At 45.4% G+C, this 142,716-nt stretch overlaps 10 protein-coding genes and 1 pseudogene across 23 annotated transcripts in view; 4 read left to right on the top strand and 7 right to left on the bottom strand.

Annotated features, from left to right (window-relative positions):
- The window catches only part of LOC311182688 (protocadherin alpha-C2), a gene marked incomplete at its 5' end in the record, with an annotated part of 214,278 nt that extends 189,486 nt beyond the window's left edge, over positions 1–24,792 (bottom strand). Inside the window, one exon of one of the 4 annotated variants that reach the window (XM_084251690.1) lies at positions 22,402–24,792. In XM_084251690.1, the coding sequence (XP_084107816.1) occupies positions 22,402–24,792 (2,391 nt within the window). Of the gene's footprint in view, positions 1–601; positions 3,020–7,239; positions 9,643–12,733; positions 15,146–22,401 lie in introns of those variants that run through there. The other 3 variants (XM_084251687.1, XM_084251688.1, XM_084251685.1) reach the window with 3 other exon arrangements.
- On the bottom strand, positions 18,292–20,377 carry LOC311182823 (large ribosomal subunit protein uL22-like; annotated as a pseudogene). Its single transcript has 3 exons — positions 20,359–20,377; positions 18,591–18,910; positions 18,292–18,381 (listed from the first exon to the last, which is right to left on the bottom strand). The product of its transcript is annotated as a large ribosomal subunit protein uL22-like (transcript).
- Positions 24,793–79,807: 55,015 nt separating the features above from the next.
- ZMAT2 (zinc finger matrin-type 2) lies at positions 79,808–87,026 on the bottom strand (the record flags this gene model as incomplete). The annotated part of the gene is given in 8 exon segments (XM_084252631.1): positions 79,808–79,993; positions 80,626–80,771; positions 81,232–81,305; positions 83,112–83,235; positions 85,246–85,339; positions 85,439–85,468; positions 85,472–85,568; positions 87,007–87,026. Coding segments are annotated over 8 exon segments (729 nt in total). The 3' UTR covers positions 79,808–79,849.
- Positions 87,027–87,290: 264 nt separating this feature from the next.
- On the bottom strand, positions 87,291–95,694 carry LOC311182746 (histidine--tRNA ligase, mitochondrial; the record flags this gene model as incomplete). Of its 5 annotated transcripts, none has more annotated exons than XM_084251787.1 (13): positions 87,291–87,350; positions 87,752–87,898; positions 88,114–88,230; positions 88,383–88,616; positions 88,700–88,827; positions 89,425–89,518; positions 89,826–89,924; positions 90,739–90,846; positions 90,960–91,112; positions 92,363–92,458; positions 92,584–92,703; positions 92,940–93,014; positions 95,587–95,694. In XM_084251787.1, the coding sequence occupies 13 exons, from the start codon at positions 95,692–95,694 to the stop codon at positions 87,291–87,293; spliced, it is 1,539 nt and encodes a 512-aa protein (XP_084107913.1). The 5 variants fall into 5 exon arrangements, with proteins under 5 accessions (XP_084107913.1, XP_084107914.1, XP_084107916.1 ...); XM_084251788.1 differs by having other exon boundaries at positions 90,960–91,085; XM_084251790.1 differs by lacking the exon at positions 88,383–88,616 and having other exon boundaries at positions 90,960–91,085.
- Positions 95,695–96,036: 342 nt separating this feature from the next.
- On the top strand, positions 96,037–107,096 carry HARS1 (histidyl-tRNA synthetase 1; the record flags this gene model as incomplete). 6 transcript variants are annotated; one of them, XM_084252476.1, is made up of 13 exons in its annotated part: positions 96,037–96,126; positions 96,414–96,503; positions 99,457–99,576; positions 100,923–101,018; positions 101,660–101,725; positions 103,119–103,226; positions 103,376–103,474; positions 103,688–103,781; positions 103,980–104,107; positions 104,200–104,442; positions 106,249–106,365; positions 106,545–106,691; positions 107,025–107,096. In XM_084252476.1, 13 exons carry the CDS (start codon positions 96,037–96,039, stop codon positions 107,094–107,096), a joined length of 1,470 nt encoding a protein of 489 aa, XP_084108602.1. The 6 variants fall into 6 exon arrangements, with proteins under 6 accessions (XP_084108602.1, XP_084108601.1, XP_084108604.1 ...); XM_084252475.1 differs by having other exon boundaries at positions 101,660–101,785; XM_084252478.1 differs by lacking the exon at positions 99,457–99,576.
- Positions 107,097–107,820: 724 nt separating this feature from the next.
- Positions 107,821–109,993, top strand: DND1 (DND microRNA-mediated repression inhibitor 1; the record flags this gene model as incomplete). Its single annotated transcript, XM_084252240.1, has 4 exons — positions 107,821–107,844; positions 107,980–108,097; positions 108,420–108,881; positions 109,536–109,993. The coding sequence occupies 4 exons, from the start codon at positions 107,821–107,823 to the stop codon at positions 109,991–109,993; spliced, it is 1,062 nt and encodes a 353-aa protein (XP_084108366.1).
- A 659-nt stretch (positions 109,994–110,652) lies between these two features.
- WDR55 (WD repeat domain 55) lies at positions 110,653–114,218 on the bottom strand (the record flags this gene model as incomplete). Its single annotated transcript, XM_084252132.1, has 7 exons — positions 110,653–110,971; positions 111,052–111,221; positions 111,316–111,415; positions 111,496–111,675; positions 111,767–111,854; positions 111,933–112,033; positions 114,028–114,218. 7 exons carry the CDS (start codon positions 114,216–114,218, stop codon positions 110,653–110,655), a joined length of 1,149 nt encoding a protein of 382 aa, XP_084108258.1.
- A 1,944-nt stretch (positions 114,219–116,162) lies between these two features.
- IK (IK cytokine) lies at positions 116,163–128,617 on the bottom strand (the record flags this gene model as incomplete). Its single annotated transcript, XM_084251907.1, has 20 exons — positions 116,163–116,259; positions 116,453–116,487; positions 116,657–116,765; positions 116,903–116,991; positions 118,366–118,423; positions 118,690–118,756; positions 119,399–119,491; positions 119,903–119,921; positions 120,169–120,394; positions 120,546–120,585; positions 120,890–120,998; positions 123,170–123,333; positions 124,765–124,811; positions 124,922–124,992; positions 125,462–125,576; positions 125,738–125,905; positions 126,649–126,708; positions 127,188–127,280; positions 128,021–128,087; positions 128,602–128,617. 20 exons carry the CDS (start codon positions 128,615–128,617, stop codon positions 116,232–116,234), a joined length of 1,674 nt encoding a protein of 557 aa, XP_084108033.1. The 3' UTR covers positions 116,163–116,231.
- Positions 128,618–128,939: 322 nt separating this feature from the next.
- On the top strand, positions 128,940–130,795 carry NDUFA2 (NADH:ubiquinone oxidoreductase subunit A2; the record flags this gene model as incomplete). The annotated part of the gene is made up of 3 exons (XM_084252516.1): positions 128,940–129,031; positions 129,145–129,251; positions 130,601–130,795. 3 exons carry the CDS (start codon positions 128,940–128,942, stop codon positions 130,690–130,692), a joined length of 291 nt encoding a protein of 96 aa, XP_084108642.1. The 3' UTR covers positions 130,693–130,795.
- Positions 130,796–131,132: 337 nt separating this feature from the next.
- TMCO6 (transmembrane and coiled-coil domains 6) lies at positions 131,133–136,208 on the bottom strand (the record flags this gene model as incomplete). Its single annotated transcript, XM_084252630.1, has 12 exons — positions 131,133–131,261; positions 131,551–131,718; positions 132,027–132,121; positions 132,234–132,420; positions 132,502–132,613; positions 132,832–132,948; positions 133,147–133,232; positions 133,391–133,495; positions 133,730–133,913; positions 134,008–134,123; positions 135,876–135,988; positions 136,124–136,208. The coding sequence occupies 12 exons, from the start codon at positions 136,206–136,208 to the stop codon at positions 131,133–131,135; spliced, it is 1,497 nt and encodes a 498-aa protein (XP_084108756.1).
- CD14 (CD14 molecule) lies at positions 136,207–141,705 on the top strand (the record flags this gene model as incomplete). Its single annotated transcript, XM_084252629.1, has 2 exons — positions 136,207–136,290; positions 140,578–141,705. The coding sequence occupies 2 exons, from the start codon at positions 136,207–136,209 to the stop codon at positions 141,703–141,705; spliced, it is 1,212 nt and encodes a 403-aa protein (XP_084108755.1).
- Between the last annotated feature and the right edge of the window lie 1,011 nt (positions 141,706–142,716).

Here is a 142,716-nt window from a genome sequence, read left to right as displayed (position 1 = left end):
GGGTTAAGTGTTAGCAATGGGAAGCCATCCCAAGCCACTGCAGCATGAGTTCCATCCCAGGACAGGAAGTTAACCCACATGGCACAGCAGACCTCTCCTGTCTCACCCCCTATCAGTTTAGCAGTGTATTTCAGTCAATCCACAAGTTCTGCTCGCCACTCTGTCTCTGGTGAATTCTCTCACCCCTCCCCCCCAACACACACACCTCTGGCCTGCACCCCAACTCTTGTATGAATAAATAAATCTTTAAAAAAAAAGAAGTTGAGGGCCTCCCTGGTGGCACAAGGGGTTAAGAGGCAACATATGAAGCTTATCCTCAGCCACTGCAGCAGGAATTTCCATTCCCCAGTCAGGGAGCTACCCACATGGCACAGCAGACCACTCCTGACTCTCCGCTGCTCCCCTCAGCACTGAATTTCAGTCAGTCTGCCTGTTCTGTTACCGTCTCTGTCTCGGGTGAATCCTCTCACCCACCACACTCTGGCCACCACACTCTACCCCAGTGCTTGTATGCATAAATAAATCTTAAAAAAAAAAAAAGAAGTTGATATAATAAAAGCAGACTAACTTCAGATTAAGCAAATGATATTAATAAACTCACCTTTAAAAGGGAATCCCCACTAGATGACTCTTGATTCTCTCTGTCCCGAGAGTCAGGTACACTGGGGCTGAAGGCCATGAGGTCGGTCTTGGGCGGGCCCTCCCCGGAGCACACCCTCTGCCGCCGCTGCTGCGAGCACGACCAGCTCCCCACCGCGCTGGCGCACACCAGCGCCGGCTTCCCGGCCGCGCCCGCGCCCGCGCCCTCGCCCTCGCCCGGCGGCGCCGAGCAGCGCAGCGCCACGTACAGCAGCAGCGTCAGCACCAGCAGGCTGGACACGGCGCAGATGGCGACGATCAGGTACACGTTCACGTCCAGCAGCGCCGTCGGCGCGCCCGCCGCGCCCTCGGGCGCGCGCGACGACGCGCGGGGCGCCAGCCCGCTCTCCACCAGCGACAGCAGCACCGTGGCCGTGGCCGTGAGCGCCGGCTCGCCGTGGTCCTTCACCAGCACCAGCAGGCGCTGGCGCGGCGCGTCCGCCTCGTCCAGGGCGCGCGTCGTGCTGATCTCGCCCGTGTACAGCCCCACGCGGAACGGGCCGCGCGCGCCGCCCGCCGCCGCCGCCGCCGCCGGCTGCAGCAGCTCGTACGACAGCCACGCGTTGTAGCCCGAGTCCGCGTCCACCGCGCGCACCTTGGCCACCACGTGGCCCGCGCCCAGCGAGCGCGGCACCAGCTCGCCCGCGCCGCCCGGCAGCAGCGCGGGCGCGTTGTCGTTCTCGTCCAGCACGAACACCTGCAGCGTCACGTTGCTGCCCAGAGGCGGCACGCCCGCGTCGCGCGCGCTCACCTGGAACTGCAGCAGCTCCAGCTCCTCGTGGTCCAGCGGCTGCAGCGCGAACACCCGGCCGCTCTCCGCGTGCACCGACACGTAGCTCGACAGCGCGCGCTCGCCCACCCGCCGCTCCACCAGCGAGTAGGACACCTGCGCGTTCTCCTGCGCGTCGGGGTCGCGCGCCGACAGCGTGCAGATGTGGCGGCCGGGCGCGTTGTTCTCCCTCACGAACACCGTGAGCTCGGGCTGCGCGAACGCGGGCGCGTTGTCGTTCACGTCGGCCACCTCCACCCACACGCTGGCCGTGGCCGACAGCGGAGGCGAGCCCCCGTCGCGCGCGGTCACCACCACCCCGTAGCTCGGCACGCTCTCGCGGTCCAGGGCGCTGTCCAGCACCAGCGAATAGTAGTTCTTGAAGGTGGACACCAGCTTGAAGGGGACATGGGGCGTCAGGCTGCAGGTCACCTGCCCGTTGACACCGGAGTCGCGGTCATGCACGCTGATCAGGGCGATGACGGTGCCCAGTGGAGCATCCTCTCTAATTGGGAGGGACAGGGACTTGAATTCCATCACTGGCATATTATCATTAGTATCTTCAACTTCTACCACAACTGTACAATGGCCAGACAGTGGAAGCTGTCCCTTGTCAATACCCTCTACAAGAATTTCATAGGATTTGCTTTCTTCAAAATCGATATATCCCTTTACCATAATTTCTCCAGTATTTGGATCAACATGGAACCTGGATTTCACAGTTGGTGAAATATCCGTCGAAAATGAATAAATAATATCCCCATTCAAGCCTTCGTCTAAATCTGAGGCGTTTAGTTTAATGACCAACGTTCCGTTAGGTGCATTTTCTGGTAGTTTCACTGTATAGAGCGCTTTGTCGAAAATCGGGGCATTGTCATTGGCGTCCAGCACTTCCACAAGTAACTGAACGGTGCCAGTCAGCTCGGGTTTGCCTCCATCGGTGGCCGTGAGAGTTAAATGAAGTTCCGGAGACTCTTCCCTGTCTAAAGGTTTCCTTAGTACAAGCCCAAGACGCTTAGCCCATTTGTCCTCTGACGGTTTTTCCAGCGTGAAATAATCACTGGGACTCAGTCTGTAAGTGAGCTGAGCGTTCTCCCCGATATCTGCATCCGACGCGCCCTCTAGTGGAAACCGAGAGTCAAGCGGCCTGGATTCGGCCATAAACAGATTCTTTTGTGTTGCTGGGAACACAGGGGGATTGTCGTTAATGTCCCTCACCTCCACCTCCACGTGGAACACCTGCAGCGGCCTGTCCACGATCACCTCCAGGTGCAGGCTGCACTCCGCGCTCCGCCCGCACAGCTCCTCGCGGTCGATCCGAGAATTCACGAACAGAATGCCATTCTGCAGGTTTACCTCCAGAAGGTCCCCGCGGCCCTTGGACGCCAGGCGGAACAGGCGGGGCACCAGCTCGGCCAGCTCCAGCCCCAGGTCCTGGGCGATGCGGCCCACGAAGGTGCCGTGTTTGGCCTCCTCGGGGACCGAGTAGCGGACCTGGCCGTTTCCAGCCTCCCAGGCTGCTAGGAGCAGAAGTGAGAGCAGCAGACGCCTGGATTCTTGATGGCTTCCCCTGGAAAACTCCATCTCACGCCTGCAGTGCTTTGTTCTCATTAAGGGATCTTGTCTCAAAATCAAAAGAAATCTTCTGACCATTCAATCCTGTTCCTTTGCATTCTCCGTTTCCCAGCATCTGGATGGTGGATGCAGCTTCTTTACCATGAGAATAGAGGGGATTTTTTTTTTTTTTTATCTTCCATCAGGTTAATTTTATGGTCGAGAGCGACATCATGTGGCTCCTAACCGTAAGTATCGATTTTGGAAATGCAGACTCTACTGTAAACAAAGTCTTCATTATTCTTTCAACTATTTCCATACTCACTGCCTTTGGGGAATAAGCTCATATTTAGGATTACTCATTGATGAATGGTGGCAGCTTTTACCTAACGGAAACTTTTCTCATACAGGTTTTAAGTATTTACAGAAATCCAATGTAGTTAACACACATTTTGTAAACATGAAATAATAAAGTGTCAGGAAATTTCACAACAGATTTTTCCTGTGTTCTCAAGCATGTGGGATGTTATTAATAATGATACACTATTCATCTATGGATTTAATTGTCTAGTGTTGAAGACTTCCAAGCACCAATCTCTAGGGAACCTCTGGTCCCAAATCTAAACCACTGAAAGGAAATTTTGCAAACTTTAACATAAAAGAAAGACCATCTTCCTTAAATCATCTAAGGACTGAAGGGGCAAGTGAGTTTTATCAAATAAGTATGATATGTGGGACATAACTTGTATGGGAATGTGTTCCAAATAATTTCATACTCTGGAATCCATTCATATCCCATGAGCAAGACTGGTGGTTTTGTTTTGACTCTTACTATTTATAAACACTCACCTATTCTCCAGGTTCTAATATGCCTTAGCTTATATTTTCTCCCACCTTCCCATAATATTTTAGTCAAATGGACAATTTCCTTCTTCCAGGTACGTTTTTCAGTAAACAAATACATTTCACCCCTTGCCTAATATATAATTTCCAAATTCTTCAATTTCCCTCATTTTATGACCATTTAAATTTATTTTACCAAGGAAGGCCTTGTGATTATGCCAATTGGGCAGGCATCTTTATTTCGTTAAATACACTTTACTTCTTTAAATATACTGCTTTAATCATCTGGGACATTTGTTACATTACTTTCTCTTTTGTAGGTATTTGGAAATGCATGTCTAATCCTCCCTTTCTGAAATGTATACTTTTAAGGAAAATAGTTGTGCCTGATAGTTAAACAGTTCAGAACACTTACCTAATATTTGCTGTATATCTACCTAACAGTATGTTTTGGTTCTCTTCAATTGTCTAATAAAATGCATTAAATTAAGGCATACCATAGAAAAGCTAGTCAGGAAGATATGATATATAAGCAATCTCTATAATTTTCTAGAGATACAAAATGTTTTCCTGAGACATTGCCATAATTAAGATATATTTCAATTTCCATATTTAAAATCTAAGTTTAGGGCCTCCCTGGTGGTGCAAGGGGTTAAGACGCAACCTACAAGGCTGTCCACAGCCACTGCAGCACGAGTTTGATCCCCAGGCGGCCAGGGAGCAACCATGGTGCAGCATATCTCTCCTGATTCACCCGCTGCTCCCCCTCAGCAGTGTATTTCAGTCAGTCTGCCTGTTCTGTTCCCTACTCTGTCTCTGGTGAAGCCTCTCACCCCCCCATACCTCTGGCCTGTACCCCAGTTCTTGTATGCACAAATAAATAAATAAATAAATCTTTAAAAAAATAAAATCTGAGTTTAGCTTAGTTTTAATTTCAGTTCATTGCAGTGATGATCTCTGAGGCATTCTGAGTTTTAACTGTCATTGAAGAATTCCCAGTAATAGAGCACAATATATTTTCTTTACATAAACTTAAGTTAGAATGACATGATGGCAGCCATTTTCAAACTTGCTTTGCTCCTATAATCACAAATCCTTTTGCTTACTGGTTGTCTAGGACTTATTTTGGAAAATAGCTTTAAGTTCTCATTCTATATAGAACTACACTCAATTGTTTTTCTGAATTAAAAAGTTTCACTGAGGACTCAAACTGTAGATGTGTAGAAAATGATCATAGTTGTCAAACATACTAAGAAAAATTGAAAAGGGCTCCCTTTCCATTTACTATATTTTGCAAAATAAATGCACAGATGAGGAATGCTACAGAATAGAAATGAGTATTTGGGAACAATTCAATATTCATTTGATGTAGCTACAATACTAGATCTTTGAACAACCCCATAATTTAAATATGATGATAATTATGCCTCATAAAATATGTAGTTAACTAAGGTTGGACATGACATGATGTGCCTAATTCTTGACAGATAAGAGGGTAATGCGGGATAATGCCAAAAAAGGAAATAAAAGTGGGGAAAGTGAGGAGTATCTCTATACTTTATAAGTTAACCTCCACAATGTTACTGGTATTAATAAGGTTTCAGCAAGGAAGCTTAAATAAGGACGTGGGAAGTTACAATATATAAATTGTGTAGGAAAGTATTCCTTTTAATTTTATTCACTGAAACCCATTCACTAACTATGAGCACGGTTGATATTCTCATTTTTATCTCTAATGATTTATAAATATGTTTTTGTCCTCTATTTTTAATATGTCTAAGCTTTGGATTCCAGTGGCAAGGAAGCTTGAATGGGAGTCCAACTATTTTTGAGGGAAAATGATCAAGTACTAAATAGAGGAATGACTAAAACATATTTCACTCCAATTATTTAGTGCCACTCTATTTAGTGCCAATTATTTGGAGTTTTGTTCTTACTACATAGCACTCAGTACACAAGCTGGTATTCAGAGGAATGACAACAGTCATGACAATGGCTTATTGGACTTGTTAGATATAGCATCCTTAGTACTGTATGCAAAAGAGGTTAATGTTTAACAAGTGTTATTATGATAGTGTTAAAATTGGATATGCAATATTATTCTCAACACATTGTTCAAGTGGAAAAGAAAAATCCATAGCAAGATCAAGTCTAAAAAAGAATATTTTCTAAATGATTCACTGAAAGGAGTATTAAAATTTGATATGCTATTGATATATTAAATGCTTACTAATTAAATGATGAACTGATGATAAACAAAGACAATTTTAAAACCAGTATGATAATTATCCTACTTATTTTTTAACCAATTGGTAAAACTAGCAATTGTTTAAGGTACACTATCACCAAATGTGAGCACAGGAAATAAAATGAATCATATTCAAATAGGAGGTACTGATAAAACTGTAACAAAAAAGGGGGTGATTACTTAAAGTGAATTCATAAAATGGGCCAATAATGGTGGGCTAACATTAAGTAGGAAATCCAAATGATAAACATTGTGGGGACTAGCACAGCAGAATTGGAGTCAAATATTCTAAACAATGAAATTCACCTGAAAAATATAGTAGTTTCTAACCAGAGATTTAGTAAAAATAATACTACTACTGCCGTTCAACAACAACAAAAACCACATGTGTAGATCTAACTACTTATTCCTGATTTGGTTCAAAATTATTAGTCACAAGGAGAAAAAGGAACTCTCCTGCACTGTTGGTGGGAGTGCAAACTAGTCCAACCACTATGGAGAGCTGTGTGGAGATTTCTTGACCTACTAAATATAGAGCTTCCATATGATCCAGCAATTCCACTCCTAGGTATTTACCCAAAGGACACAGAAACATCAATTCCTAAGAGCACCTGTACCCCTATGTTTATAGCAGCACTATTTAAAACAGCTAAGCTTTGGAAACAACCCACATGCCCAAAAACAGATGACTGGATCAAGAAGATGTGGTACATATACACCATGGAATATTACTCAGCATTCAAAAAAGAAAAACACATGCAATTTGCAGCAACATGGATGGCGCTGGAAGGGATCATGCTCAGCGAAATTAGCCAGAAAGAAAAAAATACCGGATGGTCTCACTCAGAGCAGGAATCTAGAAAACTTAAATAAGGGACCAGGAAAAAGAATAACTATAAGAAAGAAAATATCAAAATCAACAAACAACTATGAACCAGAGACACTCTATGGGGGGTGGGGGGTGGGGAAAGGAGGGATTGGGGTCAAAATAAGGGGGTTGTAATTGTATGCGGAATATAAAAATAAAATTTAAATTAAAAAAATTAGTCACAAGAAATCCAATATTTTGACCTTAAAACCGTTACTTGAAAAATCGACTGTTAGAGGGTAATTATTAAAATGTTTCCAAAGGAGTAGAAACGTGGAGGAATGAAGTCATTTTTGAAAGAATAAAGAAATTACTTACTTTGGCGGAAAGATCAACATCCACACCCAGCTGCTCTTCTCTATCCCCATTAACTGGACCAGGAGGAAGGCTGGGGCTGAAGGCCATGAGGTCGGTCTTGGGCGGGCCCTCCCCGGAGCACACCCTCTGCCGCCGCTGCTGCGAGCACGACCAGCTCCCCACCGCGCTGGCGCACACCAGCGCCGGCTTCCCGGCCGCGCCCGCGCCCGCGCCCTCGCCCTCGCCCTCGCCCGGCGGCGCCAAGCAGCGCAGCGCCACGTACAGCAGCAGCGTCAGCACCAGCAGGCTGGACACGGCGCAGATGGCGACGATCAGGTACACGTTCACGTCCAGCAGCGCCGTCGGCGCGCCCGCCGCGCCCTCGGACGCGCGCGACGACGCGCGGGGCGCCAGCCCGCTCTCCACCAGCGACAGCAGCACCGTGGCCGTGGCCGTGAGCGCCGGCTCGCCGTGGTCCTTCACCAGCACCAGCAGGCGCTGGCGCGGCGCGTCCGCCTCGTCCAGGGCGCGCGTCGTGCTGATCTCGCCCGTGTACAGCCCCACGCGGAACGGGCCGCGCGCGCCGCCCGCCGCCGCCGCCGCCGGCTGCAGCAGCTCGTACGACAGCCACGCGTTGTAGCCCGAGTCCGCGTCCACCGCGCGCACCTTGGCCACCACGTGGCCCGCGCCCAGCGAGCGCGGCACCAGCTCGCCCGCGCCGCCCGGCAGCAGCGCGGGCGCGTTGTCGTTCTCGTCCAGCACGAACACCTGCAGCGTCACGTTGCTGCCCAGAGGCGGCACGCCCGCGTCGCGCGCGCTCACCTGGAACTGCAGTAGCTCCAGCTCCTCGTGGTCCAGCGGCTGCAGCGCGAACACCCGGCCGCTCTCCGCGTGCACCGACACGTAGCTCGACAGCGCGCGCTCGCCCACCCGCCGCTCCACCAGCGAGTAGGACACCCGCGCGTTCTCCTGCGCGTCGGGGTCGCGCGCCGACAGCGTGCAGATGTGGCGGCCGGGCGCGTTGTTCTCCCTCACGAACACCGTGTGCTCGGGCTGCGCGAACGCGGGCGCGTTGTCGTTCACGTCGGCCACCTCCACCCACACGCTGGCCGTGGCCGACAGCGGAGGCGAGCCCCCGTCGCGCGCGGTCACCACCACCCCGTAGCTCGGCACGCTCTCGCGGTCCAGGGCGCTGTCCAGCACCAGCGAATAGTAGTTCTTGAAGGTGGACACCAGCTTGAAGGGGACATGGGGCGTCAGGCTGCAGGTCACCTGCCCGTTGACACCGGAGTCGCGGTCGGACACCCTGATCAGGGCGATGACAGTGCCCAGTGGAGCATCTTCTAATACAGGTAATGACAATGATTTAATAACCAACTCAGGTATGTTATCGTTGGTGTCCAAAATTTCCACTAGGACCGTACAATGACCTACCATTGGGGGAATTCCTTTATCTGTCGCATCTACCTGGATCTCATATAACTTAGTGTCCTCGAAGTCTATATTACCCTTCACATTTATGTACCCGTTAACCGGGTCTAAGTGGAATTTTGACAAAGTATCTGCAGGCATATCTGCATTGAAGGAATATACAATGTCTTTATTTGGTCCTTCATCCAAGTCAGAGGCGTTAACAACCACAACCACGGTACCGTTTGGTGCATTTTCGAATAATCTAACCTTGTAAACCGTCCTTTCAAACTCTGGGGCATTGTCGTTCACATCTAGAACTGTGATTTTCAGCTGAGTAGTGCCAGTGAGCTCCGGTTTCCCACCATCAACCGCCGTTATTAGTAAGTGATGCTCCGGAGTGTCCTCGCGATTTAAAAATTTTTTCAACACCAGTCCGAGAGATTTAATCTCCTCATCACTTCTTTTAACATCCAGGGTAAAATAGTCATTGGAGTTAAGGCTGTAGGTCAACTGCGAGTTCGCTCCTATATCTGCGTCTGACGCGCCCTCTAGCGGAACCCGAGAACCAGGTGGCCGGGATTCGTAAACAAACAGCTTTTTCACTGTCATTGGAAATACCGGCGCGTTGTCGTTAATGTCCCTCACCTCCACCTCCACGTGGAACACCTGCAGCGGCCTGTCCACGATCACCTCCAGGTGCAGGCTGCACTCCGCGCTCCGCCCGCACAGCTCCTCGCGGTCGATCCGAGAATTCACGAACAGAATGCCATTCTGCAGGTTTACCTCCAGAAGGTCCCCGCGGCCCTTGGACGCCAGGCGGAACAGGCGGGGCACCAGCTCGGCCAGCTCCAGCCCCAGGTCCTGGGCGATGCGGCCCACGAAGGTGCCGTGTTTGGCCTCCTCGGGGACGGAGTAGCGGACCTGGCCGCTCCCAGCCTCCCAGGTTGTGAGGAACAGAAGCCAAAGCAATAGACGCCGGACTTCTAGACTCTCTCTCCAGGAAAATGCCATTGCGCAAGCCTTTCCCAAATATTGACTCTCTCTTGCATCCATCCAATATTTAAAAAATAATTTCAATTCCTTATTCTTCATTTCTTAAACAATCCTGCCGTGCTCGTATTCAGAGACTGTGAGGAAAAGCAGCATCTGGGTACGTAATGAAAGCTTGGTTTCTTTTGTAGTGAAAGACCTTGTGGTGGACAGCGACATCATGTGGCTAAATATGTAAGTATTTTTAAATGTATCTTTTCCTTATATTTCGTTTGAACTCCCCAAAATTCTATTTTTGTTGAATTTTCCTTTGAGGACTATTCAAAGTTTTTATATATGATCAAAATATATCTTTAGTGTGTTTAAACTAACTCATCACTGTTCAGTATCCTGGTCCATGACACAGAGTAAAATATAGTAACCGAGATTACTGTTATTACAGTGGTGGGTATATATTGGAAATAGTCCCCATGTAACAAGTGCGCTGCTCTTTTGTTTTAATGAGTCCATCCCACTAACTTTTCACAACAACCCTATGAGGTAGGGGTTAATATGATTCACTTTTTTCAAAAAAAGGAAGTGGAAACACAAATAAGTCAAGTAGTTTCAAAACAATCTAAGGTAGTAGAGTTTCAGTGGGATCTCAATCTTATTCAAGACCTGTAATTAACCACTTAGCCTTGAAATCTACTTAAAATCAGGCTATTGATATTTGTGGACATCGAAACATCAAGATATTGAAATATGTGTATATACATATTCTCTATTGTGGTAATTGTTAATTTACAAAGTATATTTACTTATGTCTATTAATTAGTAGGATGTCTACAATATACAAATTCTTTTTTCTGTAAAGCCTTAGATAAATTCTGATTCTCAAGAAAAATGTATTCTATGCATTTTGATGCTTATCAAGTCTGAATAATTAATGTTACTTGTAGCAATAGACTTTCCTTAAAAGGAGTTTAAGATTTCCCCCACCAAATGCCTCAATCCCTTTAAAAGCAGATTTCAGATGAAGATCAATTAGTGGAAGCTATTTCTCTGATTCATCAATATCTTCCTACATTTGGGGAAAACATCAAATAACTAAGTACCAAATAGCCAGACAGTTTTAGACAGCAATATCACCCCAAGACCTCTTCCTTTGGTTGAAACACAAATTTTCCTTTCCAATTGTAACATTTGTCAAGTTTATGGTTTTAATTAAGTAACACAAGAGACTTTCCAATAAAATTGGAGCCATCCAATACAATCTTTGCCTTTTGCAAAAACTCCAATTTCACTAGAAATATGAAAGTTGTCAGGTGAAACTGAGTGAGCTCTTACAGTCATAGAAGAGGATTCTCAGGCATTGCGTGTGGTGTCAGAGAAATATGGTGAGTCTCTGCACAGTGGGAGGCCTAGGCACACTAGCCCAGTGACACTGATGCTGGAAGGATGACTGAGCAACTGGATAGTATGAGACTGGATAAAGCACTCTCCACTTGTATGAAGAAGTTCCCCACCTAGTCACCCAATAGTGTGATTTATTTTTTAATGTTAAGGTTTTTAAATAAAAAATGAGAGGGTGCTCTTTGCATTGAACTCTATGGTGACTTAAAACAACAAGGATTTTGCAAGTATGAAATATTTATCCAAAACAACAGATTATTGGGCCTCCCTGGTGGTGCAACGGGTTAAGTTTCAACACTATGAAGTTATCTGCAGCCCCTGCAGCATGAGTTCAATGCCTGTCCAGGAAGCTGACCCATATGGCACAGCAGACCTCTCCTGTCTCACCCCTTGGTCCCCTCAGCAGTGTATTTCAATCAATCTGCCAGTTCTGCTCCCCACTCTGGTGAATCCTCTCTCTCACACACACACACACCTCTGGTCTATACCCCAGTTCTTGTATGCATATATAAATAAATCTTTTTTAAAAACAGGTTATTATACAACCAAATGATAGCCAACATTAGCATTTATTCTTAAATGATGTCATGTGTAGAAATAATCTAGTAGGACAGATACTTGTGGAAGTGCTGGCATTAACATATCCATTTAGGGTGCTTTTGAGGGCAAGGAAAAGAAACACTAACTTATTGACACTTACATAAACAGATAACCAAATGAATTTTCGATGCTAAAAAAAACTAAAAAAAAAAAGTGCAGGTAGGGCGCCTCCCTGGTGTGATAGCACAAGGGTTAAAGTTTCAGCTCAATCAAGCTATCACCAGCCACTGCAGCATGAATTCCATTCCAGATAAGGAAGCTAAACCATATCTGACACAACAGGCCTCTCCTGTCTCAGCAGTGAGACAGTGCTCCCCTCAGCAGTATTTTTCAGTAGATCCACCTGTTCTGCTCCCCAGTGTCTCTGGTGAATCCTCTTACCACCACCCCACCTCTGGCCTACATTCTAGTTCATGTATGCATAAATAAATAACAATAAATCTTTAAAAAAAGTTCAGATACATAACACTCTTATTCCAATATATTCTACAGAATGAATGGATGGTGTAAATTGGATATAGGCATTATATAACCATATTCTTTAATTTTTTTCCAACTGTGATTTTTTCAAATTTGAGAAAAATATTTACAGGTATTATTAAGTTTTCAACTTTTATGGATGTGGTTTTCAGTCCTTTCAAGTATATTCTGATGGAGGGATTTAATTACGGAAAATAGAAAAGGCAAAAAAGGAAAAATTTAAAATATTAAATGCTCTGATGAAAGAAATTGCTCTCTAATTTATAAACTATGTTGCACAACAGGACAACATAGATCTGTGACTGGGAATCATTATATAATATATGTTAACTGAAAAAGAACAATTTTAGAATTTGGAGGAAAAAATGAAAAGGCTGGGGCCTCACTGGTGACTCAAGAGGTTAAGCACAACACTGTGAAGCTATTCAAGTTCAATCCCCCGGCAGGGAGCCACCCATAGTGCAGCAGATCTCTCCTGTCTCACCCAGCTGCGCCCCTCAGCAGTGTATTTCAGTGAGTCTGCCTGTTATGCTCCCCACTCTGTCTCTGTTGAATCCTCCCATCCTCTCGCACCTCTGGTGTGTACCCCAGTTCTTCTATGTATCAAATAATTTAAAAAAAAAATGAAAAGGCTCACCTCTGCCACGTGTTCTGATTCTCTGGGTTGTTGCTTTTCTTCCTTGGAGCCTGGACCTTGAGGAAGGCTGGGGCTGAAGGCCATGAGGTCGGTCTTGGGCGGGCCCTCCCCAGAGCACACCCTCTGCCGCCGCTGCTGCGAGCACGACCAGCTCCCCACCGCGCTGGCGCACACCAGCGCCGGCTTCCCGGCCGCGCCCGCGCCCGCGCCCGCGCCCGCGCCCTCGCCCTCGCCCTCGCCCGGCGGCGCCGAGCAGCGCAGCGCCACGTACAGCAGCAGCGTCAGCACCAGCAGGCTGGACACGGCGCAGATGGCGACGATCAGGTACACGTTCACGTCCAGCAGCGCCGTCGGCGCGCCCGCCGCGCCCTCGGGCGCGCGCGACGACGCGCGGGGCGCCAGCCCGCTCTCCACCAGCGACAGCAGCACCGTGGCCGTGGCCGTGAGCGCCGGCTCGCCGTGGTCCTTCACCAGCACCAGCAGGCGCTGGCGCGGCGCGTCCGCCTCGTCCAGGGCGCGCGTCGTGCTGATCTCGCCCGTGTACAGCCCCACGCGGAACGGGCCGCGCGCGCCGCCCGCCGCCGCCGCCGCCGGCTGCAGCAGCTCGTACGACAGCCACGCGTTGTAGCCCGAGTCCGCGTCCACCGCGCGCACCTTGGCCACCACGTGGCCCGCGCCCAGCGAGCGCGGCACCAGCTCGCCCGCGCCGCCCGGCAGCAGCGCGGGCGCGTTGTCGTTCTCGTCCAGCACGAACACCTGCAGCGTCACGTTGCTGCCCAGAGGCGGCACGCCCGCGTCGCGCGCGCTCACCTGGAACTGCAGCAGCTCCAGCTCCTCGTGGTCCAGCGGCTGCAGCGCGAACACCCGGCCGCTCTCCGCGTGCACCGACACGTAGCTCGACAGCGCGCGCTCGCCCACCCGCCGCTCCACCAGCGAGTAGGACACCCGCGCGTTCTCCTGCGCGTCGGGGTCGCGCGCCGACAGCGTGCAGATGTGGCGGCCGGGCGCGTTGTTCTCCCTCACGAACACCGTGAGCTCGGGCTGCGCGAACGCGGGCGCGTTGTCGTTCACGTCGGCCACCTCCACCCACACGCTGGCCGTGGCCGACAGCGGAGGCGAGCCCCCGTCGCGCGCGGTCACCACCACCCCGTAGCTCGGCACGCTCTCGCGGTCCAGGGCGCTGTCCAGCACCAGCGAATAGTAGTTCTTGAAGGTGGACACCAGCCTGAAGGGGACATGGGGCGTCAGGCTGCAGGTCACCTGCCCGTTGACACCGGAGTCGCGGTCATGCACGCTGATCAGGGCGATGACTGTGCCCAAAGGAGCGTCCTCTCGGATGGGAAGTGAAAGAGATGTTATTGAGATTTCTGGTGTGTTATCATTGATGTCCACAAGTTTTACTGAAATTTTGCAATGCCCAGACATTGACGGAGCTCCTTTGTCATATGCAATGAGTTGAATCTCGTAGTATTTCGTTTCTTCATAATCTAAGTTTCCTTTAGTTCTGATTTCCCCTGAGCTGGAATCTATTTTGAACTTGTTCTGTATAGTAAAGGGTACATCACTACTAAATGAATACACAATCTCGCTGTTTGATCCTTCATCTGCATCAGAAGCATTTACTTTAACCACTAATGTTCCGTTTGCAATATTCTCCATCAACTGTACTTTGTAAATTGATTGGTCAAAAGTGGGTTCGTTGTCATTCACATCTAGTACCTTAATAAGCAACTGAACGGTGCCGGTAAGCTCAGGTTTGCCCCCATCAGTAGCCACCAATAACAAATTAACCTGCGAAGTTTCCTCTCTGTCCAGAGATTTCTTCAGCACGAGAGACAAAGATTCACTTAATTCCTCATTTGTCTGTATATCTAGAAAGAAAAAGTCACTGGTGCTCAGCTTGTAGGAGAGAAGAGCATTTACTCCAATATCCGCATCAGATGCTCCCTCTAGAGGAAAACGCGAGTCAAGCAGCCTCGATTCATGAAACTGGATAGTCTTTATTGCCAGCGGAAAGACCGGCGCGTTGTCGTTAATGTCCCTCACCTCCACCTCCACGTGGAACACCTGCAGCGGCCTGTCCACGATCACCTCCAGGTGCAGGCTGCACTCCGCGCTCCGCCCGCACAGCTCCTCGCGGTCGATCCGAGAATTCACGAACAGAATGCCATTCTGCAGGTTTACCTCCAGAAGGTCCCCGCGGCCCTTGGACGCCAGGCGGAACAGGCGGGGCACCAGCTCGGCCAGCTCCAGCCCCAGGTCCTGGGCGATGCGGCCCACGAAGGTGCCGTGTTTGGCCTCCTCGGGGACCGAGTAGCGGACTTGGCCGCTGCCCGCCCCCCAGGCTGCGAGGAGCAGAAGGGAGAGCAGCAGGCGCCCCACCTCCCGTTCCCTTCTCATAGAAGACACCATTACCAATCCTCGGTGAATTGATCAAATTAGAAAATCGCGTTTTCCAAATTTTAGATACTGTTCTCTGCTTAAGTCCAGCCGCTTCTCTTTATCGTTCAGCTTCTCGAGTGACAATGCGGATCTGGGTATTTTTCTTCCTGGAGATAACTCTGTGGTGGACAGCGACATCATGTGGCCGAAATGTAGGCTGGATTCGTTATTTTGTAGATTTAAAACTAGCCAAGATCTAAGTTTACCAACAGTTTTCATGCTGGAAAAATGCCGATTTTAAACTCTGAAACATAATTTTTCTTTTAACGCATTCAAAATTCATTTTAAAATTTACCAATTCAACCATTTAAGGGCACAGCTTAGTAGTGCTAAGGATATTGTGTTGTGAAGCAGATCTCAGACTTCATCTTGCATATATGAAAGCTTGCATCCCTTAGACAAACACATTTTCTACCACCACACCACCTACCCTGACCATTCTACTTTGTTATTATGAATTTGAGCATTTTTGCTAACTCATTTAAGTGGAATCTTACAAGATTTCCTTTTTTATGAGTGGCTTGTTTCACCTTGGCCAATGTCCTCAGTCTTCAAACATGTTGTAATATGTGACTGGATTTCCCTCCTTTTTGAGGCTGATTAATATCATAATGTACTTTATGTCACATTTGTTTATCCATTTTTCCATCTGTCTGTAGACATTTGGGTTGCTTTCACTTCTTGGCTATTGTGAATAGTGCTGCTATGAACATGGTGTAAAAATATTTCTCTGAGGCCCTGCTTTTAATTCTTTTGGATATATTACCTCTTTTTAAATCATTTCTTCAAGTAAAGCACCTAGGAGCAGAGGATCATTTTAGTCATTTGAAAATATATTCATATATTCCATTGCTAGATTTTTCCGGAACTATTGGCATTTTTCCTATTTTCTGATAGAACAAGTATTAGTAAAGAAATGCATCACTCAAGCCACCTTTAGGCTTGCTGTCAGTCAGGAAGGTAAACAGGTGAGAGTGAGAAATCAATGTTTATTTGTAGCCACAATCTATATATCTGTTCTCCTCCTTCTGGAAACACTAGAGGTTTTTACTTCCTTGTTACTCTGAGGTCGCATAGCTGCGTAATTTTCTTGGACCACTGTGACACTTTCAAGCAGTAGCATGTAATTGTGAGTACAAGCCTCTCTTCTGCTACCTTTTCCTGTTGTAGCAATTTTGGAAGCACAGGTTGACATTGAGAAGTCACAAGATCAAAGCGATCTGGGCCCCCCAGGTGCCACAGGGTTTAAAGTCTCAGCGCTATCAAGTTATTGCCAGTCACTGTTGCCTGAGTTCTATCCTGGCCAGGGAGCTACCCACATGGTGCAGCAGACCTCTTCTGTCTCGCCAGCTGCTCCCCTCAGCAGTGTATTTCAGTAGATCTGCCTGTTCTGTTCCCCACTCTGTCTCTGGTGAATCCTCTCACCCTTGCACCTCTGGCCTACACCCCAGTTCCTGTATACATAAAAAAGTGGTCTGGGATGCTGAGCCAACATATGGAGAAGACTGTCCCAGACATTCTCTCACACCACACAGGACTTTACAGGAACCAGAAAGAAAATTGTGTGTATGTTAGAGGGGAAACAGAAATAGTCAATGTGCAGGAACAGAGTCATTTGGGGTCACATGGCCATTAAGCTAATCTGCTAATGTGAACAGAATTTATTTTAGAAGGAAAGCATTACAACAGGTAATGTACAACCAACAGAACATTATTGTTGACATTTTTACTAAGGCATCTGACCATTAAGCAGATTAGATCACTTGATTCTTGGATTGCTACCTCTTTTTCTTCTATGTAAAAGGTAGGAGACAAAAATAAGCTGAAGTAAACATGTTTTCAGCATCTCATTTTTTGCCTAGTATTCAATCTACCTTGGGTTTTTTTTATATATATGTTTGTTCTTTTTACCATTTGGGGCTTAGTTGTGGTATTGTGAAAGACCAGAATGAAGATTTTTGCAAGAATGAATGCTCAGACACATAAATTTTAGGGAACTGACAGATTGGTTTTACAAGTGCAATGAGTTTAATTTTAGCAATGGACACTATATTTGTTTCCTAAAGTTGTTGTGACAAATTGCCACATACTTGGGGGCTTAAAATAATAGGGACTTGAAACCCTCTAGTGTTCTCACAAGGAGAACAGAAATAGTGGTTACCAAAAAAACCCCAATTATTTCTTATTCAAGTAATATGTTCCTACCTATTTATTATTTTCTTTTCTTTTTTTATTTATACAATAGTTGGGGTACAGGTAAGAGGCGTGGGAGGGTGAGAGGACTCACCAGAGATAGAGTGGGGAGCAGAACAGGCAGACTGACTGAAAGCACTGTTGAGGGAGCAGTGGGCATGACAGGAGAGGTCTGCTGCGCCATGTAGGAATCTTCCTGGCCAGGGAATCAAACCCGCACTGCAGAGGCTGCAGACAGCTTCACAGCACTATGTTCAACCCGCTGCGCCACCCGGGAGGCCCACCTATTTATTATTATACCAGGAAATAGAATTATAATTCTAATCCTGATAGGAAGTTTTCTGAAAAAAAAGGAACATTTCAAGAGAACAGTCTTCTCGTGTTTTCCCATTAATTTCAGGCAATGCAAGAATAATATTTCTCTACAAATGACACTACATCGGTATTATTATATCAAGATAACTTGAAAATAAAATTATAATCACTAAGATCATAGCCACAAAACTAAAATTGAATAATTAAAAGATAAAAATGTTTTTTACCAAGAGCTTACTGAAATCAATAATTTTTGTTTATATGGGGGTGCTTGAAAATCCAAGCCTCCATTAAAAATGAGAATAACATCATTATTCTCATATGTACAAGTGCAATGACTTTGCCTAGTTTTTTTTTCAGATATACAAGGTATGAACCTATTAATTTTAGTGGATAATTAACATTAACAAAAAATAAATCCATTTACATAAAAATGATCATAATCTGGTAGTAAGATCACAATTAATTAGTTGTTCTTAGATCCCTAGTGAATCAATCTAAATTTTGTTTCTGACAGTAACCCCAGTGTCATTATGTGAAGACATGCCTGAATGTCTTCAGGCCAAATTTTTCTTTTTCACTTTTACTTCCACGTATTTTATGTTGAACTATTCCCACACCATAAGTTTTTGTTTGTTCAGTTTCTTCTGGGATATCTTTGTCTTCTGTGCAACCTCCTCTTATGGTTTAAGAACAATCTGCTCTTTTTCTTTTTTTTAGATTTACTTTTATTTATCTATGCATATGAGAGATGGGGTAGCGGGTGAGAAGTGTGGGGAGGGGTGAGAGGATTCATCAGAGTAGGGAGCAGAACAGACAGATCTACTGAAATACACTGCTGAGAGGAGCAGCAGGCAAGACAGGAGAGGTCTGCTGTGCCATGAGGATTAGCTCCCTGGCCCCCAATCTGCTCTTTTTCAATAAGGATCATCTCCATGTGGCAGATGAAGCTCACCTATGGGTTAATCCAACCATGAGCTCTGTAAGTTCTGAGACACACCTTGGGGGCTTTGTTCACCTGGATGAGCTCAGTGACCAGAGAACCTACATCTAAATGCTTAAGTTCAGCATTACACTCTGCATTTTTAAGCATGTACAGTAAAAACTCAGCACTCTTTTTGGGCTGCCGACCCTGCATTCAGCTGCACTTTTTGGTCTGGGCACACCTACCAACTCCACCAGTGTAACGACAGAATGGCACACACTGCTTCTGTAGAGTGACTGCTTCTATAGAGTGACATCAAATACTTCATGGTCTTTCAGATATGCATACCCTTCATGGCCTGGTAGTGTCAAAAGTGTTCTTAACGGGCCTCCTTGGTGGCCCAAGGGGTTAAGCACAGCACTATGAAGCTATATGCAACCTCTGCAGCAAGAGTTTGATTCCCAGCTGGCCAGGGAGCTACCCACATGGTGCAGCAGACCTCTCCTGACTTGCCTGCTGCTCCCCTCAGTAGTGTATTTCAGTCAGTCTGCCTGTTTCTTTTTTTTTTTTAAGATTTATTTACTTATGCATACAAGAGCTGGGGTACAGGCCAGAGATGCAGGAGGTGAGAGGTTTCACCAGAGACAGAGTGGGGAACAGAACAGGCAGATTGACCAAAGTACACTGCTGAGGGGAGCAGCGGGCGAGTCAGGAGAGGTCTGCTGTGCCATGTGGGGTTGCTCCCTGGCCGACCAGGGGATTGAACTCATGCTGCAAGTGGCTGTGGCTTCATAGTGTGGTACTTAACCCTTTGTGCCACCAGGGAGGCCCCCAGTCGGCATGTTCTGTTCTCCACTCTGTCTCTGGTGAATCCTTTCACCTCCCCACCTCTGGCCTGAACCCCATTACTTGTATGTATAAATAAATAAATCTTAAAAAAAAAGAATATTACTAAAACGAACTCAAAGATTTGAACCTCTTGATTTGCATGACTTTGTAGGGATTTCCGGGTCTAGTGAGTAGCAAACCATTTTCAGAAATCACCTAAGGTGGCTTACAGGAAGAGTTCAGGCCTAGTTTAAAAGGTAGACTTTAAATTACTTAAAAGAGAAAAAAAAAATAAAAATGTGTGTTTTACCAAGTCATTTGGTAGACTTCAAATGATGTTTATTTCCATTAGTAATCATATTGTAAACCTCTCGGTGAAGCACTACTAAGTAATTGGTTTTCCGACCTATATTAATGCTTAGAGAAACAAGTTGTGTCATTCTAGCCTCCAATATCAGCCTTTAATATAGTTTTTCTGGCTTGATAGAAGAAAATATAGGTTCGTTTTTTACATACTACTTATGGGTGGGTTTTTTTTTTTCAATTTAGTTTTAAAACATGGTTTCCTCTGTTCCTCCCAACTGTTTGATTATTTTAATTTCCCTTTTCAGGGCACTTTGCATAATCTTGCTTATATTTTTCTTTAGCTGAGGCAATGAGAGTTACACTACTTTTCTGAGTACTTTTTGCATAAAAAGAGAAAGCCTTCATTTGTTTTGTTTCCAGAAAGCTTGATAATAACAGCCAGATCTTATTGCCTATTTTTAAAAAGTCACAAATAGAATGAGATCCTCCTTTATAAACACATTGGTTAGACACAGAAAGCTGAAAATGACTATTACACCAAATCCAAGCTTTTGCATAACCTAGTTGTTATTTTAAATGGGTGTAAATGTGGTTACCTAGAAGGCAGGTACCTTACCTGTATCTTGTATCACCATTTCTGCCTCCCTAGGTTCTACAACAGAGCTGAGTATATACAGTCTTCCTAGATTTTATGATGAGATCACATCATGATAAACCCACCCTAATTAGAAAGTGTAATTAGAAAGTGCATTCAATAAATATACCTATTCTACTGAAAAGCATAGCTTAGTCTAGCATACCTTAATTATGCTGAGAACAGTCACATTTGCCTAGAGTTAGTCCAAATCATCTAACACAAAGCCGATTTTATAACAAAGTATTCAATATCTCATGTAATTTATTGAATACTGTACTGAAATTAAGAGGCTGTAGAATATATTTGTTTACCCTCCTGATTTCATGACCTCCATCAGGAGAGAGCATCATATGGGTATGGTTTTTTCCTGGGTGTGGTTAGCCCAGGAAAAAATCAAAACTCACAACTCAAAATATGGCTTCTACTGAATTTGTAAATTTTGTACCACTATAAAATTAAAAAGCCATAAATCAAACCACCCCAATTCAGGGACTATCTGTAGTAGACTCTCAACTTGTGCCTATGGAATGAACGCATAAGTAAATACTGAGTGTCTCTAGAAGAAATCGTAAGCCTGGAATTTAATATCATTAACAAATGTAGCTCTTGGTACATGAAAATGTGGATAGGGAAAAGAAATTACTTTGTGTTTCCTTAATGTATCTTTCTCAATTTTATGATCCAGCAAAGTTGATCTACTTTTTGAGGAACTGGGAAATTTTCCTGACAACCTGATTTTAAAATTACTTTTGCTGATTCTTTCCAAAAGACTGGTGTGATAATTAACACTTGAAAAGTTACAGAAACAAGTTTGCAACCTAAGTTTTATGAAGCTCTAAGCAACAGCTCTGTATCAAGTTAAATCTGAAAATAGAGCTACCAAATTATATTAATTTTTTCTTTTTTTCTTTTTCTTTCTTTCTTTTTTTTTTTTGCACAGATGATCTAGTGCACAAGCCAGAGGTGGGGGCTTGAGACAGAGTGGGAACAGAATAGGTGGACTGACTGAAATACACTTCTGGGGAGAGTAGCATGCAAGACCGGAGAGGTCTGCTGTGCCTTGTGGGTCAGCTCCCTGACAGTGGTTATAACTTGTGCTGCAGTGGCTGCTGATAGCTTCATAGTGCTGCAACTTAAGCCCTTGCACCACCAGGAGGCCCAATTTTGAGCTTTTTAACAGATTTTTTAAAAAATTTGCCCTTACAAATTTATTCATTGTAAATGATCTTTAAATTTTAATGAAAGGTAATAAAGTTATTAGCAAGTTTGGGTATGTATCTTTGGGAGATTTGGAGAAAACCACATAAACACTGAACTTTGTGTGAGCCTCCTCCATGAATTGGAGCCAAAGTATGGACTTCACTAAGTTATTGGAAAGATTGGGTAAAGTAAAAAATATTTCAGACTATTTGTAGATGGAGTAAATGGAAGGTGCTCAGTAAGTATTTTCTAAGAAGATCATAAATAACAAATTCATGCCACAATATGCCTTCTAGGAGAACTCAAGTTCAATGGCATCAGGCCATAATGACAATGAGATAATGGTCATGTTTTAACAGAAAAATTAAAATATCGCCCAATAAAAATATTTCAAATTACATTTGCTTAGAACAATTCTTTTTACTGCCCACTCTGAAATTTCCCACACTTAAGAGAAACTGCATACAATTTTGTGCCCAGGGCTTGATATTTCACTATGAGATATAACTAATAAACCCGAAAATATCTTTGTATTTGATCACACTGAGACCCTGTGTTAAATAAAAGGCTATTTCATATTTCAGTGTTTTTTCTTAAAGTATCCTACCATTTTAAAAGGATAATAACCATCTGTCCCTATATTTGCGAGATATGTTTTACTCAAGATGCAGGCAGCGACTAAGAATAAATATCTAACTAAATGGTAAGATTTGTTTCACATTCTTCAAAGTAAACATTTTGGAACATTTTTTTAAAGTGAATATAAAACATTGTTAGATAAATTTAAAAATATTAAATCCAAGCCTTGAGAGTTGGACTTACATTACCGGAAAGGTCCGAATTTGTTTGTGGATGTTCACTTTCTTCCAACGCGTTCAGACCGGGAGGAAGGCTGGGGCTGAAGGCCATGAGGTCGGTCTTGGGCGGGCCCTCCCCGGAGCACACCCTCTGCCGCCGCTGCTGCGAGCACGACCAGCTCCCCACCGCGCTGGCGCACACCAGCGCCGGCTTCCCGGCCGCGCCCGCGCCCTCGCCCTCGCCCGGCGGCGCCGAGCAGCGCAGCGCCACGTACAGCAGCAGCGTCAGCACCAGCAGGCTGGACACGGCGCAGATGGCGACGATCAGGTACACGTTCACGTCCAGCAGCGCCGTCGGCGCGCCCGCCGCGCCCTCGGGCGCGCGCGACGACGCGCGGGGCGCCAGCCCGCTCTCCACCAGCGACAGCAGCACCGTGGCCGTGGCCGTGAGCGCCGGCTCGCCGTGGTCCTTCACCAGCACCAGCAGGCGCTGGCGCGGCGCGTCCGCCTCGTCCAGGGCGCGCGTCGTGCTGATCTCGCCCGTGTACAGCCCCACGCGGAACGGGCCGCGCGCGCCGCCCGCCGCCGCCGCCGCCGGCTGCAGCAGCTCGTACGACAGCCACGCGTTGTAGCCCGAGTCCGCGTCCACCGCGCGCACCTTGGCCACCACGTGGCCCGCGCCCAGCGAGCGCGGCACCAGCTCGCCCGCGCCGCCCGGCAGCAGCGCGGGCGCGTTGTCGTTCTCGTCCAGCACGAACACCTGCAGCGTCACGTTGCTGCCCAGAGGCGGCACGCCCGCGTCGCGCGCGCTCACCTGGAACTGCAGCAGCTCCAGCTCCTCGTGGTCCAGCGGCTGCAGCGCGAACACCCGGCCGCTCTCCGCGTGCACCGACACGTAGCTCGACAGCGCGCGCTCGCCCACCCGCCGCTCCACCAGCGAGTAGGACACCCGCGCGTTCTCCTGCGCGTCGGGGTCGCGCGCCGACAGCGTGCAGATGTGGCGGCCGGGCGCGTTGTTCTCCCTCACGAACACCGTGAGCTCGGGCTGCGCGAACGCGGGCGCGTTGTCGTTCACGTCGGCCACCTCCACCCACACGCTGGCCGTGGCCGACAGCGGAGGCGAGCCCCCGTCGCGCGCGGTCACCACCACCCCGTAGCTCGGCACGCTCTCGCGGTCCAGGGCGCTGTCCAGCACCAGCGAATAGTAGTTCTTGAAGGTGGACACCAGCCTGAAGGGGACATGGGGCGTCAGGCTGCAGGTCACCTGCCCGTTGACACCGGAGTCGCGGTCATGCACGCTGATCAGGGCGATGACAGTGCCCAGTGGAGCGTCCTCCCTGACAGGCAAAGAAAGCGACGTGACCGCCAGCTCTGGAGCATTATCATTTACATCCAGTACTTTCACTAAAACCTTGCAGTGACTTGACATTGGAGGACTTCCTTTATCAACTGCTTTAACCTGAATTTCGTAGGATTTTGTTTCTTCGTAATCCAGCCTACCAATTAGAGTAACTTCCCCTGAACTGGAGTCAATTTTAAAATTTTTTTTAATGCCAAGAGGAACATCACTGCCAAAGGAAAAGACAATTTCGCCATTTACATCATCGTCAGCGTCAGAGGCATTTAGCGTGGTCACTAAGGTTCCATTTGCTGCAGTCTCTAACAGGTGGACTCTGTACACCGCCTGGGAAAACAATGGGGCGTTGTCATTAACGTCAAGCACCGTGATCAGCAGCTGAACTGAACCTTCTAGCTCTGGTTTGCCTCCGTCTCTGGCTGTCAGTGTTAAATGAAGTTCTAGCGTTTCTTCTCTATCCAAAGATTTCCTCAATTCAAGCGAAAGTGACTTACTCAGTTCATCACTTGCCTGTACATCCAAAGAGAAATAATCACTGGGGCTGAGGGTGTAGGTTAGAAGAGCGTTGGTGCCTACGTCTGCATCTGCAGCGCCCTCTATCGGAAAACGAGAGTTCACCTGCCTGGATTCAGAAATAAATATCCTTTGTTCTCTCCCTTTGAAGACAGGCGCGTTGTCGTTAATGTCCCTCACCTCCACCTCCACGTGGAACACCTGCAGCGGCCTGTCCACGATCACCTCCAGGTGCAGGCTGCACTCCGCGCTCCGCCCGCACAGCTCCTCGCGGTCGATCCGAGAATTCACGAACAGAATGCCATTCTGCAGGTTTACCTCCAGAAGGTCCCCGCGGCCCTTGGACGCCAGGCGGAACAGGCGGGGCACCAGCTCGGCCAGCTCCAGCCCCAGGTCCTGGGCGATGCGGCCCACGAAGGTGCCGTGTTTGGCCTCCTCGGGGACCGAGTAGCGGACCTGGCCGCTGCCGGCCCCCCAGGCTGGCAGGAGCAGAAATAAGAGCAGCAGACGCAGAGCTCCCTTGCTTCCTCGCCTGGAAAACAGCATCGCAAAAGCACTACACCTTTGATCTAGCTCTCACCTCACTTCAAATTCCTGCTTTTACTTCATATTCTCAGTAATTTCTCTCCTTACCGTTTTTTCTTCTGTAGGGCGGTGACAAAATGGTGCTTCCTCTGTTAGGTTTAAGTTATCATTGACTGGACTTTGTGGTATACAGCGACATCATGTGGCTAATGCCATAGATTTTAGATACATTCATTGATTTCCAGAATAGTGTATATTCATTTGCAATATACTCAACGCAATTATTTTCAATTTCAAATCTTTTCAAAGACCAGGACATTTCAAATATTATTTGAGAGTACGTAATTCAATATTTTCCTTCAGTTGTTATTACAAAGCTATTACAATTGGATTTGGGTAGAAATCAAGGTACAGAAAGCAAAATAATCTTACCTTTTTATTTAAAATGAAGTATCAATCCATATTTTTATTATTACATATTCATAACTGAATAATGGAGTTTTAAAATAAGGCACACATTGATCACTAAGTCCCCATATTCTAGGATAGTTTGTGTTTCATTTTTAACACAAAATATTGTGTTCTCATTTCGCACACATTACCAGGTACTTACATGTGAAATTTTACAGATACATATGCTATATGTCAATGTTATAGGACAAACATAATATTTGATATATTAAATCTTAGAAAAATGATGTTTGGGACATTTCCCTTTAATGCTTGTTATAATCATCTAACTGATGAACTTATAACTTGACCTCCAAAAGTTGCATTTCCAAATAGAGTTAGAGTCCATTGAATATTCCTACATGAAAATTTCATCTGTACTTTATTGTCATATAAAATGTTGCATCTTTCACATTATTTTTATTGAAATTATTTATTGAAATTAAAATAATGTGAATACTAAAATCAATATTAAACATACATATCTGAGAATCTTACAATCATCCATAACAAAAATTTAAATATGAAGGTACATTCTTAGAAGAAACTGAGAATAACCAATACATTCCTCTAAACTTCATATTTAGAACCAATTAAAAAAATAACTTAAAATGTCATCTGAGGGCCTCCCCGGTGGCGCAGCGGTTGAGCACCGGGTTGCGAAGCTGCCCGTGGCCTCTGCGGCACCGGTTCAATCCCCGGCTGCTCCCCGGCCACCGGAGGAGGGTCCCACATGGCGCCAGACCTCTCCTGCCGCCCGCTGCTCCCCTCAGCAGTGTACTTCGGTCCTTCTGCCTGCTCTGCTCCCTGCTGTGGCTCTGGTGAATTCTCTCACCCTCCTGTGCTTCTGACTGTACCCAGTGCATGTATAGACAAAACAAACAAACAAAGAAAGAGCCTCTATAAAAAAAAAAGTCATCTGAATAAACTTTCACTAGTGTATTAAAATTGAAACACAAAACAACAAAATATACAAAATATATCATTATCAAAATATACAAAAATTAAAGGTTACATAATACTATCCTCAAGGGAAAAACTTGGAATATAATATCTTGGGAAAAGGATAATCATATCAGTCATTTCCTTGTCAAATGAGACTTGAGTGCAGATTTTGAAAAAGCATGTGGGTTGAAGATAAAGCTATAAAGTAGTGAGAGAGGATCCCAGCATCAACATTGGCAGGTAACATAAAAATTAACCTTGCCTTTTGCCATTTTTACTGTTACTGTCACAAACTTCCCACCTGGAATTTAAATATTGTGTTCTCATTTCACACACAATAAATACCTTTTTCACCTTTTAGTTTTCCTTGAGAGTTCTTACATCTGATGAAGACAAATTCCTTTCTGAAGCAGTTGTTACCCTAAAAAATATTCCCCATTACATGGACTGATCTCAGATATGAAAATAGATCAGAATGCTCAGAAATTCTATTATTAAAGATATATTTCAGGGCCTCCCTGGTAGTGCAAGGGGTTAAGACGCAACCTATGAAGCTATCGGCAGCCACTGCAGCATGAGTTCGATCCCTGGCCAGGGAGATACCCACATGGCGCAGCAGACCTCTCCTGACTTGCCCACTGCTTCCCTCAGCAGTGTATTTCAGTCAATCTGCCTGTTCTATTCCCCACTCTGTCTCTGATGAATCCTCTCACCCCCCCCCATATCTCTGGCCTGTACCCCAGTTCTTATATGTATAAATTTTTTTAAAAATTTTTTAAAAATTAAAAAAATAAAGATATATTTCATTAGACTTAAAGGATATTATTTTAAATGGGGGAGAATTATACATTTAAACTTTAAACATTCTGTATATATTTATACAAGTTAAGCTGGTATAAAACTCAAAATTAGAACACTATAGCTTTAAGATAGTAAATGTAATGTCTATGGTAACCACAAAGAAAATAACATAGATTTTTTTTAAAAAAAGAAATGAGGGCTCCCTGGTGCAAGGGGTTAAGATGCAACCTATAAAGCTTCAGCAGCCTCTGCAGCACGAGTTCGATCCCCTGGCCGGCCAGGGAGCAACCGACATGGCACAGCAGACCTCTCTGACTCACCCGCTACTACCCTTAGCAGTGTACTTCAGTCAATCTGCCTGTTCTGTTCTGATGAATCCTTCCACCCCCCACACCTCTGGCCTATACCCCAGCTCTTGTATGCATAAATAAATAAATCTTTAAAAAAAAAAAAGAAGCAAGCAAGGAATGGAAATATTTTCATACAAAAAATTAATAAACATAAAAGGAGAGAGTAATGCAAAAATGAGAAACAAAATAAGCTATAAGATATATACTGATAAAAGTTTAATTCCTCAAGAAGATGTAACAAAATAAACATGTATACACTGTTAGCCAAAGCTAGCAATTAAGTAGGTACCCCCTCACTAGCCCTAGCCACAGCCCTGGTCCCAGCAAAAGGGTACTAAGAGTCAGAACACAGATGGGCTGTTCCTGTGAAGAGGCTGTGCCCAGGCAGGTAAAATGCTGTCTTTTGAAAAAGCAATGTTTTAGTAACTGCTGCCTCCAGACAAATTAGTAACTTCAAAGAATGTCAACTCAAAGACATGTAATATTGCTAAAATTTGCAGTTCCTTGAATATAAGGCTCTAAATAGGGTAAATTTTAGCAACTCTCTTTGTTTTCCTCTATGCACAGATGACATCAGATAAATACATTAACTGGACCCCTACCCAGATCTCTGTAGAAATCCTTGAAATATTCCCTGTAAGATCCCTCCCTGTGAACTGTACATGATCTTCACTGAGGAGCTCAGAATTTAGGCCGCTTTCCCAGGACTGTCTGGAGGCTGATCCAAGGCTTAAGTCCTTAGTTTTGATTTTTTAATAAACCCACTTACTTTTGTTTGCCTCAACTTATTTAAGCCAACACCACCAGACCACAAAAGATGTGAAGCAAAAATTGATAGAAATGAAGAGAGAAATAATTCTATAATAATAGCTGGATACACATGATCATATCAATAGATGCAGAAAAGGCATTTGAGAAAATCCAATACACATTCATGGTGATAAAATCTCAACAAATTAGGAATAGAAGGGGACTTCCTCAATTTGATATCTGACTTCATACTTAATGGTGAGAAACTCAAAACTTTCCCAATAAGATTAGATACAAGGTAAGTATTTCTCCTCTCATGATTACTTTTCAAAACTGTCCTGGAAATTCTACTACTGCAATAATATAAGAAAAGGAAATAAAAAGTATGTACATCAGAATGGAAGAAACAAAACAGAGATGACATGATCATCTATGAAGAATACCTGAAAGAATAAACAACATAAAACCTTCTGGAACTGGATAAATGATTATAACAATATTGCAGTGTACAAAGATAATGAAAGTCAATCACTTTCCCATGTACCAGAAATTTAACAAGTGAAATTTAAAATAAAAAACACAATACTTCTTACATTAGCACCCCAAAACCTAACAAGATAACCTAACCTATATATACACACATATACATACATACATACATACATACATACATACATATATATATATACATGGAAAACTACACAACTCTAATAAAATAAATCAAAAAAAGAAGTTAATAGGGCCTCTCTGGTGGTGCAGGGGTTAAAGACATAGCGCTATCAAGCTACCTCCAGCCACTGCAGCACGAGTTCGAGTTCGATCCCTGGTGTGCCAAGGAGCAACCGATATGGTGCAGCAGACCTCTCCTGTTTTGCCTGCTGCTCCCCTCAGCAGTGTGTTTCGCTGGATCTGCCTGTTCTGCTTCCCACTCTCTTTGGCAAATCCTCTCACCACCACCCACACCTATAGTCTATACACCAGTTCTTGTATGCATAAATAAATAAATCTTTTTAAAAAAAACAAGTAAATAAATGGAGATGTATCTCATATTCTTAGGTATGAAAATTATCAAGATGTCAGTTTTATCAAGATATTATCAAGACATCAGTTTCTGCCAAATTGATCTACAGATTCAATGCAATCCCAGTCAAAATTCTAGCAAATTATTTTGTGTATGTCAACATACTGGTTCTCAAGTTTATGAGGAGGGAAAAAGATTTAGAATAATGAATGCAATATTGAAGGAGAGGGACAAAGGAAGACTGACACTAACCAATTTCAAGAGTTAACAGACAATGTGGTATTGGTGTAAAAAGAGAGAGAGAGAGAGAGAGAGAGAGAGAGAGAGAGAGAGAGAGAGAGCCTGCTAGAAGAAGAGCCCCATAAATATAGTCAACTGATCTTTGACAAAGGGCAAAAGAATACAATATACCAAAGACACACTTTTCTTTTTTTTTTTTTTAAGATTTATTTATTTTATTTATACAAGCACTGGGTACAGTCAGAAGCACGGGAGGGTAAGAGAATTCACCAGAGCCAGAGTGGGGAACAGAACAGGCAGACCGAAGAAATACACTGCTGAGGGGAGCAGTGGGCGGCAGGAGAGGTCTGCGCGACATGTGGGACCCTCACCTGGTGGCCAGGGATCGAACCGGCGCTGCAGAGGCTGCGGGCAGCTTCGCAACCCAGTGCTCAACCGCTGCGCCACCGGGGAGGCCCTAGGACACTCTTTTCAACAAATAGTGATGGAACTACTTAAAACAGCCACAGACAAAACAAAAATATAATCTAGACATAAATTTTACAACCATCATAAAAACGAATTCAAAATAGGACACAGACAAAAATATAAAATGCATTTCTATAAAACATAGTCTATAAAATTCCTTGAATTTTGGAAAATATAGATGACCAAGTATATGGTGATGACTTTTAGATGCAACATCAAGTATATGATCTAGAACAGCAATATTTGATAACCTTGACTTTGTTAAAATTAAAAATTTTCTGGGCCTCCCTGGTGGCACAGGTGGTTGAGGGCAGCGCTGTGAAGCTGTCCACAGCCTCTGCAGTGCATGTTTGATCCCGGCCGGCCAGTGAGGGTCCCACATGGTGCAGCAAACCTCTCCTATCTCGCCCGCTGCTCCCCTCAGCAATGTAAGTCATCAGTCTGCCTGTTCTGTTCCCTGCTCTGTCTCTGGTGAAAACTTTCACCCGTGGATCTGGCCTATACCCTGGTTCTTGTATAAATAAATAAATAAATCTCTAAAAAAAATTAAAAATTTTCTATTCTGTGAAAGACGTCAAAGCATAGAGAAGACAAGAAACAGACTGAGAAACGATTTGCAAAAGATAAATCTGATTAAAGGACTGTTATCTGAAATATATAAAGAAAATTTTAAACTACAAAATGAAACAGCCACCAGATTAAAAATTGGGCCAGAGTTAATAAATAACTCACCAAAGAAGTATACAGATGACAAATAAACAAATGAAGAGATGTTCATATAAGGGAAATATATCATCCAGAAAATGCAAATTAAAACAAAAATGAGATACTGTAGCACATCTATTAGAATGCCCAAAACCTAAATACTGACAATACCAAATGCTGACAGGATACAAAACCACAGTAATCTCAAATATTACTGGTAGGAATATAAAATGGTGGGCCTCCCCGATGGCGCAGCGTTTGAGCGCTGGGTTGCAAGGCTGCCCGCAGCCTCTGCGGGGCCGGTTCGATCCCCGGCTGCTCCCCGGCCACCAGAGGAGGGTCCCACATGGCGCGCAGACCCCTCCTGCCGCCCGCTGCTCCCCTCAGCAGTGTACTTCGGTCCTTCTGCCTGCTCTGCTTCCCGCTCTGGCTCTGGTGAATTCTCTCACCCTCCCGCGCTTCTGACTGTACCCAGTGCTTGTATAAATAAATAAATAAATCTTTAAAAAAAAAAAGAAAAAAAAAAGGAATATAAAATGGTACAGTCACTTTGAAAGATAGTTTGTAGTTTCTTATAAAACTAAGTATACTTCTACTTCACGATCCAGCAATTGTACTTCTTGGTACTGATCCAAAGGAGTTGAAAACTTATGTCCACATAAATATGCACAGAATATTTATATCAGCTTTATTAATAATTGCCAAATGTCCCTCCATGGGTGAATGGAAAAATAAACTGTGGTACATCCAGACAATGGATTATAATTTCATACTAAAAAGGGCCTTCCTGATGGCACAAGGGGTTAAGATGCAATCTATGAAGCTATCCACAGCCACTGCAGCACGAATTCAATCCCTGGCCAGGGAGCTACCCACATGGCACAGCAGACCTCTCCTGCCTCGACTGCTGCTCCCCTCAGCAGTGTATTTCAGTCAATCTGCCTGTTCTGTTCCCCACTCTGTCTCTGATGAATTCTCTTACCCCCCATACCTCTGGCCTGTACCCCAGTTCTTATATTTATTTATTTATGCATAAATAAATAAATCTTTAAAAAAAACAGAAATGAACTCAAGACATGGTGAAACCTTATATGCATATTACTACGTGAAAGAACCTAACATGAAAAGGCAACATACATATGATTACAACACTATAACTTTCTAGAAAATGCAAAACTATGGCCACAATAAAAGAATCATTGGTTGCCAGAGGTTGTTGGGAGAGGGATGGATGGCTAGGCAGAGTACAGTGGATTTTTAGGACAATGAAACTACTCTCCGTACCATTATGACGGAGACATATGATTATATATCTTGTCAAACACATAGATTGTAAAATAAACATAATGCAAACTATGAATTTTAGATGACAATGATGTGTCAATGCAAGTTTACCAATTGTAACAAGTGTGCTACCTGCTGGAGGATGTTGATAATGGGGGAGCCTATAGAGTATTGACAGAGGGTATATAGGAAATTTGTGTGCTTTCCAATTTTTCTGTGAAGCTAAAATTGCTCTTTTTTTTAAAGATTTATTTATTTATTTATTTGTTTGTTTATTTATTTATACAAGCACTGGGTACAGTCAGAAGCGCGGGAGGGTGAGAGAATTCACCAGAGCCAGAGCGGGGAGCAGAGCAGGCAGAAGGACTGAAGTACACTGCTGAGGGGAACAGCGGGAGGCAGGAGAGGTCTGTGCGCCATGCGGGACCCTCCTCCAGTGGCCAGGGAGCAGCCAGGGATCGAACTGGTGCTGCAGAGGCTGCGGGCAGCTTTGCAACCCAGCACTCAACCGCTGTGCCACCAGGGAGGCCCTAAAATTGCTCGTAAAAAACAATATATACAGGGCCTTCCATGGTGGCACAAGGGGTTAAGATTCAACCTATAAAGCTGTCCACAGCCTCTGCAGCACAATTTTGATCCCCCAGCCAGCCAGGGAGCAACCCGCATGGTGCAGCAGACCTCTCCTGACTCGCCCACTGCTCCCCTCAGCAGTGTACTTGGGTCAACCTGCCTGTTCTGTTCCCCACTCTGTCTCTGGTGAATCCTCTTGCCACCCCCCCTTCACACCTCTGGCCTGTACCCCAGGTCTTGTATGCATAAATAAATAAATCTTTTAAAAAATATATATATACAATCAACATAGTAAAAAGGCAATCCACAGACTATGACAAATCATATACTTGATAAGGAATTAATATCCAGAATACATTAAGAACTCCTAAAAATCAGCAGTAAGAAACAATGAAGCTGATTCAAAAAATGAGCAAAATATTAAACAGATATTTCTCCAAAGAAGACTTACAAGTGGCCAATAAGCACATGGAAGGATCCTCAACATCACTAATCAGTGACATGAAAACCAAATTACAATGAGATAATACCTCACATCCATTATAATGGCTACTATGAAAAAAAAAAAGTCATTGAGAATGTAGAGCAAACAAAACCCTTGTGTACTGTCAATAGGAATGTAAAATAGGATGTGAGGGCGATCTGGCTGCGACATCTGTCACCCCATTGATCAACAGGGTTGATTCGGCTGATCTGGCTGGCTAGGCGGGTGTCCCCTTCCTCCCTCACCGCTCCATGTGGTGCCTCCCGAAGCTGCGCGCTCGGTCGAAGAGGACGGCCTTCCCCGAATAGAGACGGACCGGTCTTCGGTCGAGGGTATACGAGTAGCTGCGCTCCCCTGCTAGAACCTCCAAACAAGCTCTCAGGAATGTAAAATAGTACAGCTGCTATGGAAAATAGTAAGGTGGCTCCTCAAAAAATTAAAAAGAGAATTAGCATATGGCCCAGTAATTTCACTTCTGGTTATATACTCAAAAGAACTGAACACAGGGTCTTAAACAGATACTCTATACCCATTTCATAGCAGCATTATTCACAATATCTAAAATAGGGAAACAACCCAAATGTCCATCTGTAAATGAATGGCTAAAGCAAAATGTGGTATATACATAAAAAGAAAGAAAATCTTGGGGCCTCCTGGTGGCACAAGGGGTTAAGTCGCAGCACTATGAAGTTGTCCGCAGCCACTGCAGCACGATTTAGATCCCTGACCAAGGATTTAGATCCCCAGGGCACAGCAGACCTCTCCTGTCTTATCTGCTGCTCCCCTCAACAGTGTATTTCAGTAGATCTGACTGTTATGGTCCTCACTCTGTCTCTGGTGAATCCTTTCACTCCCTGCACCCCTGCTCTTGTATGCATAAATATATCTTTAAAAAAAGAAAAGAAAATCTTGTCACATGCTACAACATGGGACAACCATGAAGACATAATGCTAAGAGAAATGAGTTTTTCACAAAAAGGCAAGTACTGTATGACTCCACTTATTTGAGGTACCTGGAGTAGTCAAATTCAAAGAGACAGACAGTAGAATGTTCATTGCAAGAACAGATGGTCAGAGGGCTAGGGAGTTAGTTTAATGGTTATTGAGCTTTAATTTTGAAAAATGAAGAGTTCTGGGATGGATGATGGTACTGGTTTCACAATAGGAATGTATATAACACCACTTAATTTCACATTTAAAAATAGCTGATACGTTCACATTATGTGCACTTTACCAACCTTTTAAAACTTGGGGGGTTCTAAAATATGTTTAGTAAACCTCAGAAAGGTAGGGAAGACAAAACAGAAACAAAAACCAGAAGGATAAAAGATGACATATTTTATATCAAATTATAGATATGTAAAATATGAGAAACAAAACCTGGTGTAACTGAAAGGAGAACTAGACAAATCCAAAATTACAACTGGAGATTTCAGCATTCCTCTCTCAATCATTGATAGTACAATGAAAAGGAAATTGGCAAGGATACACAAGAGCTCAGCAACACCATCAACGAAAAGGAACTGACTGATATATTTTAGAACACTGACCCAACAACAGCCAAATATATATTCTTTTCAAATGTCCATGAAACATATTACAAAGTAGATAATACCCTGTGTCACAAAATCTCAATAAGCTCAAAAGACATGAAATCAGGGGCCTCCCTGGCGGCGCAGGCATTTGGGCTCAGCACTGTGAAGCTGTCCGCAGTGCTAGTTCGATCCCGCTGGGCTCAGAGCAACCCACATGGCGAGCAGACCTCTCCTGTCTCGCCCACTGCTCCCCTCAGCAGTGTATTTCATCAGTCTGCCTGTTCTGTTCCCACTCTGTCTCTGGTGAATCTGCTCACCCTACTGCACCTTTGGCCTGTACCCCTGTTCTTGTATAAATAAAATAAATCTTAAAAAAAAAAGACATGAAATCATAAAGAGTATGTTTTGACAGTGATGCAAACAAAGGAATCAAATTAGAAAGCAATAACAGAATATAAAGGACACTTAGAACTAAATGTCCATAGGTCCATAAATCAAAGAGGAAGTCTCAAGGGAAATTAAAAAAATACATTGAACTGGATGAAAATGAAAATCTATGAAATACTTGGGACAAAGGTAAAGGAAAATTTATAACACTACATGTGTTAGAAAATAGCATAAGTATCAAATAAATAACTTAAGTCCCTACCTCAATAACCTAGAAATAAAAGAGCAAAATAAACCTAGAATGTCCTCAAGTAAGAAAATAAGAGTAGAAACCAACAACATTAAAAAAAAAAGAGAGAGAGAGAGAGAAGATCAGTGAAACAGAGGTGGCTCTTTGAAAAAAATTCAATAAAATTAACATGGATCGGGCCTCCTCAGTGGCGCAGCGGTTGAGCACTGGGTTGCGAAGCTGCCCAGCAGCCTCTGCGGCGCCGGTTCTATCCCCAGATGCTCCCTGGCCACTGGAGGAGGGTCCCGTATGGCGCGAGGACCTCTCCTGCCGCCCGCTGCTCCCCTAAGCAGTGTACCTCGGTCCTTCTGCCTGCTCTGCTCCCCGCTCTGGCTCTGGTGAATTCTCTCACCCTCCCGCGCTTCTAATTGTACCCAGTGCTTGCATAAATAAATAAATAAATCTTAAAAAAAAGTGTTTAAAAAAATTAACATAGATCTAGCAAGGCTGATGAAAAATAAGTGCAAAGTCACAGATTAACGATAATATGAATTAAACAAGGACTATCACTGCAAATCCAGCTTATATCAAAGGGATCCTAAGAAAATATTGAAAACAATTCTACACAAATAAATTTGTCAATTTTAATGAAATGGAACAACCTTGAAAATAAAAGCTATCATACTCCCCCAATATGTAGTCCATAGTTTGTATAGCTCCATAATTCTTTTTTTTTTATAGAGGCATGTTTTATTTATTTATTTGTTTGTTTGTTTGTTTTTGTTTGTTTTGTTTATACATGCACTGAGTACAGTCAGAAGCGCGGGAGGGTGAGAGAATTCACCAGAGCCAGAGCGGGAGCAGAGCAGGCAGAAGGACCAAAGTACACTGCTGAGGGGAGCAGCGGGCGGCAGGAGAGATCTGCGCGCCATGTGAGACCCTCCTCCAGTGGCCGGGGAGCAGCCGGGGATCGAACCGTCGCCGCAGAGGCTGCGGGCAGCTTCACAACCCAGCGCTCAACCGCTGCGCTACCGGAGAGGCCGGCTCCATAATTCTTAAAAGAAATTGAATTCCTAATTTAATAACTTCTGAAAAATATATTTCCAAATTCAAATTATTTCATTGGAATTCCACTAAGCATTTAAAGAATAATTAACAGAAATACTGCAAAAGTCTCCCAGAAAATATAAGTAGTGGCAACACTTCACAATTCACGATATGAAGTTAGATTCAGACTGACACAAAAGCCAAAACAATACCCAAAAAAAGAGCGAGAGAAAACTACAGAACAACATTCCTCACAAACACAGATACAAAAAAATCCTTTATAAAACATAAGTAACAAATTTTTCAACAAGTAAAAGGACATATACATCATGACTAAATGAGGCTTATTCCAAATATGGACAGGTGGCTCAATATTCAAAAATGGGTCATTGTAATCCACCATATAAACAGGCTAAAGAAGTCACTTAATCATTTCAATCAATGCAGAAATAAAAGCACTGACAAAATTCAATGCCCCATTTATTTATTTATTTGTTTGTTTGTTTGTTTGTTTATTTATTTATTTGTGGGACCCTTGCCAGCTGCTGGGGAACCAACTGGTGCTGCAGAGGTTGCGGGCAGCCTCACAGCCCAGCGCTCAACCGCTGTGCCACCAGGGGAGGCCCCTCAATACCCCATTTATAATAAAAGCTCAGAAATATAGAAACAGAGAATTTCCTTGTCTTGAAAAAGAGCTGACATATTTGTGAAGGATCAAATGATTTCACCTTAAATGTAAACACAGCCAAGATGTTTGATCTCACCTCTCTTACCTAGTACATTACTGGAAATTTTACCCTATGTAATAAAGTAAGAAATATATTATTCTAAAATTTATTCAAAAATTAAAAGTAAAACACAAAACTCTAAGACTTTTACAAAAAAATGTAGAACTTTCATGATCTAAGGGTAAGCAAAGAACAGTTCTTAGACTTGACACCAAAGCAGTCTATAAAAGGAAAATTTGATAAATCAGATCATTAAAAATTTCTTTTGTTCTAATGTATATCACAATCTTGTATATAGCAAATGTTCTCCAAAGTAACCATTGTAATTGCCTGATAATATTGTGCCTTTTAGAGAGATACAAGCTTAAATTAGCAAGCAGAGTTTCTACACTCTTCAATCTGTGGCAAGATAGATATTATAACATTTTATAAGTATAAAAATGAAGACGTCCTTCATTAAGTTATATTATGAATTCTCTTATGCTAAGAAATAAAAAATTGTTGCCTAAAAGCCTTCCTGCATTCCTTAAATTTGTTCTTACAACAATGAATTATTTTATGAAAACTAAAATCTCTAAAATTATTTTGTGAAAACTAAAATCTTCTGGTTAATAGAAGCACTTTCCTCTATTCATTTTCTCACCTGCATAAATTCCCTGAAGCTGAGTAATGTGATAGCCATTACTTAAGGTCTCTCCACATATTTTATGTTTATATGGTTTTCATCAGTATGAATTCTCTTTCGCATATTAAGGTTCCTTCCTGGACTAAAGGGTTTCGAATATGCCTTACATTCATAATCAGTCACATCAGTATAAATTAAAGGCTCTAAGACTCAAATTATTTCTAAATGTCTTCCCACATTCCTTATATTCAAAGTTCTTCTTACTAATATAAACACTCTGATTTCAAGGAAGTTTTTTTTTTATTTATTTTTTTATTTTTATATTCCCCATACAATTGCAACCCCCTGTTTTTGACCCCAATCCCTCCTTTCCCTGCCCCCCCCAAAGTGTGTCTCTGGTTCAAAGTTGTTTGCTGATTTTGATTTTTTTCTTTCTTATAGTTATTCTTTTTCCTGGTCCCTTATTTAGGTTTTCTAGATTCCTGTTATGAGTGAGACCATCTGGTGTTTTTTTCTTTCTGGCTTATTTCGCTGAGCATGATCCCTTCCAGCTCCATCCATGTTGCTGCAAATTGCATGTGTTTATCTTTTTTGAATGCTGAGTAATATGCCATGGTGTATATGTACCACATCTTCTTGATCCAGTCATCTATTTTTGGACATTTGGGTTGTTTCCAAAGCTTAGCTATCGTAAATTGTGCTGCTATAAACACAGGGGTGCAGGTGCTCTTTGGAATTGATGTTTCTGTGTCCTTTGGGTAAATACCTAGGAGTGGAATTGCTGGATCATATGGAAGCTCTATCTTTAGTAGGTAGAGGAATTCAAGGAAGTTTTTGATGGACACTAATGGTTTTCCCATGTTGACATTTATAGGGTTGGGATATTTTTTATATTACCAATATTAATGATCTGATATTGAGTAAGTTATCCATCCACAGTAAAGGTTTTAATGACTTTCTTATAGTCATAAAACTTCAGCAGAATGAATTCTCTAATATATAATTAGAACGGAATTAAGCTCTTCCCACTTTTCTTACATTAATCAGATATTTCAACAGTATGAATTCTCTGATATTGAATATGTTGTTCACACACAATAAATTCTCTGATGAATGAATTTTCTGATATTGAACATGTCCCCACACAATAAATGCTCTGATGAATTCTCTGATATTGAATATGTTGTCCACACACAATAAAGCTTTGTATTTCTTATATTCATAAAGATTATTTTTCGTTTAAATTCTATGCTTTGAAGAAAGAACTTAAGTAGTTCTAAAAACCTTCCCATGGGCCTCCCTGGTGGTGCAAGGGTTTAAGCACAGCACCGACCCAGTTCTTGTATGGATCACCCCCCACACACAACTCTGGCCTGTACCCCAGTTCCTATATGCATTCACATATTATCTTGCATGCATACAGGAACTGGGGTACAGGCCAGAGGGGTGTGTGTGGGGGGAGGTGAGAGGATTCACCAGAGACAGCGTGGGGAACAGAACAGGCAGATTGACTGAAATACACTGCTGAGGTTAGCAGTGGGCGAGTCAGGAGAGGCCTGCTGCACCATGTGGGTTGCTCCCTGGCCAGCCAGGGATCGAACTTGTGCTGCGGTGGCTGCAGATTGCTTCATAGGTTGCTTCTTAACCCCTTGCGCCACCAGGGAGGCCCCTATTTTGTGTTTCCTCACCTATATGAATTCTCTGATGAAACTTTTCCATATATAATAAAGGCTTTCTTTCATTCCTTACATTTATAAAATTTATCAGTAGGAACTTTCTGGTTGAAGAAAGGTCTAAAAACTTCCCAAACTCCTCACATTCCTATAATTTCTCACTTATATGAATGTGGCTACATTAATAGATGTGGCTACATTAATAGAAATATAATATATAGCATATAATGATTACTGTATTTCTTATACTCATAAAACATTTTACCAGTATGAATTCTCTAATATGTAATAATAATTGAATTAAGTCTAAACATCCCTTCACATTTCTTTCATTTATCAGGATTCTCATCAGTATAAATTCTCATGTTGAGTAATTTGCCTACATATAATAAAATCCTTCCCATATTATTAATATTTATAAAGTGTGTCACCAGTATAATTCTCTAATGTGCAGAATGAACTCAGTTTTAAAGGCCTCCCTGCATTCTTTATAGTCACAGGATGACTCATCCTTGTAAATTCTCTAGTGTTAACTGAATTATCAGCACAAACAATGACCTCACATTCTTAACATTCATAAAGCTTCTGCCCAGTATGAATTCTCTGTGGTGTGGTAAGGACTAAATTAAATTTAATTCTCACATTCCTAACATCAGTATGCTTTTCACTAGTATGAGTTCTCTGATACTAAGTAAATTGATATCCACTACTGAATATGATTCTGCATTATCCTATTTCTAATTAGAGAAATTTTTCTCTCAATTTGAAAAAGGTTTTATGGGATATTGCTTAGACAAAATTCCTGTCTATTAGGAATTATGTATAATAAAATGAGAAAACATATATAAGTGATAATTTAATAAAATAATTTGGGTAAAACATTCCTTTTGAGGGCCTCCCTGGTGGCCAGGCTTTAAAGTCTCAGTGCTATCAAGCTATTGCCAGCCACTGCAGCATGAGTTCGATGCTCCAACACAGAGCTAACCCACATGGCACAGCAGACCTGTCCTGCCTTGCCCACTGCTCCCTTCAGCAATGTATTTCAGTAGATCCACCTGTTCTGCTCCCTATTCTGTCTCTGGTGAATCCTTGAATCCTTTCAACCTTGGCACCTCTGGCTTACACCCTAGTTTTGTATGCATAAATAAATAAAAATAAATCTTTTTAAGAATAGCTATAAGAAACAAAAAATCAAAATCAACAAACAACTATGAACCAGAGACACACTATGGGGGGAGGGGATGGGAAAAGGAAGGATTGGGGTCAAAATCAGGGGGTTGCAATTGTATGGGGAATATAAAAATAAAATTAAAAAAAAGTAAAAAATATAAAAATTAAAAAAAAAACAGCATGAAATCCAAAAAATAAAAAATTAAAATAAGTAAATATTTAAAAAAAAACTTTCCTTTTGCAGTATCTGATACCTCTCAAGCATGTCTTTACCCTTTCAGTCATTTCTAAAAATAGAAGCCTTAAGGTCAAGTGTATTATTTCTTAATCTGATTCCTTAATTCCTGAATCATATATTTAGTGTCCACTCTCTAGAATTTTGGGTCCAAAAACTGTCATGACAATGGGAAAAGCTCCAGAACTAGACTGCTATATCTCTAATAGCATTCTCAAAGGAAATAGTTTTACTAGTTTTGCTAGTTTTTTATATTTACCAGTTACACCCTCTAATAGTGTTATCCTCCCAATTAAAATATCTGCAATTTTTTATTTGGACCCTGAACACTGACTAAATGCATAAGTAAATGAAAAGATAAAAAATCAACAATGCATAATAAAATTAGTATTGATTTCCTAGGACTGTTGTAACAAACTACCACAATCTTGATGACTTAAACAATGGTAATTTATTTTCTCAAGTTCTAGAGGCAAGAATATGATACTGAGGTATTATCAATGCTTCACCCACTTCAAAAGCTTTAGGGGGGAATCCATCCTTACCTTTTCCAGCTTCTGGTGACTGTCAGCATTCCTTATAGGTATATCACTCCAATCTGTCCCCCTGTCTTTACATGGGTTTCTTGTGTTTTGTTTCTGTCTCTTATAGAACATTTGTTAATGGGTTTAAGTCCTACCTGGGTAACTCATCTTAAGACAGTTAATTCAGGGCCTCCCCGGTGACGCAGTGGATTGAGCGCCCCACTGCGAAGCTGTCAGCAGCCTCCACAGCCTCTGCAGTCTGGGTTCGATTCCCGGCCGGCCAGGGAGAAATCCACATGGCATGGCAGACCTCTCCTGCCTTGCCCACTGCTCCCCTCAGCAGTGTCTTCTGTCCATCTGCCTGGTCTGCCTGTTCTTCTCCCTGCTCTGTCGCTGATGAATTCTCTCACCCTCCCGCACCTCTGACATGTACCCCAGTTCTTGTATAAATAAATAAATCTTAAAAAAAAAAAGAGTTGCCAGAAACAGGGGTGGAGAGTGGAAGGAATGGGTAAAAGTAAAAAAAAAAAAATAGTTAATTTAATTACAAAGCAAAGACTCTATCTCCAAATAAGGCAACATTCAGAGGGCCCAAATATTAGAACATGGAAACATTTTTTTCTTGGGGGTGAGTGGGTAGGGAAGGCACCAACCTACTGCAGTATTCAATAAAGTTCAGTACATATTTTGATTAAAAATAACTCTTAGGAGGCCTCCCTGGTGGCGCAGGCGGTTGAACACAGTGCTGTGAAGCTGTCCGCAACCTCTGCAGTGCCGGTTCCATCCCCGCGGGCCTCGGAGCAGCCCACATGGCACAGCAGACCTCTCCTGTCTCACTTGCTGCTCCCCTCAGCAGTGTCAATCTGCCTGTTCTATTACCCACTCTATCTCTGGTGAATCCTCTCAACCCCCACACCTCTGGCCTGTACCCCAGTTCTTGTATGCATGAATAAATAAATCTTTAAAAAAAATAAAAATAAAGGGCCTCCCCAGTGGCTCAGCAGTTGAGTGCTGGGTTGTGAAGTTACCTGCAGCCTCTGCAGTGCCGGTTCGATCCCTGGCCACCGGGTGAGAGTCCCACATGTCGCGCAGACCTCTCCTGCTGCCCGCCGCTCCCCTCAGCAGTGTACTTTGTCAGTCTGCCTGTTCTGCTCTCCGCTCTGGCTCTGGTGAATTCTCTCACCCTCCCGCGCTTCTGACTGTACCCAGTGCTTGTATAAATAAATAAATATTTTTTAAAAATAAAAATAAATAAAAGTTGCTACACAGAATGAAAGGGAAGGAAGTAAGCTCCTATTGTGAGAACAGAAAAGGAGAGTAATGGCATAGGATAGAGAACTAAGACAAATATATATGTTGAATCAATGGATAAAGGACAGATTGCTTAGTAAATAGGTTTGGAAAACTGTCTCATTTGCTACATATAATATATGCTAAAAAAAATAAAATTGGGGGTCCCCCTGGTGGCACAAGGGGTTAAGTGTCAGCACTATGAAGCAATCCACACCTACTGTAGCATGAGTTTGACCCCTGGCCAGAGAGGTGACCCATAGGATGTGGTAGACTTCCCTGTCTCATCTGCTGCTCCCCTCAGCAGTGTATTTCAGTCAACCCACCTGTTCTGCTCCCCACTCTGTCTCTGGTGAAATCTCTCACCCCCCTGCACCTCTGGCCTACACCCCAGCTCTTCTATGCATAAATAAAATCTTTAAAAAATAAATAAAATAAAATTCACATCATCAAAGATATATTTCAAGTACATCGATGACTTTTAAAATTAAATGACTTTAAAAGAAATGACTTTTAAAATAAAACTTTAAATCTAAGGCCAAAACATGAATTGCATTATACTAATTTATTTAGTCACTAGATATATATTGGGAAAATGTCTCAGATGAAAACTTTGTCAACAGTCCCAGATGAGGCTGGAATATCTTTTTTTTCTTCAGAAAGTAAGGAAGTTCTCCCATCTGTCTACTTGGTCTGAATACAAACACCATCATGAGAAGTTTTTGGTAGAAGGAAAATTGAATCCATAGCTTTCCGATATAAGGACCAGGAAGAGAGGTTTCAGAGAACCATGAATACCAAGGGTGGCCAGACAGCGATCCCACAAAGCTGTGTGTGAATGCCTGGGCTCTACTCCAAGTAGTGTGGCTCTTATAAACAGGATATTATAGACTTTAAGAGCTGATCTAGAAGAGACCACAGTCCAATGTTCAAGACTGAGAACTTAGAGGCTTGATGAAAATGATACTGCTTTCACTTAGAAGACAGAACTGAGTTTAGAGCTATAGGTAAGAGAGAACAAGTTAATATTTGAGATCTAAACCTAATGTGGTCAGCTGTCTGCTAAAACAAGAAAACCCACAACATTCTCCTTATGATATAAAGAATGCCAACAGCCTCATAATATTCAAAGTGTCCAGGATAGAATCCAAAATTCCATGGACTATGAAAAACAAAGAAATTTTGAATCATGAGAAAAAAGTTAGTCAGCAGCTTCAGATGACTTAGATGTTGGAATGAACAAAGATGTGAAAGCAGAAATTGTAACTGTGCTCAAGAAAGTAAGGGTGAATACTCAAGTAATGAATGAAAACTTCAGTAACAAGTACAAGATATAAAAAAGAACCAAAAGTGAATATTAGAATTGAAATACAATATCAAAATAAAATAATTAGATGGACTCAACAGCAGAATGAAAATAACAGAAAAAAAGGCCAGTGAACTCAAGATAGACCTAGAAAAATTATCCAATCTGAATAACAGAGAAAATCACATTTTAAAAGGGAACAAAAACTCAGAGATTAAAAGGATAATACCAAATGATTTAATAATTATGTCAAGTCCCAGAAGACAATATAAAAACATGAAGCTGGAAAATATTTGAAATTAATATCCAAAAATTGTTCAAATTTGGTAAAAAATATAAACAAGAAACTAAGTAAAAACACCTAACAGCATAAATTCAAAGAAACATTTCCAGACACATCATTTTCAAACTGCTGAGAAGTAAAGGCAAAATAAAATTCTGAAAACCAGAAAGAAAACAATGCACTTTATATAGGGAAGTAATTATTCATGTAACTGTAGGTTTCTCATTAAAAACAATGTAGGTATAAAGCAGAACATTTTTAAATTCCATAAGAACAGCCAGGCAAAATTCAGTATCTTGCAAAAAATATTCGTTAAAAAGGAAGGTGAAATAAAGACTTTAACAGGTGAAGAACTAAGATAATGCATTGCTAGTGAACCTGTTCCAAAAGAAACACTAAAGAAAGTTCTTTATATGGAAGGAAATTATACCAAAGAGAAATTTAGGACATAAGAGAAAAAGAAGTGGCAATATTGGGTAAATATAATAAACTATTATTATCCACTAAAGTTCCATAGGCTACATATGATGGATAAAGGAAGAATTAATTTTTCTTCCCCTATTTTAAAACAATTTCAATTATTTAAGTCACATCTGCTCCTTGAAAATTACCATGTTATTACACATGATTATATAGAGCAAAAATTTTATCCTCTGAATTTCCTCTTCCTTCACTAGCATTAACACTATTAACATTTCAAACTTTATCCCTTTAAAACTTTTTTTTACTACATGCACAGTAGATACATATATTATGATTTTTTCCATATTTCTTGAACTCTTCATTTAGTAGTAACACTTGGAAATCTCTATGTATGTCAGTTTTGCATTTTCATGACCGCATTGTATTCCATATTATAAGTTTAACATAATTTATTTGAATTGTTGTGCTATGTCTAGTCATTTGCTATCCCCCCCAAAGTCTACAATGGACATTATTACATGTTTGTACATGAATGTCAGTTTTACCTTAAGATAATTCCTTTGGAGAGGAATTATTTGGGTAGGGAGTTTGCATATTTGAATTTTTTGATAATTTGCAAAATACCCTCCAAATGAGTTTGCAATCTGTCTTTTTAAAATTTCACCAGGGCCTCCCCGGTAGCACAGAGGTTGAGCGCTGTGTTGCGAAGCTCCCCGCAGCCTCTGCAGCACCGGTTAGATCCCCCGCCGCCGGGCGAGGGTCCCACTTGTCACACAAACCTCTCCTGCCGCCCACTGCTCCCCTCAGCAGTGTACTTCATCACTCTGCCTGTTCTACTCTCCGCTCTGGCTCTGGTGAATTTTCTCACCCTCCCGCGCTTCTGACTATACCCAGTGCTTGTATAAATAAATAAATAAATCTTTTAAAAAAATAATAAAATAAAATAAATTTTCACCAGATGGGCAAAAATGAGATATTATTAATTTTTCTTCCTAATTATTAGTGATATTGAGGATCCTTTATATATTCATTCACCAATTGGCTGAGTCCATGGTTGGTAATAGCAAATTTTTGCTTGCAAACTTAACTTGATAAATTTGAGAGCACAGCAGCTGAGACCCTAGGTCAATTACTCTCCTTGTGTCTGGAGCACCAAGGACACATTTTCATGGCTGCCCCTAACTCTAATTCATTATCTTACAGGAAATAGTAAAAGTTTCCTGCAGATTTTGTAGTCACTTCAAGAAAACACTGTATATACTAATGATCAGGTTTTTCAAAGGAAGTGGCTAAAGCAGAGCAAAAGGTTTCTGTGACTCTAGTCTCTAGTAAAGTAGGACAGTGATCACTGACCTGGCCATTCAGAGACCCAGCAGCAAGTTTCTCACTAGAGTTTAGAGAGATATTCTAGTAGTGACCTTCTACTCCTCAGTTCTTCTGTTTTGATGTCTACATGTTGCCAGGCATAGTGCTGGGTTCCAGGGAATCACAGAGACAAAAAGAAAACAGCTGCACTATAGATCCCTCTTGAAACTGTTCCAGATCAGGGCCTCCCCAGTGGCGCAGCGGTTGAGCGCTGGGCTGCGAAGCTGCCCGCGGCCTCTGCGGCGCCGGTTCGATCCCTGGCTGCTCCCGGGCCACCAGAGGAGGGTCCCACATGGCGCGCAGACCTCTCCTGCCGCCCGCTGCTCCTCTCCTGCCGCCCGCTGCTCCTCTCCTGCCGCCCGCTGCTCCCCTCAGCAGTGTACCTCGGTCCTTCTGCCTGCTCTGCTCCCTGCTCTGGCTCTGGTGAATTCTCTCACCCTCCCGCACTTCTGACTGCACCCAGTGCATGTATAAACAAATAAATAAATAAATAAAACATGCCTCTATTAAAAAAAAAAAAGAAAGAAACTGTTCCAGATCATATAAAAAAAGCAAATGTTCTAATTATTTACTTGAAACATAGATGAAAAGACATGGGTAAAAATAGTACTTACAAAGAGACTTCCAGTTTCTACACTGACATCTACAGTACTTGGAACCCATCACTGCCACCCTAAATATGAGAACAAGGCTGAACAAACTGAAAACCAACCCTTAGGTCCATCAGAGAACTGAGGTCACAAGGCAAGCCCTTGGCCTCAAAACTGGAGAGAAAAATGGACATAGTGAATCACAATTTATCTAGAGCAGAAGCCATCTATAAAACCCAGTTGCAGTAGGAACACTCAAATAGTAATTACTTAGTGCTCAGTATGCACTATATTGAGCATTTTTTAAAGTATGTGAGCCCCCACATTTTCCTGAGTTTAATGCCAGAAAAATTCCATCATGAATAGAAAAGTAACAATTTTGAAATGCACCCAGAGGGTTCTATTCTCTTTAACAAAATCCTACTTTCAAAAGAAATTATCTTACCAGAGTCTGATCAATGTGGGAAAATAACCCAACTCCAGCCCCCACTAACCTTCTTGTCTTACCTCAGAGTGGGGAAAAGTGATGTCACCAAGATATTAGAATAGGAGACCTAGCTGCTGTCCATACCCCCTATAAAAATCAAAGATTCAACAGCTGTCCATGAACAAAAACAGTTCTGGAAGAACCCTGGAGGCCACAGAGGAAACTTTAGCAACACAACAGAACAAAAATTTGAAGATCACAGCACAAAAGGGGAAGAAAGAACAGCCTCAGTTTGTCTGAATCATCCCATTCCCCCATCTGCATTGTTCAGCATCAGGAGGGAACTCCCCAAATACAAAGGGTTCCCCTTTCTGGGAAGTGAGCAATCAGCTTCCCCAGCCTTTCAGGATATGACACGAAGGACCCATCCTGATTTCAGCCCACCCAGAAACCAGCAAGCTGAGACCTACAGAAAGAGCTAAGAACAAAGAAGAAAACCAGAGGCCACCGATGTTAGCCACAAAGCAGGAGAGACCACAAATCCCAGTGACCTGATTTACAAATGACATCAGCAATTTTTGTGACTAAATAAATCTACAGCCAGCACAGCAGCCATGGAACCCCTGCATATTTCTCACCAGTTGACCTCAAACAAAAGCAACAACAGATAGGCTTATTTGGAAACAAAGAACCCGAGAGGGAAAATCGGACAGTGCCTTCAAGGACAGACCCGTGTGTACATCCCAAATCCAAGGCTAACAACACTCTAAATCACCTCTGCAGAGCACCCTCCCCCTCAGAGAGGGAGACAGCTTCATCCTCTGTGTTAGATGCAAGGCATGTTGGGTCCCATAACTTACTGATTTATGCCCATAAAGACACTCTCTTTCTAGTCCCCCAAACCAATTTAAATAGGGCTTCTGCATATTAATGCTAACATTTTACCCTTTTGATCTAGATCTTTCTTTAAAAGCATCACATGCCAGATTCAATGATCTCTTATACCATGGTGCTGGGAAGGATTTTCCTGGGTATCACGTCCCACACTGGAGGGAAGACAAAGAGGTTGAGAACTTAGTGAGGGCTCATTAGAGTAACAAAGAGTATAGAAAAGAGATCTCACATACTTCTTACCTCACCTCTTCTCAAAGTGTGTCACAGACTGTGGATCCTCTTGAAGTACTCTTCCTGCATCACCTCATTAAGCCATTATTTCTGCAAACCTCTATAGATACAAGTACAGAAATTAACTGTGAGCATACAAAGGCAAAATTAAACAATACAACTCTTGTGCAAATGATGATGCTAAATCAGAAACCAAAACTAAAAAGACAATTAGCTAAATAGATAAAATCAACCAACCAACCAAGGGTCATTTGGTGCACTTGCTTTAACCAATTCATTTGTTTCTTGATTTTATGTCATTAAATTTCTACTTTTCCAGATGCACTTACCCATGCACAACAGGTGATGATTGCTACCACACGTTTGATATCAAGTAGATGACCACAGACTATGTGGTTATTCAAAACTATTTTAGTCCTTGAATCAAGTCACAGTTGATAAGTTGACTGGAATTTGGCTAGCTGTCCTAATGCGAAGGATTTAAATAACCAGAAAGATTTCCCATTTTCATAACTGATTGGAAGATGCAGATATGAGCACTCCATTCACCAGGAGAAGTTAGAAACAGGAGGTAAGAAACAATGAGGGGAACATACATAGGCCTGGCTTGGTCATTTGGGGAAGGCCATCTGTTGAGATGTCATCCGCTTCAAGTTTTTGGAAATCTGCATTTGCACATCGTCAGGTGGAGTCAGGACGTGGGGCTTGCTTCAGGTGTGTCATGCGAACTGAAGAATCCTTTTCCTGAAGTTTGGCTGCATGAGGATTTGTCAACAACGCTAGATAAGGTCTTTTCCAACAGGGCTGGAAAGAGTGTTTCTGAAGATATCTTGTCCAACAGATGAAATCCCTAGGTTGTAGAGAGTGTTGCTCAAGGTTGCTTTGTCTTTTTGGATTGTTTTGTGAAAGGACTATTCAACCAGAAAAGGGTTATTTTTGAGAGGCAGTTAGACCTTTACAATATTGAAGTATATCTTCCTTAGTCAACTGTGGATCAAAAGAGGTTAGTCGCATTGTACCTTCTGTGACTATCTCAAAGGTGTGAGAATTTAGACGTTCCAAAAGGGGTGGGTCAGCAAGCTCCATTTTAAATGCTTTTCCGGGTGCCTTCCACCCACATAATTTTCAGCTTTCAATGAGTCCCTGTGACATGCCATAGACTTGTAGTGTGGGGTTCTATATATATCTTACCTATCTTAGGAGAGGTTCTTCGGGGTATATCCTAGACTAACATCAGTTTCCCCCAAAAGTTAGTCATTTGAAGAAAGCACTTAAAAACACATTGTCCATATGGCTTTTGAAACATATTCAACTGTGTGTTCCTTGACTGCAAAAAAAAAATGCCCGTATGGCCCTCATATTATTTGAATCAGTGAACTAGTAACTACAGCATTACAGAAGCTTCTTTAAACAGGGCTAAAAAAACAACAACAAAAGGGCTACAGTATGGCTCTCAAGTGTGTTACTAAACTTTGGTTTCTACTTCTGAAAACTCAGAGTAGTGGATTAGCTATCAAGATACTTTCATGTTTTGATGGCACTGCCTCTTGCAACATAACACCACCAGAAACTTACAGGACACTTTCAACCATTTCAAAGCCAGCACCCACATGGAGCCCTGCTCATTTACTTCTTTTTTTAAAAAAGATTTATTTATTTATGCATACAAGAGGTAGGGTACAGGCCAGAGGTGTTGGGGGGTGGGAGTGAGAGGATTCACCAGACAGAGTGGGGAACAGAACAGGCAGATTGACCCAAGTACATTGCTGAGAGGAGCAGCAGGTGAGTCAGAAGAGGTCTGCAGCACCATGTGGATTGCTCCCTGGCCAGCCAAAGGATGGAACTCATGCTGCAGAGGCTGCGGACAGCTTCATAGGTTGTGTCTTAACCCCTTGCGCCACCAGGGAGGCCCTCATTTACTTCTTTATGAGGAAAAAAGGTGACCTCGCTGCAAAGTGGCTAGAATTTTCCTTTAATCAATTTACTTCTAAGTTACAGAAGCAGCATAGAGGGTCTTAAAGTTAATAGTTCTCTATCATCCTGGACAATTTGGTGACCATACTTCCAAACTTAACATTTTGACAGTTAAATACAATCACACACTCTTCTGTAACTTGCTTTTAAAAAATTTAACTGTATATGCTAGACGCCTTCCTTCTTTTCAGTACATGTCATTTTTTTAAACTAACTTCTAGTATTTTTTTTAAAGATTTATTTTATTTATGCATACAAGAACTGGAGTACAGGCCAGAGGTGTGGGTGGTGAAAGGATTCACCAGAGACAGAGTGGGGAACAGAACAGGCTGACTGACTGAAATACATTGCTGAGGGGAGCAGCGGGAGAATCAGGAGAGGTCTGCTGCACCATGTGGGTTGCTCCCTGGCTGGCTGGGAATTGAACTCGTGCTGCAGAGGCTGCAGACAGCTTCATAGGTTGTGCCTTAACCCCTTGTGCCACCAGGGAGGCCCTGTACATGTCATTTTTAATGGCTAGGCGGCATTGCATTTCTCCTAGTTTAACCATCTTTGAAAAGAACATTTCAGTTACTTCTAACTTTTCTCTGTAAGAAGATTATTTAATGTTTTCCCCTATCCACTTATCTGATCATTTCCTAAAGATATTGTGACTATAAAATTTGATATGAGTGGTCATTGCCACACTGCCTCCAGGAATGTCGTAGTTTCAGAATTCTATTTATGTAGCTGCCAAATAATTTTTCTTATGGTTGCCAACTTAAACAGTGGGAAAAGTACAAATGATGCTTCCATGTCTTTGATAAGTAGATTAAGCTTTAAAAGCTATATTAGGCATTTATTTTTCTTTTGCAAATTGGTTCTTGTTCTCTAAAGCCCAGCTAAGGTTTTCTTCCTACTCCCTGAGTTACAGACTTTTTATATAACAAGAATATTGTCCCTTTTTCAGTTGCAACATCCCTGGTCTTACTTTACTTGGTTTGGTTGATGGTGTGTTTGTGTAAGATGGGAATTTTTCTATAGTCATATCTGTCAATTTGTTTTGTTTCCTGCGTTTTAACATTATACTTGGGTCTTCCCCATCCCTAGAACAATAAAAAGTGTTTGTTTCTAGTACTTAGCCTATTTGGAATTCTGTAAGATATCAGAATCTTTTTCCAAATGCATAGTTGTCCCAGTATTTCATTCTATTGTCATCCTCTCTCTAATGACTAGAAAAAAAATTTTATTTACACACTATTTTCTTCCTACGTGTGTCTCTGGAAAAATACCACTGTCTCTTTGCTTCTGCTGCATGATACATTTTGATAAACTGGACAGTTTTCCATCTTTCATAGAACTCTCCTGAAGTTAGGCTCAAATACATGTTTGATTCTTATAGAATTAGTATTCTTTCTACCCCTTGTCCTGATCCCTTTATCAGTTTTTCTGGCAGATTTATTCAACAAACAGTGCATAAAGGTTCCTTTTCCTCCACACTAACACTTACTGTTTCTGGTCTTTCTGATATAAGTCATTCTACAGTTGTAACGTAGTATCTCATTGTGGTGTTGACGTGCCATGTTCCATCAGGAAACTCAGAGGAATAAGCTAATCCCCCTGCCCCTCCAGGACAAATACTCTATAGCTACTCCTTCAGTCAGTATGTTTTATTTAGTAACTACCACATACAGGCCTTGTACCAGGCAGTGGTGTAAAAACAGTTAAAAACCTGGTTCCTGATACCCAACAAGCCCTGGGTTTGAAGGGGTAATGGCACATATCTTTAATCCTTGTATTCCTACTCCCTTATATAATGGACCGAAGGGAGCACTTTGGAAAGCAAGTATTAAGTTTAAGTTGGTTCATGAATCTTTCAAGCATTTCCCATTTTGCCTACTTTGGTCTTTTCTTGAATATTTGAACATACACAGTTATTTCATAATGTGGCTCTAGATGTGCACTGTTTATCCCAGCTTGGCACCCAGTAAAAAATATATTTTTTTTTTGGAGTTTATTTTTTTATTTTTTATTTTTTTTAAATAATAAATTTTATTTTTATATTCCCCCATACAATTGCAAACACCCCATTCTGACTCCAATCCTTCCCCTCCCGCCCCTCACCCCCCCAAAAGTGTCTCTGGTTCATAGTTTTTTGTTGATTTTGATTTTCACTTTCTTATATTCATTTTCCTGGTCCCTTATTTAAGTTTTCTAGATTCCTGCTATGAGTGAGACCATCCGGTATTTTTCTTTCCAGTAAAAAATATTTTTCTTCTTTCTATGACTGTAAAGCTGGGGAGATCCCCACTGGGCTGAAGACTTCAGATCTCTTCCTTCCCAACCTTTGACCCATGCCCAAAGTTCCTCAATGAAATGATTTGATCCCCCCAAAATGTTTCTTTTCTGATTTTTATAAATTGTAACAAAGAGGGAAATGATTAATTTCCCTAAGTAAAAAGGAGAGATTGGGCTAGCCTTTATTTTTATGACTTTTTTTGTTGTTGGTTTATTTTTATTCATTTTCATCACTTTTGAAGGAATGTTAGCAGTCTAAATCAGAAAAACAATTGTCTTTAGGCAGGAAAAATGTACACTGGGTCAGTCATTTCTTTCTTTTCTTTTACTTGCCATCTTCTAAAGGCATGACTTATCATTTCTGCATGTCATTATATGAAATCTTCTCTACACGTGACCATCCAGCTTCTCCTGCCAAACAGCAGTCTTCTTTGACTTGCAATTCTATGAGCACATAAAGTCATCTGGAGTTTCAGAGCACCCATGTTCTGCAGTGGGAGAAAGGAAGTTCTGTTTCTGTGACGGGTGGACCCTTATAGCTGTGCTTCTATTAGCCAAGTGGAGAGATAAGGCAGTATTAGAGAGATTCCCCTTGTGGGGTGGGGGAAGCACAGGTTGGCCAGCCTTGTAATGTACCTCATCCCTGGACAGATGGTGTACACAATTAATGGATAATTTCACCTGTGATTGTTCACAGGCCAGAATCAAACAATGCATGTCAGAATTTGAGAAGTTCTTCTGCTTCCCACTGATGTGGTTGAGAACGCCAAGTTGTACCCCTCACAATACAGAGGAGGTGGAAGAGTAGTCTGTTAGACAGGTGGTGCTATATAGGCAAATATCAAAGGAGTAAGGCAGTTGCTGTCCTAGAGCAATTCTTCTTTGGCAGTGTGACATAAAAAGAACCATCTACAAAAGGGGATGGTGTGGTATAAAAAAAGATTTGCTAGTAGGCTTCTGACAGGTGTTCTTTTGTGTGTGAGAGCAGGTAATAAGATATTTGACATAACCAGTTGTTCAATAGAAAACCTTGAAAATCAGTCTTTGGCCCACTCCAATCTCTCTACTGCCTATAGACAACAGTAAACCCTATCAAATTACTTGGTCACTAAAAAAACAAATTGCTTGGCTGTGACCTACAAAAACAACATTTTCACAGGAAATTTAACTCTATTTTAGAATGGTCAATAATAAAACACGTAAGACTGCCTGATATGTATTTGTGTTTTGCACATCATCTTTGAAGTAGGGACAAACTTTTTCCCCCCTGCTTGGGCTTTCTTGGCTGAGAGAGATGTATCACACAGAGGAAAGAAATAGACTTATGACATGCTGAGTATGTTAACGTGGCAGAAGCTGGAAGCAGGCTGTCTAGATTCCTGGTACTGATTAAAATGTTGACTTCAGATGGTGATATTCTTTGAAAATGAGGGAGAGAAATTGCAGCCGAAAAATGTAAGAAATCCAGCATGGTACGTAATACTACTCAAATGATTTCAAGTTTGGCCTTTTTCAGGCAATGTATTATTCAAGAGCCCAGGTGGAAAGAACTATGATGTGGCTGTAAACAAAAATTTTGGTGGTACCCTCATTTTCACATTAGTTGTAGTTCTCATGACAATCTACCCATATTTACATATTTGAAAGGAAATGGCAAGAAAACATGAGGGAGATTATTCTGGTTGAAAGGCTTTACAACTAAAATGGCACAAATATGCTATGTGCAAGCCTAGCTGAGAGGCTGGTTTTGGCTATAAAAACAAGAAGTCTATTTAACAGACTGCTCAGATAGGGGGGTAGGCATGGGCAAGCACAGCAGCACTGCACAAAGAGGATGCAGGGCTGAACCGGTCCTTAAAAAAACCCAGGATTAACTGAAGATGCTGAACTTTTCTGGCCTGGTCTGGCACCTTAATTGTATCAATTTCTGGTGACACAAAAGTTCCCAACTTCTCCTGCAGCTGCTCACCGATGATTACACATATTCCTGGCTGCTAACTAGACAGTTGTTGATATACAATAGTTTGTTATTGGAGAAAGAACTAGTTTGGTAAGAAAAGCCATTAGATCGTTAATTCCTTAAGTATTGTAACTACTGGGTTATTCTGCTAATACAAATTGTCTCATGAACAGCATGTTTGAAAGAGAGGTTTTTTTGAGTATGAGCTAACTACTTTCCCTGCCTGGTGCATCCTTTATGTCCTTTCTTACATATGCTTTCAGAAAGATGCTTCTATTGGGCCTCCCCAGTGGCGCAGCAGTTGAGCGCTGGGTTGAGCGCTGGGTTGCGAAGCTGCCCGCGGCCTCTGCGGCGCCGGTTCGATCCCCGGCTGCTCCCCGGCCACTGGAGGAGGGTCCCACATGGCGCGCAGACCTCTCCTGCCGCCCGCTGCTCCCCTCAGCAGTGTACTTCGGTCTTTCTGCCTGCTCTGCTCCCTGCTCTGGCTCTGGTGAATTCTCTCACCCTCCCGCGCTTCTGACTGTACCCAGTGCATGTATAAACAAACAAACAAACAAACAAACAAACAAACAAATAAAACATGCCTCTATAAAAAAAAAAAAGAAAGATGCTTCTATTAAGACAAAGGAAGCTAAATATTTCAGCAAATATTCAAGTTCCTAACGTGTGCTGGGCACAGAGTTCACAGTATTAACTTGAGCTGTGGCCTCAGAGCACTGGGCAGTTAATCCCAGAATAAACACTTCTGAGGTAAATTCTGCGTCATGCTCCTTTGTGAACTACCTTTCAGTAATACATTTCACTTCTAGTATTTTGAACAGGGCTTAAACTCAGAAACCACTAGTTTGATGTTTTCATTCTATGCTATCATGTCAGATTATCTTTGCGTTCTGCCACATATTGAACACTTTCCTGGGGTAGTCTTCTTTGTTTGCAAGAGATTTAAGGAAGGAGTTACCAGTTGATTCGTTCTGACTCTACCAAAGCTAAAAGAAATCAAACCTTGTGTCCAAAGAAAATGCATGGAGCTGGTATTTTCTGGGGAGAAGATTAGCAATTTAGAGCTTGAATGCGTTAAGTCAGGTACTAAAAATCTAACTGGGTCACTGATATTTAAATTAAAAGATGATAGATTGGCAGTGATGGCACCCAAAATGGTAAAGTAAGAAGCTTTAAAGGTTGATATCTCCACCAAGTCAATCCTTGAGCTGGAAAAAGTGACTGAAATCAACTATTTGGGAATCTGGAGTGTGACTGGACAGAAAAATGTGACAAGCTGCTGATCTTTCCTATATGAGTGTTCAGCTCTAAGAGGTCCATTCTGGCTCTCAACAAGCAACAATTAGCAATCCTTGAGGGGTGAGAGATTCAGATTGCCAGAATACTATATTACAGTGCTCAGGATGTACATTCCTCAAAAAAAATTACAAAACAGAAAATTTTGACCTGTTCACAGGAGAAAAAGGAAGCCCAGACAACAGAATTACTAGTCAAAGCCTAGATCAACTGTCTTATATGTGTTCAATTTGCTCCAGGAAATTGGGAAAATAATGTCTGAGCAAAATGAGAATACTGAGAAAGAGAAATGATAAAAAGGAAACAAATACTAGAGACAAAAAGGACAATTATCTGAGGTGAAAAAATTATAAGAGGTTAACAGCAGCTGTGAAGCAGGCAGAAGATAAGCAAACTGAAGGTGAAATTATTGAACTGTTTAAGACTGAGGAACAGAAAGAGAATGAAGCAAAATGAATACAACCCAAGAGATCTATGGAATATCATCAAGCTTGCAAAAATACATTTCACAGGAGTCCTAGAAAGAAAATAAAGGAAGGGGAACAAAACATTTTTTGAAAATTTAATGATCCAAAACTTCCTATATCTGATAAATCTACACATCTGGGAAGCTCAGTGAACTCAAGGAAAATAAATTCAAATATCCACATCAAGATACAGTATACTCAAATTTTCAACGAACTTGAAAGCATCAAGAAAAACAATTTATAAACAAAAGATCCTAAATAAGATTTTAATAATTGACTTCTCATCAGAAATCATGGAGACAAGAAGGCAGTGGGATGACATATTTAAAGTCTTGAAATTTAAAAAAACTATCAACAAGAGAGATTTCTGTATCCCAGAAGACTATCCTTCAAGAATGAAGGACAAATTAAGATATGTCGAGGTGGGGGGCCTCTCTGGTGAAGGGGTTAAGTCGCATCACTATGAAGCTATCCGCAGCCACTGCAGCACGTCATGGCACAAGTTCAATCCCCTGCTGGCCAAGGAGCTGACCCACATGGCACAGCAGACCTCTCCTGTCTCGTCTTGTCCACTGCTCCCCTCAGCAGTGTATTTCAGTACATCTGCCTGTTCTGTTCCCAACTCTGTCTCTAGTGAATCCTCTCACCACCCACCACCTTGCACCTCTGGCCTGTACCCCAGCTCTTGTATGCATAAATAAATCTTAAAAAAAATGTTAAAGGGAATTCTTCAGACTGAAATGAAAAGACACTGTTACTGGGCAAGATGAGAGGCACCCCAGGAACTCCAAATAGGTTCTGCTACTTTAAATAGGTTCTGCCATCTGCCACATAAAAATAAAACATACTCTAGTGCAATAAGACCTTTAATGAAAAGGAACCTTAATACAATTAATGTGCAATAAGGGCACGAGAAGGGGACGGATAGATAAAATAGTTTCCAAATCAAGTACCCAAAGAGTTCCATCCCTTCGGAGGTAAATGCCCAGCCAAACAGGGTTGGCCCAAACCAGGGCCACCGAGGCCCTAAATCTTGCCACAAATCTAAGGCACCTTCTGGTGGGGACCCCCTAGAAAAGGGGCATGAGGGATCAAACAAGTCTGGAAGTAATAGAGCAAAATCAAGATAAACACTGTCATTAACATCCTCATGGGTCTTTTGACCATGTCTGTTTCAAATATCTACTTTTATGTCCCCCAAGTCCCTGGAGCAAATCCAAAGGCAGAGAAGCAAATGCAGTTTCTTCACATGTCTCTCTGCCCCATGTAGCCCCCTCTAGGTCTCCTTGCTCTCTCCTTTCTTCTTTCCTTCTCCAATCTCCACCTTCTCCTCCTCCCTGCTCAGCCCCACCCTCCCCTGAGTGAGGCAGGGAACCTGTGACCTCCCCTTTTCTTGGGGACCACCCTGTTACAACTTTAGACAATAACTTGAAACCTAAGAAGAAATAAAAAAATTCACAATACACTGGAAAAGGTAACAATCTAGGCAAATAAAAAGCCAATATCATTGTTCTTTTGTTTTGTCTTTTCCTTATATGATTTAAAATTGGAACATGAAAGTTATAAATTTATCTTTTCTATATTTTATTCATTATTATTTTAAAGATGTATTTTATTTATTTATGCATATAAGAACTGGGGTATAGGCCAGAGGTGTGGGGAGTGGGAGGATTCACCTGAGAAAGTGGGGAGCAGAACAGACAGATCTGCTGAAATACACTGCTGAGGGGAGTAGTGGACTAGACAGGAGAGTTCTTGTTAGCTCCCTGGCTGGTGATAGCTTGATAGTGCTGAGACTGTAACACCTGTGCCCCCAGGGAGGCCCCTATAAATTTATCTTAACAGGTACAATGTGTATAAAATAAATGAGGAAATGTTAGGGGGAAAGGTTGTCCTGAGCTAATTCCATATAGGCTTTGTGGACTCCACCCCCACTCCAGACCAAAGCCATCAAGACATTAGGAAAGACAAATCCCATCACCACCAAAGGGAAGGTTGCTGGGACCTGAGGGTGGAGTTAAGCAGCCGGGTTTGGTATAAAAACCAGACACGTGGGCCTTGGGGTCTCTCTCCTTTTGGCTTCAGGGCTCGTGGCTCGCAGCCAGCTCTCAGAGTGCCTTTGGGATTCCAGGGCAGCAGAAAGGGTAGGATGCATTTAAGACTTTATTTCCCTCTTTTCTCCCTGTGTTGTACACTTCCTCATTTCCCCTTCCCTGTAAATAAACCTTTTATTAACCTGTGTGTGCCTGCAGTGGAGTATTAATAAGTCCTTTTTAAGCACATGGGTGAGGACCCACAGTCAGGCAACCCATTTTATATCGGGGCTGCCCTGTAACAGAAGGACAGATAGAGAGAAGCAAATTGTATACAATCTAAATTAAATTGGTATTATTCAAACCAGTTACTGTAAGTTTAAGAGATGCTAATTTTAATCCTCTGGGTAAGGACTGGAAGGTTCAGTCCCTAGGCTCATCCTGACCATGATCATTGGTGGCCAAAACATAACATGTTCAAAGACTGTGCACAGAGTGCATCAGGGCTCCATGCCACGCCCCTAGAGGCCTCCTGGACATTCCTCAGACTTCCTGGGAACCCACACAGAAGCACCCTGCTAAGTAGCTGAAACCACAAATTCACCACCTAAATAAAAAATACCAAATCCTGGGAACTTGGAACTTTCCTCTTAAAGGCTCTATCTGTCCTCCACCCCATCTGTTCATGCAGGCCGTTATCACTTACCATAAATCCTCCTTCTGAACTTCCAAACATTGAGGTCCTCACAGAGCACCCCCAGAACCTTGAGTTGGCAGAAGATCTATGGTTTGTTAGACTCAGGAAGCTCAGCTGCACAGTCAAGTGACCCTTAAGCTGAATTGGGGGCCACACCCATGCCACTTCTCTGATTCCCCACACAGGCTGACTGATGGGGCTTTAGATATGGTAAACTTTCAAGGGCCTCTCAGTCATAATTTACAGAGGACACAGCATCAAAAGTTCCCATTGGTCCTTCAGAAATTGTTACCTACAATGTTAGTGTAGGAGGGTAAGACACTGCCCTGCACTACAGTTCCTGGCAGTGCCCTTTAAAACCACATTTGTTATTGTTACGCATAGAAATTGTGATGTGTAGAAAGGGGAGTTTCCAGGTACCCTGCCCCACCCATGGAAGGGTGGAGCTGAGCAGGAATGAGAAGCTGAAGAGGAGGAGGTAGAAACAGACAGGAAAGAAAAAGACTGTAGGAAGCACATGGAGCAGAAAGACATGTGAAGAAGCCACCCTTGCTTCTTGGCCTTGGGACTTCCCCCAGGGACTTGGGGGACATGGAAAGAGACACTTGAAAGAGATGTGGGTGAGAGACCCATGGGGAGGCTGACAACAGCAGCCTTTATCTTGATTTGTACTTTGATTTTGCTTATTTCATCCCAGACTTGCCTGGCCCCTTCTGCCCTTTTCCTATAGGTCCACCCCCAAGAAGGTGCCTTAGACTTGTGGCAGGCTTTCAGGCCCAGTGGCCCTGCTCCTTGAGGGGATGGGTAATTTTGGGTGCTTGATTTGGAAATTATTTTAACTATATTCTTTCTCTTCTCTTTATTGCACGCTAATTGTCACACACTAATTGTATTAAAGTTCTTTTCTATTAAAGGTTCCACACATTAGAAAATGGTTTATCTTTATGTGGCAGTGAGACACAGGGCAAGCTAGGAATTAGGCAGTTTTAGGGACACTGCAGGAGGGGACCTCGGAGAACTGAGGAAGGCTTCAGAGATAAGGGCAGCAAGAGGAGTGTAACTAATTCCACCTGGAAAAACAAGCATCCCAGGACCAAGGACAACATTGTTAACGTTGGCCTTGGTTTCCTTCCAGTGACAAAGGGAGGTAGAGATTGGGGAAATGGAGAGTGGTTTAATTTATGGACAACTTAGAAGGGCAGCTGTTTAACTTCTAAGTAGCAAATAAAGTGAGACAGCCGGGAACTAAGCAATCACAAAGAGACTGGTGGAGTTTTAGAATAATGAGGGAAAAAAGGTCAATATTCCCTGAGACACAACTCCACTTTGGCTTCCTTGCCCCTCCCAGGCCTGGTTTCCTGGCCTGGGAGTCCCCCTTTATTTTTGCTCTTTTTCTCCTCGATAAACTTTTTCTTTCTATAAACAAACCTGCCTCTTCTCGCTTGCTCGCCAGAGAGTCTGCCAAGTTCCTGCTGCGGCTTCGTGAGACACCAACCCGTGGGGGTCTAGTGGCTGGGGCTCAGCGCTGCCCTGCAGCCTGGGATCTGTTCCTGCCTGGGAGACTAGGCCTGACAATTCCGGTATCAGCAGATAGCAGAACCCATTCAAAGTGTGCAGGCTTGGGGGTCTGGGGCACCCCTCATTCTGCCCACCAACAGAATTACTGTGATAACTCTAAGTCATTTTTCCATTTAGTTATTCTGATTAATGCCAAGTACTACATTACTACATTCTTCTCAAACTGGGGCATGGATATCCTCGATTCTGCATGGGGAGGATGCAAACAGTGTGTCTCAAGTACGTCTTTTGGGGGCATCAATTTTACTGTGAGATTTGGAAGACCCCAGTGTGTTACAAGAACTTATCATCCTACCCCCACAAACAAGGAATAAAAGCAATAAGGGGAGAAGTTTCCTCAGTCCTTTTAAGTTGCAAATGTAATCCATCCTTGGAATGTAAACACACAGAGAAAACCAAAACAATGCCCTAAAGGACTAAAGGGGAAAAAATGAATTAGAACCTTTTTCAAATGCAAACTGGGAGGTGAGGGTAAGAACAGAGAATGGGGGAGGGAAGTGCTTTGCTGGTAGGTGTGGTGTGTGAATCTCTTCCCCTAAATCACACACGCATTGTAAGCCAACGTTACCTCAGAAAGTGAAATAAAATGTACGCTGCTAGAGAATCTCCCATAACATTTTTGTTTTCCTTAGGAATTAAGAATTCTAAAGGAAAATAGAATGTTTTCTGTATAAGAAAGGATGCAGGAGGTGGGTTTTCTTTTGATAAACATGGGGAAAATGAGTAATTTTGTTTCAGAACAAAATACAGGACAAAGACTGAAAGAATATAGTAATGATGGAGGACAAGAATAGAAAAACTGGAAAGGAGGCCTCTTAAGACTGAAACCTGACTCACACAGGGAGGTGGGGGTCGAGGGGAATAACATGACCATTAACCCAGCTGTAGAGGTCCGACCCTTAGGCGCCAGTGCCTTATCACAAGGCATGAGAACCAAGCAGGATCAGATGCTACAGGGAGTGGAGCAGAGGCCTGAGGGGAAAGATATGGAGATTGGGCCCACCCTGGAATCTCTGGTCCCTTTCTAGTTTTGCCTGTTACCCAAAGGGCCACTCCACGGAGGAGTGACCCCTCCCAAAGAGAAAAGGACTATTTCAGTGCAGTCTCTGCACAGGCTCAGGACAGCTCTCCCACTGCCCACCTGTGATTATGCAGGTGCCTCTTTTCACCAACTCTCTCCCTCTGCAGGGCAGCAGCTTCCTGCCTGCCCCTGACCTATCAAAGCCGCCTGTCTGCAACCATGCAGGCCTCTCTCAGCAAATCTGTCCCTTTCCCTAATAAACCTGCTCTTTAAATATAACTAATGTCTCTGTCTCATGGAGAAACATGCCTGGGGAACTCGCCGTGTGCCGCTGAAATGGGAGCTCTGGTGAAACTGTTAGGGGGGAATGATGTCCCGAGCTAATCCCATACAGGCTTTGTGGACTCCACCCCCACTCCAGACTAAGGCCATCAAGACATTGGGAAAGACAAATCCCGAAACCACCAACGGGAGGGTGGCTGGGACCTGAGGGTGGAGTTGGGCAGCCAGGTTGGATATAAAAACCAAACACATGGGCCTTGGGGTGGCTCGCTATCGCTCGCCTCCTGGCTTCACGGCTCCTGGCTCATGGCCAGCTCTCAGAGTGCCATTTTGGGATTCCTGATTGGCTGATCGGGTAGGAGTCATTTAAAACGTTGTCTCCCACTTTCTCCCTGAGCTGTACATTTCCTCATTTGCCCTTCCCTTGTAAATAAACCTTTTATTAACCTTTCGCGTGTGCCTGCAGTAGAGCATTGATAAGTCCTTTTAAGAGCGCGGGTGAGGACCCACAGTCAGGCACCCCGTTTTGTATCGGGGCTGCTCTACAACAAAACCTTTTCCAGAGTGAACCTGAGACATGGCAAGCTAGGGTTATTAGGCAGTTTTAGGGATAGTGCAGGAGGGGACCTCTGAAGAAATCAGGAAGGCTTCAGAGATAAGGATAACCAAGGAAATGCAATCAATTCCACTGGGAAAAACAAACACCATTGTTAAACACTAGGGGAAAACAAACATCCTAGCACCACAGGTAATCTTGTTAAGGATGGTCCTGGTTTTCTTCAGATGATAAGATGAAGTGTAAAGATGCTCACCAGGAGGGCTAGACCATAAAGGTAGAGCGATAAGCATAACAGATGGGGGAAAAAAATACTGTTAAGGAATGTAAAATTCCTTGCTTAGTACCCTCTGGGAGTTAACCAATCAGGGAGAGAAAGAGTAAAATTTAAACATAACGAGGGAGAGAAAGTATATATTGCCAACATAATATCCCATACCGGCTCATCTTGGCCCCTCCCAGGTACTTGATACCTGGGAGTCTTTCTTCTTTGTCTCTTTTCTTCCTAAATAAACTTTTCTTTCAAAGACAAGATTTGTCTCTCTCTGCTTACTTACTCCAAAAGTCTGTGAATTCCTTTCTACGGTTTTGAGATAAGAACTCGTGGTAAAGCGGCAGCAGTTGTTACACACGCCAGCATCAAACCCAAGGACCCTCACACACTCTATGACCTACATCAGTAAGTCATATTAATTTTTTTTTAAGAATTTATTTTATTTGAGCCTCCCCGGTGGCACAGCGGTTGAGCGCTGGGTTGCGAAGCTGCCCGCGGCCTCTGCGGCGCCAGTTCGATCCCCGGCTGCTCCCCGGCCACCAGAGGAGGGTCCCACATGGCGCGCAGACCTCTCCTGCCGCCCGCTGCTCCCCTCAGCAGTGTATTTCGGTCCTTCTGCCTGCTCCGCTCCCCGCTCTGGCTCTGGTGAATTCTCTCACCCTCCCGCGCTTCTGACTGTACCCAGTGCATGTATAAACAAACAAACAAACCAGCAAACAAATAAATAAAAGCATGCCTCTATAAAAAAAAAAGAATTTATTTTATTTATACATCCAAGAACTGGGGTATAGGCCAGAGGTATTGTTAGGGGGAAGTGATGTCCTGAGTTAATCCCATACAGGCTTTGTGGACTCCACCCCCACTCCAGACTAAAGCCATCAAGACTCTGGGAAAGACAAATCCCATCACCACCAAGGGAGGGTGGCTGGGACCTGAGGGTGGAGTTGGGCAGCCAGGTTGGATATAAAAAACCAAACACGTGGGCCTTGGGCTCGCTCTGGCTCGCTATCGCTCGCCTCCTGGCTTCACCGCTCCTGGCTGGCGGCCAGTTCTCAGAGCGCCATTTTGGGATTCCTGATCGGGGGATCGGGTAGGACTCATTTAAAACTTTGTCTCCCGCTTTTCTCCCAGAGCTGTACATTTCCTCATTTCCCCTTCCCTTGTAAATAAACCTTTTATTAACCTTTCACGTGTGCCTGCAGTAGAGCATTGATAAGTCCTTTTAAGCGCGCGGGTGAGGACCCACAGTCAGGCACCCCGTTTTGTATCGGGGTTGCTCTACAACAGTATGTGTGGGGATGGTGGTAGGAGGATTCACCGGAGACAGAGTGGGGAACAGAACAGACAGATCTACTGAAATACACTGCTGAGGGGAGCAGCCGGCGAGACAGGAGAGGTCTGCGGCGCCAAGTGGGTCAACTACCTGGCCAGATAGAACTCGTGGTGCAGTGGCTGCGGACAGCTTCATTGTGCTGAGATTTAACCCCATGCACCATCAGAGAGGCCCCTTATTAAGTTCTTTTAACTTAACAAAGGTTTAGGGGCCTCCCTGGTGGCATAAGAGGTTAAGTCTCAGCACTATGAAGCTATCTGCAGCAAGAGTTTGATCCCTGGCCAGGGAGCTGATCCCCACTCTGTCCCTGGTGAATCTCTCACACACCCCCACACCTCTGGCCTACATCCCAGATCTTGCATGCATAAATAAAATAAATCTTTTTTAAAAAGATTAAATTAGGCCTATTCAGTATGTGAAGACCTCATGAAAAACGTCACATAAGGAAAAATGTTAGACTTTTTGGGGCATATATGTAAATATTATATAAATTTTCTAGGGTTATATCTTCCAAAAAGTCTGATATGTTCTAGAATAATAGTCTTACTTGCCCAATCTGGTCATTCTTCTGAAATACCATATGCCACAAAATTAAGCAAATTTCCTTGTCACTTTGGTGTAATCAGATCTTCAACTGTGGTCTTTTAAAGTCTTTTGCCATTTACCAAAGTTATTTTTTCTAATATTTTGTATTCAAATAAATTCACAGAAAAGGACTTTAAATATCATATAGGCTACTCTCATGGAACTTACTCTCATGGAACTAAGAGTAAGTTGCAGAAGGTATGGGGGGAAAAAACTAGACTTCTGGTAATTACACCATGATAGGGACTCATGATAAGGACTGAATGAACTGTTAAAGTTGAATATAAATATTAATGACTTTTTAATTAATTTAATAAAAGTTACTGGTTCTTTTATGTTTTGCTTTTTCCAGATTCAAGGAAACTTTTTTTTTTCAAGCTATGACTGCAACCATCTGTGAAATTACATCTTTTTGTGAGCAGAACTGAAAGATTTGCTTTTCTCTCTCCATGATACATCAGAAGGGAAAAACTTTTGGTAAATAATCTTATTGTTAGGGGGAAAAGGATGTCCTAAAGCTAATTCCATACAGGCTTTGTGGACTCCACCCCCACCCCAGGCCAAAGCCAAAGACACTGGGAACTCCAAATCCCATCACCACCAAAGGGAAGGTGGCTGGGACCTGAGGGTGGGGTTAAGTGGCCAGGTTGGTATAAAGCCAGACACGTGGGCTTTGGAGGGGTTCCCCCATTTTGGCTCTCTGCCAGCTCACAGCGTCTGGCCAGCTCTGAGAGTGCTTTTTGGGTTTCCAGGTTGGCGGATCGGGTAGGACACATTAAAAACTTTATTTCCCTATTTTCTCCCTGAGTTGTACATTTTCCTTATTTCCTTTTCCCTTGTAAATAAACCTTTTATTAACCTTTTGTGTATGCCTGTAGTGGAGTATTAATAAGTCCCTTGTAAGCGTGCGGGTGAGGACCCACTAAAGAGAAAACAACAGCCTGATACCTTACTTACAGGGTTCTAGAAGGTCAATTAGAAAAGCATAAGATGAGTCATCACTTGGTAGACCTGGAAATCTCAGGACATTTGGGAAACCTTGAGAAAAGAGGAAATTACAAAAAAATACAAGTGTTATGGGAAGATTCTGTAAGATCTTACCTTGGCACGACTTGAAGCCTGATAGGCAGAATGTTATAAAACATTCGAGCAAAACAAATTAAAATATCTACATAATTATTTCTATTCTTGATGTGATTACGGAAGAGGCCATATTTACTTAACTAGAGAGAAATATGTCAATAATATAACTTTTGTGGACATCAGAGCCAAGTCCAAATCATTTTTTTTTAAGATTTATTTATTTATTTATACAAGCACTGGGTACTGTCAGAAGCATGGGTGGGTGAGAGAATTCACCAGAGCCAGAGCGGGGAGCAGAGCAGGCAGAAGGACCGAAGTACACTGCTGAGGGGAGCAGTGGGCGGCAGGAGAGGTCTGGGCGCCATGCGGGACCCTCCTCCTGTGGCCGGGGAGCAGCCAGGGATCGAACTGGCACCGCAGAGGCTGTGGGCAGCTTCGCAACCCAGCGCTCAACCGCTGCACTACCGGGGAGGACATAGTCCAAATCATTTTTAAGGTATTATTTTTTTCCTGTAAACTGGATTGGACTCTGAATTTTTCCAATATCTGACTGAGTTTCTAAATTTTACCAATTTTGTCTCCAATCTTTTGACTTGATATAATGAAGATCTAAAACTGTCTTTCTAAAATCACACAAGTTGGAAATTGAGATCTTAATATCAGAAAAATCATGACAATGACTTCATGGACTGTCCCCATGACTGCTATTTCTGATTACCAAAGGATACCAGAGACACTGCAATCCAGGAGAAACTCAGCTGAAGAAAATTCAATACCCTAACATCTAGAAATCTCCACTGGTCCTCAAAACTCCTGACTGGAATTTTGGTTTCAACCTGAAACCTTTTTCTTTTGCCTCCATAAATATGCCAATCCATACCCTAAAAATATTCAAGTATATGAGCCACAGCAGGCTAACAAAAGAAAGTAACCTGGACAACAGAATCACCCTAGCCTATAAATTGATTGAACAAGGAGATGTATGTGCAGTATCTAATTCCTCCTACTCTATCTACACAAATACTTCATCAGAAGTAGAAACCCTCGAGACCTTTCTGGTGGCCCAAGGGGTTAAGCACAGCACTATGAAGTTATCTGCAGCCTTTGCAGTATGAGTTCCATCCCCAGCAGGCCAGGGAGCTACCCACATGGTGCAGCAGACCTCTCCTGTCTCATGCACTGCTCCCCTTAGCAGTGTATTTCAGTCAGTCTGCCTGTTCTGTTCCCCACTCTATCTCTGTTGAGTCCTCTCACCACTTGAACCTCTGGCCTGTACCCCAGCTCTTGTAAGCACAAATAAATAAATCTAAAAGAAAAGTAGAGGGCCTCCCCGGCAGTGCAGCGGTTGAGTACTGGGCTGCGAAGTTGCCCGCAGCCTCTGCAGCACCGGTTTGATCCACAGCTGGCCGGCGAGGGTCCCACATGGTGCACAGGCCTCTCCTGCTGCGCCTGTTGCTCCCCTCAGCAGTGTATTCCGTCAGTCTGCCTGTTCTGCTCCTCACTCTGGCTCTGGTGAATTCTCTCACTCTCCCGTGTGTCTGACTGTACTGCTTGTTGCTTATGCCTTATCTTCAAAGTAGCAACTGATTATGACTTCAGATCCCCTCCTTCTGTGATGCACTAATACCTCCACTGAGATTCAAAACAGTTTATTCCTCTACCTTAGATCAGTGCCCTGAATCAGCAGGAAGTATACCAACGTGGCTGTCACCCTAATTCCCTTAGGACTGAGAAATATACTAACTCAAGGGAGGATGGAAGCCAAGACTAGAAGTTGTTCTGCAGAGTCCAGAGCCTATTCTGTAAAAAACAATAAGAGGAGGGGGGGAGGTCTGTGTATAAGGTCTTTCTGGTGGCAGTGCTGCACCAGAGAATTTGCCGTCGGTCTCTCTTTCTGTCATATGGCCATGGTTCTGGAGATATACAAGTCTCCCCTCTGAAAATCTATGCTAAGTTTTAGCTTTTAAAGTCCTCCTTGGCCTCCCCGGTGGCTCAGCGGTTGAGCGCTGGGTTGCGAAGCTGCCCGCAGCCTCTGCAGCGCCGGTTCGATCCCCGGCTGCTCCCCAGCCACTGGAGGAGGGTCCCACATGGCGCCCAGACCTCCCCTGCCGCCCGCTGCTCCCCTCAGCAGTGTGCTTTGGTCCTTCTGCCTGCTCTGCTCTGGCTCTGGTGAATTCTCTCACCCTCCCGTGCTTCTGACTGTACCTAGTGCTTGTATAAATAAATAAATTAATTTAAAAAAAAAAATAAAGACCTCCTAATGTCTGCACTTAAAATATTCAATTCTCTTTCCTTAAACTCTTCTCAAAATGATGTTACCACCCAACTGACATTGTGATACTATAGAAAAAATGTTCTGTTGTGTAAGACAAAATAAGGTACATCAGTAACATATAGAAATCTGAGAGGAGGTAGTTTTCCAGGGAAATTGTAAGCAGAATTATTATTAGCATTAGAGGCCAGAAGGCAGTGTGTTGATATATTCAAAGGGTTGAAGGAAAAAGTTGTGAATCAAGAATCCTATAACAGTTCTTCAAAAATGGAGAAATTGAAATGGGTGGAGGGGCCCACAAAAGGGCAACAAGGGACCTCCCCGGTGGTGCAGTGGGTTGAGCACAGCACTGTGAAGCTGTCTGCAGCCTCTGCAGCACCAGTTCGATTCCCGGCCAGCCTAGGAGAAACCCACACGGTGAGACAGACCTCTCCTCTCTCGCCTGCTGCTCCCCTCAGCAGTGTATTTCAGTAGATCTGCCTGTTCTGCTCCCCACTGTCTCTGGTGAATCCTCTCACACACACTCCCACCCCGCACCTCTGTCCTGTACCCCAGTTCTTGTATAAAAGTAAATATTTTTTTTTAAAAAAAAAAAAAGGGCAACAAGGCAGGAGGCCGGATATAAGGATGGAACGGCCACCCACATGTCCAGGCTCTGAGACCAGAGAGCCACCAAAAAGCCCCAAAAGGCCAAAAACCAAAACTAAGAGCTATAGTCTAACAAAGAACAGTGGCTGATAATAGGACAAGTCACTGTCTGTGGGTTCTCACCCACGTGCACAATTACAAGAGACCTTAGACTCCAGAACAACCATGGGGTTTATTTTACAAACAGAGGAAACAAAGAGCTTTCTGTATCCACAGTGGCGGCTACCTCATCCAGGTAGCATCAGTGAAGGTCGTCACCAGTCACCAGGAATGCTGGACAGCACTAGCCAGAAGTGAGGGCCACTGCTGGTTCCGCAGAGGTGGTGTCAGAGACAACTGGTGTTAACACCTCTTTGTGAGTTGTTGAGTTACACCAACAATAAACAGCTCTTTGAGATACCAGGCCCAGGGCCTTTGGTGCTCCTCTCAGGCAATGTCAATGACAGGATCAAGACTCAGTCTGCAACAGAGTCCTTTGGCTTCTCTTCCCTCCTCGGAGTCGGCTGCTAGATGCTTCTTTTTCTTCTTCATTTGAAAGCTGAAACCATCTTCTTTTCTTCAGGGGCTGGCAGCTAAGTCTCTGGGCTGGCGTCATCTCTCTTCAGCTCCCGCCAAGCCTGGCTTATATCCTCTTTCAGAGTGTCTCATCCACAAATCTAATTGAACCATTTGTCAATCCTGTGGCCTATTGGACCATTACCAATCAGCCCATAGCATCTGATTGGTCCATTCCATAACCCAGGATGTGCACTTTACATAAAAGGGCTCTGAGGAGGAATTGCCACAACTGACTTGTGGTGAGAGGCTGGGTCCTGGTAACAAAAGTCTGATTGGACCATTTAGCACCAATTAGCTCCTAGCTCACACCTGATTTGTCCAGCCCACGATCCAGGAAGTACACTGTTCCATAAAAGGTCGCTGAGAAGCAACTGTCACAACTGCCAAAACGGCAGTTACTGAGCTCTGAGGAACAACTGCCACAACTGACTTGTAGTAGAGCCACAGGTTAAAAGAACACCACAGCTCCCGCTGGCTCCCACTGCTGAGGCGGCTGGGTTCTAGTAACAAAATTAGGGGCCTCCCTGGTGGCACAGAGGTTAAGTCTCAGTGCTACCAACCTATCACCAGTCACTGTGGTATGAGTTCTATCCCTGGCCAGGGAGCCAACCCACAAGGCGCCGCAGACCTCTCCTGTTTCACCCGCTGGTCCCCTCAGCAGTGTATTTCTGTCAATCCGCCTGTTCTGTTCTCCACTCTGTCTCTGGTGAATCCTCTCACCTCCCACATGTCTGGCCTGTACCCCAGCTCTTGTATGCATAAATAAATCTTTTTTTTTTAAAGATTGATTTATTTATACAAGCACTGGGTGCAGTCAGAAATGCAGGAGGGTGAGAGAATTCACCAGAGCCAGAGTGGGGAACAGAACAGGCAGAAGGAGGGGAGCAGCGGGCGAGGCAGGAGAGGTCTGGGCGCCATGTGGGACCCTCGCCGGCGGCCGGGGATCGAACTGGTGCTGCAGAGGCTGCGGGCAGCTTCACAGCCCAGTGTTCAACAACTATGCCACCGGGGAGACCCCATAAATAAATAAATCTTTAAAAAAAATCCCAGCTAGTTATTTTGTGGATATCAACAAACTGATCCTAAAGTTTTTATGAAAAAGCAACAGACCTACAATAACCAAGACAATACTGATGAAAAAAGTCAGAGGACTAATACTACTTTAAGATTTACCACATAAAGCTACAAAGATCAGGTGGTGTGGTCTTGGCAAAAGAATAGACAACAGGGCCTCCCTGGTGGCGCAGCGGTTGAGCGCTGGGTTGCGAGCTGCCCGCAGCCTCTGTGACGCCGGTTTGATCCCCGGCTGCTCTTCGGCCACCGGAGGAGGGTCCCACATGGCGCACAGAGCTCTCCTGCCGCCCGCTGCTGCTCCCCTCAGCAGTGTACTTCGGTCCTTCTGCCTGCTCTGCTCCCCGCTCTGGCTCTCGTGAATTCTCTCACCCTCCCGAGCTTCTGACTGTACCCAGTGCATGTATAAACAAAACAAACAAATAAATAAATAAATAAATAAAATAAATAAACATGACTCTATATAAAAAAAAAAGAATAGACAACAATATATCAGCAGAACAAAAAGATCCCCAAAATAGATCCACACAAATAGTCATCTGATTTTTGTCAAAGGAACAAAATAATCAATGGAGAAAGGGAAAGTTTTTCAGCAAATGTCTAATGCTAGAGTAACTGAACATCACATACAAACAAACAAAATTAATCTACACAAGACCATCGTAAAGCTGTCATAAAACATAGCTTTCAGAATTCATCAAAAGATCTACATATAAAACTTTAAAACTAGAAGAAAATGTAGGCAACCTTTGGTTTGGTGATTTTTTTTAAGATGTAACACCAAAAGCAGAATCCAAAATGAAAAACTGATAGCAGACTTCATCAAAATTAGAAACTTCTGCTCAGAGAGACACTTTTTTTTTTTTTTCTTTTGTGGGACCCTCGCAGGCGGCCAGGGAACAAACCGGCGCTGCAGAGGCTGCAGACAGCCTCGCAGCCCAGTGCTCAACCGCTGCACCACCAGGGGAGGCCCTCTGAGAGGCACTTTTAAGAGAATGAAAAAACAAGGCACAGACTAGGAGAAAATGTTTGCAGAACACATACCTGATAAAGAACTTATATCTGAAATAAATGCTATAGAATGAATGCCTGTGCCCTCTCCCCCATTCATATGTTGAAATCCTGACCCCCAAGGTGCTGAGATTAGGAGTGGGATGTTGTGGGGTGATTAAGTCATGAAGGCAATCACAGGTGGGATTAGTGCCCTTCTAAAAGATATCGTGCAGAACTTCCTACTCTCTTTCTGCCCTGTGAAAAAACAATTTATGAACCAGGAAGATTTTTCCAAACACAAATCTGCCAGTGCCATGATCTTGGATTTCCCTACTTTCAGAACTGAGAAGTATATTTTTTTTATTTAAAAGTCATCCACTCTTGGGCCTCCCCAGTGGCAAGCGATTGAGTGCTGGGCTGCAAAGCTGCCCGCAGCCTCTGCAGTGCCAGTTCGATCCCCAGCCACTGGCAAGGGTCCCACATGGTGCACAGACCTCTCCTGCCACGCCCTCTGCTCCCCTCAGCAGTGTACTTCATCGGTCTGCCTGTTCTGCTCCCTACTCTGGCTCTGGTGAATTCTCTCACCCTCCCGCGCTTCTGACTGTACCCAGTGCTTGTATAAATAAATAAATAAATCTTTAAAAAAAATTAAAAGTCATCCACTCTATGTTGATTCATTATAGCCATCCTAATGGACTACACAATATGTAAAGAACCTAAAACATGAGGGCCTCCCTGGTGGCACAAGTGGTTAAGTCATAGCACTATGAAGCTATCCGTGGCCACTGCAGCAGGAGTTCAATGCCCGGTCAGGGAGGTAACCCATACGGCACAGACCTCTCCTGTCTCACCCGCTACTCCCCTCAGCAATGTGTTTCAGTCAATCCACCTGTTCTGTTCCCCACTCTGTCTCTGCTGGGTCCTCTCATCTGCCCCCCCACACCTCTGGCCTGTACCCCAGTTCTTGTATGCATAAACAAATAAATCTTTTTAAAAAATAAAAAAAAAGAACTTAAAACATGAGAATCAGAAAATAAGCAACTCAATGTTAAAAATGGGCACAAGATCTGAAAAGGCATTTCACCAAAGAATATATATGGATTGCAAAATAAATGCATTAAAAAATGCTCAATATCATGTCATTAAGGAGTTGCAAATTAAAGTAACAATGATATACCACTACATAGCAACTAGAATAGCTAAAATCTAAATAGCAAAAAAAAAGTGTAGCAACACAACTCTCATTCATTGTTGGTGGGAATGCAAACTAGAACACTGAATTTGAAAACATTTTGGAAGCTATTTAGAAAACTAAATAGTCTTACCATATGATCCAGCAATTGTACTCCTAGTTATTTCTCCAAATGAATTGAAAACTATGTCTAAAAAGAAAAAACAAATACATTTATACCTCTATTCATAACTGTCCCAAAAATGGAAGCAATCAAGTTTTCCTCCAAGAAAATGGATAAACAAAGTGTGGGACACTGGTGGAATGGAATATTATTGAGTAATAAATAACTACTTAAGAAAATACTCTTATGTTGGAAAATGACCTTATACATTTGTCAAAATCCAGAGAAATAGAAAACACAAAGTATAAATCCTACTATGAACTGGACTTTGGTTACTAATAATATATCAATATTGGCTTATCGATTATAACTTATGTACCACACTGTTGATTCAAAGAGGCCCAGGTAAAGGGAGGGAAAAGAGAGAAAGGACATAAGAAGCAAATCACTTCAGATAGGAGGTGGCAAGTTTAAATAAGCAAGGGAACTTAGGAAGCTTATCTTGAGTGGCTGCAGGAGAAGAAAACCCTATTTACAGACAAGAAAAAAAAATAGATACATTTTTAAAAGTGAATTTACCAAAAGATGTGCAAAATCTCATGTGGATTTTGCACATGAGAAAAAGCTAAGGCCCTTCTAAAAGTCACAAAAGTCAACTTGAGCAATGGATAAACATTCCTTATTCTTAGCTTAAGTCAACGATTAACTACAGAATAATTATTAACTATAGGAAAAACAAAAACAAAAAAAAGGAACTAATCATAGTACATTATCATGTTTAACTTAGAATATTTGTAAAGGCACAAGGAAACATGAATATTCAACTAATGAAGAGTTGTTTGGCAACTACATCTGGAAAATGGGTGAGGAGGGGCCTCCCTGGTGGTACAAGGGGCTAATACACAGCCTATGAAGCTATCTGCAGCCACTGCAGCACGAGTTTGATCCCTGGCCAGGGAGCTACCCACGTGGTGCAGTAGACCTCTCCTGACTCGCCCACTGCTCCCCTCAGCAATGCATTTCAGTATATCTGCCTGCTCTGCTCCCCACTCTGTCTCTGGTGAATCTTCTTACCCACCCCCTACCCCCGCACCTCTGGCCTGTACTCCAGTTCTTGTATACATAAATAAATCTTTAAAAAAAAAAAAAGAAAATGGGTGAGGAGAAGTCAAGGGGATAGTGTTTTAAGAGTTTACTCCAGATCTGTCATAAGGAAATAGAAAATGTCCAAAACTAATGAATCAAAACACACCAGACAACCTTTTGTGTGGCCAGGGCATATAAGGGAACCTAAATCCATGAATTTCTTAAGTGTCCTCTACTGATAGCACCCCAGATGCCTGAAAGCCAGTCACTGCCTCTCCAGAGGTGGGCACATTTGCCTCAGGCCTTGAGGAACATCTTGATTTTCAAAGACCATGAAACACAGTAAGATAAGAATAAGACAAATAGCGAAGAGGAAAAAGCAAAGCCAAGAGAGGGTAGAAACAGTCCTGAGCGGACTTCAGATACTGGAATCACCATTCATAGAATTTATAGCAACTTTTTTTCTTATTTTAAAAAAAAGCCAACTTGAAAATAACTGCAGATAATAGAGAAGTATAAAAAGTAAATTTGTAGTATGAAAAATAAAACATGAAGAAATGATTTTTAAAAAATAACAACCAAGATTAAAAATTGAAGGAAGAGCCATCATGCCATCCAAAATCTATACTACTGCTGATTCTATCATTGAGCTGACCAATTTGGAATATGACTCTTATTTGATGTACAAATTTTACCACCCAAATACCTTATGAAGTAGATATATTTTTTAATAGCAGAGGAACATAAAACTACCACCAGAGTCCCACCTTGAGTGGAGAAATGCTGACATTAGGTCTGAAACCTTGTGGATGATAAGAATTGAAGGGCTTAAAAGAAGGGTTTGAGGGCCTCCCTGGTGGTGCAAGGGGTTAAGCACTGCACTATGAAGCATTTCACAGCCTCAGCAGCACGAGTTCCATCCCTGGCCAGCCAGGGAGCAACCCACATGGCTAGGCAGATCTCTCCTGTCTCATCTGCTGCTTCCCTCAGCAGTGTATTTCAGTCTGCCTGTTCTGTTCTCATTCTGTCTCTGGTGAATCTCACTGCCCCCCATCTCTGGCCTGCACCCCAGCTCTTGTATGCATAAATAAATAAATATTTTTAAAAAGGGGTTTGAAAGTGTTTGAGACCAGAAAGGCAATCCTGGGAAGGCATCTTTTTGAAAGAAAGAGATGAATTGAAGGGAAGGAATCCCTTGAGGGCTTGATGATGAAAAGAAAGAAAGAAACAAGTAATGGGGCCCCCCTGGTGGCACAAGGGGTTAAGCACCACACTATGAAGCAATCCACAGCCTCTGCAGCACGAGTTCAATCCCTGGCTGGTCAGAGAGCAACCCACATGACGAAGAAGACCTCTCCTGCCTCGCCCGTTGCTCCCCTCAGCTGTGTATTTCAGTCAGTCTGCCTGTTCTGTTCCCCACTTTGTCTCTGGTGGGTCCTCTCACCCCCCCAAGCTCTGGCCTGTAGCCCAGCTCTTGTTTGCATACATAAATAAATCTTTAAAAAAAAGAAACAAGTAATGAAAATGTAGAGTACCACAGAAATTAAAGGGAATCAAAATCATATCAACCTGGGTGCCACCCAAAAAAGTGCCCTCTGTTGGAACAGTGCACTTCTTTCTATCAACAGAAGAGGGCACTCCTTAACTAAGGAGTCTGGTAAAAGATGCAAATTCCTGCCTTCCTTGTGACTGCTGAAACTGGAAAATAAGACACTTCAAATGAACATAAAGTGGCAAGGTAATAAAATATGAGGACAACAGAAAATTGAGAATGTTAAAAAAAACTAACCATGAAACAGGAATTTGAAAGAAAACAAAACCTCTGGGTCCCTGGTAAAATGAACAAAACATTTACAAAGGAAAGAAAATAAGGTTTATATCATTTCATAACATATAAAGGCAAACTCAAGGAAAATGAGTGTGAACTAAAATATGTTCTTCAAGTACCAAGGATATAGAAAATCAGTTCTAAATATGCAAGATCTCAAAATACTATGTTTAGGGCCCCTCTTGACAAATTTACTAGAGGTAAGCTTCATCCACGGAAGAACTTGGGAACATTCAGTAAACATGGTAATGGTGATAATTAACTATATTAAGCTCTAGATATCCAAATAAAACCTGGTGACCATGTTGCACAGACCTCTCCTGTCTTGCCCACTGCTCCCCTCAGCAGTGTACTTCGTAGGTCTGCCTGTTCTGTTCCCTGCTCTGGCTCTGGTGAATTCTCTCACCCTCCCTTGCCTCTGACTGTACCCAGTGCTTGTATAAATAAATAAACAAACAAACAAACAAACAAAATAAAAAAAAAAAAAAAACCTGGTGACCAGTGTGGAAAATAGTAGGCTAATTTTGTTTCCTAAAAATGAAATGACTGCAGGGCCTCCCCAGTGGTGCAGCGGTTGAGCGCTGGGTTGCGAAGCTGCCCGCAGCCTCTGCAGCGCCAGTTCGATCACCGGCCACCCGGTGAGGGTACCACATAGCGCACAGCCCTCTTCTGTCACCTGCTTCTCCCCTCAGCAGTGTATTTCGTCGGTCTGCCTGTTCTGCTCTCTGCTCTGGCTCTGGTGAATTCTCTCACCCTCCCGCACTTCTGACTGTACCAGTGCTTGGATAAATAAATAAATAATTTCTTAAAAAAATGAAATGACTACAAAAGTGGAAGGCAGGAAAGGGAAAAGTTAGAGACCAGAAAAGCAATCCTAGGGAGTCATCTTTCTTAAGGAAAGAGATGTGAAGGGGAGTTATGGGTACTAGGAGAAAGACTATATAGCTGAAAAATAATACAGACCAGGTAAGGGAAGGAAATTTGAGATTAGAAAAGCTACAATTACAAAGGTAGCTTCTGGAACAAAAACACAAAGATTTTACCAAACACAAAAAGTAATGTTAAATTTTTTTGGTTTTACTGCATTACAAGATGTTTCAGGTTCATCTCTGTATTTCCTACCCCTTTCCTAGCAGCAGGCATTTCTCCAAGGAACCCTTCTTCCGAATCTACACAGAGCAGAATATCCGGTGAAAACAATAATTTCAGAGCTCTGAGGTGGGTTTACGGCTTCAAAATTCTCTGGTAATGTCCTACTAAGAAAGTGAAGACCCCAGTTCTTGTATAAAAATAAATCTTCAAAAAAAAAAAAAAAGTGAAGACCTGGTATAGCAAAAGGGCTGGGAAGCGCCCGCGGGCCTCGAACCACCCCGGGAGGTGGTTTACGTTGCTTGCAGTGCGACGAAGTAACCGCTGAGCTACGGCCAGCCCCGGGAAGGGACTGGAGTTATACGTCTTTGACTGGAAAGCAGGACATACGTCACAATGACCTAACAAAGGGAGTGGTTCCGCATTACACAGCCTCTGGCGTATTAGCCAATACTGTGCCTATTGCCTCTTCCCTATCCCTCCCCCTCCCACAGGACGTGAAGCGGGCCAATCTAAAGGTACTGGATAGTGAGCTTTTCTGCAGTTGCGTTGGCCTTACTCCTACCTTGGGTGGTCACATGATCCACCAGAAGTTTTTGTACACACCCTCCATCCTCTGCCCTCCCCCATAATCAAGTAGTCACTGACCAAATCAACTTTCACAGCTGGCGCCTGAGTGGAGAATGGAATCTTCACAAGCTGCAAATTAACTTCAGGCTACATTTTGCAAGTCTGCGGCTATACCAGTTAAACTCCACAGTTCCTTGGAAAGGTGTTATATAGCATTACTTCTTACGTTTTAAAACACGAATACCCTCGTGCTCGCTTCGGCAGCACATATACTAAAACACGAATACCCTCTTCCTTTTATGTGTACTATAAACGGCTAACTTTTCCTACATTTCCTTCTTTCCTCCAGTTACTCCGTTACCATCTCGGTATCCCTTCAGTCCTTTTCCTGTCAACACAATATAGTTTCATGATTTGGGTGGGATTACTGGGGATCAAGCTGTGGGAATTGCTTCTGCGTCTGCCAAACAGTATGTCTTACTATAATTCTTGTCAGTATATATACATCTAGTTCATGTATCCTCTAATTGCTGAGTTAAATTCGAGTATAAAGGTGCTGGTTTTATTTTTAAATGTTTCACTGTAATTAACAAAACTCAGTACATTCTTGCACATATATACACATAGCAAATACCTTTATGAGTAGAACTGCTGGGCAAGTATTTACATTTTAATTTTTAAGAGGGATTTATGGGAGATGCAAGAGGCTCAGGGGGAGCCTTAAGAAAAACTCACCTGAAGCCACAGGGATCTTCTGCTCCCTTGAAAGGCAATTTCACCAGAATGAAAATTCCATGACAACTGGGATCTTACCCCAAAAGATACCACCACGGCCTAGGAGATGCTCAGCTCCTCAGCTCTCACTGAATAAATGAAGATGTAGGCCAGTAGAAAGCAGAATGACCATGGATTTCAGAAAGATCACAGATATCCAAGTCTCTCTTTCAGATATTTCTCAGTTCGCTGGGTTTGCCTGGGTTCCTAAATTTCCAACCCATCCCCTTCCTCTTTTCCAAGTTACCACTTTCAGCCCCTCCAAACATTCACAGCCTAGAATAGGCCCCTTGGCACTTGCCAGTCCCAACAGAATTCGGAGAACCTGGAAGTCAGAACTGCTTTTTAGTAGAGGTGGCCAGAAATAAGATCCGAACGTACCAAAGGGGAAGGGAACTCATTTGAAGTCAAATTTAACGGTTTCCTAATGAATGAATCCTGCATCATGGAAGAACTCAAAACTATACCCTCATCAGTCTACCTTGAAAGGGAAGCAATGGATCCAGTCAACAGGTTAGTTTTACCTAAGAAGCTGCAGTACACACCCCAGCAAGGAAAGCACCACTTGATATGCCATACGCCTGCATTTGGCCAACAAAACAAATACTTACTGTATGTGAAACTTTGAGCCAGATGAAGTGTTCCCAGTGGCAAGATTCAGAACCAGGAATTAACAAGGCAAAGGCAGGCCTGACTGCAAGGGAATTTTGTACAGAATCCGAAGGGAAAAAGATGGGTTGGGGGGGAGAAAGATGACCCACCAACAGTTCAGATGCTATATAAACATGTTTGTGGACCTAAGCTGAGGCAGAGAACATAAATAGACATATGGTAGTGACTGTGTTAACCCAAAGTCCCTTGCAGGGTACAGAACCAGTAAAAATTAAATAATGCACCTTGAAGTTTATGTAACCACTTTTTCTTCTTTTCTTTTTAATAGGGATTGTTTTTGTTTTTACATTGTTCCACATGCCGGGGCCTGGCACACTCCCTGATCTAGGGAATATCAAAGTTTTATTTTTTTTTTTTTAGCCAACAAGTCTGTGCCACCCAATTCTCAGGTTACACCAAAGTGAAGTCAGCGCTCCGAAGTTCTGAAGGGTATGATTTTGGTTCCCCTTCCTCCCAGGCACAGAGACATCTTCAGTTGTTAAAACTTGGGGAGACGGTACCATTGGCATCCAGTGAGTAGAGGCTGTGGCTACTGGTAAACATCCCACAGTGCAAATGGGGGTACCCACAACAAATGTTGAAATGTCAACAGTGCTAAGTAACTCCGTGCCAAGTGTGACTGCAGACACTGAGGAAAACACTTAAGTTCAACCCTGAGCTCTGCTATTCCAAAAACAAAAGATCAGAGGAGGCTAAAATTTTAGGGAAAGTTTCATTCAGACTCCTCTGGGCACAGATCCCATCAGAGGAAAGTACAGCTCGTGCCGATGGAAAATAGGGGGAAAAAGGGGATAGGGCTCAAATGAAATGAGACAAGAGCAAGTTCTATCTATACAGAAGTCCTCAGTGTGGAAGGAAAAACAATGCACAGGGGAGAATATGGAGAGTTCCCATCACCATGGAACACGCACAGCCAGAGCCATTTAGTATACACAGTGGATAGCCCATGACCCAAGGGCACCCACAGGAGGTTTTTTCCTTTTTCTTTTTTGCATCAAACAGGTTCTTCCAAGAACCTGCTCACAAGGAAGACAAGAGGAATCCTCAATAAAATGAAACAAATAGGAAAAGCTGAACAGTCTACATCTGAAGAACAAAGGTTAAAAAACTCACCAAACACAAACCACACCAAACACTCGTCCCATTTAATTTTCTGTTACATGCACTGAGGAAGCCGAGAACATCAGGCGCCAAGGCAACAACATTCTGAGGCTCAAGCTCCCTCTATGTGACAGATTCATGCACACACACCCGCACACACCACCAACCCAGGCAGGAGTACACATGCATGCACAGGTGGCCAAAGAGCCACAGGGGGGATGCAGGAAATGGGGGTATGGGGGTGTCAAAGATATGCTATCAACTGGAAACTGGGGACCCAGAGAATCCTTCCATTGCAGGCTGAGTAAAGGTGAAAATTAGAACAAAGGCTGAACACAGGATAAACAGGATGCTCAGAGAAGAGAATGGACAGATGAAACGGGAAAAATGCAGGGGGAGTTTTGGGATAGTAGCCTCAGAAGAGGTGGTTTTTCTTTATTGGAAACGCAGATGGGCAGAGGTCCTGTGACTCCAGTGATATACTGAGGCTGAAGGAATGTGCCAGAACATTACCTCTGCATCCTGTGCCCTCTCTCAAGAAAGAGGGAAACCACAAACAACCACCCTCTTGCCCTCCCCACTGCCACTCTGAAGGACTTTCCCCACGTGCCTCCCCCAAATTGATCCCACACACACACAAAATTAGGCCCAGCAAAGGGCCAAGCACAGAAAGCCTCAGTAACTCTTCTTGGTGGAACCAAAGCCAGAGAAGCCCATCACAGCTGCCATCTCATCATCCTCCTCAAATGTCAAGTCCTCCTCAGCCCTCCTTTTCTTCTCCTTCTGTTTCTCTTTCTTGTAGGCTTTGGCCTTTTCCTCCTAGTGGGGAAAGAAAATCACTCAGAATCAGTTCAGACTCCTGAGCCAAATATTGTTGAAAGATAGAGAATTTCAAGATTCTTTTCTATCTTTAGGAGAAAACAGTTAAAGACAAACTCGCAAGAGCAGGGCAAAGTCATGATAAAGATTACAAGGGACAAAAAAGAAAAGTTTTAGCCTCTGGAAGGCACTACTCAAGCCTATAGTTAATCTCTAGTTCTTGACAAGGTTAAGGGAACAAAACAATGTAATACCAGAACTAGTGTTCTGGGGCATGTATTATAAGTTAGAAAACATTTAAGTGCCTTATGTCTATTATACTAAGGTTTCTTATATGGGGAAACTGAGGCACAGAGCAATTATATAAGTTGCCTCAGAGTTGCAGCCAGCAGGTGGAGAAAAACAGAATTTGGACACAGTCAGTTGTCTCTTTTGGCCTCTTGGGGACTAAGTACATTAGTTAATTCCTCCTATTGCTTAGGGGAAAAAAGTATAAATGAAAGTTGAAATATACAGAAATTCAAAAGACACGACTGTACTGGGGGTGGGAGTGCGATGAGGAAGAGCATATGCCCATGATGTACAACATAATACACAAAGCTAGGGAGGGAGGAGGGAAAGTAGAGACTTACCTCTTCTCTGAGTTCCTTCATCCTTTCCTCAAAATCATAATCCTTCTGCTTCTCTTCCATCTTCTTCTTGTTGACTTCAAAACGTTTCTTCACCTGATCCAAGGTGGAACGTTCCACACGCATAGACATGCCCAGGTTTCGCTGATCTGCATGGTGTACCCAGTGAAAAAGGTAAGGTCATTAATACAACTTCAATCTCTCAAATAGTCTTTTCCTGACATTAAAAAAAAAAAACTCATAAAGCATGCAATAAAAGTAATTTTGCCCAAAAAACCCCCTTGGCTTTACATGTTTGCAAGAGCAGCCACCCCAGATAACAAGATGCAAGTGGCTTTCAACTGCCCTTACTGAGCAGAATGTACTCCAGTGGGACAGTGGCGCGCAGGAGAAGACCATGACTTGGGCTTATGAGATCCTAGAACAGTGTCTTACCTCATGGTGCTGAGAAACATTAGACAGTGAAGTACAGGATGGTTGGCGTTGAAGCAACTAGAGAATTCCCCAGATATTAAAAAAAGGACCCAACTGAAACCCCCGGCCCCTCAACCCACCCCCAAAATCCAATCCCAGCCCCAATCTCAGCCACAAACTACCTCCAAGCCTTACGTTTCTTTCCATTGATGTGATCCAGAAAATTAATGGAGTCCTTTACCACACAGTCACAGACATTGCAGTAATATCTAGCAAAGTGAAAGAAATGGCACATGTCAAACCTGGTTTTAAGAAGCTTGTGCATTCCAGTGAACAAACTTTTTCTTTTAAAGATTTATTTTTATTTATTTATGCATACAAGAACTGGGGTGTAGGCCAGAGGTGCGGGCGGTAAGAGGATTCACCAAAGACAGAATGGGGAGCAGAACAGGTGGATCTACTGAAATACACTGCTGAAGAGAGCAGCAGGCAAGACAGGAGAGGTCTTCTGTGCCGTTGGGTCAGCTCCCTGGCTGGATGGAACTCATGCTGCAATGGCTGCCAATCACTGGCGGTATCTTGATAGTGCTGAGACTTTAACCCCTGCACCACCAGGGAGGCCCAATTAACATTTTTTTCCCCCCTAAAGATTTATTTACTTATTTATACAAGCACTGGGTACAGTCAGAAGCGCAGGAGAGTGAGAGAATTCACCAGAGCTAGAACGGGAAACAGAATAGGCAGACTGACGAAAATACACTGCTGAGGAGAGCAGTGGGCGTGGCAGCAGAGGTCTGTCACGCCATGTGGGACCCTTGCAGGTGGCCGGGGATTGAACCGGTGCTGCAGAGGCTGCGGGCAGCTTCGCAGCCCAGCGCTCAACCTCTGCGCAACCAGGGGAGGCTCCCCAATTAACAAACATTTTTAAAAGAAACTTCGTTTTAGAAAAAGGAGGCACACTTCTTCTTTCCATAAAGCTGTAGCTGTTGAAACAGTGTGGGAGCCAATCTCCAGAAGGCCTCCATGACAACCCCACCTTCTTATATGGGGAAACTGAGGCACAGAGGGATTATAGAAGTTGCCTAAGATTTGCAGTCAACAAATCCTTCCCTCTGCCATCCCCTCCCAATTTGTACCAGTGTGGGTCTGTGTTTCCAACAGAATATATCAAAAGTACTATTTACTTCCAAGGTTAGGTTATTTTAAAATGAGGTTTCTGTTTTTGTCTGTTATGTGGATCACTTGCTTTACTATGCGCAGAACTATGGAGAGGTCTGAGGCCTCCAAACCACAGTCACAAAAGAGTTTGAAAGCACATTCTCCAGTCCCACTCACATCACAAATGAATGCAGACACCTTGCTTGCCCCTTTGTGAGACCCTAAGCAAAATTCACCTAAATATGCCCTTCTCAGATTCCTTACCCACAAAAACTGAGATATTTGTTTTATGTTGCTGAATTTGGGGTTAATTTACACAGCAACAGATTAAATAGCACAGCTTGGAAAGACAAAAAAGGGTTTACTATGCAGCTCAGAAAACTCACTCACAGCTGTGCTGTCTACCTGCTAAAAAAGCTAACTAAACAGAGAAGCAATGGTAGGCAAAAGAATGACGAGTTCTTATAGGACCCTTCTTCCTATAGGTTATAAACTTGGTCTAGAAGGAAGACACACAACGAAGCAATCTATAACAATTACAACCTTTGCAACCAGGCTGGAACCTCAGCAGGCAGCTCCTAGTTCCACCTAATTTCTCTGTTAGAAATCTCCTCAGTAGGCCTTTCAAACTCCATTTGTTCTCCCTTGGCAGGAGAACAAATAATCCCTGTTAAGCAAATACAATGCTAATATGAAAACACCTAGAGTGACCTCTCCTGGAAATACTATGTTCACCTGAGACCTTAGGTGACAAATACATACATACATACATACATACATACATACATACATAATCCAAGAATGGAACTACAGTCAACAAGGTTGTTATATGGACTCCCTTCAACACTTCCTAAACCCAACAGAGATCATTTATAACACCTACTTGTGGCTGAAGAGAAAGATGAAAAGCCACTCACCCTCCCATCTCAGACTGTGGGGTGGTCTTGGTAATGACAATTGTCTTCCCAAGCTTGGATTCCAGGTCCACCTTGTAGTCCCTATGTCGGAGAAGCTCCCGCTTGACTGGCTGCACTGGTTTTCCTGAAATATAATGGGGAAGGAAGTGTCTTCAACATTACAGTTCCTCAACTAGAAAGGAAAAGAAATGCAGGAAACCCAATATCCAGGTTTACTATTTCTTTTTTTTTTTTTTTTTTGGTGGGACCCTCGCCGGTGGCCGGGGAACGAACCGGTGCTGCAGAGGCTGCAGGCAGCCCCACAGCCCAGTGCTCAACCGCTGCGCCACCAAGGGAGGCCCTATTATTTCATTTTTTTTTTAAGACTTATTTTTGTGTAGAAGAACTGGGGTGTAGGCCAGAGTTGCGAGGGCGGGAAGGGGGCAATGTATGTGTGAGAGGATTCACCTGAGACTGAGTGGGAAGCAGGACAGGTGGATCTACTGAAATACACCACTAAGGCAAGCAGCCGGCGAAACAGGAGAGGTCTGCTGAGCCCTATGTGGGTCAGCCCCCTGGCCAGGATCAACTCAGGGCCACGCAGTAGTAGCACTGAGACTTAACCCCTAGGCTACCAGGGAGGCCCCTCATTTCTTTTTTAAATATGGTAACAAGGGACACAATGCTAAGCAACAACTAGGAAGAACCTGAACACAGGAAAAATGGTAACCAACCCTTAACTCTCTACAGTTCTTCCCCATATTAAAGCCACCAAGTCGTCCTCCCTGGTAGTGCAGGGGTTAAAGTCTCAGCACTATCAAGCTATCACCAGCCACTGTGGCCTGAATTCGATCCCCAGCCAGGAAGCTAACCATACCACACAGCAGACCTCTCCTGTCTCACCCACTGCTCCCCTCAGCAGTGTATTTCAGTAGATCCGTCTGTTTTGCTCCCCACTCTGTCTCTGGTAAATCCTCTCTCTCTCCCCTACACCCCAGATCTTGTATGCATGAATAAAAATAAATCTTTTTAAAAAATTTTATAAATAAAGCCAACAAATCAAAAAAGTGTCATGTTTTCTAGTCAATAATTAACTGGAATAAAGGGAGTGCTGAACTTTCACCAAAAAAAAAAAAAAAAAAAAAAAAAAAAAGCAACTATTTAAAAGCAGTAACACTCTACAGTAATGCTTTCAGCCAGATAACCCAAGCAGAACACAGAAAGGAACCTTCTAAGAACTGAAGGAAAAGTTTAATATAGACACCAACATCTAGGAAAACTATTCTACAACTTAGAGGAAAAATAGAAAAGGGTTAGTGTGTGCAAAGTGATGTGGAAATAAAGCAGAAGAATGTACAAATTTGAAAACAGATGAGAAAAATAAGACATTTCTTTTTGTAAAGTGGAAACTCTCCTAGGAGAGAAGCACCAACAATAACATTGCATAAGGCACTACTGAGCCCCAATGAAACAATCATGTTTCCGGATTCCCTTGCTCTTCTCAGACTGTAGGGCAAGGTCTTGACTGGGATAGGATTGTTCTCCTAAGTTCAAAGAGGATCTTTAGCAACTTCTTTTTCTTTCTTTTTTTTTTTAAAAGGTTTATTTATTCATGCATACAAGAATCAGGGTACAGGCTAGATGCGTGGGAGGGTGAGAGGACTCACCAGAGACAGAGCGGGGCACAGAACAGGCAGACTGACTGAAAGCACCGCTGAGGGCAACAGCAGGCACGACAGGAGAGGTCTGCCACGCCATGTGGGTCTATCCCTGGCCGGCCAGGAATCGAACCGGCGCTGCAGAGGCTGCGGACAGCTTCACAGCGCAGTGCTCAACCCGCTGCGCCACTGGGGAGGCTCAATAACTTCTTCTGTCACTACTAAGGATTCCAATCTCTTTTCTGTACTTGGAAAGGGACTATTAATGAGCCAAGCAAAGAGAGAAAGCAGAGGATAACAGGGCTGGAAAGCAGCTCAAAACCAGTCATTCCATCTCCTCGCTCTCCCTTTATACATGTAAAAATCGAGAGGTAGGAGGCAACGCCGTGCCGAGGTTACACGGGGTAGGAGGGCAGTGCATTTCCACTTCCCACCCGCTCTCTAGCCACTGCACTGTCTCTACGATACCCTCAACCCTTGACGGAGCAGGAACCCACCATCCTTCTTTTCTCTCTCTTCCGTGAGCCTCTTCTCAGCGAGCTTCTCATATTCATCTTTGTCCCACTTTCGGCGAAAGTCCAAGTTTTTTGTCTGTGGGGAAAAAAGCGCTCAAGATTCGTCGCTACTCGTGTCCGAACCCCCAGAGAAATGAAGGGAACTGCGTCCTCGCCGCCAAGGCGGCCCCGGGACCTTTCGAGAGCCAAGTCTCTCCGCACCGCATCAGGAGGCTGAAGGGGCCTCAGGACCCCAACCCGAGAGACCTCCACGATTCCACTGACCCTGCGCCAGAGTCTTAGGGGGGAGTTCTTGAACCCGGACCCTTGGGTCGCGAGGTGGTGTCGGGAAGCCAGTCGGGTGCAGGATATCCCGTGCCGAGAAGCCCCCCCCGTCCCCGACAAAATCTCACCCGCACACACAACACCTACCCCGCTGCCCGACGCCATCTTCACTGCGAGGTGAATGGGATGCTGGAAAATGCCGTAAAGGGCGGCCTTGAGCCGTAAAGCGAACTTGCCCTCCAATGAGATTAGCGCCTCGAGTTCGACTGGGGCCAAGCGCCGGAGGGCTGCTTAAAACGACTGGTCGGCCCCGCCTCCGCCCCAAGGAAGTGGCGCACGCGCAAAGAGAGTATGAAGCAACACGGAAGTAAGGGCGCCGGCAACGTTTATTTGCCCTGGCTTTCAAAACAAAAATCCCAGAGTTGATAGATTTAGTTCAACTCGCCTATTTTACAAACGAGGAAACTGAGCTACAGTTCAGTGCCCAACTGTTTAACTTAGCGTGCACTGTCAAGAGTTTCTAAACCTTACTTAAGACGGAAGGGCTGTTATTTGGAAGTCTGGATACCCAGTTTATCTGTATGCACTAAAGACATGGCCCCACAACATTGAAGTGTTTACAAAGGCTACAGCCTTCCCAAAGCATATATTAAAAGCACTTTTTGCACTTTTTTTGAAGCAATGCTATCACCTTTTGGTTAACTCATTTTTCCTTCAACCGAGTGACATTTACAGTCATTCAATCTATTTAGCACAGTTTAGTCAACATGATTGAAGTTGGCAAGATCAGTCATCAGCAATACCTAGGGTGAGAACTCTGGTAGATGACTCGCTGAGTCGCTGAATTTTAGCGACATGATAGTATCTCTCAAGGTGGGGAGGGAGGGTCAGGAAAAACTGTCACTGCTCCATTAACTGAATATAGAAGCATCATCCCACAGAGATTACTCCTAGCTCAGTTAGAATTCTTCAGCGTTTTATGTGGCCTATGAAAACCAAGCCACTAATAACAAATCACCCAAACTAGTACATTTAACACTTTATTTAACATATTAACCAACCACTTCTAAAATAACCATCTCTTTGGCAGGACATGGAACAGTCACAGAAGTGATTTTGACACAGGAAATGATCTTGTAAAGCTCAAAAATTCAGAACTCCCCCCTGCTGAGTCACTTATTAAGTTCAACATTCAGAATTATTAAACAGCCTCACCCTGCTATTGTTAACAGTGGATGGACTAGAGAGATGCCACATCAGTATGGGCACTGCTCTGCCCTTGGGATAGCATGTCTCTCCTCAATGCAGAAAGCAGCCATTGCTCCTCCTCTCTGACTCCCCAAAATTCCCTGGACAAGATAATGCAGGCTGTAGATAAATTCCTCCAGAATTTGGTTCAGAAGCTATGGTGTAAGACTAAGTATCACAATGGTTCAGAATCCTCCTGGCCTGAGGTTATTTTCCCAGAGCCTTTCTCACAGCATCATTTCAGCACCCATTGTTGACATTCAACGGCACTTCAAATCTGCCATTTGGCTTTGAGGTTAGAGCAAGTGTCTTTCACATACAAGTCATCTGCACCCACACAGAATAGCTGCTCACACTAGCCCGGGAGTCATCAGGGTCTCATAGTTCTGTACCCAGGCAGAATGGAGGAAGCAGAAGGCACTTGTCATCCATCCTGCAGTTGTGAAGTCCATCAGGAACTCAGCCCCAGATGAAGCCTTTTCTACCAAGAGCTGTAGATGGTGATCATGTGAGGATCAAGACTCAAACAGTCGCTTCTGAATTTCGGCCACAAGATTTTCCCGTTTAATGTCCACCTGAAACATAAGAGAACCCTCATGTGACAAACTAGAGAGTGGTCCTAGCTCCTCAGCCACTGCTTTTCTGAATTCATTTAATTCATAAATGCTCCTACCATTTATCTAACCAGTAGGGAGTAAAGGGGGGCTTCAAGCTGACCTGGGGAATGTATGTCCTCAAGACAGAGGTATTCAAACATCTGGAAAATGTCCATTTTATTGATTACTCGCAAGATACCCAAAGAAATTTCATTTGTCCTACTCCTGCCCACTAAAGCAATTCATTGACCGCCAACAGTGGATATACTTTCATCTCTATCACTCTCAACCTGCAGGTAATTCATCAGCCAAAAGACACAAATTTCTTAAAGAATTTAAGAAACACTTGGTCCCTTCTATTTCTGCTGGCACCTCCTCACCTCCTCCCTGCTGGCCACTGTTCGGAGCGTGATGATCCCTTCCTTCACTTCTTTCTCACCAATAATCACCACCAGGGGAATGCCAGCCTTCTCACAGTAGTGTAATTGGGTTAGTAGTTTAGGGTTGTTCTTATATAGCAGCTCTGCCTAAAAAGGGTCAAGACAGAAAGAGGTTTAGAAGTGACCACACCAGGAGCAAGTTATTTCAAAAGAAATGAGTTACTAGTCCTCTCATTGCTAAGAAGACACTCTACTGAAGACTAGAAAGCTCTTGGGTTCTACCCTCTGTTTAAGGTAAAAATGGGCCTGGCACCTTAATTTTTACCTACATACTGAGGAGGCTTAGATATCAGCAACCATACCTTGATCCCAGCATCCCAAAGCTCTGCAATTAGCTTCAACCGTTCCTGAAGAAAGTTCTTCTGTGGTGTGGCCACAAACACCTGTGTCTCTGTGGTCCGTATATTCTTACCAAACATCTAAGAGAAGAGAGCAGCTAAAACTACCAAAAACTTCCTTGGTACCAGTAATTCAAAAAAAAACAGGATGAAAAGAATCACCAGAAAAGAAGTTCTCAAGAAACATGAGTTTTTAAGCCTCCAGTCCCATTCCACCCCTACTTAGGACTTACATTCATTCTCTGCTCCATGATGGAGAAGATTCGCTCGACTCCAATGCTGAGCCCCACACATGGCACATTGTGGCCAAACGTGCCCACCAGCCCATCGTAGCGTCCTCCAGCAGCAACACTGCCCACATTCAGGGGCTCCTCCTCAGGCTGAGCTGGGGTTGGTAGCAGCACTGCTTCATAGATCACTCCTGTATAGTAGTCAAGGCCCCGAGCCAGGCTTAGGTCAAAGGAGATCTGTAAGGTTATAGTTAATATGATAAACTCGATACCCAGAGAACCCTAGAGTGCAGCAGGAGGTCATCCCTCACCCAATTTACCTTCTCAGCAACTCCAAATAAAGTCAGGTATTCAAACAGCAGCTTTAGATCTTCTAGGCCCTCTAAGGCCTGCTTGTTCTGACATAGTCCGTGGTCCTGAAACATCTGCTTCACCAGGGACATTCCACCTGAGGAGAATGTGGAGGAGAGGTAAGATCTGTACTATTCACCCAGACATACTTCACCCAATTTTTGTCTTTTTTTAAGATTTATATATTTATGCATACAACAACTGGGATACAGGTCAGAGGTATTGGGGGGGGGGGGGCGGTGGTGAGAGGATTCACCAGAGCCAGAGTGGGGAACAGAACAGGCAGACTGACTGAAACACACTGCTGAAGGGATCAGCAGGCGAGTCAGGAGAGGTCTGCTGCGCCATGTGGGTGCTGCAGTGGCTGCCGATAGCCTCATAGGTGTGTCTTAACCCCTTGAGCCACCAGGGAGGCCCTACTTCATCCCAGTGTATCCCTAATGTGCCCTAGCTAGGCTTCCTCATTCTCTTTACAACAAATTTTAATGTCATATGACCAGAGTCTCTCCTTTACCTATACCTTTGCCTTTTGAAGACATAATGTGGCTACAATAAGCAAAAAGGGGAATTAAATTTAGGTCAGACGCTGGAGCTAAGCACATCTACACAAAGGAATTCTTTCAGAGGTACAAACAGTGCACACATCACCCTCATGCTGGTTCTGTCATATAGTTCTGAAGATCCTGGTTCTTACCATGACATTGGACATAGTCCCCAATTCGATCAGCCACATTAGGAGCCAGGCCTTTCTTTACCACCATCTCATATTTCACATCTTCCCAAGACATCTGCATGAACAATCAAACATTAGCCCAGTCTCAGGATCCTTCTTTCTCTAACTGGAAAAGGACATTTCGCTTTCAGTCAGTGTGTGTATCACAAGTAACACCAGACTTAGCAAAGTCACAGGCAGATTAGGAAGTCCAATCCCTGCTGCACAGCAAATCTCAGATCTTGTTCCAGAATATTCCCCCCAGCACCTTCCCAGAAATAGCTCATTTCCAGCCACCATCTCTTTATTTTCTTTAGGGGCATGGATTTGAGGGCAAGGCAGGAACTCTGATAAGGTCCATTGAAGAATGTCTTCTTTCCTACCTTTCCTAGTTTGTCAACTGAGGAGCAAATGGTATGGAACTTGCTTTCAGGGACTCCACAGACAGCAAACATCCCATCCAAAATCCTCCGATCACTGACCTATGAATTCAATGGAGGTAACACAAATGCCTTATCAATGACCTTTTCCTCCTAACAATGGCAGTCATAATAGGGGCAAAAAGGAAATTTCACAGTAGCTATAGAAGGACATATATATATAAATTTAGACATAGGTGATAGCTGCCTCTATAAATAGACATAGCTGTAAAAGAAAGTCCTAGAGCCCCGCCCCGCCCCGCTCCCGCCGCCCGGGGTGTCCGCGGTGTCGCGCCGCCACCCCGCCACCTGTGAACATGGCGCTGCGAGCGCACTGCGCACCGGCGCCGCTCAGCTCTCGGTGCGTAAATTCACAGACAAACATGAATGGATAACAACAGAAAATGGTATTGGAACAGTGGGAATCAGCAATTTTGCACAGGAAGCTTTGGGAGATGTTGTTTACTGTAGTCTGCCTGAAGTTGGGACAAAATTGAACAAACAAGGGCCTCCCTGGTGGCGCATGCAGTTGAGTGCAGGGAAGCTGTCCATAGCTTCTGCAGTGCCGGTTCTCCGGCTGCAGAGATGCCCAAATGGCGCAGCAGACCTCTCCTGTCTCGCCCGCTGCTCCCCTCAGCAGTGTATTTCATTCAGTCTGCCCATTCTGTTCCCTGCTCTGTCTATGGTGACACCCTCCTGCACATCTGGCCTGTACCCCAGTTCTTGTATAAATAAATCTTTAAATAAATAAATCAATAAAAAAAAAAAAAAAAAAAGAAAGTCCTAGAGCTGCAGGCTTAAAGGCTGGGGTCAATTATGTTTTGGGAAAGCATCACACCAAATGCAGACTTCTCTCAGTTCATAGCCATGGACTCACCTTGATGAGAAAGTCCCCTAGTTGCAGCTCACTCAGGATTTCACATATGATCTTCAAACACTCAGCATCAGGGATCATAGGGTCAAACTTGCCAGCAATGTCAAAATCCTACAGCAAAAAAAAAAAAAAAAAGACGGGAAAAAAATTTCCACTGAGCATGCAGTTCCCATATTACAACCCCCAAAACTATCCAATCATGCTGCCTCTATCAGGTCACTTACACACTGGCAGAACTCCCTGAAGCGACCCTGCACCACAGTTGGGCTCTCTCGACGCCACACTTTCCCAACATGGTAGCGTTTCATCTTCTTCACTTTATTCATGGCCAGATAACGAGCAAAAGGGACCTCACAAAAATAGATTAAGGAAGAACACTGCATCCAAAGCCTAGACCCAGCATACAGGCACTAGGATGAACCGGGTCTCTATCAATTTCAACTGGATCTCATCCACCAGGTTAAGGAACTTCTGTCTGGTTTCCCATTATCTCCAAGGCCTAGCCATGCTTGATTTTCAATATACATTAAACCGGGTGAACTGAAGGAATCCCACATCACAAAACTGCAAGTTTAGTAGAAAGCAGAAGAAGCACATAGAAATGACCTATTTACTTCAAGTCTGGGCCGCTCACACCCATTAAGATCAATTCTCAACCATCTCAAAACAGTTAAGCTTCATATTTGGAGTTGCCTACAACTTCTAATCAATGTTTCTTTTTTTTTTTTTTTTGAAGATTTATATATTTATGCATACAAGAACTGTATAGGGGTGAGAGGATTCACCCAGAGACAGAGTGGGTTACAGAACAGAGAGAACAGGTGGATCTACTGAAATACACTGCTGAGGGGAACAGTGGGGAGACAGGAGAGGTCTGCTGCACCATGTGGGTAGCTCCATGGCTGGCCGGGGATCGAACTCGTGCTGCAGAGGCTGCGGATAGCTTCACAGTGCTGTGCTTAACCCTTGCGCCACCATGGAGGCCCTCTTTCTTAAAATATAAGTCAAGATCACCTGCATCTTAATTACCTATGTGCCTATTAAAAATGCAGACTGCTAAAAGCCACTCAAGATATAGAACTAAGATTATCTGGGTCAGGGGTCTCCCTGGTGGCACAAGGGGTTAAGCACTGCACTATGAGGCAGGGAGTCCACAGCCTCCGCAGCACAAGTTCAATCCCCGGTGGGCCGGGGAGCAGCCCACATGGCACAGAACTCTCCTCACTTGCCCGCTGCTCCCCTCAGCAGTGTACTTTGGTCGATCTGCCTATTCTGTTCCCCACTATGTCTCTGGTAGATCCTCTCACCCCCCTCACCCCCACCCTGCATCTCTGGCCTGTACCCCAGTTCTTGTATGCATAAATAAATAAATCTTAAACAAAAACAAAAACAAAAAAGACTATCTGGGTCAGAGGGCCAGAAATCTGTTTCTGCAAGCTTCCCCAAGGGAGTCTGAAATGCATTGAAGTTAAATACAGTCCTCCAGGCCAGGCACTGCTGTTAGAATTGACTTCTGAGAGAAACTAGAAGTAAAGGTTGCTGCCAGCCAGCCGACCCATAGGGTCCCAGAGTCATAGTCATCCCTTTTGGAAAGAGATAAATCTGGCTCTGGCACTTAGAAGGATACAGTGAGGTCATAGCGCAGGGACAACAGCTCTCCACCCTGATCCTTCAGATCATAGATGAGCCCAGAGTCCTCTCCATATTTTTCAGTGAGTATTTCCTGCCAGAGTCAAACAGAAACCACCACAGTTCAATGGATGGATCCAGAACACAGGCTAGAAGTCCTCTGGGAAATTGAAGGTAGGTGTAGAATTGGGGCTACAGCACTCTTTTTTCTCCTCTTACCTTCAGCTCAAATGCTGGGGTATCCAACCCCTTTGCTCCATGACGTTTAAAGCAGCTGACAACCATATCAAGAATTTTCTCCCTCACAACCATCTGCTGGGGACTAAGATCTCTGGTGCCCTAGAAACCAAATGCAGCTACATGAAAACAAAGACAAAAATCAATTCACATAAGATAAAGAATCAAAACTACATCAATAAAATCTCAAGTTGAACTCTCTTTGAGTTCAGATGATTCTGGTGTGTGTTTTTAAAATTAGTCTTAAAGGATATGAAAAGGGTTTAGGAAGAGACGAGCAGAGTAACGGGCAGTTTTCAAGGCACTCAAATGAGTCTGGGTAGGGCAAAGGGCATTACCTTTGGGGTCTTGATAACAAAATTTGATTTCTCTTGCTGTGGTTTCAGTTGGGATGTTAACTCTGCCTCTGCAACCTGCCAGAGAAAGGAACGTTAAGATGTGGATGCTCTCAAGTGACCAGGTCGGTGACATCGCTGGCCCTGTCGACCACCAACCCACAAAAACCTTTGACCCTGAGCAATAGAAGCCCAAACACTATTTCATCTACCCCAACCTCATTCCTTCTCCAAATCCCCAATGTGTTGTATCTAAAATACACAAGCAATATATGTGAGGTCAGGTTTGTTTGTTTTTCATTTTTATTTATTTATTTTTACATTGCTGTTCATTTTTGTACAATGTTTGATTTCTCCTCTCAGGTGTTGTCCCCGTAAAATTACCACCACCAAGACACCCGTGAACCATCACTATAGACTCTTGTGTTCTTTCCTCCCACTTTAATGTCTTTCCCTCCCCTCCCCTGATAATGACTCCAATTTATAGTTTGCCTACTAGTTTTGTCCTTTTTTTTTTGTTTTTTGGTTTTTTTTTTCCCCTGATCCTTTGTATCGTTTCCCTATGTGCCTCCTATAAGTGAATGAGGCCAGGTTTTGGATCATACAAGCTTCCTCACTATATCTGGAACTTTTTAAAGTCTGAAAAAGTTTAAGCACCTGAGAACAATGAGAGTACAGAACAGCTCACTACTCCCACCACAACCCTCTAGGGATAGGGACTAGTATGATTTTCTTCAATTCTCAGTTGCTCAAAGAGAAAATAAGAATTTCTCTTTTTGCCATATTTAAATAGTTTTATTTAACACATTGCATTTTTCCACTTACAACAGAAATGCTTATAAAGTAGCAGTGTTACTTTGCTTCCTCTCCCTGTGTGCGTGGTTTCATATTCAAATATCAAGAATGCCCAGTTATTACTATCACAGCTCAACTTCTAACTGCCATGAAATTTACTACAAATTTGGGTCCTTCAATGTTTTGGGTGGAGCAATGTTAAAGAGAACTAAAGAATTTCTTTTTTTTTTTTAAGGATTTATTTATTTATTTATACAAGCACTGGGTACATTCAGAAACACGGGAGAGTGAGAGAATTCACCAGAGCCAGAGCGGGTTACAGAACAGGCAGACTGATGAAATACACTGCTTAGGGGAGCAGCAGTAACGGCAGGAAAGGTCTGCGTGCCATGTGGGGCCCTCCCTGGCAGTCGGGGATCGAACCAGCGCTGCAGAGGCTGCAGGCAGCTTCGTTCGCAGCCCAGCACTCAACCACTGCACCATCAGGGGAGGCCTTAGAACTAAAGAATTTCTAACCTCAGGCTTGGAGCTAGGGAAGATAGAGCTTGAAGACAAAAAAGAACAAGCCCAAGGATACAGAACGTGCCTGAAAAATGCACAGAAATGGATTTCCTGATTTAACACAATGGCCCAGACTGGCAGGACACTGTGACAGAAAATAACAAAGGATGTCAGCTCTATCTTTGATGAACACACAAATCACCTGCTAAAAAGACAACAGGTTTGGATGTTAATAATAATAAATAGACAAAAGACAGTGGGGTCTTTCACAAAGTAAAACAGAATCAGTTGTTTATTACCAACAGTGTTTATTACCAAATGCCCTTCCAGAAACATAAAAAGTGTGATTGCTTCATATTTTGGCAGACTCTCTCCCCTTAAAGGATGGCAATTCAGGTCTACAAACCCTTCACTGCAAATCCAAAATCCGATAAAATCTCTTAAAGTTAAAACAACAACAAGAAAAAAACTGAGTTTAACTTACTTTGAGGTGAATTCTAACGTGAACTCAGTTTACTTATGGTTTTCAGTCATCTCATTTGTGGGAATATTCATACATTTTGTATAAGAAAAGTTACTGTTTGACCCTAAGAGGATCAGGCTAGGAACTGTGGACCCATATTAAAATGTTCCTTATGATGTACCCGTAGATAAGTCACTTAACCTTGCAGTCTGTGGCCTTTCTAGGCACCCCTTGGGGCCTCTCCGCACCCCTGTGTGTGAAGGATTTGGAAAAGGCACTCGGAATGACTGCCTTAAGACAATGACCCACATCAGAGGCAGCCAGGGTGCCTAGATAGCCGTTGACTGATTGTGTGGCTACAAGCTCAGGTGGCCTGGAAGTAGCTAAGAAATTACATCAAATACCTGCACAAGAGGTCCTCCTCCCTGTCTATGTGGCCGACATGTTCCCTCCTGCTCCCCATAAAAATTGATTACCCTTTGTCTCCCCTGGACCCTGCTCCTCCTACTATTGTCACATAATCACTCATGCTTGTTTATTACTGCTAATAAAGAGCAAGAAGGCTGCTCACTGAGCAGCATAATCTTGCCTTGCAAACCTGCTCCAAGGCTCGTCCCTCAGCATGTTCAGGGGGACGCGCTGGCTCGTTCCTGACTCAACAGCAGTCTCCGTTTCCCCAGCTGTACAATGGAAATAACAACCCCAACCTCTCAGGACTGCTCTGAGGGTAAAATAGCAAAGCAGCTAAAACATTTAGCGTAGAGCCGGTGCACGGGGGATACTTCTCAATGAAGACTGAATGGAATACTACTGGAGTAGAAGCTGAGAGTCCAATCTTTCAGCCCAGGAGATCCCACCGGGACAGGCCGGAGCGGCCTCAGTCTGGCTCACCTGGCTATGAGAACGCACAGCCCGGATGCAAACGGCGCGTGGCGGCCTTGGAAACTGGCCGAGCAGCACGGTCCAGACCCTCCCGCGCAGGAGCCCGAGCTGGGGCATCGTGCGGCAGGACGCCGGCTTTGCGGGGCAGGCGGCAAAGGACACAGGGAGCCGGGCAGATCGGAACCCCGAAAGGGTGCAGGGCGCTGCAGAGGTGAAGCGCCAGCGCCAGGGAAAAGGTGAGTGCTTTTGCACCTCAGAAAACCCCGAGTCTAGCTCCGGCCCTCACAGATTGGCTGCCTGTCAGCTCCGGCACTTCCAGGAGGAGCCGGAAGTGGTTGCTGCGCCGGCGGAAACTCTCTAGGCGTGCAGGCCAGCAACTCGATAGCCGGAAGTCCTCCGCGAAAGGCTGCGGCAGCCTCAACGTCTGTGGACAGCCATCGGCTCCAGCTGGCAGCCAGTATGGGAGAGCGTGCGGCGCTGGAGGAGCTGGTGCGACTTCAAGGAGAGCTCGTGCGGAGCCTCAAGCAGCAGAAGGCCGGCGCCGAGCAGGTACGATCCAGCAAGGGAGGGGCCACACAAGGCCCGGTAGGATACATAGCTAAGGTGGCCTGCACAAAGGACAGGGATGTGGGAGAAGGGACCGAGCTACGGGGGTGGGGGGCGGGTGAAGGACGGGCTCGGTGGGAGGTATCAAGGATGGGACCGGAGAGAAGCCAAGGTAGGCTTCGGGAGAGAGATCTGCCCCAGATCGTGGATGAGGGAGGGATACGGAATGAATGGCAGAGGAGAGGGTGGAGTAGCAGATGTGATAGCCCAGCGTCTGCTTTCCCTACCAGGTCGAAGAGGAGGTGGCAAAACTACTGAAACTGAAGGCACAGCTGGGTCCTGATGAAGGGAAACAGAAGTTCGTGCTCAAAACCCCCAAGGTAAATACTCCTTTAGGGAGCCTTTGAGATGATCCCTAATTCCACCCATAAGGTGCACATGTCTGCTTCCCTGAAACAGAGCATTGAGGAGAATCTGAAATACTGCAGAGAACTAACAGTTGCTCTGGCTGAAATGAATTCTACCTGAGTCATTCTGGGAGAGCAAAGTGATTGGCAGAAACTAGGCCAGCTTGGTGCTTTTAAAAATCAGCCTGCTGCTGCTACTCCTTCTTTCACTCAATAAATATGAATTGAGTGCTTACTGTGCGCTTAGCACTGTACCAAGTGGTGAGTATACTAAGGTGACTAATATAGGCTGCCCTCATGAAGCTTATATTCGACCGAAGAAAACAGACTTAGGACAAATAATCCCATGCATGAATTGCGATAAGTGATATAAGGAAATAACAAGGATACTCTGAGAAAAATAAGGGACAACTGGGAAGTGTGGTATACTAGTTGACCTAAAAGGTGAGTGGAAGTTAACCAGGAGAATGTGAGAAAGATAGGACCAGGTAGAGAATGGAAACGCAGAAGCAGGAATGAATCTTGGTAGTTTTCAGGACACTTGTATGATTAGACCCAAATAGAGAAGGAGAGTAGAGTAGAATTAACTTAGAGGTCCAAATTTAGCCTCCAGGATTTCAGGATTCCACTTTCTGTAAGTTCTGTAAACATTCATTGGGCTCTTTAGCACTTCATATTTACCTGTTATTGCACTTACTATTTATGTAGTTTATTTAAAACCTGAGAGGATGAGACTAGTTGCATGGAACCAAATATGTATTTAATAAATGTATGGGAAATTGAATTCCAAAGAAGAGGGGAGATGGTCTGTCTTGTGTTGAGATGTCACTCTTTGATCCTCTTCTGGTTTATAAGGGTGCTGATTGGGTTTTCGAGCCATTGGGTGAGAGGGCCCCCCTCAAGCCTCTTTTCAACACAGACACATTACCCTTCTGACATTAAAAAAGAGAGAGAGAGAAATGTCTTCCTTTAAGGTTAATTCTTTGGGTTTCTAAATTCATTCATCTATTCCTTTCTACACACAAAATCATTTCAGTGTAAATCCTAAGGCAGAGACAGTGTAAAATCCTAAGGCAGTGATCATGAAACTGTTAGGGAAAAAGATTAATAGGTTATTTATGGTAGATTAGGCTGGCCTCACCTAAACCAATGATCATTCTTAACATCATTAAAAAGTAGAATAACCAGACAAGTTTTTCCTGATGTGATGTAATAAGACACAGCACCACCTATGAAATAATTCTGCCAAGAAAAATTGAACCTGAATCTAGTCAGGTCTTCAGGCCTAAATACCAATTTACTGGAAATGTGGGAGATGGAGAAACATGTTAAATGACACATTGAATATATTGTTTACCAAATCAATGATGTGAAAAATTCTTTAGGATAAATGACTCAATTTCCATAACACATAAATGACTTTCTTTTTTTTTTTCCAGAAGGAAAGGAAACTAGTGTAGATTAAATAGTAGTGAGACATATCAACCAAAAAGAATGCATAGGCTTCATTTAGAATCTGACTCAAACAAGCCAGAGAAAATTAAACCTGGTTTAGTCATTTAATAATATTAAAGGGTTGCTTTAGATATTCTCGGTTGTAATAAAGGTATTGGAGTCTTCTGTTTTTTTTTTTTTAAATCCTTACATGTTAGAGAATCACACTTAAATATTTATAGATGAATAATATGATCTCTCAGATTTACTTTAAAATACTCCAGGAAAAAAAAATGCAGCAGTTGATGGTTGTTGAAGCTGGTAATCATGGTAATGGAGGTCAATTATACTATTCTCTATAATGTGTTTTAAATTTTTTGACAATATAATGTTAAAATCAGATTAAACTGGAGAGTTCATATCTATTTTAGTTCGTTGAAATGCATGTTTATTACAGTGTGACTCATGTTAGTATCAGAAAATCTAATTTCATGGGCACAGTACTCTTTCAAGGGGTCTTCATGTTCAAAATTGCTTTCATAATAGCACTAAAACATTATTTGTCTTTTTCACTTTATTTGCAATGAAGGTGCAAAACGCTAATGACTAGGAAAAAATCCTCCGAGAATAGAGTTCTAAGAATCCTAGAAAATACAACCAAGCTAAAAAGGGAATGGAATTTAGAAGGGTGATAGCAACTGGGTGTGGCGGTTAATAGGAAATTTTTTTTTAACAAGTGATTATCACTTTAGGGCCTCCCCTGGTGGTGCTGCGAAGCTGCCCACAGCCTCTGCAGTGCCGGTTAGATCTCCAAGGGTCCCACATGGTGCACAGATCTCCTGCCACGCCCACTACTCCCCTCAGCAGTGTATTTCATTCTGTTCCCCGCTCTGGCTCTGGTGAATTCTCTCACCCTCCGACACTTCTGACTGTACCCAGTGCTTGTATCAATAAATCAATCAATCTTAAAAAAAAAAAAAACAACCCAGTGATTATCACTTTATTAAAAATATTTTACATCACTGGGTCTCCCTGATGGCGCAGGGGGTTAAGATGCAACCTATGAGGCTGTTTGCAACCACTGCAGCACAAGTTTGATCCCCAGCCAGGGAGCTACCCACATGGTGCAGCAGACCTCTCCTGCCTCGCCCGCTGTTTCCCCTCAGCAGTGTATTTTGGTCAGTCTGCCTGTTCTGCTCCCCACTCTGTCTCTGGTGAATCCTCTCACCCCCACACCTCTGGCCTGTACCCCAGTTCTTGAATGCATAAATAAATATATCTTTAAAAAAATTACATCATTGAATAGGGAATTTTTTAATCATTGTTTTATAATTAATGACCATTGCATTGTTTTATAATTAATGTTTTATAATTAAGTTTGGGTCAAGATTTGCATTGTAATCACTGAGGTCATTCTTTTACATTACTAGATCTTATTTTTGGTTTGTTTTTAAATCCCATCCCTGGTTCTTTGACCTGTTTTGCCTCTCAGGGCACACGAGATTATAGTCCCCGGCAGATGGCAGTCCGGGAGAAGGTATTTGATGTCATCATCCGCTGCTTCAAGCGCCATGGTGCAGAAGTCATCGATACCCCTGTGTTTGAACTAAAGGTAAGAGATGGTGAGGAGAAACTGCCTTGTGGGAGAGTGGGTATATGAACAACAAAGAGGGCAACAGAGGTCTCTCTCTGTTGTGAACAAAAACCAGTATTTTCTCTAGTGATAAGGAGGATGGATAGTTCAGAGGGAGAGGCCCTGCTTTTACCTATTTACCTTGCTTGTCACAAGTGATGTCCAAAGAGAGTCTGGAGAAGCAGAAGTTGTTGAGCTCCTGTCTGCATTGGCTTCTGCAGCACCTGTCTTCAAGGCATACGTATAAAGTATAAATATGCAGCCAGTCTTCTATTGATGGGTCCTGAGATTGTTTCTGGTTCTTTGCTATTAAAAAAATCACACGGCATCATTCCTGGCTTACACCGCAGCGATTCTTGTTGCATTTATAATAAAACCCAAATTCTTTATCAAGGCTGAGAAGGCTGTACGTGATGTGACCACTGCCTGCTTCTCCCAGCTCATCTCATGCCGTTCTTCCACTCACGCTGTGCTATTCTGGTCGCCTTTCTTATTTGTGCAAGCTCCTAAAAATGGTTCCATCTCAGGGCTTTTGTTCTTGCTCTTCCCTCTTCCTGAACTTCCTGTGCCCCTGTCTCTTTGCATCACTTTAATTTCGGATTAAAGACTGCCGATTTTAATTTTAGATCTCAGCTAAAATGCCATTCCTCAAATAATCCTCTCCAACTACCTTGTCTAATACAGTCACTTTTGGAGGCTACTGGGAGATAGGCCTTCAATATATGAATTTTGAGGGGGGGATATAATTCAGCCTATAATACCAACCACTGCTTGAGTGTTTGATTCAACATACTGTAAGTTTTCAGACATTTTAAACTTTGCTAAGCTGGGTAGGTGAAATATGTTATCACCTTGCTGTGAACATTACAGAGCAAGGATTACTGTGTTGTCTTGTGCATTTGACATTAACTCTCAAGCATCATAAAAACATATGTTAGTTGATTTAATAACTCATTCCTAGAAGTTTATTGTGAGAAAGAATGTGTACCCAAATATATTTACTGAAATGTTAAATGGAATGTGTTTTTTCTTTTTCTTAGAACAACCTAACAACATTTGGAATGTCTCCTCACTGGGATATTATGCAACTTTTAAAAATAATACTTCAGCTATCACAAAATGGAAATGTCATAGGCAGAAAACAACATTGGTGTTCCCTTTTGATTAAAACTACACCTAACACATAAGCATTAGGATAGGGAGCAGAGGGATCATGGACAAGCTGAAATCAGTCATGGGTTTTTATTCTCAAAACTTCATTTTAAACTGTTATATTTACCATTGTGCCCACATTTCTTTGTGTGCTTTTTTTTCCCCCCCTCCAGGAAACACTGACAGGAAAGTATGGGGAAGACTCTAAGCTGATCTACGACCTGAAGGATCAGGGTGGGGAGCTGCTGTCCCTACGCTATGACCTCACTGTATCTTTCCATACCTGGGCTCTTGGCACGCTGGATGGATTGGCCCTCGCTGGGCTCAGGCTTTTTCTAGACTCAGGTTTTGGGGACAGCCGGACATAAGCAGGATCAAATATGATGCCTTTGCAATCAGGTGAATTATTTCCCTACAGGAGCAGGACTTTGGCTAAAGAGAACATCACCTTAGAAGTTTTCAAAGTTCTTAGCTTTTCAAAGTTCTTAGAACCCTTAGCTCTTTTAGGACCCCATTCCCACTCTCTAGCAACCTGCCCTGTCCTCTGGACAGATTTCCCCATAATTGACTGGTTGCCTTTATGTCTCCTTTATGTCCAAATTGTCAGAGAATCATCTGTGTAGAGCTCCCGCATGGCAAGCTTGCTCTTGCTCTGCAGCCTGGCCAGTTTGCCCAGCCCCTGCTTAGCATATCCCAGGGCAGACGCTACCAAAGGGCAAGGAGCCTTAATCTTTTTGAGCTGCCCCCTGTGATGACCGAGTTGATTCTGTCTGATATTCAGAAATGCAGTTCATCTTCATGGGTGGTGGTTTTACCAGAACAGGAAGGGGTTGGACTTCAGCTTCTGGTATTAAAGATAATCCACTCCAGACTGATAGGAGGGGCTTTCTCCTTAACTCTGTGTCATCAGGTTCCTTTTGCTCGATATTTGGCCATGAATAAACTGACCAACATTAAACGCTACCACATAGCAAAAGTCTATCGGCGGGATAACCCAGCTATGACCCGAGGCCGCTATCGTGAATTCTACCAATGTGTGAGTATGTATGCGGGACAGACCAGTGACTCGGCCCTCCCTCAGGCCAGGAGAGTCTGTTGAGTATTCATGGTGTCCTAAACAAACTGCACACCCCAGATAATGCTAACCCTGAGGTTTCTTTCTTTCTTTCTTTCCTTATTTATTTTTTGTGGGAACCTCGCCGGTGGCCGGGGAATGAACCGGTGCTGCAGAGGTGTGGGCAGCCTCGCAGCCCAGCGCTCAATCGCTGCGCCACCAAGGGAGGCCCAGGTTTCTTTTTTTTTAAAAGATTTATTTATTTATGCATACAAGAGCCGGGGTACTGGGGGGGGGGGGAGGATATGCAGTGGGTGAGAGGATCCACCAGAGATAGAGAAGGGAACAGAACAGGCACACTAACTGAAACACACTGCTGAGGGTGTTAGGGGGAGAGGATGTCCTAAGCTAATTCCATGCAGGCTTTATGGACTCCACCCCCACTCCAGACCAAAACCATCAGGACATTGGGAAAGACAAATCCCATCACCACCAAAGGAAAGGTGGCTGGGACCTGAGGGTGGGGTTAAGCAGCCACGTTTGGTATAAAAACCAGACACGTGGGCCTTGGGGGGCTCGCTCTCTTGCTCACCTCCTGGCTTCACGGCTCCTGGCTTGTGGCCAGCTCTCAGAGTGCCATTTGGGATTCCTGATCGGCGGATCGGGTAGGACGCATTTATAACTGTGTCTCCCACTTTTCTCCCTGAGCTGTACATTTCCTCATTTCCCCTTCCCTTGTAAATAAACCTTTTATTAACCTTTCGCGTGTGCCTGCAGTAGAGCATTGATAAGTCCTTTTAAGAGCGCGGGTGAGGACCCACAGTCAGGCACCCCGTTTTGTATTGGGACTGCCCTGTAACAAAGGGAGCAGTGGGCTATACAGGAGAGGTCTGCTGCGCCATGTGGGTTGCTCCCTGGAGCCAGGGATCGAACTCCTGCTGCAGAGGCTGCAGATTGCTCCATAGTGAGGTGCTTAATCCCTTGTGCCACCAGGGAGGCCCACCCTGAGGTTTCTTAAGTATTTTCATGCAGATTTTACAAAGCCCTATGGGCAGGGGAGGGTAGGAATAACACAGCAGTAGGAGGAAATAAGGAAAAGTAGATGAGGGAGATCAGGAATAGCCCAGTTGATAGAAAGGAAACCAGGACTGGTGAGAGACCCAACAATACCAGGATTCATCTCTAGGCTGATGATCAGTGGAGAACGAAGGAGGAGGTCTGTGCATGAGAAAAACAGACCTTCCCTTCATGGGGGAAGCAGAGATTTTAAGAAGGTTAAATCCAGGAGGGCCTCTGGCTGCCCCGCCCCTTGCAGGACTTTGACATCGCTGGGCAGTTCGACCCCATGATCCCCGACGCAGAGTGCCTGAAGATCATGTGTGAGATCCTGAGTTCACTTCAGATCGGTGACTTCTTGGTCAAGGTTAGAGCTACTGGGGCCGGGAGGATAAAGTTGGGCCTGGTCTCCACGGGAGAAAGTCCTAGTGCAGAGGGACCAGTAGCCCAAGTGGCCGAGGCTACGGAGGGTCAGGTAGCGCAGTTCCCCGCTCACTGAGCCTTGGGCCTCCACAGGTGAATGACCGGCGCATCCTAGATGGCATGTTTGCCGTGTGTGGGGTTCCCGATAGCAAGTTCCGTACCATCTGCTCTTCGGTGGACAAGCTGGACAAGGTAATGACCCAAACTCATGACTCTTCCCAGACCCCCAGCCTGTTCTGAGAAGGGGCCTGCCTCTGTGTCCACCAGAGAAAGATTAACCAGGATTTAGGTTGCAGGGAAGCTTTGACTCCACAACTGCTCCCTACCCCCACCTCCCAGGGAGGGCCCACACTTGCTCTGCAGTGGGAAGCTGCCAGGGGTCCCTGACTGGTGTCTGTCTGCCAGGTATCATGGGAGGAAGTAAAGAATGAGATGGTGGGAGAGAAGGGCCTCGCACCCGACGTAGCCGACCGCATTGGGGACTATGTCCAGCAGCACGGTAAGGAACAAACCCTGCCTCTGCAGCAGCCCTCAAGCGTGAAGCTAAAACTCTTCTCTGTGTGTGCATCACATGTAGGAGAAAGGGAGAGGAAGGGGGTGTGTGTGTGTGCATACCAGTGCAGTCCAGGCAAAAGGTAGAGTCTCCCTACAAAGTTCTTCTGGTCAGTCAGTCTGGCTCACAGATCTGTCACCTCAGGTGGGGTCTCCCTGGTGGAACAGTTGCTCCAGGATCCTAAACTCTCCCAAAACAAGCAGGCCTTGGAGGGCCTGGGGGACCTGAAGCTGCTGTTTGAGTACCTGACCCTATTTGGCATCGCAGACAAGGTGAGTCGGGTTAGAGATGGGAAACGCAGTGAGCTTTGCTGCCTCAGTGCCTTAATCCTCAGCTGGTACTGACCATGTCCTTGTACCCACAGATCTCCTTTGACCTGAGCCTTGCTCGGGGGCTGGACTACTATACTGGGGTGATCTATGAAGCGGTTCTGCTACAGACCCCCGCCCAGGCAGGAGAAGAACCCTTGGGTGTGGGCAGTGTGGCCGCTGGAGGACGCTATGATGGACTGGTGGGCATGTTTGATCCCAAAGGGCGCAAAGTGCCCTGCGTGGGACTCAGCATTGGGGTGGAGCGGATCTTCTCCATCGTGGAGCAGAGGCTGGAGGTAGGTCCTAGGGAGTGGGTAGCAAACAAATTGGGTAGGTGGTGGCACCTGAGTGATGTTTGATCTCCAAGGAGGCAAGTGGTCCAGCTTTGGGCAAAGGCTATCTTAACAAAGAAATAAGAGAAAAGATGACTCCCACCTCTATTATCAGCCAGCTTTATGGATCTTTGATCATCCTTTTTGCACAAAATCCTCTCAATCCCTACTTCCCACAGGGCTGTCAGGAGTCTAGGCTGGTATCTCTGAGCACCCAGATCATCCTCGTGATACACAATACTTAATATTTTACTGCTCTGTGCCAGGCACTGTGCTTAGTGCTTTTTGTGAATTATCTAATAAAATTCTTGGGCCTCCCCTAGTGGCGCAGGCGGTTGAGCGCAGCGCTGTGAAGCTGTCTGCAGCCTCTGCAGCGCCGGTTCATTTCCCGGCCGGCCAGGGAGATTCCCACATGGCGCAGCAGACCTTCCTGTCTCGCCTGCTGCTCCCCTCAGCAGTGTACTTCGGTCCTTCTGTCTGTTCTGCTCCCTACTCTGTCTCTGGTGAATTGTCTCATCCTCCCACACCTTTGGCCTATTTATTTTTTTTTAAAGATTTATTTATTTATACAAGAACCGGGGTACAGGCCAGAGGTACGGGAGGGTGAGAGGATCCACCAGAGATGGAGCAGGGAACAGAACAGGCAGACTGAAGAAACACACTGCTGAGGGGAGCAGTGGGCAAGACAGGAGAGGTCTGTGCCCTGTGGGTTTCTCCTTGGCCGGCTGGGATTGAACCTGTGCTGCAAAGGCTGCGGACGGCTTCACAGTGTGGTATTCAAATCGCCTGCGCCTCCAGGGAGTCCTAAATAAATAAATATATTTTTTAAAAAATTCTTGCAGGAATCCTCTGAGAGCAGTTACTTTATATTTTTCAGGCAAGGTGACTGAGGCATTATAGATTAAATAATTTGCCCATGGTCATAAAACTTATAAGTGGCAGAGTCAGAATTGGGATCCAGACAGTCTCACTCCAGAGTCTGCTCCTAAGCACCTTATACAGTGTCTAAGTGGAAAGCATGTGTCTGAGGCCAGGGGGACCTCATATAATGGTCTTGATTGTCCAGCACCTAGAGTAACACCAGGGAAGCCCATCATGGCTCAAGCCCTCTGTTGTTACTGCTGCTTTTGACTGGCCACTTGCTTTTCATCTCCCGGGCTTCTGGTGATACCTTTTCATCCCTGTGGGCTCTGGCGTACCTTCCCACCCCACTGCTTCCATCCTTGCCTCTAAAGTGGATGCCACGCCTGTTTCCCAGCTGAGTCACTATTCCAATAGTGCATGAAAGCTCTTTTCCCAAAAAAGATAATGGGCAATAGCATTCTCCCTCCCTGCCCCCTAGCCACCCCAGGTCCCCTAGATTGTGCCCTGTGGTTGAAGTATAAGAGGCCCAGTCTCTTGACTGGGCACATAGTAAGAGGGAACTAGAACTGCCGGGGTGAAAAGCCTGGGTGGGCTCCCCGTATCACTCTGTGTGAATGTCCTTGTGCATCTTTAAGGTACTGGATGAGATGAGCTGGAAGTTACTATACATAAGCTACCTTTGCCCTCGGCCTGTGTTATTTATTCTTGCAAGTCGTATGTTCAGCTCATTTCGTCTGAGCTAACTTTGGTCCAATTGCTAGATGAGGAGATTGCGCCCTGCCCTGGTGGAGATGGCTGAGTCGGGCTGTGTCTCTCAGAATCCTAATAAGAACCTGTACTGTCTGCTCCTTGAAGGTGTTGTAAAAGGTCATCCAGCCCCCTGACTCTAATCTGCCCCTTCCCCAGGCTTTGGAGGAGAAGGTTCGGACCACAGAGACACAGGTGCTTGTGGCATCGGCACAGAAGAAACTGCTGGAGGAGAGACTGAAGCTCGTCACAGAGCTGTGGGATGCCGGGATCAAGGTACGGGGGCAAGGCTCGGGATGGCAGCAAACTTGGACAGACTCTCTCCCTTAGTGACCGTGCCGTCACTATGACTTCTTGGGGTGCAACTCAGAGCAAGGTGCTAGCTGGGTTCCCCAGGAGGCTATCCCTGAAGAGAGTGGGAGCCAGCCTACATCTTCTGCTCTGGTGCCCTGCAGGCAGAGCTACTGTACAAAAAGAACCCGAAGTTACTAAACCAGCTGCAGTACTGCGAGGAAACGGGCATCCCACTGGTGGCCATCATCGGGGAGCAGGAGCTCAAGGATGGCGTCATCAAGCTTCGTTCAGTGGCAAGCAGAGAAGAGGTAAGGGGGCAGGCAGGAAGGCTGGGGAACAGGCAGTGAGGAAATATATGCCAATGCAGCAGGCCAGTGCCCATACAAGACCTTGGCAGACGCTGGGCCTTCATATTAGTGCCCAGTTGTGAAGACCTATAGGCCGAAACTGTTAGCAGTCTGGTAGGGGTAGGATCTCTAGCCCCGCATATTTTCTGGCTCCCCCAAGAAGCACTGTCTCCTTATGGTGTTTGACGGGGTTCCTACTCACAGCTGAGGCACCCCTGATGACTAGAGGTAGGAGCACCCAGGGAGCAGTGGAGAGGAAGCCGTTCATACCTCCTTCTTCCCTCATGCCGCCAGGTGGACATCCGAAGGGAAGACCTTGTGGAGGAAATCAAAAGGCGAACAAGTCAGCCTCTCTGCATCTGCTGAACTGAGCAAACTGTGGAAAGTGGGACTGGCACTGTTGGAGACTAAGATAAAACTGCGTATATCTTCAACAGCTTTGCATATTCCTGTTCCAGCAGGAAGACCTGAAGAGTAAACAGAGACTTTTTATTTTTATTATGATTATCTTAATGGTAATTATTGGCAAAAATGGCCAGGCACTGCACTATTTTACGTAGAAGGCCCTGCAGGCTTATTAATACACTGTTCTCCCAGGCCACAGGGCCCGGACCTAAGATGGACTCGTCTGCAGGGCCCCCAAAACAAGAAGGAACGTACCCCACAAACAATTGCGGAAGGTCCAATAAAATGCCTCAACCACTAGAGCCTGCCCGTGTTCCTATTGCTGAGCGCCTCCCCGTCAGAGCCCGAACCTCCCATTCGGATCATTTTAGTGTTGGAAACTGGGGTGAAAGACCCCAGGGTGAAGGGTGCCCCTGGGGTTCTCATTGGCGGCCCGCATCCGCACCGGGCGGGCTAGCGGGTTACCCCTGAGCCGCGCTGCGTTCCGCGCACCCCGCGGAGGCGCCAGGCTTTCACCTGCGGATCGAGCTGCCCGCGGCGCACGTGCGGAGGCCGCCTCCACCCCGGGGGGCGGGGTCGTGCTCACGGCCAATGGGCGCTTGGGAGGTGGAGGGGCAGGGAAGCTTCCAGAGGCCGAAGGAGAGGAGGTTATAAAAGGGGGTGCTGGCGGGCCAGCGCGAGAGCCATGCAGTCCAAGCGGGAATGCGAGGTGAGTGCTCCGCGGCGAGGGAGTCCGCGACCCCCACGGGCGCACGCAGCAGGGGGCTGTTGTGGCCCCCGCGCCGGAGGCGGGGTGGGGGCGGGCGCGGCCATCCGCCATTCCAGCCTGCCCTTTCCCCTTCAGCTGTGGTGTGAGAGGGTGAATCCCGAGAACAAGGCGGCGTTGGAGGCGTGGGTCAGGGAGACGGGCATCCGCCTGGTGCAGGTGAACGGGCAGAGGAAGTACGGCGGGCCGCCCCCAGGTACGGTCGTCCCAGCCTCTACGGCCCGACCAGCCCCCTTTGGGGGAGGGGCCACCCCGGGACCACCACCAGCACCCCCAAGCGCCCGGTACACGAACCCAGGCAATTGAGGGTCCCCAGCCCCCTTACGCGCACCCCTCGCCCCCAGGACGGGCCGGGTCTGGAAGCTGCTCCGCGGGCGGGCCCGTTAGCTGGTCACCCAGTTTTGCCGACGCCGGGCACGGGTGTTGTACCCATTTCACAGACGCCCGCCCTGGTCTCGGGCCCCGAACCCGAGCCGTCCCAGGGGCTGACGGCGGCCCTCCCGCCCCTCTCCCCGCAGGCTGGGTGGGCAGCCCGCCGCCGGCCGGGTCGGAGGTGTTCATCGGGCGGCTGCCCCAGGACGTGTACGAGCACCAGCTGATCCCGCTGTTCCAGCGCGTGGGCCGCCTCTACGAGTTCCGCCTGATGATGACCTTCAGCGGCCTGAACCGCGGCTTCGCTTACGCCCGCTACAGCTCGCGGCGCGGCGCTCAGGCCGCCATCGCCACGCTGCACAACCACCCGCTGCGCCCCGCCTGCCCGCTGCTGGTGTGCCGCAGCACGGAGAAGTGCGAGCTGAGCGTGGACCGCCTGCCGCTGGGGCTGAGCCGCCGCGCGCTGCTGCTCGCTTTGCAGCCGCTGGGGCCCGGCCTGCAGGAGGCGTTGCTGCTGCCCAGCCCCGGGCCGGCGCCCGCGCAAATCGCGCTGCTCAAGTTCAGCTCGCACCGCGCCGCCGCCATGGCTAAAAAGGCCCTGGTGGAAGGTAGGGGGGGGTGGGCGTGGGGTCCCAACGGCGGGGGTCAGACCTCTTCTGCCAGGCACTTTACCGCTGCACAATACAGGGTGAAGTCACAAGATTTTACTGCCAAACAGATTTGAGTTTGCAAACAAACTGTTTATTTGAACTCAGGTTTTTAAATTTCCAGTGCTGCTACCAGGGGTCACTTAGCAACAGTTAACACTTGCCAAGCAGTTAATTCCTGAGTTAATCTTCAGCTTTGCAATGAAATACAGTGAGCTCCCTCTTTAAGGGTGAGGAGGCTCCCTCTTTAAGGGTGAGAAACTGACTTGCCCGAGGCAGTCTTAACTGAGCCTACCTTTGATCCACTGTGGAAACTACTTCCTCAGCCGGTTGTGAAAATTACCCAGTACTTAGCATATTACCTGATGCTGGGCAAGTACTCAGTAAAGATTAGCTGTTGTGATGCTCATGAGGCAGAAAAGCTTGCAACCAATGCACTTCCAAGCAATCTTGGAAGGTGTTGCACCTCCTTTACAAGTACAATGAAGCCTGGCAAGGTTAACTTGCCTGAGGTCACAGCAAGATAAGGGGAGGCTTAGAAATTAAACACAGGCCTTTGTCTGGGGTCTGGGAGCTTGGGCCTAGGGCTTTGACCAGTCCATCTTTTCCCTGCAGGCCAGTCACACCTCTGTGGAGAGCAGGTGGCAGTGGAGTGGCTCAAGCCAGACCTGAAGCAGCGACTCCGCCAGCAGTTTGGGGGTCCTTTGCTGCGGCCCCTACAGCCAGAGAGCAGCCGCTTGTCCCTGGCCAGGGACAAGCTAGTGTCCCAAGGGGCTCGGGCTGCCCTGCAGGTGTTGTGCCAGCAGATGAAGCTGGGCATCCCAGTCTTCCTCACCAAGTGTCTGGGCACGGGCCCTGCTGGCTGGCATCACTTCTGGTACCAGGTGGTGATCCCTGGGCACCCAGTGCCCTTCAGTGGCCTCATCTGGGTTGTGCTGGCCCAGGATGGGCAGGATGCACATGAGGTGGCCAAGGATGCTGTGTCTGCACAGCTGCTGGAGGCACTGAGTAAGTCTGGGGCCAGCCTCCTGCAGCCTGCTGTGGCTAAGGCAGGTGTCATGGTCAAGCAGTGACCCCATCCTCTCTACAGGCAGCCTGACCAAAGGGGCATAACCTGGGTCAGTCCCCAGCCCAGCAGGCCTGGGTAACCACTATCTGATCCCAAAAGGGGGAGGGGCATGGGCCCTGCCTTAGGCCTGACAGCCCCATAGCTGGGGCAGGGTCCCAGCACACACCTGGGGACAGCTCAGGTTTGGCTAAGTTGTGGTGAGGGACCTTGCCCTCCTCCCACCCAGGCTTGGGTCTGACCCATGGATATTCCTTGCCCATTCTCTGACACACACACCCTCTCCTCCTCCCACAGTGTAGCATAAAACTTTGCTTATTTTCTTGACTTGTCCTCTTTGCTGTTTTTTTATTTGGGGGCTGGCAAAGCCAAAAGGTCAGAAGTCTTACCTTTTGTCCCTACCACTTGGTATTCTAGTTTCGGTTTATGTACAACTTTTGAGTTTTTCTATGCTGGTTGTATTTATATTAAACCCCTGGTTGGTGTACACCTGTGTCAGTGCTGTGGACTTGTATTACAGTGGGAGAGTGAGGGGCTGCTGCAGGGTAAGCATTTCCCTACATAGTGCCCGGAGTCCTGAGCCTCTGTCTGCATGTCGTCTTGGCAACACCTTGGAAGCAAAACTCTTGCCCAGGAAGGATCTATCTTAAGATTCAGATCATCCCCTCAGTCACTATCATCCTCACTCTCCTCTTCCTCCCCAGCTGTGGGGTCCTCTCCTTCCTCCCTCAGTCCTGCAAAGAAGTCATCGGTGCTCCAGGCCTTGCTGCTCAATGCCCGCAGCGGTCCTCCCTTTTTCTTGCGCCGACGGTAGTCATCCACCACCACAGCCCGAAGCTGGGCCATGTCCCAAAACTTAAGACGCTGGTCGTGGCCACTGCTGGCCAGGAATCGGCCGCAGTGGGAGAGGGCTAGCTCCTCCACAGGCTCCCCGGCATGCTGACCCACACTGCCCACCACTCGGTTCGGCAGGATGTTCACAGCCCTAGACAGAGAGAAAGCCCCGGGTGTGAGCTAGGTGCACCTACCCTTCCCGTGACCCTAAGGGCTATCCCAGCCTCTAACCTGATGACTCCGTCCGTGGAGCCAGTGCACAGCAGACTCTCAGTGACCTGAACCATGCAGTCGATGGACTCTGCTTTCAGGGCAAAGCGGTCACTTGTGGCCCCAAAGCCATTCCAGTTGAAGAGGTAGATAGTACCTTCACTGGAGCCACAGGCCACCTTCTTCCCACACTGCAGGGAAATAGAGCAGAGCGTGTCCATGGAGCCACAGTCAAATGAAGTCCCCCCACCAAATACTCCCCCTCCCTATCACACGTGACCATACTTTCATGATTGTGACAGAGGTCAGGTCCCCAGACTGGGTCTCTGAGAGCAGCTCAAAGCGGCGTCGCTTGATGTTGAAGACCCCAAGGCAGCCATCCCCACTATGGAGAGAGAAAGGTTTGGCCAGAGGACCCAAAGAGGGGAACTGAACACAAAAGAGAAGCGGCGGCTCTGAGACTACCTGGCTGTGAGCAACAGCTTCTTGGCTGGGTCCAGGGCCATGTCAGCAATGTACTCCTCATGCTGTCGCATATCCATCAAGGGGCCTTCCTTCCGCTGGTCCCAGAGCCGGATGCCACCTGTGTCGTCTCCAGTGGCCAAAACATTCTCATCCACCAGCAACAGACAGTTGATGGGGGCGCTAGAGACACAGATACAGAAGTTCTTGCAGCAGCTTTTTCCCAAGTACTGGTGCTTACCTCTCACCCCAATACACAGTTGGCTCCTCTTACCCGTGAGCCTTGGAAATGCGTCTTTCCAGTTGGCCATGCTCCACATCTAGAACATGGATGGCTTTGTCCTTGGAGACAGTAACAAGTTCTGGTGGAAAAAGGACCTGGGTCATGGCGCTGTTTTCCTTCCACCACCATATTGTTGGCCGCCTTCCCTAATACTCACTCTGCCCATCTGCAGAAAAGGCCACAGCTCGGCAGGACTTGAGATGGTGACCCGAGGACCAGAGCTCCTTGGTTTCTCCCTCTTGGCAGGAGTAGGAAAAGCTGGGGGTGAGGAGAGAGAGTAAATGACCCCAGGACCCACCTGAGATGCATGGAGTGTAGAGATCAAGTAGCCAACCTCCCATCTACCTAGGAACTCCTATTTGTACACCTCCAAATCCAAGGAGCTCACCATCCCTATTTTCCATTTTCAGTGAACTTCAAATGTTAGACCTTACACATTCTATACACAATAATTCAAAGTACATTTGCCCAGGACTTCTTTGCGACTGCACCCCATCCCCCTTATTATCCTTGAAAAACTCAGCCTGGGCAAAGATGAAGTATGGCGCACAGTGGAGGCATAGAAATATTTGCTTAATTAAGACAGCCCCAGAAGTTGTAAACGTAAAGGTCTCTAAGATAGGGTCCTCTCTCTCCAGTTCTGCAGGAGCTAGAGAAAACCATAACGTATTACAGTCCATACTGATCATATGAAGGGAGGACGGGGCAAATGGAGATGGAGCAAAGGCATGGATTAAGCTCAGCCTTGAGGCAAGTACCTGTCCACAAAATAGTGCCTCAGAGCAAACCTCAAAAAGGGCTGAATGAGTAAGTGCTCAATTGCCTGAGTTCCAGTGCAGAACTGCTTACTTTTTGTTCTGTCCCAGTGCCTAGCACGAAAAAGTCACTTAATAAACATTCACAATGAATGAAATTAGGGAAGGAGACCCTGGAAAGATAACTACTAAAGTGATGACATGTGAATTCGATCATGAAGAGTAAGTAGTTCACCTTGCAGAGTATAAGGGGCAAGTGCTGGAAGCAGAAGCCCATGTCCCTTCCAGGGCAGAGACAGGAATAAGGAGGGGTCTAGTGGCAGGAGGGTGGTAAGGCTAGAGCTGGAAAAATGGGACAGATTGGACTGGGCTTGAGACCATGCAGGCTAAGCATAAGTCTGTATTTAATCCCATGGGAAAAGGAACCTTTTTTTTTTTTTTTTTTAATCCTTTCCAGAATGGTAAGGAGGGAAGTTACCTGCCCACCAGGAGTGAAACCCTTCTACATTTGTTAAATATTTAAGTTGGTGCTATACTGACACTTGACCCTCTGCAAAGTAGATACTAATAATCCCATTTTTATTTTTTCGAAAGATTTATTTATGCATACAAGAACTGGGGTGTAGGCCAGAGGTGCGGGGGTGAAAGGATTCACCAGAGACAGAGTGAAGAGCAGAACAGGGGAATCCACTGAAATACACTGAGGGGAGCAGCAGGCAAGACAGGAGAGATCTGCTGCGCCATGTAGGTTAGCTCCCTGGCTGGGGATCAAACTCATGCCGATAGCTTGACAGTGCTGTGACTTAACCCCTTGCGCCACTAGGAAGCCCCTAATCCATTATTAGAGATGAAAATACAAACATTACCTTGTCCAAGGTCACGGCAACTAACGAGGGGATTGAGGCTTAAATTCATTAAATCTGACAGCACAACTCTCGTGATTAATATCTTCAATGGCTTTTCTCTGCTTCCATTACATCTTATTTTCAAAATCAAACATGTACTTAGGCACCTACCCTGGGCTAGAACAGGAGTTGCAATGGAGAACAAAACAGACTACAGATTTACATTCCAGTGTTTTCCAAACTCCAGTCATGACCCATTAGTGAGCTGCAATCAGAATTTTATGTGTGCCTGCAATAACAACAGAATCAAGTAAACCAGAAAAACATCGGAGTACATCACACATAATGGAAAAGGTATTCTTACTGGAGGGTGAGGTTTAAAAGTTTGAAAAGTACTTCTTTGGTGGAGAAGATGAGCAGTCAAAATAATCGCATAAATGCACACATGGTTACAAACCACTTAAATTTATGAGGGAAAGATACCTGGTGCCATGACAGCACCTCACAGGTAATCTGAGTCTGGGGCATGGCGCAGGTTGAGTCTTGCGAAATTTGTTTCCCATCAACTTTCTCTCCTCTCTCCTGTCCAGCTCCCTCCCTACGGAGCACCCTGACCCGACAGTCCCCGCTCCCCACCCTGGCCAGCACTTACACGTACACGTCCCCATCCACATCCCCTGCCGCCAAGAGATCGCGGGTCGGATGAAACGCCAACCCACTGGCCGGCGCTTCCAGCACGATGTCTTCCGGGGTGTCTCGGATCCTGGCCGGGGCTTCTGCCGCATCAGGGTCCTCCTCGTCGCTCCCATCCTCCGGGGGCAGTTCCTCACACGTGCGATCCATGCACAGGCGGACTCGAGCCGCGCAGGAGCCGGGAGGTGAGCGCAGGCGCGAGGCACGCGGGGTCTCAGGAGGCCTCCTCCGCGTCGGGGGAGGGGCAGGAAGTGACGCCAGGGCGTGCTCAGGAACCCGGAAAAGGCGGGCCGGCCAGTGTGGTGTAGGTAGCGCGGATCCTAGGGCTCCCCGCCCCGAAAAGCCTTTACATCCCAGTGTTGTCTAGGCTGGTAGCTGAGCCAGCTAGATAGCGCGACCGTCAGTCCCCTCCGAGGTCATTTTATATAAAGTTGAAAGCTGCCTTTAAGTCCTTTCCTCTCATCCTAATCGATGCTGAAAATTTGGTACTCCCTCCCGCAACCAGTAGTGCCCTCGGGATAGGAGAGAGGGATGACAGACAATCGCTCATAACCTAGTGATACCCAACACCACAAGCATGACATGGTTGGTCGGGAAACAGAAAAGGCCCACGCAGCATGAATTTGACATGCAGGCGCTGTGGACAGCAGGCAGCCTTGCGTACAGGCTTACGCAGCTGATGTTCACTTTCACCATCTTCGTGGCCAGAAAGGTACAGCATAGGGCCTCTTATTAGTCCGGCTCCAGACCCTTGATGGACCTGGCCAATAGTAATGAGGACTGTCAATCGGTGACATTCTGGAATCCTGTCTACAAAAATTCCACAAAAATGAGAGCACTCTGCATGATGGGGCAGAGGAGGAGCAAGAGCTCCTGTGGCTGAACCTCTCACATCCCTGTAGTACTCACCCAGAGAGGCATTAAGTCTCCCTAGACAAAAATTGCCGTGTGATGTTGGGAGTCTCACTTATGTGACCAACCAGAGGGACTTCCACAAGACTTGGTGGTACTTGCAGAAACTGACTTTAAACAAAGACCCCAGGAGGTCTTGATGGTGGCAACCTTCTGGGTATCTTCATCTGAGCCAGGTTCTGGGATTTCTCCTAAATGTGACCATGGCCCACAACTATGAAACCAGAATGTTGCTTACTGGTTGATGCAAGTAAGGCCCAATTTCAACCAATTAGGTGCCACGCACAAAGCTGGCTTCCTCAAAAAGCCCAAGGAAAGCTAGAAGGCCTTATCCATTGCCTTGCCTTTGCCACTTTGACCTTGCTCGGGAAAGCTCACAGGTCTTATTCAGTGCAGGCAATGGCAGCGAGGAATGCTACCAGAGAAAAGTGATGACCTTTATTGTTTAAGTACCATCTAAAGTGCTATTATTAACAAGAGGAGAAAAACGGTGAGAAAGAAATTTTCAAATGCCAAGGAGCCCACTCTCGGGCCTTGATAAATTCCTCAGGGTGTTGAACGGCACCAAACCCTCTGGCCTGAGACAGGGATTTCCCCAAGGCACTTCCTCAAAGTTATCTGTTTAGCCAAGGAAATTTGTGCTTGCAAGCAGTCATTTGTGTTTGGAATTACTAAAGCTCCCAGGATGGCATAAATTCATAAAAGGTTTGTTTCCACAAGTAATTTTCATTAGGTACCTCCTGAAGAGCCTAGTCCTACACAACTGTGGAGTCAACTGATAGCCCACTGTGCTGACCCTCAACCCCAGGGAATCTCTGCCTTAAGACCACGCCCTCAGATGGGCCTGAAATGAGTCTAACATTTGAGACCAATCATCCTTAACATTCCTCAGTCCACCTCTTGACCATCAGTGAAGGGCAATCTTCCCTATCTCCACTGGCCACTCTGGTTATTAAAAATCCTTACTACCCAGGAACCTAGAACCACAGCAGGAAAGGACTGAGCTGATTTTCTGTATACGATTCTACAGTCAGTGGAATTAGTAGCCCTCTTGGTGCTCCAGCAGCCCTGATGGGGAATGCTAAACACAAAGACAGCAGCAGTTTACCAATTTTAATGGAACCAAATGATTATACAATAAAAGTTTACATATATTCACAAAAAACACCATACAACTTTTCTGGGAATTGTAGGAAGAAAGCAGTAGAAAGCATATCCTGTGGAGAATATTCTTGGAGTTGACACTGGAGATTAGTATTTTGGTCTTTTGACCTCAACTCTACAATGAAAAGAGAAATAAGTTAGAAGATCAATATACAGGCAGCTCTCCTGCCCACCTATGTCTATGCAGGGGCCTTTTTCTTTCCCCTTTTCCTAATAAACCTGTCCTTTTGAAAAGTTAAAAACAAAGAAAAAGACTGATATACTAAGCAATTCTCAATAGTTCCATAGAGGAATAATAAAAGGCTCACCCATCAGCTTCCATCTTCTTCCTCTTCTCAATGATCTGCAAAAAGAACCATTATAGTTGATAGTGATGCCACCTCTGTAAGCTCACCTGAGGCCCAAGGCTGCCTTCTCTCCTTTTTCCACAGCTCTCCAACCGCCAGCTGTTCCCTCTGCCAGCACCTTCTCCTAGCTGAAGCCCTCCCAACCTGAGAGGCAGTCCCACTTACTGCACTAATCTTCTTCCACTGACGATCAAGTTCTGCCTTGTCATTGGTTTCCTTGAAGCGCCTCGTTTTACGCCCTTCAGACATCTTGATACCGTACTGGAAAGCAGCTCTGAGAAACAAGGGTAGTTGGGAGAAGCAGGCATCAGAGGGCGACAGCACTAGTAATCTGTTCCCAGAAACTCGATTTGGGAATGTCTCAGCCTATACCCTTTCTTCACCCCCTGGACATATTTAGTACCAACTCACTTGGGCAAGGCCTCCTTGTTGTTCATATATTCACTGTATTCCTCCTGAGTATCAAAGTCCCAGCGGCCTAAGGGGCCCTTCTTGTTACCCTGTTGCAGGAGAAAATGGGGGAGGAAAAGAAGTCAACGGAAATGTAATTTTGGCCCATGATTCACCCTTGATTAAAGTCAGACTTTCCCACAATTCCCAAAGGTTTCACCATTCATAAGTCCTACCTTAACAAATAATAGTAAGTGCTTGTGTACTCATTACCTGTCAGGCATTATTCTGAATACAAAACACACATCCTACCTAACTCTTAAAAACTATTATTAAGAAGGAACTATATTTCTCTTCATTTTCCTGAGAAAAGTGAAACATAAGGAGTAAAATAAAACAAGGTGACCAAAATTATCAATGGCAGAACCAAAGTTAAACAATGTTCCAAGATGGGCCTCCCTGGTGGAGTGCGGTTGAGCGCTGGGTTGCAAAGCTGCCCACAGCCTCTGCAGTGCTGGTTCAATCCCTGGCCACTGGCGAGGGTCCCACATGGCACGCAGACCTCTCTAGCCACCCGCTGCTCCCCTCAGCAGTGTACTTCGTCAGTCTGCCTGCTCTGCTCCACGCTATGGCTCTGGTGAATTCTCTTACCCTCCCGTGCTTCTGACTGTACCCAGTGCTTGTATAAATAATAAATCTTCAAAACAAAACAAAACAAAAAACAATGTTCCAAGATGGAATTAAACCATGCTCTTGGGCCTCCCCGGTGGCTCAGCGGATTGAGCGCAGAACTATGAAGCTGTCCGCAGCCTCTGCAGCGCAGGTTCGATTCCTGGCCAGCCAGGGAGATTCCCACATGGTGCAGCAGACCTCTCCTGTCTTGCCTGCTGCTCCCCTCAGTAGTGTATTTCGGTCCATCTGCCTGTTCTGTTCCCCGCTCTGTCTCTAGTGAATCCTCTAACCCTCCTGTGCTTCTGGCCTATACCCCAGTGCTTGTATAAAGAAAGAAATCTTTAAAAAAAAAAAACAAAAAAACAACCAACCATGCTCTTAATCATCGCAATGCACTGAGAACAAAGAAAAAAGGAGAGAAAATTTCCTCATCATTAGTAGTGGTAGTGTTTGCTAGAGTTTGCTGTTGTTCTTGTTTAGCGGAATATTTCAATCTTGGCTAGAATAAAAATCAGTTATTTTCTAAATGTTGCAATTCCTTCTGTCCTTTCACTAAAGGCTTGCTTCCTGCTAAGATAGAGATCAAAGCCTAGCACTGTGTAGAATATGAAAAGAAGTAAGTTTCTGGTCCCATCTCATTTGATTTTGTGCAGAGACTTTGAAAACAGTTAAGCCGCCCATGAGCCCATAATGCTGCTGTTCTCATTGCTGCAGCTCAGAGAAGGGGAGACCAGTGAGACACAGTTCCTTGGTCTGCATGCAAGAGTAACATCCCGAGAGCCTCCCCCGCTCCAGTCCTTCCAGCTCCACACCTGATCCATTTTGCTGTAATCCACCTCCTCGTCACTATCCACAGCCATGTCATCCATCCTAAAGAGAAGCAACATTTAAACAGATGGAGCAGACCTAGACCCCTATGCTTCATCTGGAAACCAACCCCACTAAGAGGCTATATTCCTAGGAATGACTACCCCACTTAATCTCCAAGAGTCTAACAGAAGAGTTCCTCCAGGTAAGAAGTGCCCCAATGTCCCATCAAATCAAATTTCCACCTCATACCTTGAAACTTTTTTTCTAGTCACTGCCCCCCACCACCCCGCGCCTTTTTTTTTTTTTTTTAGCAGTATCTCACGCACGTGGCTGGGTAGCACTCAGCATAACTGTTGGACATGCCAAAGAAATCTCCCAGTTGTTTCTTGTCCTCTGGCTTCTTCAGCATATGTTTTGTTAAAGAAAATAATTCTACTTATATAAAGAAGCTTCAAGCAAGAAGCATCAAGGCAAAGAAGTTCTCACATGAAAACTCTCCTTAAGGAGAGGGCTGTGAGCTGGAATGGATTTTCTGACAAAGGAAAAGGCACGGTAACTTCATCCAGGTCAAATTTAGCACAAAAGGGAAGCAGTGGGGTGGGCAAGGGGGTGTTGTGGAAAAGCAAGGAAGCAGGTGGAGTTAAAGGATAGATATTCTAGAACCCAAGAACATTTTTAGGGCCTCCCTGGTGGCACAAGGGGTTAAGTCAGCACTATAAAGCTCCTGGCAGCCACTGCAGCATAAGTCTGATCCCCGGCCAGGGAGCAACCCACATGGCACAGCAGACCTCTCCTGTCTCACCCGCTGCTCCCCTCAGCAGTGTATTTCAGTAGATTTGCCTGTTCTGCTCCCCACGCTGCCTCTGGTGAGGCCTCTCACTGCCCACCCCCAACATACACCTCTGGCTTACACCCCAGCTCCTGCATGCATAAATACATGAAGAAGGAAGGAGGGAAGGAAGGAAAGAAGGAGGGAGGCAGGGGGGAGGGAGGAAGGGAGGGAGGGAGGGAGGAAGGAAGGAAGGAAGAAAGAACTTTTTAAAGGATATGATTCTGTCCCTTCCCAGCCAGCAGACCCAGCAAACTTTTCATTGATTGATTTGATCAACTCCTTGGCAGATGCAGGTCCTAGGGAGAAAACTCTGTTCAGGTTTTGAAACAACTAACTCACATCCTCTTCTCCACAACATACTTCCAATCTATGGCTTTCGTAACATTTTTTAAAGCAACAGAATCTTTTGGCTGTTTAATCACTCTGTCTTGATGGGGAAGGGTGTCCAGACCATTTGCTGGACCTGCCTCATATCCTCAGAAACCTATAGTTGGAGGAATTATAGCCAGGAGAGCAAATACGCTATGTCACTGCCCAGAAAGATGGAGGAAATTCTAGATTTATCTTCGTATTCCATAAAGTCAGATATAGACTTTGAGAACCCAGAACCAGGAAGTCCCCCAATCCCACCCTTGCCAGCACTGAGCTCAGTCCAAGAGAAAGTAGGAACTTCAAAACCAAGACAAAATGCTGTAAATACAACCCACCTTTGTCGACGTCCATGGGCTGCGGAGAGAAGAGGAACTGAGATGAGTATCACCATAAGGGATTCCCATGCATCCCTTCCCCAAGACAGAATCAATGGTCTACCCACCACCCACCACCACCACACGCCGTTTTCAAGATGATTCCTACCCTGGACTAGTTGACCCTGTTGGAGTCACACAGTATCAGAGGGGTTCTGTGCTGTGCCTGGCTGGGCTGGCATGGAGAGTGGAAGCTCCACTACTTGTACCAGGGACCCACATCTCACCTCATCATCTACTTTTGGCTTCTCAAAGTAGCTGTGCCTCTTTTTCTCCTCCTCTCTCTCTCGGTCTCGCTCCCGCTCCCGATCCCGTTCTCGTTCTCGCTCCCGTTCTCTGTCACGGTCTCTGTCTCTCTCACGATCTCGCTCCCGTTCCCGATACCTCTCCCGCTCCTTGTCCCGAGGTGTCTTGGTTGTAGAGGGTACATAATCCCCAATGTCTTCAAATATACTACGAAAACAGATCATGAGTGGCCAGAGTATACAGACTTCCGTACTCTTTTGTCAGATTCTCACACCAAGCCCTCCCTAAGATGTCAAAAACTAGAATGCAAACAGTCCCCACCTCCCTCAGATCAGATGACAAGGGCTAAGATACATACTTCATGTCAGCCTCAGGGGGTTTCTTCTCTTCCAGCTTCCCTAAAATGTAAAGAGAGGAATGGAGAAAATACTACTAAGTCCACTCAGCCTCGCCAAGATCTCCAACTCTCAAGGCACTATTAAAATATTTTTTATTTAAAAGGTGGGAAAGCAAAAGCCACCCATACTCTCCCTCATGCCTCAGAGCTGACCACTGGATGAGGCAAGCAGACAGAACTCGGATGTAACCATTTCCTTGCCAATGCTCCATTGCGCCCCAAGAACTGATAAATGTTCTGAAGACAGAAGAATCCACCCCCAAGTACTCCTTTAGGGGTAAAGATTCTCTCCCTAAATAGGTTACCTTTATCCTTCTTCTTGAGCTTCTTGTTGCGGGTACCCTGCCTCAGGTAGGAAAGGATCTGAGTGAGCTTGCTGATGACAATGTCATTTGTGGTCAGTGTGGTCTGGGCCTGAAAATCCCAAGAAGCAAGAATGTTAATACACTGAGTAGGAATCTTCCCACTTATTCATTCACTTACTTAACAGACTGAAGGACAAGTTAGAAATAACTAGGGGAAGCAGGAAAAGAAGGTATCGTAGAAGCTCATTCCTGATGATGAAACAATATGCTGCACAAAGGCCTGGTCAAAAGTAAATCCACTGGGGGCCTCCCTGGTGGCGCAGCGGTTGAGCGCTGGGTTGCGAAGCTGCCCGCGGCCTCTGCGACGCTGGTTCGATCCCCGGCTGCTCCCCGGTCCCCGGAGGAGGGTCCCACATGGAGCGCAGACCTCTCCTGCCACCCGCTGCTCCCCTCAGCAGTGTACTTCGGTCCTTCTGGCTGCTCTGCTCCCCGCTCTGGCTCTGGTGAATTCTCTCACCCTCCCGCGCTTCTGACTGTACCCAGTACATGTATAAACAAAACAAACAAATAAACCAGCAAACAAATAAATAAAGCATGCCTCTATTGAAAAAAAAAAAAAAGTAAATCCACTGTACTCCCAGGTGGCGCAGGGTTAGTCTCAGTGGCATCAAGCTATCACCAGTCACTACAGCATGAGTTCAATCCCTGGCCAAGAAGGTGACCCACAAGGCACAGCAGACCTCTCCTGTCTAGCCGCTGCTCCCCTCAGCAGTGTATTTCAGTAGATCTGCCTGTTTTTCTCCCCACTCTGTCTCTGGTGAATCCTCTTGCTGCCAATGCGCCTCAGGCCTGCACCCCAGCTCTTGTATGCATAAAAAAAAATTTTTTTTTTTTTAAAAAGAGTAAATCTACATTCAAAAAGTCAGACAACTAGAGCACAAACAAAGCATAATGGAGGGCCTCCCCGGTGACGCAGCTCAACTCCCAGGTTGAGCGCTGGGTTGCGAAGCTGCCCGTAGCCTCTGCAGCGCCGGTTCGATCCCCGGCTGCTCCCCGGCCACCGGAGGAGGTTCCCACATGGTGCACAGACCTCTCCTGCCACCTGCTGCTCCCCCCAGCGGTGTACTTCGGTCCTTCTGCCTGCTCTGCTCCCAGCTCTGGCTCTGGTGAATTCTCTCACCCTCCCGCACTTCTGACTGTACCCAGTGCTTATATAAATAAATAAACATAACTCTTAAAAAAAAAAAAAAAAAAGCATAATGGAAAGAGGTTGGGATGGCCAAATGTGGCAAGGGTTCATAGGCCACAAAAAAGATGTTGCTGGGCCTCCCTGGTGGTGCAAGGGGTTAAGACGCAACCTATAAAGCTATCCGCAGCCTCTGCAGCACCAGTTCAATTCCCAGCCAGGGAGCTATCCACACGGCACAGCAGACCTCTCCTGACTCGTCCACTGCTCCCCTCAGCAGTGTATTTCAGTCAATCTGCCTGTTCTGTTCCCCGCTCAGTCTCTGGTGAATCCTTTCACCCCTCAACCACTGAAAGTTTCTCAACTGTCATGAGAGAAAAGTTCATATTTTAAAATGACAACCCTGATCATGTCTAAAAACCAAAATCAAAGAGGGGTTGGGGAGACTGGTAGGCTGGTGGCTAAAGAGTACAGAATTTCTTTTTGGTGTGATAAAAATGTTTTGGTGGCGCAGGCAGTTGAGCACTGCGCTGTGAAGCTGTCCGCAGCCTCCACAGCACTGGTTTGATCCCGGCCCGCCAGCAAGGGTCCCACATGGCATGGCAGACCTCTCCTGTCTCGCCCGCTGCTCCCCTCAGCAGTGTATTTCATCAGTCTGCCTGTTCTGTTCCCCACTCTGTCTCTGATGAATCTTCTCACCCTCCCACACATCTGGCCTGTACCCCGGTTCTTGTATAAACAAATAAATCTTAAAAAATAAAATAAAATTGATTATGATGGTGGCAAGTGAATGTGCTAAATGCCACTGAATTGTACACTGTAAAAAAGCAAATTATATGGAGAATTATACCTCAATACATAAAGAAATAATATACTAAAGGGGAACAAGAGTTGGAATAGGGAAACCAATTAGGCCTCTTTTAATAGTTCCAACAGGAGTCTGGAATATTGATAGATTCAACGGATACTTAGGAGATAAAAAATAGACAGGACTTAGTGATGGATTAAATGTGCAGATAAAGTCCAAGACAGAGTCAGGCCGATTCCTGGGTTTAAGGCTCACGTGACAGGCTCTGAGGACTCGGTTCACTCACCTCCATGGTGGGGCAATCAGCCTTGCTGCGGATGAGAGTGGTGGGGATATCCGTGTCAGCGTACTCATCATCCAGGTCTACCACATAGGCCATGCGGCCCGGCAGGAACAGCTCATTCCGCTCATATGCTTTGCTCTTGAAAAGCATGCGGTAAACATTGCGGCCTAGAAGAAGAGGAAGCACAGCAATGAGAACCTCGCACAATGACAGCTCCTATTTACTAAATGCTTACTCTATGCCAGCCACTATGCCAACTGCTAGGCATGATTTGCTTCCTTCATTTAATCTTCCAACCGTCCTGGAAAGTAGGTACTATAATCTCCTCTTAATACTAAGATTGAGAGTTAAGTGATTAACCAAAAGTCACACAACTACAACATGACAGAACAAATAACAGGACTCAGGCCGCCTAATTCCAAAGCTTGTGCTCCGATCAACTCTTCTACATCGCCGCCCCCCAGCACTGTGTGTCTAGCATGGTATTAAATATATGAGAAAGAAACAGATTAAGTTTTTTTTTTTTTAAGATTTTTTTTTAATTTATACAACAGCTGGGGTACAGGTCAGAGGTGCGGAAGGGTGAGAGATTCACCAGAGACAGAGGGGGAGCAGTACAGGCAGACGGACTGAAAGCACTGCTGAGGGGAGCAGGTGGCGGGGCAGGAGAGGTCTGCCACACTATGTGGGAATCTCCCTGGCTGGCCAGGAATTGAACCTGCGCTGCAGAGGCTGCAGACAGCTTCACAGTGCTGTGCTCAACCTGCTGCGCCACTGGGGAGGCCCAAGAAACAGATTAAGTTTTAAAGTGATATCAATGATGGGAAAAAACAACTCTATAACATGTTCAGTAAGATAGACACATTACAAACATTATTTCTCTCTCTTTTTTTAAGATTTATTTATTTATTTATACAGGAGCTGGGGAACAGGCCAGAGGCGTGAGAGGGTGAGAGGATTCACCAGAGATAGAGTAGGGAGCAAAACAGGCAGATGGACCGAAAGCACTGCTGAGGGGAGCAGTGGGTAAGACAGAAGAGGTCTGCCGCACCATATGGTATTTCCCTGGCTGGCCGGGAATCAAACCCGCATTGCAGAGGCTGCGGACAGCTTCATAGCACTGCGCTCAACCCGCTGTGCCACTGGGGAGGCCCACAAACATTATTTCTCTTTGACCCAATAACCCAAGAGGTAAACTTCAACTCCATTTTTGCAGATAGACAAACAGGCGCTAAGAGGCAAATTCGGTTGCCTAACATAACAGACCCAATATGGTTTCACCAGCAGGATTCAAACCGAGGTCTCTCTGACTGAAAATTATGGATTTTGAATCACTAACCATGTTACTAACCATGTTACCTTAATGCATAAACCCCTATCTGAAAATGCTTCCAACTTAACTGAGGAGCTATTAATAATGTATACAAAATAACTAAATCCATATTTTGAGTTCTATTGGTGTTTTATAGGAAGCAGCTGGCTTGAGAACAAAAGAGAGGAAAGGCGGTTGAGGGGGAAAAAAAAGCAAATCACACCCAAAGCATTAAATTCTCTATACTTTACCTGGAATGCAGTCAATATGTAGAAGCTGTACTCACCCAAACGGGTCTTAAATTCAATTTTATTCTCAGGATCCTCATCTTTCCTGTAAAGACAAAATTTTTTTTTGCTCAATATTTCCTACTTTAGGCATCACCTCCTAAACTCTCCGTGGAGAGTTCCCTAATTCTCCAGCTCTCCCTGACCTTTACTTACTTGGTTTCTTTCTGGGGTTTTTCCATCAATTCTTCCTCCTCTTTCTCCTTGCTGGCAATCTCAGCTCGTACCTAATAAGAAAGCTAGTGTTTAGGTATTTATTCATCTTTTTTTCATTGTTCATATATTTACTGTGCCACAGTGTACCACACTGTGCCATTTAGTAAGAATACAATGCTAAACAGACAACACATTCCTTTCCCTCATGCAGCTTACAGCAGGAGAAACAAATTAAACGAACACCTAAGTGCAATAACTGCTGTAAGTAAAACAGAAGAGCTTTGCAAGGGGGCAGGAAGTGGAAGGTGAGGAGTGGGGGGACTTAGCCATACCTGGTAATCAGGGAAGGTAATCAGGGAGGGTCTTCCCAAGAAAATTGCTATTCATCCTTTCATGAATAGCAATCAGTCCTATAGAAGGGCCACTGTTGGCCCTTTCAGATGGCCTGAACTAAAAGGGGTCTCACGCCTCACTGCTCAAAGCTCCTACATGAGCATTCAGCATTCTAGTACCATTCTTTAGTTACCAACACAGACTCACCTTTTGAAGCAGAGCAAAATCCAAGCCTTTCACCAAATGGGTATGTTCCATGTCACCACCCAAGAATTTGGACTCCTGGATCAATTGTCTTCTCTTTTCTGCAGCTGATTTGTCCCTGTATAGTGAAAGAAGTCACATTAGAACAATGCTTTGTGGGTGGCAAGTGCCTCTTGAAATGAGCTCCAGAGCAAGAAAATGTCTGAAAAAGCATTTGTATTGTGACAACATAACTCTTGGATGCTGCGAGGGCCATGTCCTGGCTCCACTGGTACTCACGCCTCAGCAGTGGGGCCTACAGCCCTGTAGTTAGCTGTGGTGCTGATCAGTTCAGTTTCCTCGTAATCTTTGTTCACACCATCTCTCCGTTCCTTGGCACGGTCCCGGTACTTCTCTGCTAGCTCTCTCTCTCTCTCAATTTCTTGTTGTCGAAGCTTGGCATAATAACTGTGACCAGACAAAAGCAAACGTGTAAGGCTCACCAGTTGCTATCCCAAGGTCATAGCTGTTCCTGCTTGTTTCTCTATCCCTTCATCCTTCTCTCTATGGTGAAAGCTCATATATGCCCTAGCTGATCTATAGGTCACTTCTTGATATTTGTTATCAAAGCTTCAGCATCTTCCAGCTCACAGACACACTGTTCCAGTGCCATTTTGGAAGATTCTATGTGTCACTTCAGAACTCTTTAATGCCACCCAACTCTACATTACTGAGTCTCTGGGCATGGGACTTCTCCATATAGCAACCAAGAAGTCATCTGAATTTTTAGCATCTTCTGAAAATATATCATTCCATCTGGTCTACCACCCCCAGAAGAGAAGAAAAGCAAAGTTCCAGGTCTTGAAAGTTTAGTGTCACATGAAGGATGATGGTGATGATAATTGAAATGATGATAATTGAAATGTTACTATATGCCTGGCCATGCTAAGCATTTACATGTACTATCACAGTGACTATCATGACAACCTGATAAAATGCCCACGGTTATCCAGCCAACAAGTGGTGAAAATCATTAAAACACCACAGGTTGACTCCAAAGCCCTATTATATCAATCTACCTAGCATACTCCTCCACTAAGAAAGCAGGGATCCTCAAGACAATAAAGAAAAATATCAATCTCTATCCTTATAATTTGTCCTATCCTCCCAGCACTATCCCCTTTAAAACCCAACACTCCTCCATCCTTTACCTTTTCTTTTTTCTCCTTCGTGCAGCTGGGTCTTCATCTTCATTATATTCTCTTGGCATCCTAGGAGAGAAAGAAATTCACTGATAGCAAAATATTGCCACAATCCAAAGTGGCTTTGAAAACTGAAGAAACACCTAAAATACTGCCACAAGCAACAGTTTCAATTGGGCAGGCAGAAATTGTAGGTGAGTAATTCTCAAGCTTTAAAAAGCATCACAACCACCTGAGGAACTATTAAAATTATATATCCTCAATTATCTAGCCCAGACAGAGTCTGTGGTGCTGAAATGGATTCAGAAATCTAAGCATTTGCCCATTTAAGCAACAGTAGTAACTCTAGTACAAGTTTTCCATGGAACATATTTTAAGAAAAAGGGAGATTCTAGGACATCACATTCTTCGTCAGTGCTCTAATCTCCAGAGGAAAAACAGAACTACCGGCGTCAAAAAAAGAACTAACCACACAGTTTCTAAGACACCTAGTTGAGCAGATTTTCTGTGAGGAGATGGTTAACAGGTAGGAGCTCCCCGGAACTTACTCATGATGGCGTGACTTAGAGGGTGGTGCAGAAGTAGGCGCAGCCCTTGGGGTCATGAGAAGTTTCCTGAAGTCTTCATTGGTGAGTTTTGATCTAAAAAGAAAATATTTTTTTAAAAAGTAACCAATATTAATTAGGAAATGAACATGTCTGAAGGAAATGAGTATGTAAAAAACATGATTACTAAAAATCAGGGAAATACAAATTAAAACAAATATTCTACCTTTAATGCAACAGAGATTAACAATTAAAGTTTGAGACATCAAATGTGAAGAAGAATTTGGGAAGTGAGTACTTTCATTCTACTGATGAGAATATAAATCAGAATAGCCAACTTATAAGACAATTTGGCAGTATTTATCAAAATTTAAGTGGTATAACCTAAGACCCAGCAACTCTATTCACATACATTTAGCCTGGTGAGTTACTGGCATATATGTATAAGGCCTGTAAAGCAGGTTCAATTACAGCTTTGAAAATAATGAAAACCAGGCCTAGCTGGTGGCCTAGGGTTTAAGTCTCAGCACTATCACTTCTGAAGCCTAAGTTCAATCCCCAGCCAGGAGCTAATCCACATATGGCTCAGCAGACCTCTCCTGTCTCCCCTGCTCCTCCCCTCAGCAGTGTATTTCAGTCAATCTGCCTGTTCTGATCCCTTCTCTTTCTGGTGAATCCGCTCTCTCACACACACCCTCCCACCTCTGGCCTACACCCTAGTTCTTCTATGCAAAACAAAACAAAAAATACACACACACACACAATTCTTTCACCACCACCACACTTATTCTACTCATTGCCAGCTCATTCCCAAGGTCCCACATCCAAACACTCACTGGTGGAAGGAGTGAGGATCGTCCACATCGTGGCCATCTGGAGCCAAAGGGTTGGAGAACGGCTCACCTAATAAAAAGATAGTAACTTAATCTTTGTGTCATGACGGTCGTGTTTGCAAAAGCTGGGAGACGGAGAAGTGAACAATACAGATGTATTTTCCTGTCAAAATGCTCCCAGTTCTAGTGAGGAAGAAAGGCGTAACAGCGACTGTGACAAGGCAATGTAGTAAGCGCTTCAGTGGGAAAATACTAGGAGTTGTGGGAGCCTCCTAACATGGGGGCCCTAAACTTGTGCACTGGGATGAACAAACGATATCCTGAAGATGACATCTTCCTGAAGAAGACATACCGGGCAGTCCACGATTAAAGGTGAGGACAGAGGGAGAGTGGGTTCAAATATAAACACCTCCCGTCGTCACTTGGGGCAGGGACCAGGCTTTGAGACTGACTGTGGGGCGACCCGGCCTTACTCGGGGGCCCACGGCTTCGCCAGGCTCCAAGAGTCACAAGTCACAACGGGTTCAAGTTCTGAAGCCAAAACAGATCCTCGGGCAAGAAAGGGCAGATGACCCGAGCCTTACTATCTCGCTCCGGCATTTTGTCCGCGGTCTTTCGACGCCAGGAAGGGCTGAATCCCCAACGACAACACAGCAGCAACGGGAATCTTCCCACAATGCAGCTCAGGAAACAACCCACAGTGCCTTGCGCTCTGCAACCCTTCCGCAGCCCCACCCCCGCGGCGGAGACACTAGAGGAAGCCCAGACCGGCGCCGGCCATTGCTTTATGGCCATTGGCTAAACTTTGCTGCGCCCCCTGACGCCAGCCAACCTATCGCGGAGACTAGACGGTGCGCCACTGTTTCGACTGGAGAGCTTGGCCGGAAGGCCGGGGGAGGGCGGGGCTTAGAGCCTAGCCAAGATGGCGGCGGCCGCGGGAAGTCGGGGGGTCCGTGCCCTGCGTGAGATCCGCCTTCACTTGTGTCAGCGCTCGCCCAGCAGCCAAGGCGTCAGGTGAGGCGCGGCGTGATGAAGCGGGCGGGATTGCGCCCCCGGGGTCATCCCCTCGACCTCCATGGTGGAGGCCTCGTCCACACCGCAAAGCCGCGCTCTCTCTGACCCCTCAGGGACTTCATCGAGAAACGCTATGTGGAGCTGAAGAAGGCAAACCCCGACCTGCCCATTCTAATCCGCGAGTGCTCAGATGTGCAGCCCAAACTCTGGGCCCGCTACGGTGAGCGCGGGACGCTAGGGGTCTGGGACCTTGTTGGGAGACAAGAGTTCGAGAAACAGTGGCCCAAGGTCACGCAAATTCCTGTAGCGAAACTGGAACTTGGCGTCTGGCCGTTCTGTTGAGCTTGTTCCCCGTGAGAGTATTTACCTCACAGGCTTCTGGGGTGTTTTGTGTCCCTGGCAACATCTGCGTGGAGGCAGGCGCGGCCCTACGTAGGGACCAGGAGTTGCTATTTGTAATTCAGAAGCCTTCAGATAAGGAAAGAGATGGTGGTCAATTTCTTTCAGTGTTGGGCCTTCCAAATTAAGTCGTGCTGATTCAGGTAGAGTGTGAACATTTTAATAATAAAAACCTAAACTGGTAACTCTGTGTTAAGTAATTAGTGGTAGGCTTTGTTCTGAGTGCTTTCCTGCCTAAATCTCATTTAATCTTCATCAGTTATATAAGGGGGTGGATTCTTTTTTCTCATTGTGGAGATTAGAAAGCTAAATAAAGAACATGTGGAATACGGAACATTATGTGGCTAAGCAATAACAGAATTAAGCCATTACATTTGTTTCCATATTCCTAGAATGCTCTTCTGCTATATTTCCATGGCCGACTCCTTGTCAGTCAGGCCTCATCTTCTAGCTCGACTTCTAAAAAAGGCATTCCCTGACCAGTTATATAACATTGCCTGTAGTCCTTTTTTAATATTACCTTATTTCAATTTGCCACAATCTGAAAATAATCACCTGATACATAATTGACTTGTAGTAAATATACTTAGTGAATGATAGTAATGTAATGATGACCTTTAACTACACCTTGCTCTTGGAATGTGTGAGGGCAGGGAGGGAATCACACCTAAGGCAGATTGTTTCTAACGGAGGATATCTGCAGTGTGTCATGCACTAATTGTTTGGACTATTTAAAAAAAAGATTCTTTGAAAATTGAGTAGACTAGCGGGGGAGATAGACTCAGATCATTTCGGTGTGCGAGCCATAGAGCCATAGAACGGGCACCCAGCATCGTAGGCCCATTCAGTGCATTGCTTTCCGTAGTTAATAAATGTCTATCATGCCCCTAAAAACTTCCCTCAAACACCTTCCTTCCCACTGTGGTCACCAGAATCTGCTAAAATTCTAGTTGGACTTGTGCTTCCTAAATGTAATTTTTTACATTTCCTAAATGTAATTTTTTTTGAGACCCACTGATTAAATTCTGGGCATATAAAATCTAACTGTTCACATCACTTTACTACCCTTTAAATCCTAACAAGACTGAAAGTTAGAGGTAAAGACCTGTTATACTTTCGTAGCCCCCACAAGACTGAGTAGATACTTAAGTCACCTTTCTCTCTCCTCAGCATTTGGCCAAGAGAATCATGTCTCTTTGAACAACTTCAATGCTGATCAGGTAACGAGAGCCGTGGAGAACGCGATTAGTGGCAAAGCCTGAAGCTTGCACTGAGCAACAGCCCCACAGCCTGGGCTCTGCTGGATTGAGTACAGTGTGTGGACAAATGTGTTCTCCTGTTCTATAAAGCTTGTGTGTAAGAGCCTGTCTCAGGATGTTCTTTTTCTCATTCCATCCGCTACCCCTTACTGTGTAACCACTGAGGCAAAGCAGCAGACTATAAAAATAAAACTTTATTCTCTCCCATCAAAAGTCATCAGCTGCTGAAGTAAAAGAAAAATAAAAATAGGAAAATAAAAAGGAGATTCAAGAAAAAGTAGGCCACAGTTTCCTCTGGCCTTCCTGGCTGGACAGTGCTGGATGAAAGAGGTCCTAGATAGGTTCAGGTGTGGGAGCAAAGAATATGAGACCTCGTTATGGCTGTAAACCATAGGACTCCATAGCAAGGAAGGACAGGGTGTGGATGAGTAGTGCAGGTAGTGTCAGGAGGAGCCAGGCCCCCCCTGAAGTGCCCTCTCCCGGAGAGCACGCACACGGTCCTGTAGCTCTGCCTCCTCCTCACGCTTTTCCAAGGCCTGCAGCCCTGACTGTAGGTAGAAGTCCTGGGCAGCCTGAGCAGGAAAGAAAAGGATCAACACCTGGGCCCCTGTGCTCTAACACTTAATTTCCACAGCGATCAACACCTGGGCCCCTGTGCTCTAACACTTAATTTCCACAGCGGTTAGCCCACCTCTTCTTGGAAGAGGAGGCACTCCCAACAAAAGGATAGAGGTTTTAAGCCGAAGCCCACATAGGCTAGCCAGGCCCAGAGACGTGACTATAGTTAGGACTTGAGGAAAGAAGCCATGGTGAGATCAGGGGCTTCAGGGGGTTGGTGGGGTGGGGGGGGCAGACACCCACCTCTGGCCTATAGAGGAACAGCAGTTGCAGCAGCTCCAGACTCTGGCCTACTACTTCGGTGTCAGAGAAGGTTAGCATGCCCAGCAAGGCGGGGAGCAGGGGCCCTGGCCACAGATGACGGCAGTAAGCAGGACCCTTCTCTGCAACATTGCACAGAACTGTGAGTACCTGCAGACAGTCCCCACAGGGATGAAAACCAAAGATTGTAATGATAGCTAAAACACATGTCCAGGCCCTGTGTCGAGCACCTTTATGTGCTTGTTCCCCTCAACCACAGCTGCCCTCAGGGTTACAATTCCCAATTATAAATGTGGAAATTAAAGCTTAAACTGATTAGATGATTTGCCCCAAGTAATTAACCACAGTTTAGGGACCCTTTCACTCCACCTGCCAGTTCTCAGCTAGGGGCTCATCTAAGGGGTCAAGCCTGACCCACTGTTCACACATTTGGTCACTCAGGTGATCCCAATACCTACCAGTACGCTCACCACATTAGATACTGGCAACAACTGCAAGAGGGGCTCGATCAGATCCAGGGAGAGTAGGGAGGTACAGAAACTAGGACTATTTGCTGAAAGGGAAAATGTCAGGGTGAAGTCCCTCAAATGTCCTGAAAGTGCCCCTCTCCCAGCCCTACCCACCACAACCCAACCCTGGGGAGGTAGTCCAGTGTCTAGGCATACCAGTGAGGTTGTTAAGGAGCCACAGGCCTTCAGGAAGCAGGCTGGGCTGTGTCTGGAAGAAGAACTGCAGAAGGATAAATAAGGCTGCCACAACTCGCTCGTCTCCAAACTGCATCTGCCCACCCACAGCCTCCACTGCTGCCTCTGTTAGCAAGTTGCTTAGACACCGGAGTACAGGACATGCCAACTGCAAAGACAAGTTGGGAGTCAGATGTAAGGAGGAAGGTGTAAAAGGATATCCAGATCTTGACCTGTCCTTTTCACCTACCAGCTCCAGTCCTGCATCCTCTGTTCTCTGGACAGCCCCAGCTAAGTCCAGCAGCAGCAGCCCCAGAGTGGACAGAGCCCCTTGGGTGATGAGGAGGGCGTTGTTGACCTGACTGGGCAACAGAAAGCAAGCAGTCGCTACTTAGTCAATCCTACCTTTAAGTTAGCAAATGGCCTAAGTCTAAGGTTTTTTGGCTTCCAAGAAGAGAGGACCAAAATTCAGGAAAAAAATTCACCACAGCAATCCTATAAGCCTAAGTTCAAATCCCTGTCGTGGAAGAGAGCCCCAGGAGGGGAGGTCTGCGGCACTTTCCCAACTGGCCTGAGTTACCTGCAGATGATGTAGTGAAGGCACCAAGCAAACTCCATAGCGACCCCGGGATTCAGCTTTGGGCCAGGCTGCAAGAGCTGCAGCATGTGCTGGGGGAGAGTGGAGGCCAGAACTGAGCTGCGGGCAGAAGCAGAGCTGTGAGTAGGAACCACGAAGGCAAGACACTGTCATTCCCAAACCCTAGCAGCAGGTGGCAGCCAGACACATGGAGTTACAATGCAACAGCTCTGAAACCAGACTTGCCGAGGCATTCAAGAGCTAACCCCCCAAATAAGCCACCCCTGCCTGCACATGTGGAGGCACAACCTCACTTACGGGATGATCATCTCTGGAGCTTCCTTAGCCTGCAGAAGCTGGGACAAGGCATATCCAAGGGCTTCCAGCACAGGCAGGTGAGGGGACTAGAAATAGACGGTGTAGGGCTCTGACGCCAGAAGCTGGGTCATAAGATTTTCTGAGGCTCAACCCTCAGGCACAAGGCAGGGGCTAGAATTACCTACCCAAAGCAGGGGTGGCAGGTATGAGAAGGGTTGTCCAGGGATAACAGGTGGCTACTCACCTGGATGCAGGCAGCCAAGGCTGGAATGATGCCCTGTGGCAGGAGTTGCTTCCTTACAGTCTCACTCTCCACAATCAGGTTACCCAGTGTATACAAACAGAGCTCCTGAGGATGGACGAACAAAAACACTGGGCATAGCCCTTCCATGCCAGGGTAGGGAGGACGGAACAGCCCATGCCGGAGGTTGGGCACAGGGAGTGGGACATGATGGGCATATGTATGGCTGTGGTCATCAGGGAAACTGACTGCCGCCCTCCCCCAACCTGCTAGCTCAAACTGGACCCAAAAAACAATTTTTAAATCCAAGCCAAGAACAAGGTAAGAAGGGAAAGGACTTACTATAAAGTCTGAGCTGTGACCGGAGAGGTAGGTGAGAAGGTAGGAAGTGGCCGGCAGGCAGGCCTCGGCCACCGCAGGCTGCTCTGAGTGAGAGAGCTCATGAAGGCACCGAGCCGCCTCGAGCTGCAACAGGGCCTGGTTGCTAGTCAGGAGCCCGACCAGGGTCCGCATGCTTCCCTCCAGTCTAAAGAAGTGAGCACCGCGTCCTGTTCAGCCTGTGGCCTGTCGCAGGTGCCTGCTCAGAACCACAGCCACCCACACACACCACCCACACTGACCTGATGAAGGTCTTCTGTGTCTCAGGGTGCTGCAAACCACGACGAAGGCTGACCAGAGCCCCCTCTCTCTCCTTTCCCTCAGTGCCCCGCTGGGCTAGCTGCAGAAATTGCTGGATCTGGGGTCCAGGGCAGGGAAGAGATGGCAACACAGTTGCCAGAGAGCAAGTCTGAGTCCCACTCTGCTGGATTTACCTGTGAGTCCTCTAATATGGCACCATTCTTAGAACTGGTCATTCACACTCAAATAGCTATTAAGTGCCAACCTTGCAGTAGAGGGAGTCAGAGCTGGGTTGTAATACTAGTCCTGCCATTTACACTACAAGGGACCTGAACCTCAGCTGCTCACCTGTAAAATGGGACTAACTACCCTGCCTTCTTACAGGGTTATTTCAAGAATGATATTTAAACCTTTCAGTCTGGGACAACCTACCCCTTCAGTCCTCCCCATGCAACTGTAAGTCCAACAAACCCTACATAATATGCCTTGTTGTTGTTTTTTTTTTTCAATGCTTCTAAACTTTTGCACAACCTATTTCTTCTGTTTAGGATGCCCATTCAAGGTCCTCCACTCCCTTCAGATTTCTGCTGCTGTCACACTGCCTGGGAAGTTAGCCCTTTCTGTCTCCCTTTGGCAGACTTAGAGGTGTTCTCTTGTGTCTTGTGGTTCCTTCATGACAAGAGGTAGCACATCTGTCTCTTTCACTGGGATTGTGAGCACTTCAAAGAAAGGGACTCTATCTTTGTGTACCTCAGCACCCAGTGGGTGTCTTGACATTAAATAGGCACATAATGATTAAGGGGCCTCCCTGGTGGCGCAAGGAGTTAAGCGGCAGCACTATGAAACTATCTGCAGCTACTGCAGAATGAGTTCAATCCCTGGCCAGGGAGGTGACCCACATGGCGCAGCAGACCTCTCCTGACTTGCCCGCTGCTCCCCTCAGCAGTGTATTTCAGTCAATCCGCAAGTTCTGCTCCCTACTCTGTCTCTGGTGAATCCTCCCACCCCCACCGCACCCCGGCACCTCTGGCCTACACCCCAGCTCTTGTATGCATAAATAAATAAATCTTTTTAAAAAATAAATAGGCACATAGTGACTAAATAGAACAACTTGCTTGTCAGTGCTTTGCAAACTATATATTAAACATAAATGATAGAAACGGGATGCTCAATGCTGCTGAATTAATAAATGAGCTAAAGCCAATTATTTCAGTCACTTATTCAATAAATATTGACTATAAGCCAGACACTACAGGCATCAAGGTTCCCAATGATGACAAATATTGATAGGGTCCAGGTTCTTGTGGATTTTAAGTATAGTCGGGAAATAATAATAAACACCTAGACAGTATGATTACTCTTCTAGTCACGGGAAAATGTTAAAAGGAACCCACTTAAGGGAAAGAGCCTGGTATATTACTCCAGGAACTCAAGAGGGGTCAGTATGGCTGAGATGAGTGAGTGGGAAAGTAGGGAGAGGTTAGAACATAGTGGACTTTACAGGTCGCAAGAAGGATTTTGGTCCCTATGTGCTTTTAAAAAGTACTCATGACTAACATGGAGAATGGACTTGAAAGCGACAAGCAAATGACCTGTCAAGAGGATGCTGTAAGTACCTGAAAAGGGTGGTGGCAGCTGCTATGATGAGGCAAATAAGGACTCCAGAGATCTTTAGGAGGCTAAAAAGGGGGCGGGGGGAGGGCAGCGAGGACTTGATTGTATTGGTGTGGGGTTGAGGTATGGTCATGAGGATGCTCCCCGTTTTCTGGTTCCGCCCACTGGATGGGCGAATCTGGTGATGGGACAGCGTTCAGGCTTGGGGGCGGGAAGGAACTTGGCGTCAAGCTCAAGAAGCGCTCTGCCCCCTCACCTCTGCTTCCCCGACGACCACTGTCACACATTCCCCTTCAGCTTCCTCCAAGATGTCATCTCTCAGCAACCTCTTGCTGACCAGCTGCTGCTCCCTCCGCGCCTTCCGCAGTGCTGGTGGCAAAGGAGACGGCTGAGCGTGGGAGAGGCACCTAGGACCCAGAACCCCGGTCTCCAGCCCAGAGGCCTCCTCACTCTCTGTCCGACCGCCATACCCCCATTCTCCAGAACTCCGTCGCCCGCCCGCACCTGCCTCCCGCTCTCGCCGGCGGCGCCGTAGTTCCTCCACTCCGCAGCCTGTGGGCCTGAGGAGGCCCTGCCGTCTGCTCCACATGGGGGAGCTGGAGGAAATTTGTAGAGAGCCGGCGGTGGAGAACGCAGCCTCCGGACCAGGAAAGACAAAACCAATCGCGCAGGCGCGGATCAGGACGCGAGCGTAGGCGCGCGGAGGTGGGGTGGGCGGGGCTATGAGAGGGGCGGGGCAGAGGGGCGGGGCTTGTGGTAGGTTGTTGGAGCGAGGCCTCCTGGCCAGTTCAGGTTTCTGTCCTTCCCAGTTCTAGGAAATACACACGGATCCGGCCATCCCAGGCTAGTAATGTCTTCTACACAACAAACAAGACGTTGCCACCAGCCTCCCCACACTCTGCACGAACATTCAAAATTACCCGAGGTCTGGAAAGATACAGGTCTCCCTTTCACCAAAAAAATGCCTCCCATGCTGAGCACAGACTAAAAGCTGGATATCCATTCACTCATTGAATATTTGCTATAATGGCAATTATTCTCATTTTACACGTGAGGAAAATGAAAGAGATATAATTATTTACTTTGCATAAAAGTGAGTCGCATTATTTTGGAGAAAGTAATTCTTCCACCAAATGATGATTAGGCCATTACTAGATATTGGGGAAACACTGATTAAGCAAATACCATGTTCATTACCTGCAAAACCTGCATTATGGTCCACTAAACCCTACGTATCCAGTCCCTGTCTACTCTCACTGTAAGGGTGCCAACTATTCTTCTCTCCTGGGATCTTCTCTTGGTTACCTAAACAAGACTAGTTCTCTTCCTCTTCCCCATCCCCATCGGGTTTTGCACAGACCTTCCTTTGCTTAAACCCTGTCTCTGCAAACCCCCTCTCTCAACCAGCACTCTTCCCTTATTTAACACTATCCTCAAGATTGCAATACCAGTGTCCCCTGCTCAGAAGTACTGGACCAGAGCCCCTATTATGAGAGTGTATAGACCCATACAATTTTCTTTCATAACCCTTTCCACAGTTCCCAGAGAAGAGAGTCCCTCATAGTGAAGTCAGTTTGGAGAAATGTTGGGTTCAGAGAGCTGGGTCTTTGGATTAACTCTGGGAAAAGTTTCACCAGAGCGTCCCTATCAGTTGCACACAGTGAGTTTCTCCACTAGACAGAGGCATTAGTTATATCCAAAAGGGCAAGTTTATTATAAGGGAGAGGAAAGTAAAGGACGCATGCATAGACACAAGGGGGCAGAAAAGAGCTGCCTCAAAAGAGACAGATTTTTTTTTTTTTTTTTTTACTTTTTTTTTTAAAGATGTATTTATTTATACAAGAGCTGGGGTAAAAGGGCAGAGGCGTGGGGCGGGGTGGGGGGAGTGAGAGGATTCACCAGAGACAGAGCGGGGAGCAGAATAGGCAGACTAACTGAAATACACTGCTGAGGGGAGCAGCGGGTGCGACAGGAGAGGTCTGCCATGACATGTGGGTGGCTCCCTGGCCAGCAGAAAATCCAACCGGCCCTGCAGAGGCTGTGGATAGCCCCACAGCGCTGCACTCAACCCGCTCAGCCACCGGGGAGGCCCCAAAAGAGACAGGTTTGCTGAAAGAGAGGCCTGCATACTCACAGGTGGCAGCCTTGGGAGGATCGCTGCCTCTGCCCATTTGCAAAGGGAGGTCAGTAAAGTGAAGAACCCACATAGTCACAGGTGGGCAGAAGGGCTGCTTCCCCTTGCCAGGGCAGAAATTGCACTGATATATGTAAGGTCGAGGCAGGAATGGGGCAGAGAAGGGGAGCTCGAAACTGCTGCTACCCCGTATCCTGGAGACCACCGGCTAGAGCCAGTATAACTGGGTCTGATAAACAATTCTGGGAAAATGAGCAGTTTCGAAAAAACTTCAGATCTGCATTCTGCACCTCCTGCCAAGGCCAGACCCTGCCCCATAAAAGCTTACCCTTATCCCCCAGCAGGCTCCACTTCTCCCACCACTGTGGGGGTCCGCGAACCTTGCCCTGGAGCGCAAATGAAAGTGCCTGCCTGTCAGAAACTTGGCCTGGCTCGCCTTCTCTTTACAGCACCAATCCTTTCAATATAGTCTTCTCTTTGGGAAGGGTTCATTCCCTTGTGGAGATAACTTTTGTTGAATTAATTACTTCTAGGATGTGATTAAGTTGATTTGCGAGGACCAGTGATTCTCTACAATAGCCCTCAATCTCCATATCTCCACTTCTGGTCTGTGCCTCTTGATATTTGCTGCAGCAGCTGGCTCCTAAGGATGTTTCATTTCTATAGCTGGTTTAACAACTATGTTAATGGGGGCTCCACGGGGTTTAATGTCAGCAGTATGAAGCTATCCTAAACTACTGCAGCAGGGGAGGTGACATGGTGCAGCAGACCTCTGCCCAGAACCCTGCCTTGTAACAACAGGAAGGATTTTAGAACTTAATTCTTCCCCTTGAAATCAATCAATGAAGTCTTCCATCTCTTCTACAAAACATTTAGTTAAATATCTGCAGTCCACCATTTTGTCCTACATTTCCTCTCTCGGGGCCCAGCATCCATCCAGCCCTTGGAGAGCCAACTATTGAGCACCTGCTATATATCAGGTTGTGAATGGGAATAAGGCCTGTTCTTGGCCCTTTCTTCTTTAGACAGGCTGACTCACATCTTGTTTTGTTTATTTTTTATTTTTTTATGTATGCATACAAGAACTGGGGTGCAGGCCAGAGGCTGGGCGGCAGGGGGGCGGGGAGAAGAGAAGATTCACCAGAGACAGAGTGTGGAGCAGAATAGGCAGATCCACTGAAATACACCACTGAAGGTGTTATTGGGCAGCCCCAATACAAAACAGGGTGCCTGACTGTGGGTCCTCACCTGTGCGCTTAAAAGGACTTATCAAAATACTCTATTGCAGGCACATGCAAAAGGTTAATAAAAGGTTTATTTACAAGGGAAGGGGAAATGAGGAAATGTACAACTCAGGGAGAAAAGTGGGAGACAAAGTTTTAAATGCGTCCTACCGGATCCGCCCGATCTGGAATCCCAAATGGCACTCAGAGCTGGCCACGAGCCAGGAGCCGTGAAGCCAGGAGGCGAGCGAGAGAGCGAGCCCCCCAAGGCCCACGTGTCTGGTTTTTATACCAAACCTGGCTGCTTAACCCCACCCTCAGGTCCCAGCCACCCTCCCTTTGGTGGTGATGGGATTTGTCTTTCCCAATGTCTTGATGGCTTTGGTCTGGAGTGGGGGTGGGGTCCGCAAAGCGTGCATGGAATTAGCTCAGGACAACCTTTCCCCCTAACATTTCAAGTGTCTCCTTCCTTATCCCCCTGAGTCCCTGGTACAAGTCCAAGGCTGAGAAGCAATTGCAGCTTCTTCACATGTGTCTCTGCTCCATGTTCCTTTCTTTATAAATTTAAACAACAAACAAGTCAGCAAAAATTAAAAAAAAAAAAAAAAAGGAAGGGGAATTGTTTTTCAGACCAACTTCCCTTGAACGTAATTGTGGCACTCGGAGAGTAGATGAAGTCTGCAATCTTTCCCACAAAATATCACTTAAATACTGAGATTTTTCAGGACTTGGGTAGTGGTAGGTTAATAGTAACTGCCAAGAAGTAGGCAAAAGTCAAGGAAACTACCAGGGTTGAGTCCAGGAGATAAAGGCAGGAAGTGCAGGGTCTTGGCCTGAGGCACCGGGGATATTCCTTTACTCACATCCACAGAGACCAGCCTGGGGCACATGCAACATCAGGGCACTTCCTAGGGCAGAGGGCCCTGGACACCCCAAGCTGCCTTCCTGTTAACCGCCCCTCTCTAGGCAACAGATTTCATTGCAAAATTTCCCAGAAAGGTAGTGAAAGGGGAAGAGAAGTAGGGAGTGACCAGAGTTCAAAGAGCAGGGTTACATAAACTCTCAGAAGCTGCCAAGAGACCAGACACTTGTGTGAAGCCTGGAAGACAGCAAGTTCTGCAGTGTAGAAAAGAAGCAAAACCCTTCCCAGAGTCCACCTGGAAGCAGAGACTCTGAGGACCTATCCATCATGGTGAGCATTTGATCTTGGGGCCTCAGGGGGTTAGTAGGGGAACTCTAAAGAAAGGCTGGGGCCAGGGCTTCCCTGGTGGCGCAAGGGGTTAAGCACAGCACAGCACAGCACAGCACAGCACAGCACACAGCACAGCACAGCACTGGGAAGCTGTCCACAGCCTCTGCAGCACAAATTCGATCCCCAGCAAGGGAGCTACCCACATGGCACAGCAGACCTCTCCTGTGTCGCTGGCTGCTCCCCTCAGCAGAGTCTTTCAGTCAGTCTGTTCTGTTCCCTACTCTGTCTCTGGTGAATCCTCTCACCACCACCCCCACCTCTGCTTGTACATCAGTTATTGTATGCATAAATAAGTAAATTTTAAAAAGAAAAAAAAGGCTGGGGCCGACCTGACCTCCGCTCTCCACAGGTGCCTGGGCTCTGCCTGCTGCTGCTGCTGCTGCCCGCGCTGCTGGGGGCCTCTGAGTCCACCCCGGAGCCCTGCGAATTAGTTGAATTAGATGACGTCGATGATGGCTGCTTCTGCAACTTCACGGGTCCTCAGCCCGCCTGGAACAGCGCTACCCAGTGTATTGCTGCCGCCGAGGTGGACGTGCGCGGCGGCGGCCAGGACCTGGAACCATTCCTGAAACTAGCCGACACCGACCCAAAGGAGTACGCCAACGTGCTGAAGGCTCTGCGCTTGCGGCGGCTCACGGTGGGCAACGCGCGGGTGCCGGGGCAGCTCCTGGTCAGCGCCCTGCGTGGGCTCGGGTTCTCCCGCCTCAAGGAGCTGACGCTCGAGGACCTGGAGGTAACCGGCACCCTGCCGCCGCTGCCTGTGGACAACACGGGGCCGGCGCTCTCCACCCTCCGTCTCCGTAACGTGTCGTGGCCAACCGGGGCTGCCTGGCTCGCGGACCTGCAGCAGTGGCTCAAGCCGGGCCTCCGGGTGCTGCGCATTGAGCAAGCACACTCGCTGGCCTTTCCCTGCGCACGGCTCCGCCCCTTCCCGACCCTCACAAACCTAGATCTGTCTGGCAATCCTGCGCTGGGGGAACGAGGACTAATTAAGACCCTGTGTCCTCACAAGTTCCCGGCGCTCCGGGATCTAGCTCTGCGCAACGCGGGGGTGGAGACGCCCGGCGCTGTGTGCGCAGCGCTAGCGGCGGCGGGCGTGCGACCCCACAGCCTAGACCTCAGCCACAACGCGCTGCGGACCCCTGCCCCGGCCGCTCGCGGGTGCGTCTGGCCCAGCACTCTGAACGCTCTCAACCTTTCCTTCGCCGGGTTGGAGCAGGTGCCCAAGGGACTGCCAGCCCAGCTCAGCGTGCTCGATCTCAGCTGCAATCTGCTGAACAGTGAGCCACGCCAGGACCAACTGCCCAAGGTGAATAACCTGATACTGAAAGGGAATCCCTTTCTGGATCCCGAAGCCTTCATGCACCAAGGAGACCCATCAAACTCTGCCGCGGTATCAGCCTGTGCGAGTTCGGCCCTGACCGCGGGGGTGTCAGGAACTCTGGCGCTGCTTCCAGTTGCGAGGGCCTTCGCCTAAGGCCGGATAAAGAAAAATGAATTGACTCAGGGAGTCCCGGCTCCTGAGGAGCCACGACAGGATGTCTCAACCAACAAACCCTTTGCCCTGCCTTTATTAAAAAGTTTAACGTGGGCCTCCCCTGGTGGCGCAGCGGTTGAGCACTGGGCTGCGAAGCTGCCCGCAACCTCTGCAGCTCCAGTTCGATACCCCGCCGCCAGCGAAGGTCCCACATGGCGAGCGGACCTCTCCTGCCACCCGCTGCTCCCCTCAGCAGTGTATTTCGTCAGTCTGCCTGTTCTGTTCCCCGCTCTGGCTCTGGTGAATTCTCTCACCCTCCCGCGCTTCTGATTGTACCCAGTGCTTGTATAAATTAAAACAACAACAAAAAAAGTTTAACGAGGGCCTCCCCCCTGGCTCAGGGGTTAAAGTCTCAGTGCTATCAAGCTATCGCCAGCCACTGCAGCATGAGTTCGATCCCCAGCCAGGGAGCTACCCACACGGTGCAGCAGACCTCTCCTGTCTCACCCCACTGCTCCCCTCAGCAGTGTATTTCAGTGGATCCACCTGTTCTCTCCCCACTCTGTCTCTGGTAGATCATCTCACCCCCAACACCTCTGGGTTCTTGTATTCATAAATAAATAAAAATGAATCTAAATCAAAATGAATCTTTTTAAAAAAATAAAATGTCAGACGATGGACGTCCGTGTTGTTCACTCAACAGATATTTACTGGGTGTCTGCTATGTGCTTGGAAGAGTGTGGAATGGGGAATCCATTATACTTACACTTTCTTTATCTTAACTCCCTAAAACCATATCTTAAAAAAATAAATAAAAGAACTGCAGTGGCAGAAGGGGCAGGGGTTGCCTCTCTGGGGTTGTCTGGAGAAACAATTGGTCTCTGTGCAATTGGGACTTTCTGAGCAGATCGATGGCACTGTGCTAAAGGATGTTTGAATGGTAAACATGCCTGAGGGGAATGTCTCCTCTCTGGTGCATTATCCAAGAGGCAGCTCCTTTCTTTCACAGGT

This window comes from Talpa europaea, assembly GCF_964194135.1.
Source record: "Talpa europaea genome assembly, chromosome: 13".
NCBI classification, from domain to species: domain Eukaryota; kingdom Metazoa; phylum Chordata; class Mammalia; order Eulipotyphla; family Talpidae; genus Talpa; species Talpa europaea.
The sequence above is the reverse complement of the archived record's forward strand: the minus strand, read 5'-3'. Positions and strand labels throughout refer to the sequence as shown.